The sequence below is a fragment of the Podarcis muralis genome, chromosome 1, assembly GCF_964188315.1.
Source record: "Podarcis muralis chromosome 1, rPodMur119.hap1.1, whole genome shotgun sequence".
NCBI lineage: Eukaryota > Metazoa > Chordata > Lepidosauria > Squamata > Lacertidae > Podarcis > Podarcis muralis.
In genome coordinates, this window is record NC_135655.1 from 49278369 (window position 1) to 49422547 (window position 144179).

At 41.7% G+C, this 144179-nt stretch overlaps 1 protein-coding gene and 1 long non-coding RNA gene across 3 annotated transcripts; one reads left to right on the forward strand and one right to left on the reverse strand.

Moving 5' to 3' along the window:
* Positions 1-9179: 9179 nt before the first annotated feature.
* On the reverse strand, positions 9180-94840 carry FUT8 (fucosyltransferase 8). The gene is made up of 10 exons (XM_028725976.2): positions 94425-94840; positions 64597-65010; positions 54387-54502; positions 54124-54289; positions 47265-47379; positions 39551-39788; positions 20275-20521; positions 17658-17834; positions 16909-17059; positions 9180-10492 (listed from the first exon to the last, which is right to left on the reverse strand). The coding sequence occupies exons 2-10, from the start codon at positions 64797-64799 to the stop codon at positions 10175-10177; spliced, it is 1731 nt and encodes a 576-aa protein (XP_028581809.2). The 5' UTR covers positions 64800-65010; positions 94425-94840; the 3' UTR covers positions 9180-10174.
* A 27061-nt stretch (positions 94841-121901) lies between these two features.
* Positions 121902-126033, forward strand: LOC114595595 (uncharacterized). Of its 2 annotated transcripts, none has more exons than XR_013392819.1 (4): positions 121902-121979; positions 122498-122587; positions 123007-123052; positions 125919-126033. It is a non-coding gene; the product is annotated as an uncharacterized LOC114595595 (long non-coding RNA). The 2 variants fall into 2 exon arrangements; XR_003706299.2 differs by having other exon boundaries at positions 121917-121994.
* Positions 126034-144179: the final 18146 nt, after the last annotated feature.

Consider the following 144179-nt stretch of genomic DNA (forward strand, 5'->3'; position numbering starts at 1 on the left):
GAATTATTTCATTAATTGTTGTTTTATTTTTACTTCCAGGAAGATGAGCTTGGGTGACTTTCCTTCTCAGGTGCCAAAATAACTTTAGTGGCCTTGGGTTTCCATGCATCTTGACCTGGGGGGTGGGGCAGGGAGGGAGGGGGAGGCCTTTTGCTGAAAGCTGACAGCAATGGCTTTGGGTCATTCTCAGTATAAAGAGCATGAGACTTGCCTTGAAGACAGATCAATGTTTTATAAACACTACCCTTCAAAATCATCCACAGTACACTCAATGCGTTGGTTAATTGGAATTAAGTCATTATACAGTGAAAAGTTCATTTTCCTGAGGCGATATTACGTCAGCAATGATCTAACATTAGTAAGCTAACCATTGAGTTAGCAAGACACAGATCTGAAGATGGGAAATGCTAGTCACATTTATGATGACCTTATTAAATTTATGGCTTAATATATCCTCAGAACAGTGTATCAGAACGCATCTTGCTATCACCATTTCATGACAAAGAAATACATGGTCTCATGTTTTGTGCACTGTGGAATAATGTTCCAGAAGTGAAACATATTCAGAAAGATTTCTCAGAGCCCAAAGAAACATCCACATTCCATAATGATCTTTGTGTGCAGCACTTATCTTTCATTTTTTTATGCAAAAGTATGCTTGAAAGGAAGGTCTTGCCAAGGAGTTGAATCAAAAGTTAGCCATACTCAGAGAAGACCCACTGAAACGAATGCTCATTAAATTCAATGGGTTTACTCTAAGTAGGACTTTGAGACAACCCAAATGAACACTGATGATTGTTGTCATAAAAATCTGGAAGAGGAGGAGGGAGATTTTCTCTGATTTGAATTGCAGGAATGTAACATTTCAAACTGCCAGCCATGCTAACCTTTAGAAAACATTCAGATCTAAGATGATATGACAAGGGCCTTATTTAACAATAGCAAACAGCAGAAAACACAGCCTCTCTTCAACTGCCACCAGAGGGCTCCTCAAGAACCATCTTGCCTTGAGGAGTGAAGACATTGAGCTTTCAAAAGGCACTTTGCAATGGGGTTTGTCTCCATTGTTTTATTATATATAGTTTAGATTGGTGCTTGTTTAAACCGTTGTGAGATTAATCAGTAAGTACAGAGGATTTGCCTACCACATCCCAACTGCCTGTGCATGGAAAATCTCTCTCTTCTAGTCTTTGCGTACAAAGCTGCCTTACACAGAATGAGAGGTTCATCATGACCAGTATTACCTGCTTTCTGGGTGGCCAATGGCTATCTAGGATCTCAGGCAGAACCCTTCCCCATCACCTACTTCTCAACTGTCTCTCAACTGGAGGTACCAGGGATCGAACCATTGCCTTTTTGCATGCAAGGTATGTATTCTTACCACTGACCTGTGCCATCAAGTCACAGACACTTCCTCTCTTCAAAGCCCACATCTACTACTAAGAGGTTCCTGGCCTGGAAGCCACTCTTATTCTATCCCGCTATGCCTATAGGAAATTTAGGCACTGTCTTCTCCTTTTCTGTGGCCTTCTCTGCTGGATCCCTCTGGAAAGGGCTGTTACCCATCAGTGTGTGCACTTGGGACAATGCCCAGGGTCCAAAGAAACACCAAGCAAGGAATACGAGCTCAAGAGGCATTTAGATTTGTTTTCTAGAACAGCCTCTTCCTCCCAAAGGGTCACGAAAAGCTGCAGAAGACTCAGCTTTCTAAAGGGCAAAAGGCAAGCTTCTGTTGTGACCACCAGCAAGTAGTGAGAGCTGGACCATAAAGAAGGCTGATCGCTGAAGAATTGATGCTTTTGAAGTATGGTGCTGGAGGAGACTCTTGAGAGTCCCATGGACTGCAAGAAGATCAAATCTATCCATTCTGAAGGAAATCAGCCCTGAGTGCTCACTGGAAGAACAGATCCTGAAGCTGAGACTCCAATACTTTGGCCACCTCATGAGAAGAGAAGACTCCCTGGAAAAGAACCTGATATTGGGAAAGATGGAGGGCACAAGGAGAAGGGGACGACAGAGGACGAGATGGTTGGATAGTGTTCCTGAAGCTACCAGCATGAGTTTGACCAAACTGCAGGAGGCAGTGGAAGACAGGAGTGCCTGGCGTGCTCTGGTCCATGGGGTCACGAAGAGTCGGACACGACTAAACGACTAAACAACAACAAATCAGATCTTTTCCATTTTAGGGGCTAGCTGTAGTACAAATTTAAACCATTGTGTGAATTGTTCAACATTTCCAGTTATGTTGCAATTCACGTATTTCCTTCACTAAAACAGGAACAGGTTCTTTATAAATAAGTAAAAAAATAACTTTTAAGAAGCATGTCCTTTATTTATTGATTTTTTTACTTCCCAGACTAGGCAGGTTAATTGAGATCTGTGATTTCAGAACTATGGAATCCTCCAATTAGGGAAAGACGTCTCCTGCAAAGACCTGCTTTTTGTTGTCTGTTGTAGAGGTGTATATCCTATTAGAACATCCAGATTTCTTACCAAGGCTTTACAAATCTGTGTAGTAACACTTAAAGGGGTAATGGGAAATGGTTTATTCTGTATTGGTGGGGGAGCAGAAATGTAAACCACTATTATTAGCAGTATTCTTTTATTATTGTGTGTGAAATGGCTGCTCGCTAAACACAATAAATCGAACTGAACTGAACTGAACTAGGATCAAGACTGCAGCAGTGGGAGACAAATGTTTAATCCTTTTCCCCAATTCATTTGCTATTTGATCCATTGGTCACACACAAGTCTTCCCAATGGGGTAAATAGCAGCCTTGGGGGAGTACTGTCATCAACAGAAGGGTGTGGCAGAGGATTAAATCCCTCTCTCCCCACAGCACAGATCCCAGTCATTCCTCTTTTGGCCTGCCTCACCACACAGGTACTCCTTGAGTTTTCACATTTGCTCTCTAAGAACACAAATATGGTCCCTGTGCCAAAACTAAAATTAACAATTTGGAGGAATTCAGATTTTGAATTCAAAATTTGAATGCTTTGGTCTTGCTAGAGATCTCTCAAATCTCTATTGCACTGTTGTGTATTTGTTTGGGTTTTGGTCATTTATCTCATAAAATAGTATAAGCAATCAAGTACCAAATATGATATTGAGTCCCAATAATAAACAAATGCTAATTATCATTCATTTTAAGTCAAGTATGTCACAGCTCCGAATGCTAAATGTCAAATTGTGACTCAAACATTGAACATTCAGCTTTACACAGGATTTGAAGATTTTTGTGAGCATTTACCCCCTCATCTCAACCCTCACACTAAAGACTCACTATAAACACAGGACCTTGTCAGCCTTCCAGGAGAGCATTTGAGGGCTTACAGAGGAAGGGCAGGTGTGAATTGGCCTTGGGGCTAACATCCCTGTGCATACAATATTGTATATGTTAAGAAAAATACACACTAAAATCCTTACCATTCTTTGTGAGGAAACACACACACCCACCCCACAAACTGATGTGGAAATGTGGCCAACTGAATTTAAGACCAGAAAAATGAGAAACTAAAAGAAACCAAATTAGACAAATTATCCACTTCTATCCAGTCCCAATATGAGCTCTCATGCATTATTTTGAACACCTTAAGAAGGCTAAAGTTTTGTAAGGCATTGTGTCCAAATTCTGAAAGTTGTGCTCTCTCTCTCTTTCACACACACACCACTCAAAATTCTCAATAAATCTGAGATTGCTCTTTGCAGTTTGTTTAATATAAAAAACTAAGAAGCCAAACAGAATTTGCAGGTCAGGCTGCCCTTCCACACAACTTTTCCTATTAATGCTTCCTTTGACAATGCTGAGAGGCACAAACATAGCTTGGCTGGATACAGATGGGAACAGGACAAATAACTGATACGAAGCCTTTGAGTGTTACATAACCAAAGCCTCTTTCATAAAGGTACAAAATGTGATGGTGAACACCATCCCTTTACTACATTAATGCTGCCATTGAAAGGGATACTTTAGTCATCATTTTTATCGTCAGTGTAAGATGAGGATTTTTCTATTGAACTAGCAAAGTTATTATTGTGCGCCACCACAATCTCCGAGTGGTACGAGATTCCAGGCGTTTGAGGCACTTACCCAAGGTTCATGTTTCCTTTAGAATGAGGTACAGCAGAGACTCACTTCTGCAAATCACTACACAAGGGGAAATAAGTTTTCAAGGCACTCACAATAGCTGTTCTCCCCAGTTCCAAATGAACTATGCTAAAAATGTGCAGAACCATCTCTCTTCAGAACTCACAAGTAGGTAGAGGTTTGAATCTGAATCAGAGGGGGCGGGAATTCTCCTTCCCTCTCACCACCACACCAACAGCCAGGTAGCAGCAGTGATTGAGATACCCACCCCACGCTCTTTTCCTTTCTCTACCTGGTTTTCTCTTTCTTTTGCGAATGACATCCAGGAGCCATCAGGTATGTCATTTTCAAAGAGCACCTGTTAGTATGGCTGCCAGGTGTCAGGAAAAGTATACCTCTCAGTGCTGTAGCTTCATTCCAGCTGCAAGAGGGGAATAGGGTAGAAAAGCAATATTCCTAGTCAACCACAGAAGAAAGGGGTGAGTAGGGAGAACCTCCGTCCAATCAACGATTTTTTGGGGGGGCTTCCTCCCTAGCACAAGGTACAGGACCCTGAGGTCTCAGAGATACGGCAGTTGAAGAAGAATTCCAATAAAATCCCTTTGTGTGCTGTACTTTTGTTCACAATCACTAGCCTATTCTATGTTAAGCCAAGGCAAAGCCACTCAATGCTAATTATTATTCTAGTATTGCAAGTGTCTGTCTGAAGGTAAGGAACAGTTGATTTTGTAAGACAACCCTGCAGGTTAATCACTGACGTGAGATCTGAAGTGGTGACTTCAAAGCTCATGCTATTAGCCACCGTACTGTACTACTTCATAGTGTCCAAAGTATTTCGCAACTCTCATCTTGTTATCCTCACAGAGCCTCTTTGTTATGACAAGTTTGGCTGAAAAAGAGACCAAGGTGATTAAGTGGGTCCCATGGCTAAGAGGAGTTGTCCTACATAAAACCCAAAAGTTATCAACTGCGCTACAAGCAGAAATGTTGAATGTCGCTTTTGTATATCTTGTGGTAGTAATGAGAATTTCTGTAGCCTCTTAGCTCAGATCAAAATAGCAACTACAAACATAAGACTGTATGCACCAAGGTGATCAGCAATCATTGACTCTCACTGAATTCTTTCTAAACATTATGTTGCAACATACACTATACAGAGTTGAATAAATTCAAACTCACACAATTCTACATTTCCCTGTTTGAGAGAACCTTATAAAACAGATACAAAGTATATAAAACTTATATGTAATTACAAAGTCCCAGGGTTTGGCTTTATATGAGCCTTCTACCTTGCTGAAGCTAAGCAGGTCTGGATCTGGTCCATGCCTAGCTGGATATGCACAGCACTTTGGGTTTAATGAAAGAGGAAAAGCAGGATATAAATGTTATGGGGGCGGGGGACTAGTTCCCCCAGTCTCCTTTATTTGAGTAATTCAACTGTGGAAGCAAAATGCAAAGCCTAAGATCACCTTTACGAGTATGTTTTTCATTTAAGATTTTAGTGGTAAGCCTGATTACATTTAGAAACATGTATACCTTTTATCACAATTTTCCAAGACATTTAAATGGAAGAGCTTAATGAAATGGACTATAAGACAGAAGCCAGAAGGTTCTCTGCCTTCCCTACAAGCTAATTATTCTTTGAGCAGAATCCATTTTCTGCCAGCTTTTGAGAGAGATGCTGTTTTTCAGTAGAGTGGAGCTAAATAATTCATATATAAAAATGTTGCCACTTTATCCGAGTAGGAGAGTAGCAATAAGGTCCAAAGCATGTATTACAGGGAGCCAAGAAAGATTTCTCACTACTATTGAATAACCAAAGGCTGTCGTATTTTTCTTCTTGTTGGCCGGGCAAATAGATAATATTTCTTCCTTTAGAGTAGGAAAACGGGTTACATTTGACCATCTGCCAAGACATGCTAATGCAGGAAGCTATGCAATAAAATAAAATTAAAATGAAAGTAGAGGCATAGAGCAAAGTGAACATGATGTGACTGGAGAACACCTGAAGTGGAAACTTGTGCTTTAAGAAAGACTGCACCAGCTGAAGAAAATAAAGTGTGAACCACTTTTCTTTTTTAGTGACCCCACAGTGCTGAAGTGCTGAGATTGCTGGCGAACAATAGCAGAAAGGGTTTTACGCTCATGTCCTGCTTGTGAGCTTCCCATAAGAATCTTGCTGGCCATTGGGGAAAACAGGATGCTAGCCTAGTTAGGCCTCTGATCAGATCCCACAGAGTGGCTCTTATGAGATATGTCCCCCTAATGGAAAAGGAGTGACACCAGTTGCAATTGCATACCCATTTACCTAGAAGTAAGGCACACTGGACTGTGTGTGTTTTACTTCTCAGTAGGCATGCATAGGATTGCCGTGGTTGCCACCAGAACTGCTCAAGAGATTTGAGGCCCTTTCACTTGTTGTAGAGATAAGGAGCACAGCAAATGTACGCTGTAATATCCAAGGGAGATACATCATAAAATGTGGGGTGGAGAAAACTGTAACTGGCTCAGTTCCCTGGAGTGTGTATGTACTACATACCTGTCATATACTTGTGATCATTAAAATATGCTACTCTCACTAAGTTGTAACATATAGAATAGGCCTAAGACTAAATAGCAAGCATTTCTGAATTCACTCATAGCCTTTAACTTAGCAAGCTTTTTTCATAGTTTCTATTTACTCTTAATCCTGCCAACCTAGCAGTTCGAAAGCACGTCAAAGTGCAAGCAGATAAATAGGTACCACTCCAGCGGGAAGGTAAACAGCGTTTCTGTGCGCTGCTTTGGTTCGCCAGAAGCAGCTTAGTCATGCTGGCCACATGACCCGGAAGCTGTACGCCGGCTCCCTTGGCCAATAAAGCGAGATGAGCGCCGCAACCCCAGAGTCGGCCACGACTGGACCTAATGGTCTGGGGCCCCTTTACCTTTACTTTTTATTTGCTCTTAAAATATTATGTTAGAGTATCTCAGGAGTTGCCTCTCTCTAACAAAGGTTGGTTATGGTCTCACCAAGGATATTTGAACTGATGATCATGTAGCAACTTCTTTGTCTTAGGCTTTTCTAATTACTTTTAACTTCTAACAGTTAACTCGGGGGGGGGGGGGAAACATCCAGATAATGTTCAAAATAGACTTCTACCACCATTCAGAAGAAATATTTACACAAAGAAACTGATGCTTTTACACTACTATATGTAGTTCACACCAAAGGACATCTCATAAATATCCTGACTGATAAGACAGGATATTTCTGTAATTTGTTGTTGTTTAGTCGTTTAGTCGTGTCCGACTCTTCGTGACCCCATGGACCAGAGCACGCCAGGCACCTCTGTCCTCCACTACCTCCCGCAGTTTGGTCAAACTCATGCTGGTAACCTCGAAAACACTATCCAACCATCTCATCCTCTGTTGCCCCCTTCTCCTTGTGCCCTCCATCTTTCCCAGCATCAGTGTCTTCTCCAGGGAGTCTTCTCTTCTCACTGAGGTGGCCAAAGTACTGGAGCCTCAGCTTCACAATCTGTCCTTCCAGTGAGCACTCAGGGCTGATTTCCTTAAGAATGGATGCGTTTGATCTTCTTGCAGTCCATGGGACTCTCAAGAGTCTCCTCCAGCACCATAATTCAAAAGCATCAATTCTTCGGCGATCAGCCTTCTTTATGGTCCAGCTCTCACTTCCATACATCACTACTGGGAAAACCATGGCTTTAACTATACGGACCTTTGTTGGCAAGGTGACGTCTCTACTTCTCAAGATGCTCTCTAGGCCTGTCATTGCCCTTCTCCCAAGAAGCAAGAGTATTTCTGTAATACTCTTGGCCAAATAGTTTATATTGGAATGAAAACATGCTGGAGCAACTGCTGTTAAAAGTTATTCATATCTTCATAGGAAAATATGTTAGAATTGACCATTTCCTTTTCCATTAGCCCTGCTGTTTGCACAGAAATGTCAAGTCTGGCCCAAGCTTTAACCATATGCAACAGTTGTCTTGAGTTATTTGAGTTAAGACCTAGGATTCCATTGTGCCATTTCACATTATTAGGAATGAAGCTGAGCAGGTTTGCTACACAGTGGCCAACTGCACAAACCAGAACCAGGAATAGAAAAGTAGCAGCTTGTGTAACTCAGCTTAAAAGAAAGAACATAAAATATATATTCAGGTTCTGGACATCATTGTGATTTAAGGGAGAAAAGAACAAGGTTATATAGATGACACTGAACTATTACCAGCACTATAAAATTTTCAAGGTCGGATCTATGTCAGCTTGAAAAGAAAAGAGGTATGGCTATGGATACACCATGTATCTGTCAACAGACAGATTACTGGCCATTAACAAATAAGTATTTTTATAACAAATATGTTCGTTTCAGTACTCAAATGTTTCAACTCCTACTATCCAACAGAAATGAACTGCTTGCTTATGTGCTTAAGTTTTTGTATTTCATTAACTGCTAGAAGCTCTTATCAGTTCACTGGAAAAAAATGGTGTCAAGTTGTTCAGTATGACAAAATTTCTAGCAAGAAACATTTAAAAAGCAAGGCTAGTGTGATATAAACATGTAACAACCCTTGAGAGAACAAATTCCTGGGCAGGAAAATCATTTCCTGCGATTTTGAGTTGGAAGGGACCCAGAGGATCATCTAGTCCAACCTCCTGCAACACAGGAAGTTTCCGTACACCAAATCAGACCATTGGCCCACCTCATTCAGTATTGTTGGCATAGACTGGTAGCAGCTTACCTTGGTTTCATGCAGGAGTCTTACCCAGCCCTACCTGAAGGCACCAGGGATTGAACCTGTGACCTTTTGTATGCAAAATGTGTGCTGTACCCTAAGCAACAGCCCTTCCTTTGCAGGCTCAGATTAATACTATGCCATAATGTTTTGTGCTATCTCAATCTCAAGTGCTCTATTTAAATATATATATATATATATATATATATATATATATATATATATGACACTAGAGTTAATTATAATAAACAGCAAAAGCATTTCACAAAGACTTATACCAACAGTAGTTTCACCCATGGCTGATTTTGTGTTGTGGCCATAAAGAAAAATTGGAAAGAATACTACAGGAGAGGTAAGAGAGAGTGTTTGTGTGCATGTGCACTCACTTAATTTTTTTTATTATTCAGAGGCCAACAGGCTGAAGTCTTGTCACTTGGTCAAGAAAGAAATAAACAGTCTTGACTGGCAGTTTCCTGCTGATTGAGAACACCAGAAAAAATCTGAAATGTTATCAAATTTCATCACAGTAATTTTCCAAATAAAGAGATCAAGGATCTGGAAAGATAGACCTTTGTTGGTTCTTCCAAATTTTAAAATCAAATTACTTGTATAACTCCAGCTACTTCTTTTTTGAATTTATTTTTTGTTATCAAAGACAATGTCCAGCAACAGTACCAAAGAATCTGTTCATGGCATTGTTTTACAAAAGTTCCTACCAGACAATTATTTTATTGTTGGATGTACTCTTTATTAATGATGAGATGAACTAATCAATGAAATTGCTAACAAAACTCCTATAAAGAAAGGTCTAGACTGAGTTTTGAATCTGTTGGTTGGAGCATATTCAGTGGTCATAACAACATCATCAGTTAAAGGCAAGTACAACTCTTACCCATCGACAGAACTAGGCATGGCTCTTCCAAAAGGTCACTGGATCTTTCAAAGAGAGGCACCATGTTTTAAATTCTGCACATACAAAATATGCTCATGTCACTCAAATTACACAATGCAGCAGTGTTAAAAGTCTTTTTATAGTCTATTAATGGCAAAGAACTGAGCCCAAGGCTCATATATGACTCATGGGAGGGACATGTCCTCAAAGAGACAAACAGTATAAAACAACAGGTTCCCTGTTGAATGTGTATCAGTGTGCATGAGTGCAAGTGCATGTAACAAAAGAAGTCCAAACCATGGCCCGTTGAATTGTTCCAAGCTGTATATCCAGTCCGAATGATTAAAGGCTTTCATTTTAACTGTATGTTAAAATGCAAATTCATATCCCACAAAAGCCAACAGTATGGTTGGTTGAAATAGCTTCAAAGTGAGTGTTACGGCGAGCTGTCCTGCTTGTCTTTATTTGTCAGCCTCTGGATATGTGGGGTACTTGACTGTCTCAATTTTCTCTTTTACTTTGTAGGAGGGGTATAAGCCTGTTTTTCCTAATTTTCTATTGACGCCTTTGGAGTAACCATCCCAGTGGTTTCCAGCAACACCAATTATATCTCCAGGTTCCATAGGAATTTCATCAGCAGTTCGGGGATGATGAGCATAAATGGCAATCTGGTTATGAGCATTTTGTCCCCCAAAATAATAGATATCATCTAAAGAGTGAAAAAAGGCTGATGCATCTGGATGCAATGTCTGCATGATTTCATAGGCAACTCGACAAACCTAGGGAAAGTAGTAACAAAAAGCATTAATTAGCAAACAGCATGACAGTACATCAGTTAAGTATTCCTTACAGAAGTGTATTTTGTCCAACTTTCTTTCTTCAATCATTCATAAAGCATATTACTTCAACATTAAGAAAATAGCAATAGAATGCAACAATGTTAATCCTTGTATAATGTTTTACAGAAGCCTTAAAACATTCAATTTAAAGTAATTTTAATTTGCTTGCATCTGGAGAATGAGACAAAGGCATTTTGGGTTGTATCCAATGTTAATCATACTCAGACCCAATGAAATTAGTAGACATGATTAATCTCAATGGGCCTATTCTGAGCATAACTTAACTGGATGCACCTACTTTGTTGGCTTGAACCTGGGACTTTTTGCATGCAAAGCATGAGCTCTACCACTGAGCAACTCACACCACAGCAGTTTATATTATAAGCCCCAAGCCTGACTTGCTGAACCTTAAAAAAGTTTCAATTAAATAAAAAAGTAACTCATCCTCTGTAAGAAACTTCAGAACCTACTAGAAGCCCAAAGGACATTTACTACATTGGGTCTTCACTGGATCAAATTCAAATTCTTAGTACTACTCTGTGGAACCTCCTTAAAATTGGCCCAAGGCATCTAGACAACCCTCTGACTATGATCTGGCTTGGCAGTGATATCCTTCAGCAACTCCAAAGCTGTCAGGCTTAAGTACAAGCCCTCTTAGAACTGGAGATAGGAATGTCTTGGCAACAGGCCCAAGGCTCTGGATAATTGGAGAATATTGGAATGACTTATAATCTCATGACCTTCAGAGCAATGTGAAACCCTCTTGGTTTTCAGAGTTGCCACTAAATCGATTAAATGGAATATGAATATCAAGTCCAAAGCAGAGTAGCAGAAGGAAAAAGGAAATGAAAAATGAATAGTATACAAGTGCCAGAGAACACGGAAAGAAAAATTGGGCCAATCACCAATTTTTTATTTCCTCTGTATGCTGTGGAAGGTGGTCAGGAGTGGTGATAAATGTTTTAATAAAAGAGGTAGATGGATAGTAGGTAAACAAAATAAATTCAAATCTAGAGTGATCAAACATGTATCCCTTTTAATAAACTTAAAGCACAGCCATTTATCAAAATCTCAGATTTACACATTCCCTCATCATCTATTCCTAACAAAAACAGTAATAACTTAATATTTTATAATACTTTAGAGCATATATGATTTATTAAACACTATTTCTGACTGCTTCACTCTGAAGCCGCAGTTCTGTGGCCACAACAATTACCAAATATGCTACCACTAAGGCTGAAGGCTAGTATCTCTTTTAGGTATAACAGGTGTCTCTTATAATCAAGAGAGGTTTGAGACTCTAAAATTAGAAGTGGGTAACTTTCCCCCCCTCAAAAACAAACAAACACTGCAGCCTTATCTATTACTTAAGCCATTTCTGCTCATTTTTATTTACAAGGCAGAAGCAAAACCATTATCTTTCCTGATATTATTAGGTCTCATTGAGATTAAGATGAATGGTATTTAAATTTCTTGTAGCTTTTTAAAACATCTATTTCATAAATTTAAAAAATCTTGTACACAGGAAAAGGACTTTTGAAAGCACACGGTTTACTTTCAGATATATTTAAAATGGAAGAACTTGTCCTCAAAGTCACAAAATATGGGCATGATCCACTTGTGAACACAAGGCCCACTGAAAAAAATAGGAATTGCACAAGAAAGCAGGCATGCTTTTCCGTACTTCAACAAATTTTAACATAGTCTGTGACCAATTCTGGACAGAATAAGCAACATATTCAGTGACAAGGGACACAGACCTGGATACATTAATATAGCTTAAATTCTGTATTATCCAAATCTGGATGGGAGTAGGGCTGTGCTCTCTCCCTCCTCCCTCCTAACAATAAGAAATGAAGATAAGCCCTCACACAAACCAGCAAACTCTTTCAGCTTCACCTGATCTTTCCACTTAGAGCTCAGCTAATTATGCAGAGCCTGCTAACAATCTAAGAGGGACCCCCATGCTTAAACAATCAAAGAGCCAAAGTAAACAAAGAATTGGGAAGCACTTCTTTCTTCCCTCACCAGTGAAAAAAGAGGGGGAAGAGTTTTTATTTTCTATTTTCTGGGGGTGTTTATGTTGTTGGTTCCCCCTAAATAGCTTTCCTCCACATTAAAAAGGAAGGGTGTTTTTTAATTTAAAGGAGACTATCTTTCTGCTTGCTTGCCCTCCCTTTGATAAAAATGAGAGTTTGGTGGGATGAGGGCTGGGGGGTGGGCTTCTGTGGGGGGGGAGAATGGAAGGAAGAAGATTTAGCTGGCTGCCTCATGCTGAAATGGAAGGTTGGGTACTATGTGAGAATGATGGGGAGGGTGTTTTTTGGTAAGCAGTGAAAGCAAATGTGTGTCTACTCACAAGCAAGCCCTACTGAATTCAATGAGGCTTACTCTCAGGAAAGCAGAAGAAAGTTTAGTTGAACTCAGTGGGGCTTATGCATGCACAGATTCCACTTAGACCTCTCAGTGGGAAAGCAGATGCAACTTGAATAAGAAATCACTTAAACTACTCTTAAATTAGTTGAAAATATATGGAAGCTTATTCAATATTTTTATTAAATGTACTACTTCCTTACATTTTAAGGCTCTCCACCACCGCAGGGAGCCTCGTCGAGGCCCTCGGCTGCTGCGGGGAAGCACAGTGCACCACCACCACGGGGAGGTGCGGCTGGACCTTCTGCTGCCGTGAGGAGGCATGACAAAGCCATCTGCTGCTACGGGGAAGCACGGCGCACCCTCTGCTGCTGCAGGGAGATGGGGAGGGACCCTCTGCCCCTGCGGGGAGGCCCAACAAAGCCCTCCGCCACCGCAGATAGAAATCATGATGTTGAAAACCAGATATCGCCCAGCCCAAGTTGGACGGCACTGTTATACTCTAGGAAGAATGGCTGACTCATTCATAATTTGATACTGACCTTCTACACCTCTAACCCAATCACAAAGTATCTGGGAATGAATTATTAGATAACAGTCTGAAACTCTAATGATTAGGAAAGGGCTGTAGCCACACTCCAAGTCTCCTTAGTCACATGTTATGCTGCTGCTAAAGTGATATGTGGAAAACAGCCTTAAGACTCACATATATGCAGATTTCTATGATGCTCAGCTATATTTTTTGCATGCAAGTACAGAATGGTATTGCTGGCTGACTTTCTCAACCGCTACAACTTTCATGATGATTCCAATTCTATGATTCTATAACATAAACATTAAAAAGCCTTGCCTCATTAGCAAATCTGGTCAATCATCAACTGAAAAAACAATACAATCGATACTAAAGTAAGCAACAAAACCAAAATTGGAATGGTTTAATTATTAACAAAATTCAGTTTTTGCCTAGCTATGAATAAAGGTAGGTGTTTCTTCACCAATACAGAGTCACTACAGTTCACAACAACCGGTGCCACCTCATATTTGATTATCTGTTCTCATACTAAGTTGCTATTTGAGTTGAAAAGCAAGTCAACACTAAGGTAGAAAGTAGAAGTATCAAGTGTAATCTTCATTTGTTTATTTCACTTCTGGAATCTCCTTGTTCATAGGGAAATTAATATATATTTATTTTTTTATCCTATTATACTATGAGGCACAGTACAGAGTGAGGTTCAAGATTTAAACTCATGTTCTAAACTGGTAAAATTGTTGCACATCACCAAATGCTGGTCTGATATCCCCATCTATCCCCACACCACTGGCATTTGAGAACCTCAGATTATGTGTGGAAAAACTTTGCAGCAATAAAGGCAACTGGAGATAGTTTTAAAAACCCCCACCTATTTCTACTTTCAAAATCTAATATTTTAATTTGAATTACATCCCAACTTCTGACCTCCAAGGTAGTACACAATAGAAGACAATGAAAAATATAAAAAGCTACAGCATTTAAGAGGATTTCTGAATACCATTAAGAATTGATCAGATACTTTTTTCTATTAATGGAAATGTTACAAAATATATAAATGAAAGATATGAATGGTAAAGTAACAGTACTTTATAGTTCCAAACCTGAAGAAATGAATACTGTAGCAAAGATTATTTATGTGCAACAGAATACTTTCTGGGTCCATAATTAAAAGGCCAACCATGAAATGTTCACAGTGAAAGAGGCATTTATTACATTTTTGCCTTGAATAAAGTTAAGAAATGGTTTGTCAAAATGTCAGTCTTTAAAAACAATTTAATGCTTTGTAGTGCATATTGTTCACTTCTTGATTATAAAAAGTACAACTCTTCAGCATATACTTGAACAGCATACCTGAAAAGGCTTGTAATCTTTTATAATCCTATAATCTCTTCCATCATGCTTAACCATCAAGGCAAATTCTCTGCAGAAAAGGGCAATTTAAAAACCATCAATGCAGGGAGCTAATCCACATTGTGCCAGGTACTGCAGGAGATGGGGAACACCGTAAAACTACTAAGGAAGTTTAAAATATATATTGCATTGCTGTCATGGGAATTAATCCTCTGATACTAAAATGGTGAAAAAGAATATTCTGTTGCATGGAAAAAATCAAATAGTCTGCAGTCCACCTGTCAGTTTGGAAGAGAGTAAAAACCTAACATGGGGCGGCGACAGGAAAGAGGCTGAAGGGAGGATACAGAATAGGCAACAGAGTGAGGAAGAATCTGAAAGAAAGTAAAAGGGAAACAAAGCTTAAGGAAAGAATATAAATCTACATAGATCTAATAAATAAATAAAAAGTGGCCCTGGAAACAAGGAACTAAGGAAATGGGAAAAGCTGGGGAATAAAACTCAAAAGCACTTAAGATAGCAAGGACCGCGATGAAAATATTTTTATTGGCAATAATGCACATGCTGACGGAGAAATCCTATATTAAAGAAATTCTCAATAATAATTTACAAATATTACTAATAGTGATAGGCCGTTATTATTTATCATTATTCTTCTCTTCTTTTTCTTCATTTTGTTCTTTAATGTTATTTCATCTCTTCCTCTCTCCACCCCCCCCCTTGTTATATAATAATAATAATAATAATAATAATATTTTATATGTGCAAATAAAAACATAATTAAAATACAAACCCTTAAATATTGCAGGGAGACTTTGTAAATTGTTTTAAAACCATCTATCACTGGTATTTAACGGCTCAAGAAAGGAATACAGCACTTGGTTTGATGTTCCCTCTTCAAGGTAGACTTCTTAGAAGAATACAGGAAAAGAACTGCTAGATTGATTCATTTAGGCTAGTTAGTGGTCTCCATTAGTGACATTAAGATGTCACTAGCAAGTTCTCAAACACTATGTGACTGAGAGAACCATCTCCTAATGTTTGTCCGCAGAGGCAATATACCTCTGAAGACAGATGATCCACAAATAATAATGATCCACAACAGTATCCTCTTCATGAATGTGATTAACCCTTTAAGGTTAATTAGCAGCCATCACCACATCTGGCAATGTAGTCTTCCAGTTAGTAACCAAGTTGTTTGAAAAAAGTATTCCCTTTTGTTTGTCTTAAACCAATAGAAAATCAATTGCAGTGAGAGATCCACTGAGTTCCAATGTTCTGACATAATACTTTTTTCTACCAACTGTTCACATTGTTTATCATTTACATTTCTTTTGATGTATCTCCCATATTGGTCTCTACAGCCACAGCAGGTGCTGCAACCTTCCAACAATTTGACTTCACCCCCCCCCCCCAAAGGCGCACTCCTCCATTGCCTCTCAAGACAGACAGATGCCAACAAATCTCTCTACCATTGCTCCCCATGGTCATCTTTTTCAAAGGGGCAGAGTTTTAACTTCCAATCACTTCTCTTAAACTTAGTATATTTTCATGAGCCATACCATGGATTGGATCCAGAGTAATTATGAAAACTAGTTCCACTAATGTGACACACTTACAGGAAGTTCAAGTTAAATAAGTTCAAGTTTTTAGCCATCATGTTCACCCCTAGATATTTCACCTTTTTAACCACATTTAACTCTGTCTCCTTCTGAAACCTTTCTTTTTCCATAGTTGTCAAGTTTTTTTCCAAAACCTTAGTTTTTTGTTTATTTAGTTTAAATCCCGTCACCCGACCAAACTCTTGAATCAGTTCTAAAACTCTTTTCGTACTAGATTCTGGCTCCTGCAATGTCAAAACCAGGTCATCTGCAAAGGCCTTTTGTAGTTGCCTTTTTTAAATAGTAGATTTGCACTGATTTTTTGCATGTTATGAAAGAGAACAATTTTTTAGAGGAATTATTAATGCTTGTATATTTCAAGTATTTCATAGTACTACTATTGGTTATAGGAAACCACTGAGTACTATAGCCATTCAGGTTTATATTGTGCTACTGGAGTATTGATATACAGAACTTTATAATGTGCACCACCTTACCTGTGAAGAAAATGTGCAGACAAGGAAGTCTGCCTGAGACAAAAAGTGTATATCCAGAATAACACCCCGTAGAGAGTTTTCTGTGTACCGATTATGGAGACCAGCTGACCACGAAATGGAGTTGTCACTAATAAACTCATAATTTGGATACCTGAGGGGGAAATGCATCACAAATATCAGCATTCAGTTTTGGAGGTTGCACCCAAAGTAGTACATCCCATCAGTGCAAGGATTTTTGCTTGTGCAATAGAACTTCTGCCTCCCCTCAAGTACCTCCTAAATCTGTTCTAGGGGTGGGGGCGGGGCGGAAGGGAGCCTTGCCGCACAAGTGGAAATTCTTGCACTGACAGGACTCGTTAATTGGATACCACAGTGAAATTAAACAGATTTTTTCACCTCTTAGTAGTTTGCTATGCCTTCATAGCTTGTAGCCCTAATGAGAAATTAAATTTTGCAGAATTTTTATCCACTTCTTGTAAACAGAAACCCATGACTCATATGTGTCATAATCCACCTGCAAATTCAAGACCAAATTGGAAGTTTTCAGTTGTATCTCATAAGAATTACTATTAGTGGAGACTTGTTCTACCAACACCTGTTTAGGAAACATGTATATAAAGCTCAGAAGTTATAGCTATTTGCAAATAATTTCAAACACAGGTATTCATATAGACATTAAAAGTAAATATGCTGTTTGTTTAAATAGCCACACTTCATGTAAAATCACTTATGTACAAAGATGGTCTTACTTGGATTTTGCCTCTTGCAATAATGAAGGATCATCTGTAGCCAAATAGACTCGTTTTTTGTCAATATGCATTCTGCGGGAGAGAAGTTGAAAACGTTCTTCAACATGTACCATATATTCTTCAATGGGATGAAATGCTGCTTCAGTTCCCACTTTGTCTGTTCTTCGGACATGAATTCTGCAATGAAAAGCAAACACACATTTCTCTTAATCAGGATTTGTTTGTTTTTTGTTCGTTTGTCCTTTACTTTCATTAGAACGGACTGCAAAATAAATTGGCATTAGAATATGTATTATTTTCAGAATAAATTTGTCAAAAACCACAGAGCAAGGGCTTGGATTAGTTACATGGCTGAAGGTGGGTGGAGAGAAGTAAAGATTACTATTCAGTCCTTGAAAACCAAATAGATGGTTGGAGGCCAAATGCCAATATATTTTACACATGTCACAGTAGAATCACAGCATTATGATTTTGCAAATACCTTCAAGGTACTAATGCGCCACACGGTCAGCATGGCCTCCTTTTACACACATATCCAGTAGGTTTAAATATAGTCACCAGCTCACAGAATTTAACCTTGTATGAAAAGACATTGCATGTATCATAAATGTGTATTTGTCAAGAGGGTTCTTAAGGCATTTTTATCATTTCTCTGCAGTTTCATCCATACTAAAACATGCCTGCTGAACTAAAACACTGCAGTAAAATTAATTTTCTCCAGGGTTTCTGGAAAGGAAGCTGTCTTTTGTTGGGGTAGTACTATAGTTACTTACTGCTGCTAATTTGATTGCGATTCTGTGGTTTCAATTATGGCTTTAATTGTGCCCTGTCTTGTTTTAACTAACTCAGACATGTCCAAAGTCTGTTTCGGGGGCCTAATCCAGCCCACCGGTTGGTTTAATCTGGCTGCTGTGGCAAAATCCTAAAAAACCCTCAACAACTCCAACCCTAAAAAAAAGCTCAACAAACTTTGGCCAGCCCCCACAGCCCTTTACTTCATCAAATCTGGCCCTCTTTGAAAAAAGTTTGGACACCACTGAACTAGCTGGTGCTGTCATCCACCTCAAGATTGAAGGGTGGGATATAAAAACAAACAAGAAGAACTGTTTACTGAAAAGTCCCCTATTAAACTTCAATTTTCTTTAACATCTTGTTCATTTCCCCACAAAACTGATGACTGACTGATAGGAATAGATTCAAACTAGAAGTGTCTTATTTTTAGTATGTTATTTTCAAATATATAACCAATATTATGCAAGTGGCTGAGTTCTGAAACCCAAGGAGCTATTGCAGATAGATAACAATATTAGTATGTAAAAAGGTGGAACAAAAACTACACTAATTTTTATAGTAAAAACTGAGAACAATTCTATACATTGAACTCTTGGTGCACTGTATTCAAGTATTATTAAGACCATTAGTGCCAAATTAGATATGACAGGGACAGGAAAATGCTTATTCAGAACCTTTTCTGTGGCTGCACCTAGATTATGAAACACTTTATCCCTTGAGGTTCAAGTAGCACCCTCTTTTGCCATTTTCTGCGGGTCAGTGAAAACTTTCTCTACCAACAGGCTTTGCTGCATCACTTTAGATAAGGATCTGCATTGAGGACTTCATCTTTAATACGTCATGTCTTCTTTGTTATTTACTTTATTGATTTCTATTGTGATTTTAATCTAATTACTGTGATTTTAATTTAGTCTTCAACTGGGTGTAAGCATAAGTCACAGAAATCTTATAAAAGTATTAAGTATGCCTTCTCTTTTCATATCTAAACCAAGCAAGGGTGGGCAGGAGCCTACATTTCTACAACAAAATATGTAACTGCCATTACAATGATGCCAGGTGACCCATTTTTTGCAAAGTAGAAACCTGGAAGATCAGCTGATTGTTGGCACTTCCAAAGCACTATTTATGGGGCTTTGCAGATGAAAAGCCTTTCAGCTCAACCACAGCTTTACCTGCCCTGCACAAAATGTCAGAGGTAGGGTAGATGGCCATGGCTTGGCAAAAACAGTCAAATCAGGAGGACTGGTGGGCCTAATTAGGCCTGCAGGCCAGAAGTTCTCCATCACTGTTATAAATGGTGAGGAGGGGAAAGTTCTCTCTCTTCGGAAGTTCTTTAAAAGGATTAGACAAACTCATGAAGGACAGGGCTATCAATGGGCAAACAGAGCACCCACATTCAGAGGCAATTTACCTCAGAGTACTAGGTTCTGATAACCAACACAGGAAGGCTGCTGCCTTCATGCCTTAAAACAATAAAGTAGCAAAATAGGTTTAGGACAACATCCTTTACTCTCAATGCATTTTGAGTTCTGACTTTCCAAGAAGTGTTTCACAGCCTTCTGTGTGAAAAAGAATGCTAAAGAAGGTGAAATGTTCTTGTTTACTCAGAAGTCCTACTAATTTCAATATAGGAGTAAGCATGAATAGGGTAAGGTTACCACACGTCCCCGTTTCCCGGGAACAGTCCCTGGATTTACAAATCAGTCTCCATACAAAATCCATTGAAGTTGAAAAGTGTCCCCGGATTCATTGAAAAAAAATCTGGTAACCTTAGACTAGGGATATGGCTAAGATTGTAGTCGTAGCGCATAATAAAATACCTTACCCAATAACTGGATGTTTAAAGCCAAGTTTCCTTGTAGCTTCTTCTATTTCCTTTTCTAACCAAGGCTGTGGACGGATCAGGTATTTGACAAACTGTGAGACCCACCACACTGCAGGATCCCCATGGACACGAATCAGCCTGTCAGCCAAGTCTTCTGGGACAGCCAATGGCAAATATGGAGGTCGCGGGTGTAGACTGTCAACTATGGGTAGCTCTATTACTTGAACCTCTTTATCATTTGCCTCACCTATAAAAGATACAGTATGAGTTAATACTTGAAAAACAGATACATAGCTTTCCATACAACTAAATGGGAGATCATTTATACCTAACATACAATGTTTTCTTGTTTGATAAATCACCAGATTAAGAATCAAAGAAATAAAGTATGTAAGAATATATACGCACAAAAATAAGGTGACAGAAAAGCACCACCGATATTATTTTGCAGAAAAAAATCAGACTCATCCCTGGTAGAAGTTCATTGGAGTTTAGACAACTTTCATAAACCTGGCAGAGGTGCCAAAGAAAGAGCAGGTTCCATAATTCAATTTACAGTATCTGAACAAGTCTGAGGTTTATGACTGTTGGGATGCGTCCTGGGAGACGGGGGCAATTGGCAGGCCCCCAGCTGGCTCCAGCCCACCGGCCGGCAGCCGGGCGAACTCCGGTTCTCCAAACAGCATCAAAACTGCAACTCATGCCTCAGAAACCTTTAATTAATTTTATAATGAATGATTTTAGAGTGTTGTTTATGCTGTACTTTTGTACTGTTTTATTGTTATTAGCCGCCCTGAGCCCGGCTTCGGCTGGGGAGGGCGGGATATAAATAAAAAAAATTATATTATTATTATTATTATTATTATTATTATTATTATTATTATTATTATTATTAGAGACTGAGCACGCAAGCCAGCAGAGATAAGAACTCTTTGCAACGGAAGGGCGAACAGAGTTCTTATCTCTGCTGGCTTGCGTACTCAGTCCCTAAAGGTTTCTGAGGCTTGAGTCGCATGTTGGTATGGGCATACTAAAATGAAGATGACAAAACAGAAGATTTCCAAGTGACTTGCCTGGCCGCACTATGAAATATTACTGAAGAAAGGCTGGATCACAAAATTTAGAACTTATTGTTGCCCTCAGAGTTCCCAGCTGAAAGCCACCCACTCCCAAGCACCCATTCTAATTAATATCTTGCATGTGGCACCTGCAATATTTCAGAGTTCTGGCAAACGATTCAGCGGCAACATCAGATATATTTGAAAACACAATAAATATTCTAGATTGGTTGCAAACTAAATGACCATTTAACCAGTTCGTCTGTGCCCATTGTTCAAGGACTTATGTAAAATGTTGTATATATCTGGCAATGGTGGTTAGCAGATTCATTTAGAGCTTGCTGATCAACATGATAATATCTAATGGGAGCTGGGAGACAGACAAACCCCACAAGTCTAAAACTTAGAACTTTTAATAGATAGCATTATATATGGTGCATGAGGAAAGGCATGTTTAGCCTAGATAAGAGGAGACTGAGAGGAGATATGATAGCCATCTTTAAATATCTAAAGGGTGTCACATGGAAATGGCACAAGCTTGCTTTCTCCTCCTCTGGAGGGTAGGACCAAAACCAATGGCTTCAAGTTACAAGAAAGGAGATTCCAACTAAACAACTGGAGGGAAAATTCTCATGGTAAGAGCTGTTCAACAGCAGAACAAACTCCCTCCATCATTGGACTGTCCTTCATTGGAGGTTTTTAAGCAGAGGCTGGAAGACCAACTGTCATGGAAGCTTTAGTTGGGATTTCTGCACTACAAGAACTAGATGACCCTTTGGATCTTTTCTAACTCTACAATTTTATAATTCTATTATGTGTCAAAGCTTTCTCCCCCTAAAACATACCGCCAGCATGTTTTATTCTCTGCAAGAGTTACTTTGGGTCCACAAAAGAGAAGCAAGTGAGAGGTAAGTGGAGACAAAGCACAGGCAGGGGAAGGTTTGGCATTTCTCCAGCTTACCCTGTTTTGAACCCCGCCCCACACACTTTATAGACATTTTGATGGTGGATCCAATTCCGACACATGTATAGTTGGTAGTTTGTAGACACAATTTAAAACTGAATATTGCACCTAGATGGTGAAAACAATTGGAAAAGATCCAATGATAATTTCTGCAAAATTAGAAGTCTGTCTTCACTAGCTGCTGCTGTAATATCAACAAAATATTGATTAAAGAAAAATATAATCAATTTAGTTGAAAAGCATGTGAAAGCACCTCTATTAGAGATTTGTGAAGAAAGGACCTAATTTATACGTGAGACAGAACGATGCAGTGTGTGTGTGTGTGTGTGTGTGTGTGTGTGTGTGTAGACACACACACAAAATTAAATTTAATGAAGAATAATTAGATTTGGAATTCTCACATGAAAAGAAGAATGGAAATAATTACATGAGAGAAGTGATGCTAATAGTAGTGTGCAAGAAGAAATTGTAAAGAATGAACTGAACATTCCCTAACAACAAAATTCAGTGCATTAACACTCCATTTGATTGATTATACACTGTGTGTGTGTGTGTGTGTGTGTGTGTGTGTGTGTGTGTGTGTGTAAAACTCTAATTCTAAAAGATCAGTTATTTCAGTAGATGGTTATTTAACTCTGGTCTCAACAACTGATTTCCCAGGAAGGTTCTCTTAAAGTAAAATAAAACTGGTAATTCAAAAATCAAAATGTTGCCACTCTCTGAATGTAAGATAAATTTGCTTATTCTGCAAAAAAGCAACAACCCATGGATTAAGGCTATATCTATACAGTTAAGGTTTCCTCTCAAGCCTTCTTTTGATGTAATCAAAACAAAAACCTTCCAAATTTTGCATACAGTGGGATAACTGCTACACACTGCAATCCTCCAAAGAGTTTCTGAATCACTGTAAAGTCAGAGCACTCCTCCGTCTTCATCTGTCTCTTTGGACTTTGGTCTCAAGTACAGAAATAATTGGCTTCAGAGGTCCTTAAGTGCTATTTAGCGACTTAACGTCGAGGCAGCCAAACATATTGATTCAATTTCTCACAGTATGAGAACTTCATGGGTGTGCAAGCGTCTTGAGGACAAAAACACAAGACATACCAGCAGCAGAGGACGCCTGACAGTAGGCAGAGCTGGGGACATCATGCCATATTTTCAGCAACAGTATAAAGCTAAGTTTGGTGTACAAGCAGAGATGTATGAACATGCCTCAATCCATTCCAACGTTCATTCACACTTTGATCTGGTATTTTCCATTCCATGGCAATTGGTTTATTTTGCACAAGTCTTTCTTCTGTTTTGTCATCCTCTGGTGTAGAAATATACATATTTTTTTTTCATATGTATCATAGCACACAGGAAACACGCAACTCTCGGCAGTCAAAATATATTTACAAATCAATTACTTTCCCTGTGTGTTATCTTTCAAAGTTAGTGACTTTCCAGAGGGGGTAGCCCTCCTTTGTAACAAAATCAGTTATTCTTGTGGCTAAGGTGCCACAAGAATAGTGGATTTTGCTACAAAGGAGGCAAAGTTAATGAACTGGCTAATGACACATCACAAAGCCACCTATGGCTGCAATTCTATCCAAGTATATTGAGAAGGAAGTACCATTCAGTTCAACGGGGCTTACTCCCAGGTAAGTGGAGTTAAGAGTTGCAGTCTCTCTTATACATACAAGTTCTATTTATTGCAACATCTTATTTCATAAATTTGTATTTTATACAGAAAATAGTCATATACAGTGGTACCTTGGTTTTCAAACGCCTTGGTACTAAAACAACTTGGAACCCAAACACTGCAAACCTGGAAATAGGTTTTCCGGTTTGCAAACTTTTTTCAGAAGCCGAACATGCTCCATTTTTGCGTGTTACACTTCCAATTTGAGTGTCACACTTCCATTTTGAGTGTTACGCTGAGGTCTGTCTGTTTTTGCTATTTATTTTGCATTTTTATTTTTGCGGCTTTTGTTTTTGTGACTGTGTGGAACCCAGTTCAGCTAATGGTGGATTGATTGTGTGACTGCAGTACATTGTCTACTGCTTTCATTTTATGGATAAATGGTCTTGTTAAATAGTAAAATTCATATTAAATTGCTGTTTTGGGGGTTATTTTTTAAAGTCAGGAATGGATCAATCCATTTTGCATCACTTTCTATGGGAAAGTGTGCCTTGGTTTTGGAATGCTTTGGTTTTGGAACAGACTTCCGTAACGGATTAAGTTTGAGAACCAAGGTACCACTGTATGGGTATGCAGAAGCATAATGCTCAAGCTAATTCCTGTTTGGCAGCTTTAAATCCTTTTTAGTGCCAATGTATTCTTGCCATGTGAAAAAGAACAACAATGAATTATGTGTTCCATTGGTTTAGATGCTATTAAATGAAAAAATAAAATAAAACAAATGTTTAAAGGGCAGGTGGGTGTTCAAAATGAGCAGTCAAATCTTGGTGGTTCCACTCACTTTGACAAAGAGGCTTGGACTTTTAACTGAGGACCACAGATAAAGTCTACAGGTAACAAAAAGGTAACTTCTTTTCATATGAAAACAATAATGAACAATGCATTCCACTGGTTTTAAAAATTCATTGTAGGAAGCAGATTAAAGCTCCAATTCTAACCCCAAAGAAACAAGTCCAACTAAGTTCTGATTAGACATGGTTAGGATTTCAGCCTTAGTGCATATAGCTGGTGTCTAGCAACAAACAATTTACACAATTAAATACTTCAGAAATAAGAAAAACAACGAGGCACCCATTGGGACAGTGGCAATTATGCATCAGTGAACATCTAAATATACATGGCAAATCAATATGCATACACATAATGTGTGCATATATTTTTTTAAAAATATTTTTGTTGTAGACAACTACAGTTAAAAGCTCGCCTAAGAAGAATCCATACCATGATGGGGATCAACTGGGGGACGGGGGGGGGGGGGCGGACAGAAGGAAATCCATTTGAAAGGCTGTTTTCAACTGATCTGTCCAACATCCTTATGGATGCTGAAGGCCTGAACTACTTCACTGTTACTCTATATGGAGATTAAGTACAATATACTTAACTAGGAGCTCCAAAGAGCTGCATGTGAAACTTCTGATACCTAGCACCAAAATAATAACTGACTACTACACAAAGGAAACACATAAATTACCACATCTTAAAAAATGCCAATATAAAAGTACTCATTTGAAAGGGTGATTTACTGCCTGACAACTATTCCTAAGATTTCTTCACTTAGCAGACACTGTAAATGATTATCTGAAAAATGGCATACTCCCAGAATCATTTATTCTTGGGCATATAATGAAAAATGAAAAAAAAACACTGGCCTTTCAGAAATAACACATATTCATTATACCACATTAACATGAGAAGGAAAATTAAATCTTAAACAGAAGATGCTAGAAATAATTTATCATACTTTGTAAATATCAAAATAATTGATTTAATACAGAGATGGACTGGTCTAATGAGACACATTCCCAATTGGATGTTCTGAAAGAAACAATTTAACTTTAGTATATTTCTCACCATGCCTACTGTTGGAAATAATTAAGATAGAAACTGAAAACTCAAAAAGAATTTGTAAATAATTGCTCCACAACATGAAGCAGTGTGGAATGGAAGAGAAAGAATTATGGGTTAAAACAGCTACAACTTTATTGGTCACAACTTACAAAGTTTGACATGGCATAGGGCAAGGATCACTGACAGCCAAGCTGCTTACTGACAAAATCACCAATTCACTTGCTGGGGAAAACATAAATGGGTGGAAGGCGAGTCCAGGTCTCCAATAGGGCATATGCCATCACTAAGAACATGGATGTGGTAGGCATGCTAGTCCCTCTGAGACGGCTCTTGAACTGGCACCCAATATCCCATAAGGTAGTACCTTAATAATAAAATAATTATAATTATAATAAACATGGAGTATAATGCTTGCAAAATTATAGGACAACATAACCAAACAACCTAGAAAGACACTGCTATTGGACAGACAAAAATTCTACAGTACCAAGCTGTGTGAATGCAGAGTGAAATTCCTTCCCAGCCCTATCAACTCCAAGACAAGATGAGAGAAAACATGGAAACAACACTGCTAAGGCATGGGCTAGACCTCAATCTACAGCCCAGAAGCAGACCAAAGGGGTAAAATTCATTAATTCTGAAATACATTAGATGTACTTGCTTGCTCTAAAAATAAAATACATAAAACCCTAGCTCCAGTGCAACACCTTGTCAGTGTAAAATGGCTTGGGGAGACAGTGTTATTGAAAAAAAGAAGGGCAGCTGAGTGGCATGTATGAACTTACTGACCTTATTCAAACAACTGCAAAATGGTTCTAGGTATATGGGTATGGGGTGATGGGGGAGAATAGAGATGTACTGCTTGGCACAAGTGATGCCATGGAGAATGGCAGATAGATAGCTGAAGCAGCCACACACACATTTTTAGAACCAGTGTTCATCTTTCTCCAGGGAGGACAAATCTAGTTTTCCTAAATGCAGACTTAACCAGAAGCTACAGTGGGATAGCAAAGGTGTATGCACATACACTATGGACAACAAGGAATCCACAATGTTCTCCCACTTCGAAAAGTGTTAAATGTGAAATTCCTCACATAGCTGAAGCCCCACATAGTCCTGACAAAACATGCATGCAATTGCATTCAGGTAAACAAAATTAAAAAAATTAGGATGATTTTAAGAAATCAGGAAATTGAAGGTTACTCCTTCTAGGGTTCAGATAATCAGGTTGGGAGTACATGCTTCTGCAGTGAGTATTTTTATTTTTTTTAAAGTTACATGCATCCTGAACAGTAGCTGAAAAATACAATCTAGTCAATTATCCATTCAATTAATATCCATTAATTGTCATGGAACAAGTTTTAGTTTTTCCATGGAACAATTAGACCACTATTATTGAGCACTAATGGAAAAGTGTTTCATTCCTCTTCAAACTTAATTGTAATCAAGGGACGCGGGTGGCGCTGTGGGTAAAAGCCTCAGCGCCTAGGGCTTGCCGATCGCATGGTCGGCGGTTCGAATCCCCGCGGCGGGGTGCGCTCCCGTTGCTCGGTCCCAGCGCCTGCCAACCTAGCAGTTCGAAAGCACCCCCGGGTGCAAGTAGATAAATAGGGACCGCTTACTGGCGGGAAGGTAAACGGCGTTTCCGTGTGCTGCGCTGGCTCGCCAGATGCAGCTTTGTCACGCTGGCCACGTGACCCGGAAGTGTCTCCGGACAGCGCTGGCCCCTGGCCTCTTGAGTGAGATGGGCGCACAACCCTAGAGTCTGTCAAGACTGGCCCGTACGGGCAGGGGTACCTTTAATGGAAAAGTGTTTCATTCCTCTTCAAACTTAATTGTAATTATCACATCTTACTATTGCAGTAAGTTCTCTTTGGAATATTTTAACAAAAACATTAATACACTTCCTACTGCTAGGAGTATGAAGCTTAAATCGTCTTTCTTAATGCTATTCAGTCATGGTGTAAACTTTTTCTCATGAATTTTTAGTATTTACAAGCCTATTGGAGATTTAATCAAATCGTAACTGCATGCTTACAGGCTCACAGCACAATCCTATATATGTTGACTCAGAAGCAAGCTTCATAATGGTTACTGGGGCTTGCTCCCAGGAAATCTGTGTATAGGATTATGATTTAAAGTGTTCCAATGCTGATTTTCTGATTGATCTTTAAAATAATGGCAGCATTGCAAGTGTGTGCTGCTGTCTATCTGCACAAGATCTTTATACATATCATACCTGATTTATACTTTATGTAAGACAGCGAGAACTCTTCTACTGCTTCCTCCTGCCACACTGACATAGGAAGAACAGGAATTGCAGACACAACCTTCATGCTAAGAATTATCATTGCAGAGGACAGAACTTCTGTCAAATTATGAGACGCTTCCCTTTTGTTAACCTTTTCAGTTGGAGACGCCCCACCAGCAGCTTTACACTATTAACACTAACACTGAATGCTTGTTCTTTAAAGAACAGATGAAAAGGATAAACTAATGTAAATGATTTAACACGATCACAAATAGCTTCAGAGGTGCGGAAGAAAAAGCTTTTGCCTTTTATTCCATGTACACAATAATTAAGACCATAAGAAGGTCCCTGCTGGATCAGACTAAAGATCCATTTAGTCCAGCATGCTGCTCTCACTGTGTTCTATGGGAAGACCAGAAGCAGGGCCCCTGATTCCTATCACGATGATTCACATAATGAAAAGCTGGGGGGTGGGGTGGAATCTTTCCTACACAACACATTTTTCAAAGTCTTTGATGGCAATACTGGTGAGAAAATAAATGAAAAAATCCTACACAGAAAGTTTGAATAAAGTCTTTTAGGGTTTTTATTTTCTCACTTATATGTAAGCTTTATTCTGCCATCATTTCTGATGAGCAAACTGTAGTTCATAAGCATCATAGGAACTGGTCAAGTAAAATAATTTAAATGCCTCTTAAGATGAAGTTAACTTCACTTGTGTGAAGGAAAGTTTTACCTCAGTAACCTCAGAACTCAGCTTACACACCTAGAGCTTAAAGCAAACAGGTACACAGTGGTCATATGGTAGACTCTATGTACTGGGACATTCGAAAGGCACTCACCAAATGCTCCTAGCGGTAATGCTATATGCTAAATGCTATCATTTACAGTCCACTTACCATTAAAATAATCTCAGTTTTGTTGCTATAATCCAATTCTCAAAATACAGTACATTACTATTTGAATTGGAAGGAATGGTATATTCTCTAGACTGTTCTTGAAAACACCAGCACACAAAAGCAAAAAAATGCTCTACTAAGACTTATAACATATTATTTCTACTGGAATATAATATAATTGTTTTTGAAATGCACTAAATTCTTTGCTTCATTATTCCTGCCTAGCAGACTGTTCTAAACATTTATTGTTTTTTTCAGCAAAAATGCATTTACTCCAAGCATTCATCCATAATATTCAATTCTTATATTACTGACCCTATCCTTTCAAAGGAATGGCTTTGACTTAATGTTGCAGATTAGGAATGGATTCTCAACATATCCTTAAATATTGGTTCAGAGCACCACTATTGTAGAACAGAAATATCTAAATTCTATCCTCCTGTGGCTTCGCCTGAAGATAGGCAATAGTTTCTCAAAAAGTCAAAGGTGATGTGGTATAATGCAAGCATTATTTCTGGTGGCATGCACATTCATACCACAATAGTCTGTAGTAAAGCCATTTTTCAGGTTTTTAGATGCTTCAAAAAATTACAAACCTGCTGCAAGAAGCAACAGTTGGGGCAAAATAAAAGAGCATATATACTACATGAAAGGAAGTGCCCATGAAGTGCCCTTCAATCTTCAAAACACTATTTTGTCTGCTTCCAGTATTGGAAATCAGGTTATGTCACATCACAGATAGCTGTTAGGCAATCTGATTGTTTATAAGTATTGTTATGGGAGGTACCCAAGACAGCTAACAGTAGTGATGTTTTGTACCTATGTTGCGATGTATTACTTAATTTTAGGATGAGAGATAAAGGGGAAAAATATTCCAAGTCATCAGTCACTGCTGTACATGCACTCTCCTCTGATTTACAAGGACAACTGCCCCAATGAGCAAAACCAAAAGTTGACTTCAATCTACAAAGAGAGCATAGGAGCTCCAAAACCAACACTGCAAGTCTCCCCTTCTCCATTGCTATTAGAATGTCAAAAGAAAATAATCCAAAGTGTACCATTGTATCAACACACATAAGGGGAAGATCCATGGGCAATTTTGACAAATGATTCAATCACCTGATGCCATTCATATAATGTCAGGTGCTTCAAAGTTCAAACTGCAGCTTGAACTCAAGCCAGGAATACAAAGAAAGAATTTCTTTTTATTGCCAAAAAACAGGCAGCATTTCTGTTATATCTGCTTTTAGCACTATGGGACCACAGAGCTAAGTTCTGAGAAAAGTCTGTGCCTGCTGCCTATTAAAGAGGAGACAGAGCCTTCTCTCCAATTTTAGAATTAATCACATAGCATTAAGATTAGAGATAATCAGTTATTTACCCCTGATCATAATGCTTAGATTAGCGATAACAGATCTGATATCATGTCAGGTGACAACTGTGGGCTGTAAGATATGGATTGTCCAAAATGACCTAGCAGGACACATTCAGAGGCTTGGCAGGCCCAATTAGGCTTGTTGGCTATATTCCCTACAATCGATCTACATGAAACACTTCAAGAGCTTGATATTCATGAGGTGTTTTCTCTAATTATCATCAATTCGAAGAGTACTTGACATCTAGTACCAGATACAGGTAAGCCTATCTGACATTTCATGTTCAAAAAGTTCAGTCCAGCACATAATGACATAGGTAAGTGAAAAGATCAGAGATAAAGCCACAAGTCATTTTGGTTTGTTTCTAGCATACAGGTTAGGAAAACTGGGGGGCTGTGTGTGATTACAGCATGTATTACTTCACATTGTAGGTCAACAGGCATTCCACATTAGAATAATACCTTTATTTCTGTGAGAAGAGCTTGGAAGGTCAGCATTCTGAAATTAGCTTTTAAATTAGCTTTTCAAATTACCTAGATCATGTGACAATATATTTTGTACATCACTATTCAAAATTAGCTGACCCTATAGACAACTGGAACCTTTACCCCTTTTACTTGAATGGGTAAGTTCAAAATCCCTGAACTTTCTTGCTGCATTTCATCATAAACTTTTACAGCATATTTTTGAAATAAGATGTGCCATGCCCATCTGGACCCCACCATAGTTAGGGGTAAAGATGCATTAATTTGCATAGGAGTATTCTTATATTTTTCCATTTTCTGCTCCATGGGGCTGATAACATCTGTTCCTCCTTCATGTCTCATTCCATTAGCAGACAGTCAAGATTTTTCTCTATACATTCCCTTTTATTTACAATATTTTAACCAATATTTATAAAAAGATTCCAGTGTGATGTGACTAAAACTCATTTGCACAACCCAAGCAAAATTTAAAACCAGCAAATGTAAGACAAAAGGAAAATCTGAAAAACTAAAGCAGAAGAGGGCAAAATTCCCAAAATCTCTGATTTGAGCTAATATCCAGTAATGTGCTTGAATTCAGATGCAGAGAAACAGAGTGTGGGAACAGTCTGCTGGGAGGTAAGCTGCAGGCATAAGCAGGGTTCAGCACCTCAATCTATACAATCCTTTTACTCTAGCAATCAGATTCTAACCTACCAGTTTGTTTATTTAAAATAATTTACAATATATCCTGTTCTTCCTCCCCAAGGATATCAGTACAGCATGCAATACAAACTGAAAAACAAAGTACCACCAAACTCACAGCACGCTACAATAGCTTAGAGACCTTAAAGACTTGTAAGAAGTTTAACGGACCTCCTAAACATAAGCAGTGAAAAAGCCATACATCACGAGGGCTGGCCTGGATTACATAAACTGTCTGCTAGGATCAGAATTTAGATAGTAAAATGGCACGTTAGTGGCTCAAAATTGTACAAAGAACCAACTTGTCAACTGTTTAAGAAGGCACTTCTGCACTAGTTGCAACATTCCACTGTGTGTAGTACAGAGGAAGTGGAAAAAAACTTGCCAACTATAACTAATTGGTGATGATGATGATGATGATGATGATGATGATGATGATGATGATACTCAGTTCCTCAGAAACCAAATAGTCCTACAGTGTGACCCAAGAGAAGTGATGAAAATCCAAAGAGGACTGTACATGTTTGCATAACTTTGCTGACTCTGCCCAACCTGGTTTTGGCATGGTTTGTGTCAGCATGCTGATGCAGAGGAGGTCTTGCCTCCATCCAGGCTGGTCAACCCGACCAGACCTAAGAGGAGGCGTGTAGTGGTGATAGGGGATTCCCTACTGAGGGGAACAGAAGCAGTGATCTGTGGGCCTGACAAGATGTCTCGGGAAGTGTGCTGTCTCCCCGGGGCTAAGATCCAAGATGTAACTGAACGACTGCAAGGAATCATAAAACCCACTGACAAATACCCCTTCCTCTTGGTTCATGTGGGAACCAATGACACTGCAAGCAATAGCCTCCAGAAGATCAAAAGAGATTACGAGGCTCTGGGCAGGAAATTGAAGCAATTAAATGCACAAATTGTCATCTCATCTGTCCTCCCAGTTGAACGACGTGGCCCAGGGAGAGAGGGAAAAATAGTCTAGATGTATTCAAGTCTCCAGGGCCAGATGAACTGCATCCAAGAGTATTAAAAGAACTGGCAGATGTGATTTCAGAACCACTGGCAGTCATCTTTGAGAATTCCTGGAGAACAGGCGAAGTCCCGGCAGACTGGAGGAGGGCAAATGTTGTCCCTATTTTCAAAAAGGGGAAAAGAGAGGACCCAAATAATTACCGCCCAGTCAGTCTGACATCAATACCAGGGAAGATTCTGGAGCAGATCATTAAGCAAACAGTCTGTGAGCACCTAGAAAGGAATGCTGTGATCACCAATAGTCAGCATGGATTTCTGAAAAATAAGTCATGTCAGACTAACCTGATCTCGTTTTTTGACAGAATTACAAGCCTGGTAGATGAAGGGAACGCAGTGGATGTAGTCTACCTTGATTTCAGCAAGGCATTTGACAAGGTGCCCCATGATATTCTTGTAAAGAAGCTGGTAAAATGCGGTCTTGACTATGCTACCACTCAGTGGATTTGTAACTGGCTGACTGACCGAACCCAAAGGGTGCTCATCAATGGTTCCTCTTCATCCTGGAGAAGAGTGACTAGTGGGGTGCCACAGGGTTCTGTCTTGGGCCCGGTCTTATTCAACATCTTTATCAACGACTTGGATGATGGACTCAAGGGCACCCTGATCAAATTTGCAGATGACACCAAACTGGGAGGGGTGGCTAACACCCCAGAGGACAGGATCACACTTCAAAACGACCTTGACAGATTAGAGAACTGGGCCAAAACAAACAAGATGAATTTTAACAGGGAGAAATGTAAAGTATTGCACTTGGACAAAAAAAATGAGAGGCACAAATACAAGATGGGTGACACCTGGCTTGAGAGCAGTACATGTGAAAAGGATCTAGGAGTCTTGGTTGACCACAAACTTGACATGAGCCAACAGTGTGACGCGGCAGCTAAAAAAGCCAATGCAATTCTGGGCCTCATCAATAGGAGTATAGCATCTAGATCAAGGGAAGTAATAGTGCCACTGTATTCTGCTCTGGTCAGACCTCACCTGGAGTACTGTGTCCAGTTCTGGGCACCAGAGTTCAAGAAGGACACTGACAAACTGGAACGTGTCCAGAGGAGGGCAACCAAAATGGTCAAAGGCCTGGAAATGATGCCTTATGAGGAACGGCTAAGGGAGCTGGGCATGTTTAGCCTGGAGAAGAGGAGGTTAAGGGGTGATATGATAGCCATGTTCAAATATATAAAAGGATGTCACATAGAGGAGGGAGAAAGGCTGTTTTCTGCTGCTCCAGAGAAGCGGACACGGAGCAATGGATCCAAACTACAAGAAAGAAGATTCCACCTAAACATTAGGAAGAACTTCCTGACAGTAAGAGCTGTTCGACAGTGGAATTTGCTGCCAAGGAGTGTGGTGGAGTCTCCTTCTTTGGAGGTCTTTAAGCAGAGGCTTGACAACCATATGTCAGGAGTGCTCTGATGGTGTTTCCTGCTTGGCAGGGGGTTGGACTCGATGGCCCTTGTGGTCTCTTCCAACTCTATGATTCTATGATTCTATGAACCCTCTGTCCACACCTGAACCCCACTGGGAATGGCAGGTGAAATGTTTTACTTTAGAAATGTTGATGGACTCCCATATAAATATACTTGTCTTTCTGGCTGTTTTATCACTTAAAGTTGATCAACAGATCTAACCATAACTGCTGTCTTCTCATCTCTCTAGAAATACCCAGCTTGAACTTCATAGGAAAAATCCCAAGATTCTTTGCCAGAAGACTACAAAGTGGGGTGGGGTGGGGGTGCTACCTCATTAAATGCTGAAGGATTACAGTCAAATACCCTATTAGAATTCATGCTATTTCCCTTAATACTAGAAGTGATTTAATTAGCCACTGGAATACACACAACTGACTAGTGTACATAAATAGAAAAGACATCAACAATGGCACTTAAAAATAAAAATCCTCTTAATACACAGATAAACCGCTTAATTATTTTCACACTAGGTAACTATATAAATTGTTTCATCCATTCCAGGCTTTGAACATATTTAAATAATTACTAATCAAAATTAATTAAAATTTTCCAACAGGGACAGTTCAGTTCATTAGTATGAAGATAAATGCACTACACTCTGCTTGATAGGAACAAACAATTTAGTAACTGCTGTTTAATGTCATTGACTGCAAGTTAACACAATGAAAGAGCACTGCATAAGGAATATAAATATTAAACAAATTTTAAAGGAGTTCTTAATTTTTGTCCCTTTGCATACTTATTAGAAGGACCACTTACCATATCATCAATGGCAGTCATTGAAGACTGGTGCAGACTCAGGGGAGCCAGGTGTCCTTACCCATGCGGCTGCCGGCACTGTTAACAATCTTGGCCAGTTTCAGGGTGCTCTGGGAAGTCCCACCAAAACATAAATTCAAATTGGCCGATCGTTGCCAGTCTAGGGGGAATGGGTTTGGAGGAAGACCTGGAGGAGCCTGTCTTCACTCAGGTCCACTTCCATACCTTACATTCCTGCTGTACTGTGAGTGGGCAATGCACTCCGCAACAGACCATGGGATAAGTTTTGTCCGGAGGCCCAGACATGGACTAACAGGCCATAAAACTTCCCAAATGGCAGCCTAGCAGATCTTCCCCATTTGATCTGCATAATGGGGGGATCCTTTAACCCAGGATCGACCATAACGTGCAACCAGCAAGCAATCAGGCTAGGCTGATTCAGGATACATATCAAGGGCCTATTGCCAAAAGCCTTCTTACATCTTGTAATGAATAAAGTTGTGGCCATTTTAATCCCAAACTGTTGCCCTGTCTTTATTGGTAATTACACACTGTTGGCCCCCAGTGAAGCTGGGCTCACTGCCTCTGAGCTCACACTGCTCTTGTCTACATAGAAACAGCAAAAGGAAACTAATGGAATGTGCACTGGCATAGATCGTTATAACTATTTATTGCAGGCACAAGTTTAGTCGAAAAGTTTTATTACTTCAAAGAAACAGGAAGAAAGAAGTTAATATATTTGAATATGAATACTTCGCTTTCAGAGAGCAGCAAAACACAATCCCACCCACCCCCATGTTTTGAAGTTTTCCTTGCAAAATAGATTTTGAGTGACAAGAGCTGACGGGAGGAAAATATCTCCCACTCAATTCAATGGAGAAGAAAAACACACTTTAAAAATGCCCCTTTGCACTGCCGGGCACATTGTAGAATAAGAGATTGGGGGTGGCCCTAACCTTACACCTAAACTCAATCACATCAACACCTGTCTATAAACTCCAGACAGGAAGCTTGAAATGACAGTGCACACAGCACAAGACTATCTCTTTCCAGTTGGGTATACTTGAAGCTCTGGTGATGGAAGGTTTGGCATTTCCCACAAAAGTCTTGCCTCAGAACACAGAGAGACTTGAGCACACTGAAAACACTTCTCAAACTATAACGTTTCAAGCTACCCTGCTTCAGAACTCCAAACACAAGTACTCAACATAACTGGGGCATCTTCCTGTCACCATTAATTCATGCTAGACTTTCTTAGTTGTGCAAAGGAAGATCTTCAACTATGGGCCCTTATAAGGTTAGGCTACTGTTAGGCCATTTTTGGTGCAAAAAATAAAATGTTGCTCAGGTTGCATCACAGGGATTGAAGAATACAAAACTGAACTAACTGCTAGGTTCTACTCTTTTCAGAGGGAGAACACTTAAGCTTCTCTGCCCCTGATGTTTTTGGTGCCTTTTTGTACCAAGGACAGCAAAACAAATCCTTTTAGCAATTCCCACATTCCATCTTAAGACTGTTACAAACCCTGCCATATAATTTAATCACCTGTGTGGTTAGGGGAGCAGTCTAGTAAAGAACTGCTTTCTATTTGTGTTCTTGTTTGAATTGTGCAGCAGTTCATTCAGCCCAAAATAAGAGAGTAAGACTCACTATGACAATAAGGCACTCTCTGCAGATGACACTCTGCATGTGCCCTGAAACTTCATAGTCCTGGAACTTCAATCAACAGATGAATGGACAATGAATGGATTCACTATAATTGCACAGACGAAGCAAACCTGAGTATACCACTGGCTGCCCTCAGTGAAAGATTACTTGTTCTCATGGGATTGAGAGGCCAAGAACTCCATAAGTATGCTAATGCATAATTTTACATGTGATCATTTGTCAGCTGCCAACACAAGCTCAAGCCACCATTTGCTCTCCATTAGCCCTGGTGAGAACAGAAGCCTCTTTCCAACTGGCACTAACCCAAATCACTAACAAGCAAATTACAAACAAGAGGGAAATGTTATCAGTCTGAAATTATGAATTCAATACAAGTTGCATGTTGTTCACTCACTCCAAATCATCTTTAAAATGAGTCTCTCTCTCTCTCTCTCTCTCTCTCTCTCACACACACACACACACACACACACACCACACAGACGTGTTTATAACCTTACATGTACTGATGTTTCGGAGTTGGAGGATCCTGCAGTCTAATTCAGAGAGTCGAATCAAACCTGAAACCGAACCTGGAAACCGGTTCAGAGAGCGTTGTTTCAGAGAAGCAGCTAAATCCAACTCTAAAGTATCTCAGATTCCTTGACTCATATTGAACTTCTCGAAACAAACCACTAACTGGCTCAAAGTAAGTAGTTCATTATCAAGTACTCAAGCAGTATAAAAAGGTGTTTCTGAAAGACTTCCTGCAAGTTTGGGCCAAATTACATGCAATGTTCAGGCTCATCCACACTTCCTTTTGTGCTGTGTGTCTAGGCAAAAGGTCTGGGCTTTCCAAGTCTGTCTGATTTTATTTTTATTTTTTTTGTCCCAGCACTTTCCCCAGGAAACCCCACATTTTACCACTGAATTGGAGCAAACAGCAATGGGCTTTTCCCTCAGATTGCTGTTTGTAACAATTCAGTAGTAAAACACAGGTTCCCCCAGGAAAAGCGCTGGGACAAAAACAAGCAAACCATTCTGTCACCGACCTGGAAAGTATAGACCTATGACTAGAAAGTGCAGGACAAAGGTAAGTTTGGATGACCCCTTAGTCGTGCATATCTGCTCTAAAACAAATCAATGGTCTTTTAAACTGAGGGTATTGTTTTTGTTTGTTATTTATAGAATCATCGAATCTTAGAGTTGGAAGGGATTCAAGGGTCATCTAGTCCAACCCCCTGCAATGCAGGAATCTCAGCTAAAGCATCCATGACAGATGGCTATCCAATCCAAAAATTATGCTATATATTTTTGTATTTTTATATTGTAAACCACCCTATGACCTTCAAATGAAGGGTGATATAGAAATTTAATAAATTAAAAACTAAATGCAAAGTGCTTGGGGGCAAATAGCATGAGACCTGAACCAGACCAGGACCCTAATGTGCAAAGAATGTGGCTTTAACCCTTTGCCCTCCCCACTGTGGACTGATACAGATCAGGGTCCCTGCACCCACAGTTTGTATAACCAAAAACCACCCCTTTTGGGCAATGCAAATTTCAGGTGTGGTGAACTTGATCTAGATCAGGCTGCAGTATGTATTTGTGAGGGGGGGGGGGAGTTAGAGCCCCTATTTTCTCTACCAGGATCCCAATCTGATTTAAGCCTCCACACTGGCTACTGGTCAAAACAAAAACAAAAAGACTCCCTTCAATTATGGATTGAACTATGTGGCTAATATCACTTTGAAGTGTGGCCCTAAATAAGAAAGAAGGAAGAAGCCAGGATTCTAGGACTGGAACATTTTGTTAAGGAGAAACAAAAAGCTACAAGTCATCTAACTAAAACATAGGTCAAACTGGAACTCTTATATACGCCAGATAAAGTATTCAGTGTAACTGATTTTCAACCAAACACCTGGTAGTTCAGATGATAACCCAGAACTACTTTTTGAACAAAATTACAAGAGGAGAAATTTCATCACAGCTTTTTATCAACAAGATCAATATCCGCAGAAGTAAAACTATAAAGTATAGAGGAAGCACAATAAAATCAGATCCAAACAAAGATCAGACAACCAAGATGTTTACGCCTGGTATATCTAATATGCTTTTAAATATTTGCTATGCCATACTAGGCTGAGATTCCTACCCATATCTCTTAAACTGTTTATATATAAACAGCTCTCAGCAATGTATTTCTTTTGCGCAATAAGTGACCCTTGTTTTGATACAAATGAATACAGAAAGGCTCTCGCCATTGCCTTTTGGATTCCAGCCAACATGCCTAATATAGCTATTCAATTAGAAAGAGAATAAGGGTTGAAGGCTAGCCTAGATACTGTTGATAACATTACTGGCTACCAGCCAAAGTTTTTTTTTGTTGTTGTTTTTTTAAAAAAACCCAGACGACATAACATTCACTGACGGTACACATCTTCTTTTCAAATGATGTGACCAAAACAAGGGATATCTCTTGTATGCTCATCTGTGAGCTTCCCAAGTTCATCTGATGAACCAGAGTTAGAGCACTGGACTTCAGTCTTATATCACAAGGCTTAGCTTCATGAAACAGTACCTTAGATCATTAAAAAAAACTCTCCATTCTCTACTCTTTTGACCAGTAGATTATCTGAATTGCTATGAGAAGAATGATACTACCTAGAGTAGAAGGTCAAACGCTAAATAAGCAGACTTTTGCTTGTTCAATGGAACATCCCCCTTCCTCTCCTCCTCTGTGCCCTCCAAATCTGACTGAAGGGGCTCCCCAAACCTCAGAAACAGATTTGGGGTGTGTGGGGAGAAGAAGAAAAGATTTGTTTCGCAGGCAGAGAAGTCCATTCACACACTGTTGAATACAACTTTCTGTGTCTGAGCAATTGATAAAAACATCAGAACAGCCAATTAAGCATGGGGCGATCTGAGGAAATTCTTGAACCACCTGATAATATTCATTTTTCTTCTTTCCATTGCTTTTCTTTATTTCCTTACATAAATTATCTTTCCTCTACAATGGAAAGGCAGACTGGGTCCCAAATGGTAATTGGGACTGAAATGTTATCAGATTTCTCTTAACATGCCCCTTATGCAAGAAAGAAAAATAGTTGTAATGAAATGGGACTTACCTGACCAGTGCCCAGTAGTACCTCCTGATCTGTCTGTGCATGTCTCACTCACTGGCCTAAAAACAGTCTCCCAGCCTCCGGTAGCATATCGCCAGTTCTGAGATTCCAAAATTAGCGTCCTTTGAGTACCATATGCAATCATGAAGCAGTAGACTACATGATGAAGTTGGCAACCATAACCACAGCCTTTGTTGATATTACAAACTAGTTTCTTGGCTTTGCTACAATCCTTAGGGTTCTGCAAATGAGAAAGTAGACATGAAGACATTATAGACACAAAAGAAATAATTTTTTCAGAGCAAATGAGAACTATCATAAATTATATAGCAATTATCATAATTCATATGCAGATACAGGAACAGACTTCTGCTCCGTCAAAATTTTATGCACATTCTTCACTAAGCTAATATAAAATAAAATGATTTTATGATTTTAAATTACTGTTTTATTTCTGAATTCATCAGAATTATAACTTTTGGTCTCAATGCTCACGTGCCACCAGTACTGCTTTGAAAGTGGAATGTTCCCCTTTGCAGATGGCTACTTTCCAAATTTCTTAGCTTGCTTCAGTGAACATGCATAACCACCCACCCATCCTACCGCAATTCTGCCTGTATTGTTAACACTAAACAAATGTTAATTGTTTGTATGTTAATTTTTGTATATCAAGGACAAAGAAACAGATGTATGAATAAAAAGACAAGTCCAGGAGAACAAAGAGCTTTGTGGCTTAAAGACTAACACATTTATTGTGGCATAAGCTTGAAATTTGTTAGTCCTTAAGGAGTCTCAAGAATCTGTTCAGCAGATACAGACCTGGATGCTACCCTCTCTGGAGACTATTACAATGGAAAGTCCAGGAGAGTAGTAAAACATACATGCACATACTAACATTCTCTCACACACATGCACAAATGCAGATGGGCGCGTGCACATCATAGTTTTCAAAAAGGACGTTAAGGATCTGATGTATAATGGTGGGGATTACTTGAGTTTGTGGCCACAGAGAGGTTAGGCTGGCCTCAACTAGAGCCAAGGCTTTTTCGGCTGTGGCTCCGATCTGGTGGAACACTCTGTCACAAGAGACCAGGGCCCTGCAGGACTTGAGATCTTTCTGCAGGGCCTGCAAGACAGAGCTGTTCCACCAGGCCTTTCGCCAGGGCACAGCCTGACTTCGGCAATCTTCGCGGAGCTCTGGCCCAATGGTTGCCATTGGTTTGATTTGAATTAATTTTATAATGAATGATTTTAGAGTGTTGTGTTGTGTTGTGTTGTACTGTTGTACTGTTTTATTGTTGTTAGCTGCCCTGAGCCCGGCTTCGGCTGGGGAGGGCGGGATATAAATAAAAATTTATTATTATTATTACAACATGAAGTGAGAATTGGTTTAATCAAAGCTGGAGTTGGATCAAGGAGACCCAAGCTCAAAATCCCAATCCAACAGTGCTGAGATCAAAGTTCTCTGAAAAGAACTTTTGACTTAAATTTGAGAGCACAAAACTCCTAAACTGAGGTCATTTTGTGATCTCTCCTTTCCCCCATTATTTTAGTGTTGTTGTTTATGGAAACAGAGATCTTCTCAGAAGCCACTGGTGCCAATATTTTACCCAGAATGCTTGGAAACTGCATCATTTGATAGCATCAGGGAGCAGAGAGTTAAGTGGCCAGCAGCGAAAATGAGAGGGAAGTACCACTCTTGCCACGAGTTATGCCAAAATCCACCATTTGTGAATGGGTTAGAATTACCATGCAAATATAAGGCTCAATGCTTGACCTTGAGCAAGTTACCATCTTTCAGCCTAACCTAGTCTAAAACACTGCTATGAGAATAAAATTGAATAACAGTTTTCTGGGGAATGCAATACAAATGGGGTATTAAATAAATCAAGTTAAAATCAAAACAAATATAGGCAGCAATTAAGAAAAGGAAGTCTGGTTGATTCGGCTGTAGTCATGGACTTCTTGTCCTTTCCAATTCTTCCTGGGTGACACTTTAAAATCCAACTGTTCATTTAACATTTATCTGCCTTTCCTGCACCACCTATCCTCTTGTCTACAGTCTGTTCTCCTCTAAGGCACAAGGTACAGTGGAACCTCGTGCTACGTACCGTCCTCCTTGCAAACGCTTCGGGTAACGAGCTCCGCTAAACCAGAAGTAGGTCTCCTGGTAGCAAACTTTGCCCCGGGGTGCAAGCGGAAGTCGCATGCCGGAGGCGCACGTGCAGCGGAAGACCCCATTAGCGAAAGTGCGCCTCATGTTAAAAACGGTTTCAGGATAAGAACGGACCTCCGGAACAAATTAAGTTCGTAACTGGAGGTACTACTGTACTGTGTCTTTGCAATCCCACTTTCTATTGCACATTATACCCACCCCCATGGAAATTTGTACTAGGTCAGAGACATGTTTTTCACTTCCTACAAAAATGAACCGAGATGGATTATTACCAACATAACTCATTTTAGGGAGCCATACTTCACATGGCATGGTGCATACTTTGCATACAAGAAGGTTGCATCTCAGGTAGAGAAGAGATGGGATTCCTTTTGCTGTGTGCTTTGCATTATCTAATTGTTTGTGTTAGGTTTTAGTGAGGTTGTTTAACAATACTGTATTGTTTCTATTTATTTTGTTCCATATTACTTTGGGTACTATTGGCAAAGTGCCAGTTTTAGAAAATTAAAAGTTTTAAATGCATAGCTACACAATCAAACACAATTTTCATGACTCAAAGAAACATGACATTTCATGATTCTTTGCACATACCAGAATCAGTGTACAAGCACATACCAGTGAAATATATACACCAATGTAGTACAGTATTTTAAAAATACTTTCTTTATTGAAAAATAAATCCCCTAGCATAAAATCCCCTGGACCTACATATCTGAAATTTAGAAGGGTTAATCACTCTTTTGGGGGCTATCTTTTCTTCTAATTTGATGTACTCATGTGTAAAAACCTAACAGTTGTGTCTGGTTTGGTTTCCCAACGCAAGTGAATGGGACTACAGTGGTACCTTGGGTTAAGTACTTAATTCATTTCGGAGATCCATTCTTAACCTGAAACTGTTCTTAACCTGAAGCACCACTTTAGCTAATGGGGCCTCCCACTGCTGCCACGCCGCCAGAGCATGATTTCTGTTCTCATCCTGAAGCAAAGTTCTTAACCCAAGGTACTATTTCTGGGTTAGCGGAGTCTGTAACCTGAAGTGTATGTAACCTGAAGCGTATGTAACCCAAGGTACCACTGTACAATATTTGGATTACTAGATCGCTCCAAAGCAAATCAGGGCCAGATCTAGATGTGCACCACCAGATGTTGAGCTATGCCCAGAAGTCATATCCCAGGAAATAGTGTTCACTACTGACCTTGATGTTACCCTGTAGGTGGTCTTGTAGATCAGTGAAGTATGAGGTTGGTGTTGGTCATCAACACTACGGGCTCTGACAGTAATTAGCATGTATTAGCTATGTTTTAGTTGCTGCTGCTTGTCTATGGTTTGCATCCAAACTGAGTTCCACTTTGACAATAGGACTTCCACTTCCTGTCCTCCTCCCTGCAGCCTCCCACATGTTTTAGAAGGTGGGGGACCCTCCACAGCAATTCTGGGGAAGCACGTGGTGCTGTAGGGGGAGAGGAGAGGAAGAAGTCCCATTATCCAAGCAGATCTCCATTTGTGCGATGCGGGATTCAACATTTTTATTATTATTTCTATAAAAAAATATTCTTTTTCTTACTGATTTTAAATGTCGCTAGCTGCCCTGAGTGGTGAATAAATGGGATATAATTATTCTATAATAAAATAAATACCAACTGCAGCACTTCAAAGTTAACTTCTTTTTCAGGTTAACTTCTTTTAGATATCTATCTATTTTAGATATCTTTTAGATATCAGATATCTAACACTACTCATTGAAATGCTAAGTTTATACAGAATGCTTTCTCCCCCTTTAAACAATTTAAGAGAAATGCATGTTTTTGAATGATCATGTATTACAACAGCAACAGGAAAGCTCTGGCCTACAGACCTGATTAAACCTGGCAAAGATGCCAACTTTGTTCACAAGGCTGTTTCCCACAAAGCATGTCTACCTGTCCCACACCTGACATCAGATGTGATATGACATGGGGGGGGGGCACAGGTGAAGGCACAGCTGAAGACACAGCTGCAAGTACACAATCAGGAGCATTAAAAAACACTCCAAACTGTGCATTTGCAAGGCAGGCTTGCTGTCAGCGCTGATGAGCTGATCAGCAGATCAGCAGTGAGAGAAAGCCTGTTGGGATCAGCTTCACTACCAAGTTCCCCATGGTTACTTCAATCCTTGGCTTTTCTTTTGCTGCATAATTCGCTATGCTACAAAAAAAAACTGGGTTGCCTTTTGTCATAGTAACATCAGGTGCCTGACAGCTGGGCAGGCTCTGGCCAGCTGCTGAAGTGGCACAGCAGGATTGGGGGAACCCACGATCCAGCTCACTGACTGTATCTAGTTTTCAACGTGTTTTAAGGTATTCACATGTATTCTAATTTTTAAAAAACCTCAAGCAAAGCTTTTAGATTATATGAATGTTGTTCAAGTAAGCAGACTTGAACATTTTTCTAATATTTTCTAATCAAAATTTTCTGCTCAAATGCTACTGAAAGAACTTTTCAGATCTTTATACAACATGAAAATTAACATGTATAGGTTCAGTTTTATTTACTGAATATAAATGAAACAAATACACTCTGATAACCATTTGTTTAAGGCACTGAAAACTACAAATTCAAAATTCTGCAGAGAACGTACATTATGATACTTCAGTTTTGCAGGAACTCAGCTTAATGAAGAGAAAAAGAAGACTATTAAATTGTATCTGACATTGTTCGTGCCATACAAACAATATAAGTGAACCAGTGGTGGCATCTGATAATGGAAGGGAAGAGGAGGAAATTCCATGCCACCTTCTACTTTGTTCAGGAAGGTTCCCCGACTCTCTGGAGCTGATTTTCAGGGGCACTGGAGACAGGAGGAGGAAATGGCAAAAAAAAACCCTTTCTTCTTCCATTACCTGATGCCTCAGCTGGATCACTTGCATTGTTTGATTGCTCTGGCCCAAGCCCTTCCCTGAGCACAAGAATACCAAATGGATTCCACCCATAATGAATTGATATTGAAGTAAAATTGAGCAACTGCAAAATATGAAATCAAGTTGTAATTAACTTTTATGCCGGCTCAGGCTGGCAATAAAACCAAAAAACAAGTCAAGAAAACAAGCCTCTGAAGAGAGCAAGTCAGACCCAACCAGCAGTGGCAATAGAGAGAATCGCTCTGGTGAGTGGCATTATTATTGGCTAAATTTGTATACTGTCCTTCATTCATAGATCTCAGGGTGGTTCACAGGAATGACCCCACCCCCTGGAGAGGAGGCAGTAGGCTTTCTAGGATACCACCACCAGGAGATGTCACCCCTATAAGAGGAATGTCCTTCAGCCCAATTCAGAAACAAGAATTCACAGTAAGAATTCCATATTTTTTTCAAGCGAACATCCCTAGAGAGCACTGCTCTATATGCATATTAAAATTGGAATGGTAGCATTTTTCAATGGCTTTTATCTTATCTAAATACTTTTAAGGAAAATGTATTACATGAGTTGTCTAGTGTCTTTTGAAAACTAATGCACATAACATTTTTACATGGTCACAATTCCATAGTACTGTCTGCTTTGTTTAGAATCATGAGGCAGAATTTTAGAGATAAGATTTAAATTACCACAAACGTGGCAAAACCAAGTTCAAATTGCTTGCATATTATACTGCTGATTTGTAAACATTTCTATCAAGATGCAAACTGAAATGATACTACAACTTCCAACAAACTGCCTTAAGAAATATGCAAAATATTCCCAAGAATGTGATAAAGTTCAATTTTTTTCAATTGTTTATTTTAAATATTAAAATGAGGTGCCAAATGTACAACATGCTAATATAAAGCAGATATGTCTATTAAAGCATACATTTACTAAAGATTTGCGGACAATTATTTGGCAAATTCTTAGCATTACTGATTTTTTATGACTTAAGCATTAACAACAGACAGTCTCTCATGTCAACAAGTCCTGTGTAAAGACCTCCACACCCCAGCCTACCTCACTGGACCCCCAGCTTCTCAGTCCTCTGGACCGTGGCTGCTCTCACTTTAGTCCTAAAGCATGTTTCCTAAAAATGCAATTATAATAGTTCTACTCAGAAGATCCATTGAGTTCACTGGGGCTTATTCTGAGGTCAGCAGGTATAATTTTGCCACTTTAGCTATATCATTCCAGAATTATTTAAATATGCACATGTATAAAGGTAAATTAAAGGGATCCCTTGACCATTAGGTCCAGTCGTGGCCGACTCTGGAGTTGCGGTGCTCATCTCGCTTTATTGGCCAAGGAAGCCGGCGTACAGCTTCCAGGTCATGTGGCCAGCATGACAAAGCCACTTCTGGCGAACCAGAGCAGCGCACGGAAACGCCATTTACCTTCCCGCCGGAGCGGTACCTATTTATCTACTTGCACTTTGACGTGCTTTCGAACTGCTAGGTGGGCAGGAGCAGGGACCGAGCAACGGGAGCTCACCCCATCATGGGGATTCGAACTGCCGACCTTCTGATCGGCAAGTCCTAGGCTCTGTGGTTTAACCCACAGCGTCACCTGCATCCCATGCACATGTATAGAGCAGCCTCATTTGGAAAATCATGATCCCTCAGGAGATCATCTTGCCCATTGTTTTAGTCTTGAACATAAAAGCCTTCCTTAAAATGTTCTTCAACATGAAAAAACCTAAGGTCCTCCAGATGTTACTGGAGTACAACTCCCATCATACCTGGCCATTGGCTATGATGGCTGGTGCTGATGGCGAGTTGGGAGACCAACAACCTCTAGAAGGCCATGGGTTCTGCACCTCTACATTAATTTGCTTCTCAATATGTGTACCAAGGCACACATACATACACACAAACATACCTCTTCTTAAAATAATTCTACATACTTTTTCTGATTAGAACTAATCTCGATGTCAGAAAAAGACATCAATGTCAGAAAAAGACATCATGTCAGAAAAAGACATGAAGTGTCTCTAAGGTCATGTTTGAATGGGCCCTTCCTTCTCTCTTGCCATGATTTTTAAAGATGTCGCCAGAAAAGTATTTGCCATGGGACAACCAAGCATAACATCCTGGATACTATGGTCACTATGTCCTTTTAACCACATGGACTTATGGAATTTGCATATGCGATTCAATCCAAAAGAACATACCTTACAAATTTCCCTCAAAGTCTGAGAAAAAAATGTTATCTAGACAAAATACTGAACAGCCAAAGAGATTTTCTTCTTTTTAATTTAGTAAAAAATGATAAAACCAGAAAGTATATTGATGAAAGGTATAACAATTTCTCATAGCTAAGTGACTGGAAATGCACTTCAACAGAAATTGAACACAAACAGCAAATAAATTTGATCTATAAAACTTACCAAATGCTCTCTTACTTAATGTCCAAACACATATTAAATAAACTAATTTCATTATTTTAATCACTGAAGTTGCTTTAACCCTGATAAATACATATATTTTTCTGGTGCCTTATGTACTCTCACACTGCTCTATATTAGCGTGAATTAAATGTTCCTTCAGTAAATCCTACTTTAATTTCTTTCTATTCAAGGACACTTTCTCCATAATTCTTACCTGAAGGTAAGTTATTCTCCTCTGTACCAGCTCTGTCAAATCTTTGGCTTCTTTTTCTCGCCAATCACCTGCTCCATCTGTTTGACTGAGGTAGTACAAATCTGTCATTATTGACCTGTTTTTTTAAAAAAGCAAACAAACAACCTTAGTGGCTAACTTAACTAATCAGAAGAATCACTGGCAAAATGAAAACTAAATGCTGATTATAAGATCTTAAAATAGGAATTTAAAAAAATTGATTTCCCTCCACTTCCAGAGCCAAATATCTGTATGTGCACATGTATTCACCTTCAATAAATTTAGCAATCTCAAACTGATTTAAGCAAAATATTTGAACAGTTTAGGATGAGAAAACCAAGCTCACACACATGCACAGACAGAATTGGAATTGATTTCCCCTAAGCACCAAAAACAATATTCATAATAAAACAAATCTTTTGGTGCAGGTAGAGCAACATAATAATCTCTCTTGAAAGCCAAAATGAGTTGCTACCATCAAACATTAAGAAAATATGCATATAGGTTTAATACACAATCTCCCTGCTGTTTAAAGTATTGTGAAAAGTTTTCAGTTTACAGAAAGCAGGCGGAGAGGTGGACTAAAAACCAGTACTCTGATCCATTGAGAATATCAAGGAGAGGTGTTGGCAAAAGAGAAGAAATTATAGGCAGTTAGGTAATCAGCAGGCCAACTCAATATTGTTGAAAAAGACACAAACCATCAGTGCATACTAATAAATTTAGTTCTGAGCAGTAACAAACTCAAACCACTCAATCAATTTTGGGGGGAGGTGACAAGACAAAAAACTATGAATGTGTATAATTAAACCCAGAGTTCATAGCTTAGTTAAAAACTACTTGAACGTCACACAAGAAATTGTACCCTAACTAGTATCCATACATTTGTTTCAAGAACAACCAAAAAAGCACTGAAGATGCATACAATCTGTATGACAAATGAACAGTTAGAATGGCTGCTCCACAGTAATGAAAGTTCCTTCTCAGCAGGCTTACAAATTCTGAACACATTTTAGAAGTGCTGCAGGTTCTTACTATTTGGGCTAAGATACGACTGGGAACCTTTGGCCCTCCCGATGTTGAAGTACAACTCCATTCTGCCCTAGCAAGCAAGGCCAATTGTTAGGGAGTAAAGGAAGTGTAGTTCGGCAACACCTGAAAGGCCACAGGTTCCTCACACCTGTGCTAGACCTTAGCCAACTAGTAATAGACCCCAAACCCCACAAAATTATATCTAAAGCCTCGCCCTTTTTCCCCTAAGCAATTTCAGAGGGTGCCTTCTTTGCCTTTACTTAGGAATTATTCATGGCTCTCCCATTCATACAGAATGCAAATAAGGGGTAAAGGTGTTGATACAGACCTGGCTATATTTATTACCTATTTGTTCCAGACAAATTCATGTTTGTTACAGATAAGTAACAGGAAAATATCTCCAGTGATTGTATACTTTTCCTGCCCTTGCATAAATAAAATAAAATAAAATAAAATAAAATAAAATAAAATAAATAAATGGCAGCTGGTCAAATCAACATCCACTCCCTCAAAAAAAATCTCAGTGAAATTCTCTATCACCATGATAGGCTGGGCTGTGTAGTGCTGAGAATAACTTGTCTATGAGAATAATATGTCTATGTGCTACTTGCCATGTACCAACATGTATGGCAGTGGAGTGCATGTCGGAGAATGCCTGATGTGAACTTCACCAGAGCTAAGCCCAGGACAAACACTCTCAATGGGTTAAGGACAGATTCAACTAGGCTTGCACGAAAACTCAGCAGGGCAGCTGCATGGGATTCAAGAGATATCTGTGAATTATCAACAGACTAATATTGCCAAATCCCAGAATGCAAAGAATACATCCTGAAGGAGAATGGCAGAGGAAGGAAAAACAGAATCAAAGCTTAAAGTGACACACAGATGTCCTATGATGATGGCAGCAACAACGTTCTCTAAAATTTCCTGGCCAACAATATCCAGAATTACTCAACAGGACTCCCACAAATCTTTGCCATATCCTGCAACTGCATTCCCAACATCTCATAGTATACTGTATCAAATCCAAAATACGAACAGGGCACAATGTTCCCTATCACTCTTTTAGTGGAGGATCAATAATTGCCCAATAAATACAGTTATAAGGTAAAACCAGCATGTCAAAGGCTCAATAAACCATAAGACCCTGAGTGCAACTGAATAGGAATTCATGGTGAGTATCAGCTTTCATGGAGTTACATAATCTGCTCAAGCAGCCGCATAATCTTCATTATAGGGTAGTGCTATCTTTAAAACAAGCATTTTTAAAATCACATTAGGTAAACAAATTAGATGCAATTGGTCTGTTCAATTATTAGAGAATCTCAGGTTATTTTAGGACCTGCACCCCCAAAATTTGTCTATAATCTTAATGCATGATCCATCTCAGGTTCATCAAGCCTTTTGCATGCAGAGAGAATGGCACTGGGCTTAGGGCTCTGGTTGCCTTAGTAAATGCAAACCTCAGGAGATGGAACTATAGTTCAATGGTAGCGCACATATTTTGTATTCAAAAGGTCTCATATTCAATGCCTGGCACCACCAATTATAAGAATCAGATAACAAGTGATGGGTAGGAGTGATGGGAATGTACTCTGCCAGAAATACTAGGCAACGACCAGAAGTTAAGATTAAACTGGGATAGATGAACATGGTCTGACATGGTATGAGACAGTTTCCAATGCTCTCAATGTGCCAGGCCATTATTTAGATATGCCCAGGGGGGTGTTAAATATGTGTTAGTGTGTAAGTGGAAGTAAGTGGGGATAAATTGAACCTTAGTCTACAAAACTTAGAACAGGTTTGACATCTAAACATTTGCACTGCAGATAAGCTTTCAGCTGTACTTGCTTTCAATTTATACTGAATGAAACAAATAAATCTTTAGTAAAAGCAGGGATTATTGTGTTTAATATATAACATTAAGGTCATCAACATCGGTAGCAAGTATTTTCACCAACTCAGAACTCCAATCTGCATCTGGAGCCAATCACATACATCTGCAAAACATCATAGAAGTATCAGCTTTACAGAAATGACCAGGGTTGTAAATAATGATCCACATGCTATTAACTTTAATGCCAGATCTAGATCAGGCAAATTTAATATGTTCTTGTTGTCAAGGTAAGTGTACAGTTACTGAACATCGAGGTAAACAAATTAATCCAGTTAGAACGCAAGACTGGCAAAAAATATATCATTTTCAGTATTACAGCCGACTTAGATTTGGTTTTATAGCTTATGAGATTTTTGCACCTTGGCAGTTATTCTCAAGATGAAATATACACCCAGAAAGACCACCTCTTTAGCAGTAAACATATCCAAAGAAATAAATTTAGTATAAGGCAACAAATTATATAGCTTTATTTTGTATAACTTTTAACAGGCCAAAGAGGAAATTCCTTAGCGTAGTCTCATGAGGCTACCAAAATTTTTGTTATGTGAAATTAAGTTCTCAAGTTTGATTGCAAATATCGTTTTCTATTATTCTCTCTATGTTCCAGAACAAGTAGTATATATAAAGATTGCTAAATGAAAATATAGGTGCCCAAGCCACCAATATTAGAGGAAACATACAAAGTTGAGGAACATGTGGTTCCAAAAAAAAAGTGTATGACCTTCAGAGTCACAGGTGATTAAGACATCTAATATGCAAGATTCTGAGCAAAACCCATATATTCAAAAAATAAAAGCATCCCTATAGTAACCCCTTCACAACAACAACAAAAAAACTGGTCTGTTGGACATTGCCTCAGTCGAGGAGCTCACAATGAAAACGTATCTCCCCATTGTCTATGGAGGCACACTGCTTGGAGGGGTGACAATAGTCCTCAACAGACATTTACTGAACTTTGCAGTACAGAATGGTATGCTAAAACACAATCTTGAAACACCCAATATAGTAAGCCTGCAACTTATGTGGCGGTTACGTCCCATGGATCGCACCTAAAGACAAAATCACATATTTGCAAGACTTGCACTGGCAAGGGCAGAAGGTGGAAGAGTACCTATTTTCTCCTCCATTTTGCTTTTAAAAATTTCTACCTCCCACTGCAAAACTACACCAGCTCCAGGGCTGTGAGGTTTCCCTTGCCTGTCAGGGGAATGCTGAGGGAACAAGAGGACTTTAGATCCCCAGGATCCAGTGTCCCCTGTAACAGCCTTCCAACATGCCACAATTCTTCTCCTACCTGGAACAGTGAAGGAGCAATGGCAACAGAGCTTTTCATCACCACACAGGGACCTCAGGGGGGCATCCCTCCCACAGGCTAAGAGAGAAAGGCACAAATATCCAAGAATGCCCCAGGTGCCCTCTCAGTTAGTTTAGAACTGCTCCCTTAATTCAGAGCAGTTCTTAAAATCAGCTATGGAATGGTTTGGATGCTTCTGATTACAAACATTTGCCCTAGGGCTTACTGGTGAAGGGCGGGTAATAATAATAGTAGTAGTAGTAAGGAAGACACCACATCGGCCAATACTTTTAAAAATAGATGCTGAAACAAAGAAGAAACACAATCACAACTTTATGCTCTAGTTTCTCTCTATTTTTTACATTTAGAGTTTCTGCATTCATGGCTGGCAATATGGTATTTTATAGTATGACTTTTGTAGAAAGGGTTTGAGAAAGTTTTGTGTCACACATACAGAAAAACCTGGGTGCTGTCAACAAAAGGTCTGAAACAATGACTTAAATCCTAACAAGAGCAAGCAGTGTCCTGCTTGTAGAGGACACTTAATAATAAAATAATAATAAATAAATAATATTATTATTTGTACCCCACCCATATGACTGGGTTGCCCTTGCCACTCTGGGCAGCTTCCAGCATATATAATTTTTTTTAAAAAAAAACTTCCCTATACAGGGCTGCCTTCAGATGTCTCCTAAAGGTTGTATACTTATCTCATTGATATCTGAGGTGGGCACCACTACCAAGAAGACCCCTCTGCCTGGTTCTCTGTAACCTCACTTCTCACAGTGAAGGCCCTTTGTGCTGGATCTCAGTGTCCGAGCTGAATGATGGGTGTGGAGATGGTCCTACAGGCATACAGGGCCAAGGCTATATAGGTCTTAAAGGTCAGCACCAACACTTTGTATTGTGCTCTTAATGGAAACCAATTGTCAGGGAACTGCCATCGGAAGGACAGGAGGTGGAGGGGCTCACAGAGGTTGAGAGAGACTTAGCAGCTGAAGAGGGAACCAGCAGGGGGAGAGAAGGATCTCCAAGGGAAAGTGAGTCGGAGGGATGGCTCAGGGACACTTCCAGCGAAAATAGTGGGGAGGTTTCAGGACCTCCTATAGGGACACCCACTCCTCGCCGGAAACTGTCGCGCAGAGAGTCCAGAAGACGTGTTTCCGTTAAGGAGCTTTTATGCTGGAAGAGATTCCGTAAGCGCCCACTGTCGGATTCTGCTAGCGACTGACGGAGCCATGCTTGAGGGGCTCCGTCGTAGGCAGAGGTTTGCGGACGTGGCCAAACTCTGAGGGACTAGGATTTTACGCACAAGCAGCTCATTATCCCATCACACCAATGTAGGTATTTCAGGACTGATTTTATATGATCCTGGCGGCTGCTCCCAGTCACCAGTCTTGTTGATTAGTTGTAATTTCCAAGTCACCTTCAAAGGTAGCCCCACACTGAGCACATTGAAGTGCAGTCCAATCAAGACTTAACCAGGGCATGTACCACTCTGGTAAGACTGAGCAGGCTGGTAGGGTCTCAGCCAGCGTACCAGATGGAGCTGGTAGACAGTCACCCTGGACACAGAATTAACCTGCGCCTTTATGGACAGGTGTGAATCCAAGATGACTCCCAGGCTGCGTACCTAGTCCTTCAGGGACACAGTTACTTCATTCAGGACCAGGTATTCCCCCACACCAGCCCCCCCCCGTCCCGCAGAAACAGTACTTCTGTTTTGTGAGGATTCAACCTCAATCCGTTAGCTGCCATCCATCCTCCATCTGCCTCCAGACAATCACACAGAACACTTGCCTTCTCCTTCTCATTGAAGCCTCCTGTACCTCCCAAAAATCTGATTTCATTGTTCAAGGGACCCATCTACATCCGTGGGGTATAATTCACAGCTAGTACCCTTGAGCCAACCTGCTTCTACTATGAAACCCATTGAGTGTCTACAGTCAATTTCTATGTTGCCTGTGAAGGACAATGTTAACCACTAGGGCTGGGCGATATCTGATTTTCAACATCGGCGATATCTGATTTTCAACATCGTGATATATCACCAGCTAAACATTGCAATATGGTGATATATCACAATGTCTAAAACATGAAAGGTGGACATTAAGATTGCGCGTGGTGGTGGGGAGAAGAGCAGCCATGAGATCCGTAGGTCGAGGGTAGAGATGGGGCAAATGAGAGAAGGAGTAGACAGCCTTGGAGATCTCTGGGATAGGGGTGAAGATGGGCATATGGTCAAAGGAGCAGGGGCAGCCAAGGTGAAAAAGCAGCTGGTCAACTAAGCAAGGAAAGTGGGGCACAAGGAGGAAAAGAAGGCGCCGGGCAGTTAAGTGCCTGACAGCTGGCTGAGGTGAATCACGCAAAGCAGCCAGAGCAGAGAGAGGGTACATTGCAGTTATTGCAAGGGGCCAAGGCCATCAGCAGGAATGAAGAGGAGAAAGGGAGCCAAAAGGGAAGACAGCCAGCCAACCAGAGGGAACCAGCTCCAAGGGAGACCAGTCGGTCTGGCACCTCCTGCTCTCTTCAGATTCCTGAGATCTATGGAGGAAGGGCGGTATACAAATTAAATAATAATAGCACGGCAAAAACTCAGCAGTAGTTGTTATTAGTACCTTTCATGATTACCCAAGTCAGATACAAGTTCATCAATATGCCTTTGGAGTTCACTTCCTTCCAATATTTTAAGTTTCTTCAATTCACTCTGGAGAAAAAACCAAAGCTCCTTGGCTCCATTTTCAATCCGCCTCCTCAATATTTCATGATCTTTTCCTAAGCCCACTAAAAAAAAGGAAAAGGTACAGAATTGTCAACATTAGTTTTTCTCTAGACAGAAAATGCATTTGTAGAATTATGAACAAAATAGTCATATACAAACCATCTCCTGTTTGTTGCTTATAGTTTTCTATCTGTTCTTTGGCCTTTATTAGCTGTTCTTCTAAAGCATGAACTCTTCCTGCAGCAGGGCCCTGATCAATAGGACCTTCTGGTATCCTACAGCAAAATTGAAAGAATGAATCAAATAAGTTTGATTAGTATTACATGCTTTTTGAAAGGATGCACTTGATAATGGACTAGAAAAAATGTGTAGTGTTGTGTTGTGAGTGGCTTTGTCTTTTGTTACAAAACATAAACAAAAATATAAAAAACCTATGTTATACTCAGAGTAAACCCACTGAAATTAATGAGCCAAACTTAGTCATGTTTATTAATTTTAGTGGGTCTACTCTGAGTGAAACTTAATTGAGTAACAACCCCAATTTCAGCTTATGAGCATTTGGCTCATGAAGGAAGAAATGGGACTATTCTGCTCTCAATCATAGGTGTAGAGATTATTCTGTTGGGAAGTATGTCATGTCATGTGTTGTTGTTCATCTGAGATTGTATTTCCCTAATTTTAAGACCCGCTAAGGAATAGATGATTGCTATTATGTCTTCGTGCTCACTGGAAGGACAGATCGTGAAGCTGAGGCTCCAGTACTTTGGCCACCTCATGAGAAGAGAAGACTCCCTGGAGAAGACACTGATGCTGGGAAAGATGGAGGGCACAAGGAGAAGGGGGCGACAGAGGACGAGATGGTTGGATAGTGTTTTCGAGGTTACCAGCATGAGTTTGACCAAACTGCGGGAAGTAGTGGAGGACAGAGGTGCCTGGCGTGCTCTGGTCCATGGGGTCACGAAGAGTCGGACACGACTAAACGACTAAACAACAACAACATTATGTCTTCATATGTGAAACACAGAATTCAAATAGGGTGCACTTTCTTTTTCCCATGACTGCAGATCTGTTGCCTGGTATATGCTGTACAATTTTAAATTAACCTTATACTGCCATAGTTAACTGCAGTAACTTGGGTGCACCAACCAAAAGAAGAATATGGGTAAGGTCTGCTTTAAAGCGAGATACCCCAGACCTTTTTTTTTTTTTACAAGTTATTCATGTTTGTTTTTTTTAAAAAAGAAATACAATACTGATGCAAAATCCTTCCTCAAAAGTAGAGGTGGACATTGTACATCTCACAAGGTACTTCCAAAAGTTAGGGGGGGGTCAGGAATCTGGATTTCTCCCATACTTGATTTTCAATTAAAAGATATACTTTGTGACCCTAATGTAAGATTTACAGGTTAGCTAACTCTTGGCTGATATTATGCTCTATTTATGTGCCTAATACCCAACAAGAACAATTTCTGGATGAAACTTTTTACATTGCTGCTGCACTCATTTACACACTGAGGGGAAGTGGTGATAGTGACTTAAATCTTGTACTCAATGATTATTTTGATAAAAGCAGAACATCTCACCTACCACAAAACCCATGTAAACAGTCTTTTAAAAAATATCCTACATATTACATAAACATAATTACTTTGATGCTTTGCACATAGCTAATCCAGAACTAATAAACTATACACATATGTCAGCAAGATACAAAAATTATGCCAGATTGGATTATTTATTAATCACAGAAGGCCTTGACTCTCAGATTCATAACTCACGAGATTGGTCTTCTTAATATCTCAGACAATGCCCCTGTTATCACCAGAATTCAATGGGGAGTGCACAGACCTTAAACCTTCTGTGGGAAATTAGACCCCTGGAGATAGATAGATGATAGATAGATAGATAGATAGATAGATAGATAGATTTACTAGAGAGAAACTTCTTAAAGCAGAGATTTTCAACCAGTGTGCCATGGAACCCTGGGGTGCCTTGAATAATTGACAAGGGTGCTGCAGGCAAAACTGGCCTCCATCCCGCTTTCTTTCCTTCCTTCCCTCCTCTGATGCCCTCCTGTGTCTCTGCCTCCCAAAGGCTTGCATGGTTGTTTGTTGCAGCAGCTCTGGCTACAAACTCCCCAGGTGAATGGTGCCTCTGGGGCTGACAAAGGTGTGCTGGTTGCCAGGAACTGAGGCAGCCTCAGAGTAAGCATGCATGTGGGTGAGTGAGCCCAGCCAGCCAGTCCACCAGCCCTTGCCGTTGGGAATGGATGGACACAAGTGAGAGGCCGGGCGGGCGGGCAGGGCAGCAGGTGCCACACTGGCCTTTCTTGTGCTTCCTGTGTGAAATGCCTGCCTGGGAGCTGAGTGCCCAGCGCTGAAAGGGACCTTTTCCGCCATGCACTGCTGCTTCCCAAGGTCAGCAAGCTGCTGGCCTCACGTTCACCCTCGGCCATTCTCCATTGGGCCACTAAGGCTGGGGGTATCCTTTCCCAGGCCACTGTGGAGCAGTGTGAGAAGGCACCTCTCTTTGGGGAGGGAGGCGCAGCTGCTGTCCGGAGGACATCCAAGGAGAGAAAAAAGGGAACACTCCACAAGGGAGGGGTTTTTGAAAAGGGTTGAGGGGTTGTGGCTCTGCAGGCAAGGAGCGACATAATGGAGCTTCTGGGGCTCAGAGCACATTTCCCCACAGGGGAGCCCCAGAAAGAATGTAGTTGGTCAAGGGAGCCGTGGACTCAAAAGGTTGAAAACCTCTGCCTTAAAGAGATTCCTGATTTTTTAAAGTTTAATGGTACAGTCATACCTCGGGTTACGAACGCTGTGGGTTGCGCATTTTCAGGTTGTGGACTGCGCCAAACCCGGAAGTACCAGAGCGGGTTACTTCCAGGTTTTGGCGCTCGCACATGCACAGAAACACAAAATGACATCACGCACAAGCCCAGAAGCACAGAATCGCGTCACACGTGTGCGCAGATGCGGCGCTTCAGGCTGCAAGCACTGTGGGTTGCGAATGTGCCTCCCGCATGGATCATGTTCACAACCAGAGTTTACAGAAAACTTTTTTTAAAAAAGAGCAGAACCTAGATCTCTAGAAATCCCACAGGTATTTATTTACTTCAGAAGATAAAGCAATATTATTAGGAATTCAACAACAAAAATTCTGCCCTTAGTGAAACAAGTACATATAGCAAGCAAAATGAGTAATGCACTGTTAAAAGGCAAAAGGTGGGGGGAAACCTATAGACAAAAAGAAATTTTGGAGAAATTTAATATATATATATATATATATATATATATATATATATATATATATGCAGGTTTTGGTGTCCTCGGGTATCTTCCCGTGTAAAAGTTGGGGTGTCTAGGCGACGTTTCGACGAGGTCTCACTCGTCATCTTCAGGCTGGTGCTTTCGGCTTCTTGTTACTGGAACAGAGCAGGATCTCAGTGTTTGAGTTCCTATAAATACTGTTGAGGAGGTGTGGCCTCCTATGTTCTGGGCAGAGAGGAAGTTCCCAGGCTAGTGTGCCTTTTCTTCTTTTGTTCCTTAATTGCTTGAGGGATATCTTGAGTGATTTCTTGAGTGATATCCTGAGTACCACTTAGGTGGGTCATTAGGTGTGGATTAGTTGTTAAAGCCTTTGTGTCTTGACCTCTTGAACTTTGTGAAGAGTTTTTCTGAGAAGATGGGTGTACTACATTTAGTTGTGCTCTGGCTTGGCTTCGTGTATAGGGGCGAGCTGTGGTTTTGTGGCCTGTGTCAGCCAGATCTGTGTAGGGATTGCAGGGGGGTGCAGCATCCGGAGGTGCCACCATGGTTTGGCTACTGGATGGTGTCTGTAATTTATCTGTGGAGAGGGTCTGGGTTTGGGTCTGGTGTGGTTGATTGGTGATGGCGTTCTGTGTGCCTCTGGATCTGGTGTCAGTTTTTGTGGGGAGGGCTAATTTCCAGATGTCTGGCAAGCGGGATGTGTCGTCACGCTTGTTCATGTTGTGAGGGTGTTTCTCTATCTCGATGGCTTCCATGATTATTCTCTTGTGGTGATGTTCCATGTTAGAGAGCAATTTGGAATCTGCAAAATTAATTTCGTGTCCTGTTTCTTTCATGTGTTGGAAGAGAGAGGAAGTTTTTTCTTCTTTTTTGACGGCATTCTTGTGTTCTGCGATACGTGCATTTATTCGTCTGTTTGTTTGTCCAATGTACGTGGCTGGGCAGACTTTGCAGGGTATTTCATAGACCCCTTGGTTTTCCAACTGGATTTTATCCTTGGGGTTTCTGAGGATATTGGCTATTTTTTGGTTGGCGCAAAAGGCTGTTTTGATATTGTGTTTATGGAGGATTTTGCTAATTTTATCTGTAGTGCCCTTGATATAAGGAAGGAGGGCCATGCCATTGTTTTCTTCTGTGTCTTGGTTTTTGGGGGGTGTTTCTTTTTGGATTAGCTTCGTAACCCTGTTTTGCTGGTATCCATTGGCAATTAACACATTTGAGAGATTCTGTAAAAATCCTCCATAAACACAATATCAAAACAGCCTTTTGCGCCAACCAAAAAATAGCCAATATCCTCAGAAACCCCAAGGATAAAATCCAGTTGGAAAACCAAGGGGTCTATGAAATACCCTGCAAAGTCTGCCCAGCCACGTACATTGGACAAACAAACAGACGAATAAATGCACGTATCGCAGAACACAAGAATGCCGTCAAAAAAGAAGAAAAAACTTCCTCTCTCTTCCAACACATGAAAGAAACAGGACACGAAATTAATTTTGCAGATTCCAAATTGCTCTCTAACATGGAACATCACCACAAGAGAATAATCATGGAAGCCATCGAGATAGAGAAACACCCTCACAACATGAACAAGCGTGACGACACATCCCGCTTGCCAGACATCTGGAAATTAGCCCTCCCCACAAAAACTGACACCAGATCCAGAGGCACACAGAACGCCATCACCAATCAACCACACCAGACCCAAACCCAGACCCTCTCCACAGATAAATTACAGACACCATCCAGTAGCCAAACCATGGTGGCACCTCCGGATGCTGCACCCCCCTGCAATCCCTACACAGATCTGGCTGACACAGGCCACAAAACCACAGCTCGCCCCTATACACGAAGCCAAGCCAGAGCACAACTAAATGTAGTACACCCATCTTCTCAGAAAAACTCTTCACAAAGTTCAAGAGGTCAAGACACAAAGGCTTTAACAACTAATCCACACCTAATGACCCACCTAAGTGGTACTCAGGATATCACTCAAGAAATCACTCAAGATATCCCTCAAGCAATTAAGGAACAAAAGAAGAAAAGGCACACTAGCCTGGGAACTTCCTCTCTGCCCAGAACATAGGAGGCCACACCTCCTCAACAGTATTTATAGGAACTCAAACACTGAGATCCTGCTCTGTTCCAGTAACAAGAAGCCGAAAGCACCAGCCTGAAGATGACGAGTGAGACCTCGTCGAAACGTCGCCTAGACACCCCAACTTTTACACGGGAAGATACCCGAGGACACCAAAACCTGCATTCCTGTACCCGTGAAAATCTACGAAAGCATATATATATATATATACACACAAAACTCTATGACACTGAACCATTGGATTCCCAAATCTTCACAAAACTCCTAGGGAAAAAAATATAATTCCAAGATTTAACCAGACTCACCAGGAATCATTAGATCAATCTTTTACTCTAGCAGAAATCGAAAATGGGATCAAAAATGCTTCTGGTCCCAGCAGATTCATTAGCCTTCCCTTCTGAAATTGTTTATTGACATACAGAATAGAGGCCAAATTCCTTAAACTATTTCATTGATTAATGTGGCTGCTTAATTATTTACAGGCATATTGGCCAGTAGGCTTTCAAAAATTTTACCCAACTATGTCTACCATGATCAAGTCGGATTCATAAGGCAAAGATCCACAGCCTCCCCTATCATAGAAGGTTCTCAATACAATTTTTGGAGTCAATCACATCCAGAACCTACTGTTCTTCTGATGCTGAACACAGTCAAAGCTTTTGATTGTTTAAATAGGCAATATCTCTACGTTCTTTTGGTATTAGCACATCTTGGGTTGATATGCTTGATGGTCAGGAAAACCAGCTAATAGTATTGTTTAAAGATAAACTGAAGGAGGGGAAGAATACTGCTCTGAACTCCTTGGAGAAAGGGCAGGATAAAATGCAATAAAATGAAGCCACAAGCATTAAAATCAAGAGAATACATATTTAAAAGCATGGTCTTTTCGATCATATTGTAAAAATATCTAAATGTAACACTAGATTTAACATATAATGGGCACAATGCAGAAAGCTAAATGGCAGAGGAAAAAATTCTGCTTGTGCATGCTAGTCATGTAAAAGCTATATGCCAAATTAGTGGCATGAAACATTTGCATGCAGAACTTTCTCTATAATTATCCTGATTTTCTAAAATCTTGTACAGATTACGTGTGTTATGCAGAAAGCTACTCTTGAATTAAAGAGTGTTTCTTCATGTGGAAAAATATCACTGGGTAGTGGCTAGTACAGAAATGTTAAATTAATTTGTCTCTTTTGTAAGCACTTGAAGAAAAACTTTATTCTTTCTCTGCATAGAGATACAAGATTTCCATAAATTTTAAAGCTATGAAAATATATCACTTTTCACTTTTTATGGGGGGAAAGCCTTTTAGATTTGACTTTCTTATCAAAGCCAAACAACATTATTGCTTTAGATTCATAAAAGTATCATTTGTAACCATAGAAAACTAATATTTTACATATTTATAAAATGTACAGAGCTACTTGCTTTCAAGCAGTTCCAAATTAAATCAAATGTCGCCCTAACCCCAAGCAATGAACACCTAGTTTGGCAGTCTCATGAAGATGGCAGTACCCTCTGCAGAAATGAATCTTAAATCAGAGTGGTGCATTAGGTCTGAAGTATATACATAGGAACCGTCATTCTCTAATGCTATATGGCATTGTCTTACATAAAGTATTCGCACCACATATGGAGTGGAGAATAGCTTTCCTTTTTTATAAAAATAAATAAATCACTAATTACAAAACGTTTTTCAAATTTCCTTCAGTGGTGCCCCAAATTAAAAGCATTCTTGGGGGAAAACAGAAACTACGAACACACACACACACACACACACACACACACTCTTTACATCTCTATTCCTGTCCCCCATCACGCGTTAGATATTAAGGCTGAGGTACATGTTATGTACAGCTGTATGGCTTTTCCGTTATCAGTGAAAGCAGCTGCAGACAAACAGGGAATGACTTTGAACAGACTAATGGATGGAAAAGATGGCATGGATTAGCCCCTCCCCCCCCCATCCCTCTGCTCATTTAAGACACCTGCAGCTATTTTCCCCAAGACACTGCCCTTGGGGACAAGAACCATGAACTACAAATCTAGTCCTGCTCTTACTCAGACTCATAGTACTAGTAATATACCATCAGGGCTGATGGGGTGTGTGGGAATATATTTTAAGTAGTGCTATCCCCAAAACCACCTCTTTTGTAGGGAAATTCCTGTTGCAAACCCTGCTTTGGGCAGTGAGGTATGTTATATATGACAACAAGAAAAAATGGTCTCATGGAAACTAAATGCTGAATATTGCCAGCTGAGTCTGTGGCTGAACTGAAGCAGTAGTCAGTGGCAGTGCCTGGATGGCTTAAATGCAAGAGTTGAGTAGTTTTGACCACTGAGGTGCTCTAATCTCTAAGATGCCTGGGTGAGGGGCAGAGGAAAGCAGCATATAGTAGCATCATAGCCACATGGAGACTACTGCTGCAACTCCCAGTCATTTCATTTTAAAGGTGATCCAATCCATCTCCTGCATAGCAGGGTCCTGAGGACAGCTATGATGCTTTTTAAAAATGCAGTCACCTCTCCCCGACACTTTCTTTTTTAAATCTAAAGCAAGCCACCACTCACTGAACGACCTTGACAGATTAGAGAACTGGGCAAAACGACCTTGACAGATTAGAGAACTGGGCCAAAACAAACAAGATGAACTTTAACAGGGAGAAATATAAAGTATTGCACTTGGGCAAAAAAAATGAGAGGCACAAATACAAGATGGGTGACACCTGGCTTGAGAGCAGTACATGTGAAAAGGATCTAGGAGTCTTGGTTGACCACAAACTTGACATGAGCCAACAGTGTGACGCGGCAGCTAAAAAAGCCAATGCAATTCTGGGCTGCATCAATAGGAGTATAGCATCTAGATCAAGGGAAGTAATAGTGCCACTGTATTCTGCTCTGGTCAGACCTCACCTGGAGTACTGTGTCCAGTTCTGGGCACCACAGTTCAAGAAGGACACTGACAAACTGGAACGTGTCCAGAGGAGGGCAACCAAAATGGTCAAAGGCCTGGAAACGATGCCTTATGAGGAACGGCTAAGGGAGCTGGGCATGTTTAGCCTGGAGAAGAGGAGGTTAAGGGGTGATATGATAGCCATGTTCAAATATATAAAAGGATGTCACATAGAGGAGGGAGAAAGGTTGTTTTCTGCTGCTACAGAGAAGCGGACACGGAGCAATGGATCCAAACTACAAGAAAGAAGATTCCACCTAAACATTAGGAAGAACTTCCTGACAGTAAGAGCTGTTCGACAGTGGAATTTGCTGCCAAGGAGTGTGATGGAGTCTCCGTCTTTGGAGGTCTTTAAGCAGTGGCTTGACAACCATATGTCAGGAGTGCTCTGATGGTGTTTCCTGCTTGGCAGGGGGTTGGACTCGATGGCCCTTGTGGTCTCTTCCAACCCTATGATTCTATGATTCTATGAAAATTCTTGGGAAAATTTTCTCCTTTCCACAGATACACTCTGAAACTCAGTCCACAGCTGGGTTCAGCTGAAGATGTTCTCTACCCTCAAAACTGAGTTAAAAACCTAATATTTAACTAGAAAGTGAGAGAAGTATCAGACTGTTCAGTCTTCTGTTGCAACACAATTCAGCCCCCAGCAGAATACTATCATCTGCGTGCAACCTTCAACTGACAGGAATCATCCTCATTTGAGAAAAGCAATCACGCAACACTTTATGCTGCAGGGTTGTTTTTCTTGCCAGGATACTCAATGTCTTCGGGGACCCTCGGAAAACCTACCATTCCCTTTTTACTTATAAAACCCAAGTGTCTACACATTTACAAATCCTTGCAATAGATCCCATTTCTATGGATATCCATTTTGGAGTGGACATGGGAAGTTCTTCACAACCTGCTTACTATTTTACCAACATGAAAAAATCTTTGTTCATTGCATGTTGGGCTACTTCATATAGTTGAGGTTGGGCTACCTCAACTATATATATTTCAATTCCATTTATTAACATGTTCAGGTTCTTTTACAGGTCCTGATGGACCAAGTAGGCAGAGTAAAAAAGTTATTTATTACTACCCTTTCTGTTCCATATGTCTCATGACCATGAGACAATGACTACCAAACATGGCATTTCCCACTTCTAAAGAGTCCAACCTTTGTATCTAGCAGGTATGGGGAATAAAACCAGGTGTCTCTTATATCCCAGTCTCTTAATTAATTTTAGAATGAATGATTTTAGAGTGTTGTTTATGTTGTACTTTTGTACTGTTTTATTGTTGTTAGCCGCCCTGAGCCCGGCTAAGGCTGGGGAGGGCGGGATATAAATAAAATTTATTTTTATTATTATTATTATTACCCTCCTGTACAGGCTTAAGGAAAGGGCCTTGGTACTGAAAAATCAGTTTCGCTCAGGATAATTCAAACGTTAAGCTGGGGTGGGGGCAAAAACCTGTACTGAGTCTCCAAGCCATGATAACTGGAAGATAATCTAACAGAACTATTTCTTCAAGTAAAAGGAAGGTAAGCAAGTATGCTGGGGAAAACAGACTGTCTATCATAAATTGTTGATTAGAGGGAGATAAAGCCCCAAGGAGGCCTATGCAGAGCTTATCTGAAGCCCAGGGCAGGAGTCTTGTTAGAATAAAGTTATAAACTCAAGCAAAAAAGCAGCCAGTTCCTGGCAGGCTTAGCCCTCTGAGGCCCAGTGCAAGTGTACCTGGCTGTGCCCCTCCTCTCCACGGGCCTGGCCCTAAGTACTGGAGAAAGTTAGAATTATGGGTTACAATTACCTGAGATTACGGGATCTTAAAAGGAACATTAAATTTGCACTATCCCCAAACTTCCACCATCAGCTTCCACAAATATAGTACAAACAGCCAACTACTATACCACCACACAAACATAGCACCCAGATGCCTCCTTCAACCTCAGAAAAGACACATGCCAGGACAAAAAAGTATTTTGTCCTTTACATTAACACAGAGAAAATGCAACTTCAGTACAGTATACCAGCATTGAGAAAGTTTTTATCAACTTACCTGAGAGACTCTGCCATTCGTCGTAAGTCTTCATTTTGCTGTTTTAATCGTTCAAGTTTTGCTAATATCTTTGATAGTTCACGACTAGAATGGTCTGGGTGTTCATTGTCTCGTACTAAGTGTCCGCCTATGTAAAACAGCAAGGTCCCCCAAGCAAAAAGGATGAGCATAATCCAACGCCAGGAGCCAGTCCATGGCCGCATTTTCAGAAGTTCTATCCACTACCAAATAGTTTTTGTTCACAAAGCAAACATTGTAACTCCTCAATCAGTACAAAGATTCCAAGGTTTCTGTGTCTTTGATTCAGCACATTGTGCTTCTCACAGCATTTCTCCAACAGTAAAACTGTAAAACAATTATCACTGAAGATGCACAATCCAAGTTCTAATGTCACAGATGTTTTGTTTTTATAGTCTGTGGGGAAAGAAACAAAATGAAGTTACATTTTGTGATTTAAAGCTAGTAACATATATTGAGGTAAAGCTTAAATGAGTTGGTGTTGAATTTCAAGTCAGTTAATAGTATTATAATGTTTCAGCAACTTGCAAAGGAATAGTCTCTCAGCAACTGCATGTATAGAAATGACAAAAAACACTAAAGTAGCACATTTGTTTACACAGTGCTGTTTTGAACTTTAGAAAACTGCAACTAAATCGTAAGAGACCTTATGCAGCAGATTTGGATTTATTCTTTCTTGCAAGACAATACACTTGTAAGTGTAATGGATACTACTTATAACACATAATGTATTTTCTTCTCTTTGCGCAAACTTACTAGCAACTTCAGAAGTTTTAGTTCTCTTACACTGGTCTTGATGCCTTGCTTCTGCCATGCTGCTAACAAAAGAAGCCATGCATTGGCTTTTTGAGGCATTTGAACTGAGGCTAGTGGCTTGCTTCACTCCAAACCATTCATAAACAGAAGCCAAAGTTTGTCCTCATTCACATTAAACCATAGTTTATTTTGATAATAAACCAAGTCAATAACATCATCTTATTGCAGAAGAGCCCATGTAAAAATCAGGGTAGAGAGCAAGATAAACGTGACATCCATTCCAAAGATTTTCTTCCACTTCCACAAGATTCACAGAAGCATAACAACTGGTATAATGAACTACCCACTCCCCCTGCAAAAACCAAAACCAAGGGTAATCAATAACCAGGGCCTGAAAAAGAAGGACCCTCTAGACCCAGTTATCATGCAACTTTGAACCAGTATGCACAGTCATTTGCAGGAGTTCTCTCTTAAAAGTCCTGCATTCAAATGCCTAGCACTAGTCTGTGTTGTAATTTTGATTAACTATCCTTCATTGTTTTTCTGCAGCACTATCCATATAATTCACATGCAGGACAATAATGGCCTCCATGTTCCATTACATCCTCAGTTGAGAGGCCCACTACATCAGCCAGAATCTTAAAATAGACAATCTGCACTATGTACTTCACAGCCTCACTCTAGTCATACACGCATACACAGTATTAAATCAGAGTCTTGATGTGTTAAGTATGTAGTAACTTCCCACTTCTTTGTCTGCCTTATATTTCACCTGCTGTAGTTTAACTCCCAATACTTTTCGGCACTGTGTGAGCTTTCACTAGCCCCTTACACAGGCAGTCATGGAATAGTAGCAGCTTTTTTCCTTCTACTTACCATTTTTGGAATGGAAGTCTAAATAGATAAAGGAAGGTGGTTAATACTTAGCAAGATGTACTTAGGTCACTAAGCTGGCTATAACCCCAGAAAACAGATGTAAGCAACAGATCATACTAAAAAGGAGAAATCATTTTTTCTTGATACAATAAAATGTTAATCGACTAAAAACATAGCATTTCAGAATTACAATCTTTCTTTAGTTCTGAAAGCCCACCGCTACTGTTATTATCTTGCATTTTTATGCTGTGAACTGCCCTTGGATTGACAGATGAAGGGCAGATACAAATTTAATTTAATAAATAAATAAATAAATAAATAATAATAATAATAATAGTAATAATAACAACATTAATGTTAAAAAGTAAATGAAAGCATTATATTTGCTTTCAGTAACAACTTTGCAGGACGCAACTTTAGGGGGACGCGGGTGGCGCTGTGGGTAAAACCTCAGTGCCTAGGACTTGCCGATCGTATGGTCGGCGGTTTGAATCCCCGCGGCGGGGTGAGCTCCCGTCTTTCGGTCCCAGCTCCTGCCCACCTAGCAGTTCGAAAGCACCCCTAAGTGTAAGTAGATAAATAGGTACCGCTTTATAGCGGGAAGGTAAACGGCGTTTCCGTGTGCTGCGCTGGTGCTGGCTCGCCAGAGCAGCTTCGTCACACTGGCCACGTGACCCGGAAGTGTCTTCGGACAGTGCTGGCCCCCAGCCACTTAAGCGAGATGGGCGCGCAGCCCCAGAGTCGGACATGTACGACTGGCCCGTACGGGCAGGGGTACCTTTACCTTTACCTTTAACAACTTTGCAAAATTTTAAAAAAGATGTAGCCAGAATGAATACATGTATCAAGCAACTACAGCCAAAACATTTGCTGTCTCCGAAGTCGCCTGCACAGTGCAATTTTGTAAGACCTGGGGCTCGGAACACACACCAAGTAATTCAAAACTCCTGTGTTTTTATTTTGAGATCTACTTTCTTACTAAAACCACAAGCTCTTATTAGGACATAAATATATAGTTGCTTTGGAGAACAGTTGGTGAAGGTTCTCTTAGAATTCAAAATTCTATGATAAAAAAATCCATATTGTATCCATGATATCCTGTTGCAAAATTATTTGGTGCTTTAAAATCGAAGCAAAGTATAAAACTTTCCACTTCGAATTTGAAGTAATTTAAACAAGGAAGAATCTAGAACATAAAATGTATTCATTCCAGAATTAAGCATTAAGCAGCATGCTACAAACACAAAACCATAATTAAAATGATATTACACACACCTGTATAAAATCATTAAAATGATTTTTAAAGTTGACAGAAAACCCTCATACAAGTGATGCCATACTGGACAAAGCAACAATACCTACTACCTATATCAGTATGTCAAACCAACCTACAATGTCAGATTCAGTTTGCAGTTTTCCTGCTTGGCCACTTGGGGACACTGTGATACCACACATTCAGCTGGGTGCCTCCCCATCACCACCCATCCTAGCATAAGATGCAGCAACAGAATGATGTCACGTGCTTATTTATTCAAAGCTTTCATGCCAGTGTTTTACTTCATCATCCAGCCAAAGCCTGTAACCAAACTCCCTACTCCCTACATGGCAATTTATTAATTTCTGTAGTTACTATTCCTGAGATGGCAACCTACCCACCCTTTTACTTCTCAGGCACAATACAAGCTAAATAATTGGGGCTCTTAGGAGACCAACTCTTCATACACATCAGCATTATCTCTATAGGCAACCAAGCAAAGCCTTGACATGCTCCTTCAAGGCACAATTAACAGAGCGGTGTTATCTGCCTCTATACCCTTGTTTTGTAATCCCTTCCACAGAGGTCCGCCCAGACACAAATGGAATTCTCCCAGAAGCAAGTGAGACTAGACCTGTGTTCAAACTCCTGCTCAGATATGCAGTTCATCTTTGTGGAACAAGACTCTCTCTATTCTGCACTTACTATGTTAATATTTTATATAGTTCTCATGAGTCTCACAAGCTGCTCTGAGCTCCTTGGAGGGTGGGGGGAGTTCTTGTTAATAAATGCAAGGAGGAGTAAAAGCTAATCTACGCATACAAATCAAGCAGTGTGCATTTTCTTGGATTATGCCACTTGGACTAGTCTGAATGCCTGAATGCTTATAGGAGGCAAGGGGGAGAGAAACTACTCCCTGCGTGCATATACAACTGAGAAAGCTAGCCTATAACCCTTCTCTCAAACTTGCGGGCTTTCTACATGCAAAAAATACTTTCCTCAGTGAGCATTTATACATGTGGCTTTATTATTTATTTAATTTATATATTTCCATTCTATTCCATGGGCTCAGAGGGGGTTATGTCAATTCTTCTAAATGCTAACCCCTCTCCACAGCGGCTCACAATCAAGGATTCTGTCTGTCTATGTTCATCTTTATAACTGTTAAGAAAGTAATTGATTCCAATATCCAAGGTACTGACAGAAATACTCAAAATTAAATTAAGATCCACTTAATTTACTTTCATATTATTGTTATTGTTATTGTTATTGTTAGTAATTTATTAAATTTATATACCACCCTATACCCGCAGGTCTCATCTATAATCCCGCATGCTCCTACTACAGGGGCGGGGGCAAGAAGAGTATGAAAATGCGTCATTTTAACCATTCACTTAAAACTTATGTCAATGAAGTTTACTTAATAGCCAGCACCGAACAATTCAAGCCATGCAAAGAACAACAGAACAATGGCCTGCTAAAGTTTTTTTGTTCTCTCTGAACTAGGCAAACTTTCCAGAGCAACATTTAGTACTGTTGAAATCAAAGATATGGACATTTGCAATTCAAGATGTCATGAAAGTAATTACAAAAAAGCCCAAGAAAACCATTTTATCATATTTCCACTACTGAGAAGGCCTTCTGTCTGGTTCCCTATAACCTCACTTCTCGTAGTGAGAGAACCTCCAAAAGACCCTCAGTGCTGAACCTCAGTGTCTGGGCTAAACAATGTGGGTAGAGGTGATCTTTTAGGTATACAGGGCAAGAGATAGAAATAACAAGAAAAAGGGTACAGCCAAGCATAGCCTAGTACAAATAATATCTACTCTGCAAGAAGTTTAGATGACCATGTGAGGAATATTCTAAACTTCATAAATATAGAAAGCCTCGTCAGTCATTAGTTTTAATAAGCATGCCGTATAGGTAATAATCACAATGTTATAATTAATTCTGCTGAAATTAAAACTAAATCAGTGCACTTTAAAATTCTCTTACTTCCTGAAAATAGGAAACTGACATTATATGTGGGGCGGGGACTACTTTTTTTTGATCCAGCTGTGAATTTAACAGCTTAATAATGTGAGTCAATTCTGTGAACAGCAACAACTAATTGTTGTGCAACTCATATACTGAATGGGCACAGATTTTGTGGAAATTTAGTATTTCATGGCTTAAGGTATACATTTCCCCAAAAAAATTACTTAAGCATTTATTTCATGTCCATCTTCTATGCAAATAAGAGTAACCTGCTTTGGACAATTTAAGTTTGCATCAGAAATTTAACTAATGTCCAATAAAATGTCCTAAGGAATAATTTGATTTAACATCTTTACTCTTGTGTCCCGTCATCCAGTTTAGAGAGATTGTTTCAGAGTTATTCACTAACATTTTTTGTTTTAACCACTCAAAATCACTCTGACATCAGCAAATCCAGCCACCTAATTGCTTACCCCTTACTCTAGGCCATTTATGCCAGTTAAAAGCATTGGCTCTAATACAAGTCCTCCTAGGGAGATCCCACATGTTATGCAGTGTTCGAAATTCCCCATGCATCAAGCACATTTTGCTATTGGTGTGGGTCCAATTGCGACTATACGATTTCTGGGTGCCAGATTGGTGACTGACATCTCCATCAAGTCAGCAGACTCGCATGCAATCCTCCATCATCACATCAAGGAAATTAAGCACAGGGATGAGTACACATATAGTTGTCTGTGCTGCAGCCTTTCCACATGCCACCCAAATGGAACTCACAAAGCACAGTTAAAAAAACCTCTGCCTTAGTCCATAATTAATATCATTTCCATTTCTACTTTGTGTGCTTCTCCTTCTTGAATACTGGGACAAATGAACTGCTGTTAGAGCAAGATACAGTACAGTCAAGTAATGTAGATGAGCTAACAGAATCATAGGATTGTAACATTGGAAGGAATCCTGAGGATCATTTAGCCCAAATCCCTGGCAAGTAGACATTCTGTTGTGGCGACCGTAACCTAGGTTTAAGGAGCCATTTGATGCCTAGTTTATATATCTGAGTTTCTGGCACAGGTTACATTTCTCCATTAAAAAAACTGTCTGTTTATTCCTCCTTGCACCTTCTTGTTCTTTACCAACTCATAAAAGGAAGTCTCATCTTATTTCCATGACTGCTAAGTTTGCTCAGCAACCTTTGTTGAAAAGTTGTAATAATTTTTTTGAAACTCCAGATAAATACCAGATTATACCTATACATGTGCTTGTTCACACACTCAAAAAAACAAGCTTAGTGAGACAGAATTTAACTTTGCCCGGTTAATTCTTTTCCAGCAAGACTTGTTCTTCTATATACTCAACAATTTTATCTTTTTATAATGTGTCCCACCAAGTTACCAGGAACAGACACTCACATAATTGGCTTTTAAAGGGGGGAGGAGAGAAAGAATTGTACAGTAGGAAGGACCACAAGGGTCATCCAGTCCAAACCCCTGCACTGCAATAATCTTTTTGCCCAACATGGGGATCTGGGACCTTTAAAAAAATGGTGGCTTGTTAGCTGCAGTTCTCTGGGAAAGAGACCGCTCTCAGTGGCATGTTATGCATTTTTGTTAGAAGATCAGCAATTTCACATTAGATTTCTTTAAGAATTGTAAGATGGGTACCATCTGGACTTGGTGATTTGTCATTTTCAATTTGTCAATAAAGTCTAGAACTTACTCCCTAGTTTGTTCTTGGCTTACCACTCATAATTTGTTTGGGAGAAACAAGCCATGAACTCAGATTTAAAAATGACAAGTCAGACTCTGGCCTGATTCATTTGCAGCACAGCAGCAGCATGAATAAAATAGGAGTGCCACAGGAACGTCAAAACAGTGTGTACCAAATTGTCTTAAGTTATTGTTTAATATGGAATGTTCTCCCCAGGTGCCATCTGGTGATATCTCTATCAAGTTTTAGGCACCAGGCAAATAACTTTCTCTTTACCTGGGCTTCTGGCCCTTATGAAAGTGGTATTGTGGCCTCTTTTAGTGGGGCTGGACTTTTTGCCCTGCCTTTTATTTAGCTGTATTTTTAGCCTCTTAATTTGTATTGTTGTATTTTACTTTTGTTCTCAAATGGTTTTAAATCACTTTGGATTACTTTTTAAGAAAAGTGACTAACTAATACTGATGGTACCATGATTTGCAACTTGGGCCATTATGTGGGCACTCCGTGACCAGTTTTCCATCACCCAAGCTGCAGCGCTGGTTCAGAATAGCTCTGAATCAAGTCTACAATATCAGGTATTTCAAAAATGTCCAGGCCAACACTACTGTGTGTGAAATATTCAGCAAACACTTCTAGCTTCAGTTTTCTACTGTATAGAATTTAGTGTGCATATCCATAGGAAAATGTGATATATGAACATACCGTATTTTTCGCACCATAGGGCACACCTGACCATAGGGCGCACCTAGTTTTTAGAGGAGGAAAACACACAAAAAAATATTCTGAATCAAATGTTGCACTAAACTATTTAAAGCAGCAAAGCGGGCGGCTCCTGTCCACTTTGCTGCTTTAAATCGAGCCTCAGAGGAGGGTAGGAAGGGGAACCATGGCTTATCTAAGTCCAGTTAATAATGTTGAGCCTGATTTATGGCCATCGAGATTAGCCTGGCCATCTCAGTGGAAATCTGGGGAGGCTGAGGTGGACTTTCCAGTGGTCAAAGTGTGGTTGTGTCTTCCTGCCCGGCATCTATTTCCTGCCCTCTTTCCCCCCTGCACCCCTGCACCCTGCTTCGAGGGAAGGAAGCGAAGCCATGGATCCTCTGCTCGCAACTGTAGTGGATTCCCTCCACTTTGAAGCAGGAAAGTGGGAGAGAAGCTGCTTACACGAGTGACTCAACAGAAACCCTCTGACCTTTGCACAGGGAGAGCAGCTAATCAGCCACAAGAAACACACACACAAGAAAACCCTTTTGCTCCTCCTTCAGCTGCTGCCCTGCAAGCTCTGATAAGCTCCTCCCACAGCTAATCATCTGACTCAACAGAAACCCTGCCCCCTCTGACCTTTGCACAGGGAGAGCAGCTAATCAGCCACAAACACACACACAAGAAAACCCTTTTGCTCCTCCTTCAGCTGCTGCCCTGCAAGCTCTGATAAGCTCCTCCCACAGCTAATCACCTGACTCAACATGATAGCATGAGTCATGATAGCATATATATTTTCTTCAATATCAGCATCAGTATAACACTGATTACCAGTTATGGGGATATACTACTTGCTGGGTTAATGTGCTCTTGTGGGCTTCCCAGTGGCATCTAGTTGGCTGCTGTGGGGTCTGATTGTTGGACTGGATGGGCCTTTGGGCTGATCTAAGAGTGTTTTTCTTGTTTTCTTCTACTTAACCTTTGACAATTCTGTAAAAATCAGTCAACAAGTGAAGGATAGGTAGCAGCTTTCCCAGGGACAATATGCACCAAAATAGAAACTCAGTCAAGACAAGTGGTAACCACCATTACTTAAAGGAACTCTATATTGATTCAAAGTCTATGTTGCAGCTCCCAACAAGACTGCCAAGCTTTCTACTCTAATGCTCAAAGGACCCTGGAATAGAAGGATCTTACTGCAAGGACACCCCCATAGTGGCAGAGTCCAAGAGTGTTGAAGCAACATATGTGAAGCCTGACTGGCACACTGCAGAGTTAAGTCCTTAGAGCAGCAGCACAGTTGGAACATTATCTCTTCTGCTGAATATAAGGACAATGTGCAAATCTAAATTGTAAAGGTTACCTCTGGGAACCAAGTGACTAACAAATCTAATAAACAATATCAACAATGCATTCTAGCAGTTCAACACCCAAAAGCCTTTTTATATACAATATCACCGGTTGGGTAGAGGGGCCTGCTAGTAATACTGCCTTAGATTTCCACCAGGCAGCCAGTGCAACTATACTCAATATAATTTTAAGAATGGCCCTCATTTTACCTAACAAGCAAAACAACAACCCTAGTTACGTCCTCTCTCTCTCTCCAGGTGTTTTGTTGTTGTTTTGCATTCTCACATGCAAGTACTTTCCCCCCACTTGTATGATTGGATGATTCTTCAGGCATTCAGTTTGAAATTTCAGCCTGTTTGTAGTATTGTATTATGTTTATGATAATACTTCATATTAGTATAATCATTTCAGTTACAGTCATACCTCATGTTGCGTCCACTTCAGGTTACGTGTTTTCGTGTTGCGTCCCGCAGCAACCCGGAAGTACCAGAATGGGTTACTTCCAGGTTTTGCCGCTCACACATGCGCAGAAGCTCTAAATCGTGCCACACGCATGCACAGACGCAGCACTTCGGCTTGTGTCACTTCCGTGTTACGGTCGGGCCTCCGGAACGGATCCTGTCCATAACACGAGGTTCAACTGTATTTGACACACTTAACTGTTATCAGGAACAGTTACTTTGCTCTCAACATAATGTTCTCTTTTAGAGGGTCAGTTTATAATTCCCTTTGCAAAACAGAGGCAAAACTGATTAAGGCACAGGAAACACAAGTCCCTGTAGGCTTTTCCCAGTGGGGTAAATAGCAATCTCTGGGAGAGATTTAGATTAAGGAAATCGTTAACTCCACCTTTCACAATATTGCAGCCATAATCTAATGGGGGTGTGGGATGCAACACCTACTCTTAGCTAAAAATATAAACATCAAGGGATCTCTCATCCATTTTGGCCCACATAGAGGCTGTTGTATAAACTCAGTATCACATCCCCACCACCAGCAAGCTCATGCACACTTTGTTTTACAAAGCCAAAGTGTGCGGCCTTTCAAAAAGCAAATCCCTCCAGGGGAAAATAAACAATCCAAACCAGCTATATGTTTAGAGCAAAAGCAGGTTGCTTCTTTAATCCAATGCATGCATCCTTGTTCACTATCGTATAAAGAAGTTGTGACAGAACATAATCCAGAGCAATTTCTACAAACAGAAATTGGCTGGTAAATGCAACCTATCCCATAAGTTTTATATATCTTTAACTAATCTGTTAAGAGTTTGAGTTTCAGAAGGCAGTGCCAACAAAGGATATGTTTACTTGATCAAGTTTATGCTCTACTTAAAACTAGTGTTTAGTAAATTGCTTGAGGGAAAAAACCTCCTGAAAAGGGTTCTAATGGATGCTATAGTTATTAACTTAGCATTGTTACTGAAAGGCACTTCAGATTTCTTTTAAGAAAATAGCAAACTACAAAATGAGCTCAAATCAGCAGCCAGAAAGCAGCACAGCACTGCATGTGCTATTACAGTTCATATAAACTGTGCATATGCTGAATTACACCATCAAGCTTTTTTAAAAAAACAAAAACCTAGCTGCTGATAAGGCAAAATGAAACAAACAAAAGCTTCTGGTTACAACAAGATGATGGCACTGAGTGCAAAATGAAATGCACTGCATTAGAATTCATCTTTAAAAGCAGTTTACACTTTTTTTTCAAGAGTTAAAATCAGTTTGAAACCTTAACTGGACATTAAGCATCTTCAACTTGTATATTAAATGTCATACAAGATCTCATTCTCCAAGGGAGTTATCAAATTACAAAATAAATAGAATGTCATATAAGAATGTCAAAAGGGCAAGTTTAACCAAAGTCCTCACTTTGCTCAGCCATACATATATGGTCCTCTCCAACCTAGCAGCAGCACCTGGCATAATCAGGAAAATAACAAGGCTCCAACAGGGAGCACACTGAATTTGCAGTCAACAAGTGATGATCCCACCCAAACTGGCACATTCTTTTTTCCTTCTAATAGTCAGTATTAAAAGCAGCATCAAACAGCAATGGTCTAGTTTTCCTGCCTGCAACTCCTTGCAGTTGCCATTGTGAAATAAAATAAAAATCTGTGCTTTCAATATTCAGTCAGGTTGTACTATTTTTATGCACTAAGCAGAAGTCAAAAATTCTGGTCACCCTCCATTAGTTGCATACATTTTAAAAAGATTTCTTCAGTTTGCATCAGTTACCATTTAAAACTAAATCATGGATCAGTATTTCATGCTCAAACAGTCCAGTCAGTACACATTTATTTCATCCTTCCACTCCTTCCTCCCCTCACATGCTCTGAATATGTCCTAGTTTGTGGTAACCCATAGTTTGCAATTACATCCAAAATTAAACTAGTTGCGCCTATCCTGCCAACCAAGTTAGGGAGAGCACATATTCCCATGGTGCAAAAAAAAAAAAATCACAGAATAGATACAAAGAGTGCACATATGTACATACATCTCTACTTTCCTCTCTAAAATACTGATAAACATCAACTGTAAAAAGATTAGGCCTGTGCACCGGATTTGTCTAAATTCTGAACCAAATCAGGCCTGTCCAAGCAGATTTATATCCTGCTTGGATTGGGTAAAAGCAGGTAAAATTACAGCGTGGATCCAGTTTTTCCCCAAATAGGTTCATACAGATTTTTACAGATTTATAGCTCAAAGGAATATCTCAGAAAACCAGACAGTTTCTCTCCAACACCATACAAGGAGAATGCTAGAGTGAGGAGAGGAGTAAGAGGTAGGGGAGCAGCTGCAATTGCTAAGCAGCTTGGGAGGTGTAACCTAGTGGGTTTACACAAAACTTTTGTATTATTAACCAGTCAGCCAAAATTAATGTGCATGTTAGCCAGCATTCTGACTTCAGAATTACTACTACTATTGCAATTGCTAACCACAGTGAATATTATTATTAAATAGTATTTTGATTTTCCCTTCACTCATGGCTACTGCTTGCAATCTGCCCTCAATATGGCAGGATCTTTTTAAAGAAAAAGCAGGGGTAATAAACTGTAAAGATGGCAAACATGAAGATCCCTGGAACTACCCACCTGCAATTGAACATGTTAATCATTTCTATAGGGGCTATGATATCTTCAAATTCCATGTCCCTATGTATATTTTTATCTCTATGCTGCTGCTTGCTTATGATAGTCAGATCCTTACACCAGTGCCTCGTATTTCAAACCTATTTTAAAACAAAAACCTCAGAGCTCTGGAATGGGGCAAATACACATGGGATATGGTGTGACTGAGCACTCGTATTCCATTCTTTTTAAAAATCTTTTTAGGAAAAAGCTAAATTTAAAGGTGGCTCTGATAAAATCCTAGTGCTATTGATCCAAAATTTGGCAGGGTTAATCCCCTCTATAAGAGCTACCATGTCCCCAAATTTCATGCCCCTGTGTCAAAAACAAGAAAGCTATGGTTATTTTCCTTTCACTATACACTATACAGATTTCTGGCAATTTGCAAAATTCAGATTCAGAATGGTCCTAGAATGGTTAAAACCAGATTGTGCCCAATCTAGATTCACAAATTGGAGGTGCAAGTTGTCCATCCACAGCCCTAAAAAAAGATCTGGCTCCTGTTTGCTTCCATTCGAAAAGGAAACAATTTATACATGTGTTCATTCATATCCAATGTGATACACACTTATGTGTACTATGGCACTGACACTTGAGTAAAAGTAACTACATAAGCCCCCAGACTCTAGCTCTACATGCATGGCTGGCTGATGTATTTTTTTAGTGTGCTACACAGAAAAGGCAAGGATATTGCATTAAGGTTAACATTTAGTCACAGTCCCCACATCATTGCAGAAAATTCTAGGTGTATTATTAGTTTACACAAAGAAACAATCTCACTGGAAATGATGTGCAATTCAAGACACGCACAATTGAAAGTGGATGCCCTCAAGTTGTTCCACCTCTGCTGACTACTTATTTCCATCAATATGAAGACTTAAAGTTTACCCATGAACGGAGTCAAAAGAGTTCTTCCAGTTCTACTCATGTTGAAAATGAAATTTTGACGTGCTTATGCAGAACAATCTTCTTAAGGAGGGGAAGTGGTCAAAAACAACGATCACTTTTTTAAATGCCAGAAAACAGAGACTGGTAAACCAATACTGAATTATAATCATGTGTTCATGCTGAATATCCCCTGCACTTGTACTCAAATACTGCTGAAGAAGGTCATACCATCTCTAACTTCACAATTCTTTAACATTGGAGTAGAAAACTACCAAGCACTCAATAGCTGACTTTTTGCTCCCCATCACTGTACATACTTATATGATGGATTCTAAACAGCAGTATTTGATATTTTCTGTACTACACTACACTAGCACTTGATCATTCTAATTTTGCCCTTAGGAAATAATTTTGTATAATACTTATTCCTGAGGGACACACATACAAAGTCTAATGAAAGGATGAATTACATAAAAAATGTTGAAATTTGATTTCTCAAGTCATGAAATTCAAATATCTTAAAAAAACTGAGATTGATTGTGAGATAATTAAAATATTTTATCAGATTTTATGTATAGACAATGACCACTTCTTTCAGTATAAGTGAATGATATTGTAAACAAGAGACAAGGGAGGCTGCTTACCACAAAGGTTTAGTATGGAGGCAGCTCCACCAGAGTCCTGGAGAAATGTAAAACAGCCAGGAGTTAATGGTCATATATGTGGTGGGAGGGGGAGCAGAAATACCACGTATGGCAGGGGGTTCATGGTTTCACATCTTAAGAAGAAACTGAGAATGGCAGGAAGTGTCAAAAAGAAAGAGAGGATCCAGTCTGTGAAGGAAGTATTCCCTGGCTGGTGGTGGGACAAACTGTAAAGGGGCCAAGAATTAGCTTGATACCAGCTCTCCAAGTCCTCTCCCATCTCTTGGGAAAGGAACTTGTAGCTACCTGCTAAGTTATAAGCTTTTCAAAGGTACCATCTATTCAGAATTCCCTATGGAGGCATGTAGAAGAAAAACAGAGTTGTTTACTTCTTAGTGTTCTTCCAGTGTTTCTTTCTGCAGTCACACATATCAAAGCAAGAAATGGAGAAGAATCTTCTGAAAAGCATTGAAGGAGATACAACAGTCTATTATATTGGCCTACAGAGACCAATATAATAGGAGGATCCTCAAACTAGCACTTCAATATAGCTTTCCCTGTAACCCATAAACACCAGCAAATTTTGCTAATCTGTTTTTGTTTTTTAAGTTGAGTCCTGAGTGAAGGGCAGCAACATGCAATCTTACTCCCAAGTCTACATTATGCTTTCAACAGAGCTTGCATCACTGGAAAAGAAATTAGTACAGCCAATATTCAGGAAGTCGAAACTTTAAAAAGCTCTACTTTCAAAGCTCTTTCCATAACCAACCATTACCATTTGGGAAATATGTTTTCATCTACTAACACTTCACCCAGTTATCAGCCCAAAGTCATTTTCTAAAGCACGTATATGCACCTGAAGAAGAAGCCTTCCCTGGAATCTGCATGGTTGCCTCCCCTTACCATGCTACCTGCTGAAATTAAGTTTTGAAAGAAGGGTTGCAGATAGGCAGTAGGGCTGGGCGATAGCAGGTTTTCAATATTGCGATATATCACCAGCTAAATATAGTGATATATTGATATATCACAACATCTTAAATAAGGAAGGAAATACACAGAGGCAAACAAGACAATGCTAGCACTTAAGGGTCTAAAACTGATAACTGATGATATTACCAATCACCTCATGGTCAGTTTCAGCAAGCCAAAATGCATCCAAATTAGACTTATGGTTCTACCATATTGTGGTATTCAGGACAATCCAAAGTACGGTGAGGAGTCATAGCGACTACAAATAATCTGGGACTGCCAGCAAGCCTCTTAGGTGGCAGAAGCGGCAGCAGCCTGGTGGTGGCAGAATCAACAATGGTGGGGGAGGGGGGCTGAAGCAGCAGTAGCACAATAATCAGCAGCCTGCAAAGCCTTGCCATGGTAGTGGGCAGTTGTGGCAATGGCGGCAGCCTGCCAGGCCTTGTTGTGGTGGCAGCAGTACTGACGGCCTGCAAGGTCTTGTAGTGACAGCAGGAGACAGTGACAGAAGCAGAAGTAGACTGCAAGTTAGATGCTACAGCATCTACCACCAGCTCCCACTGCTGCCAGGACGACTTGCAGGCCACTGCCACTTCTTGCCACCACAGTGAGGCCTTGCAAACCCCAATGCTTGTGTTGCCACAAGGCCTCACAGGCTGCCACTACTATTGCCACCATCTTTCATTGCCACCGCAAGACCTCGCAGGATGCCGCTACTGTCATCACCTACCGTTGCGTCCACAAGGCCATGCAGGCTGCCGCTGTTACTGCCACCACATCCCCTGTGGCAGGGGCATTTTAAAAGTTCTGTACAGTCATACCTCTGGTTGAATGTGCTTCGGGATGAGCACATTCAAGTTGCGTTCCGCGGCAACCCGGAAGTAACAGAGCGCGCTATCCGGGTTTTGCCGCTTGCGCAGACGCTCAAAATGACGTCACGCGCATGTGCAGAAGCTGCGAAAAGCGATGCGCACAGGCACAGACATGCCATCACTGGTTACGTTTGCTTCTAGATGTGAAGGGGGCTCCTCGCATCTAGAGGTATCACTGTATAGAGAAATGGCATATGTGAGTGATAGGAGGATACAAATTAATGTACCTAGGTTTTCAGACAGCTTAGTTCCCGAACAACTCGGAACTCGAACGCTACAAACCCAGAAGTAGGTGTTCCAGTTTTCGAACTTTGTCCTGGAAGCCGAACATGCTCCTGAGCTTCTGTTTTTACTGTTGCACAGCAAATTTCAGTCCCCCCGATCATAATTAAGCCTATTTTCTTCCCGCTTCTGCTTTTGTTTTGGTGTTTTTGTTCTTGCTATTTTTTGCATTTTTGTGGCTTTTTCATTTTTGTGACTCTAGCTTGTTTTTCATTTTATGATTGATTTTGTGACTGTGGAAATGGCTAAAAGCCCCCCCATCCAAACAATGATTATCATCAGTGCAGGTAAGGGGGGAAAATAATTTTAATTTTTATCATCTACAATACTGTCTTATTTATTTTATAGTACAGAACATTGATTATTGCTTTCATTTTATGGATCAATGGTCTTTTTAGATAGTAAAATTCATGTAAAATTGCTGTTTTAGGGGTTGTTTTTAAAAGTCTGGAACAGATTAATCCGTTTTGCATTACTTTCTATGGGAAAGTGGACCTTGGTTTTGGAACGCTTTGGTTTTGGAACAGACTTCCAGAACGGATTAAGTTTGAGAACCAAGGTACCACTGTATCAGAGATTAGGCGAGAAAGACATTCCTATTGCAAAATAAATTCCTTACTCTCAGATGAGAGAAGCAGGATTTTCTAGATCCACTTCCATCAGAGTTTAAGCCTAGTTTTGGCACAAGAGACGCTTTGGTCACCCTGCACAATGACCTGTGTTGGGAGAGAGACAAGGAGTATGTGTTCCTGTTAATTGTCTTTGAACTCTCAGTCGACCAGGATAACATTCTGTAGTGGCTGTCTGAGGTTTTTTGGGGGGTAGCACTGCTTTGTGGTGGTTCCAGTCCTACTTGGATGGTCGTTTTCACAGAGTGATGCTTGGAGAGTGTTGCTCAGATCCGTGAAGCCTTCAATGCAGGGTTACTCGCAGTTCAATTTTAACCCACATGCTGTTTAACATCTACATGAAACATGGAGCGGGATCCTCCAGAGTTTGGGGATACATTGTCAGCAATATGCTGATGACACACAGCTCTACTTCTCCTTTACATCTGCAGGCATGGCAGTTTCTGTGCTGGATCATTGTTTTGCCTCAGTAATGGACTGGATGAGAGCTAACAATGTGAAGCTCAATCCAGATAAATTTGAGGCACTGTTAATGGGTGGTTCCGTATATCAGATGGCTGGGATATAGCCTGCTCTTGATGCGGTTACACTCCCTCTAAAGCAAGCATAGGCAAACTCAGCCCTCCAGATGTTTTGGGACTACAACTCCCATCATCAGCCCCAAAACATCTGGAGGGCCGAGTTTGCCTATGTCTGCTCTAAACGAACGGGTTTGCAGCTAAGGGGTACTTCTATATCCTTTGCTGTTGCTTGAGGCTCAGATGGACTCAGTGGCATGAAGTGCCTTCCATCAGCTTTGGCTGGTGGCCCAGCTGCACCCCTAGCTGGACAGGGATAGCCTAACTACTGTTGTCCACGCTCTGGTAACCTCTAGGGTAGATTACTGCAACACATTATACATAGGGCTCCCTCTGAAGATGATTTTTGTGTTTTATGTTGCAAACCTTCCTGAGGGTACAATTCAGACTGAAACCGTGCTTCCATCACCTATAGTAATATATGACAGCATCAGTCTGATATCCTGCAAGAGGTGTCATGTTAAAATGCTAATCCAGAAGAGCAGAACTTGAAAAACAGTATCACTACTAAAGATAAATTCAAACCAAAGGTAAAGGGACCCCTGACCATTAGGTCCAGTTGCGGATGACTCTGGGGTTGTGGCGCTCATCTTGCTTTATTGGCCAAGGGAGCCGGCGTACAGCTTCTGGGTCATGTGGCCAGCATGACTAAGCCACTTCTGGCGAACCAGAGCAGCGCACGGAAACGCCGTTTACCTTCCCGCTGGAGCGGTACCTATTTATCTACTTGCACTTTGTGCTTTCGAACTGCTAGGTTGGCAGGAGCAGGGACCGAGCAATGGGAGCTCACCCCGTCGCGGGGATTCAAACCGCCGACCTTCTGATTGGCAAACCCTAGGCTCTGTGATTTAACCAACAGCACCACCCGCGTCCCAAATTCAAACCTATGGTGACCTAAAAGCACTTGCTCCCTTGATTGCTTTATCTTTGTTTGGTTTGCACATATGGAGAGCACTTTTTACATTATCATCTTTATAATATGCTAACTAGAGGAGACAGCATTTGGTTCACACAATGGTGAATGACTGGAAGTTTTAAGTCGGAAGGGAAACTATGCAGACTCTCCCACACTGCAAGCTACCACATTCAATGGAGGTCATCAACCAAACTACCCTTTAAAACTCTCTCAGCCAAAAGAAGAGAACTCTCTCTGAAACTTATTTCCCACAATCCCATATTGCCTGGAACAGTAATGTCTCACCCTGAATATGACTGATTTGTTTGAATGATTCTATGACTTGAAAACAGAGGCTTTGTATGTTCTATTGTTACGCAAGAAAATATTAATAAAAACATTTAAAAAAACAAAAACCCCACAATGTGTTCCTGACCTGAAGCTAGCCAGTTCTCTTTCAGGAAAGTAGTTGGGGCAATAGATCACAGACATAAAGCATTAGTGACCAGGTTTCACATGCCTTCTACCTCTAGGCCAATGTTTTTAACCCTTGAAGAAGGGTTCATCCTTGGAGGATGAAAATATAGCCATCTTCCTTCCCACTCCTTGCAGGCTAAAGTAAGGGGTTGTCCATTAGCACTACTGGTTGTGGAACTTTTTTCTTCCCCTACCTGCTCCAGTAAAGAAAGCAAGGTAAGAGTTTGGAACAGTGGCAGTTGGTGCCCACTAGACCTGGGAAGATGTCACAGGGCGTGTGGCCAACTTCCAGTTTTCTCCACAACTTGCTCCCTTGCAAATAGCATCTAACTAAAAAGTATTTTACAGCTGTCCCAGTTTTCTGATATGAGAAAAGTTGCATGGCCTCCACCAGTTCTGGCTCTTTCCCTATCCTCCTCTTTCAGCAAAGAAACAGTAAACACTCAAACCTTGCTGTTTTATTAATACTTAGCACCCAACAGAGCTTTAGTTGTATGCTCGCTTTCATGAGTGTGCACACAGTTAAGTCACGCTTCCTCAGCAGTGAACAGGAACCTAGATCTCTGCTCATTCAGTAATTCTCTCTCAATCTTGTTTAAACACACATAACAAGTAAGGATCTTCATAGTCCTGTCCTAGTGTTATAAAATTTTCAATACATTTCTGAGATACTCCTGATTGGTTCGACTTTATTCGAAGGGAAATAAAATCAAAATGGAGGTTCAAAAGGATCCCCTAGTCTCCCTAGACCAGTCCTATTGAAATTTATTACACTGGTACTTAACCCGAGGTACCACTGTATTTTAAAACTTTTTTTTACTGCTGGAGAAATGGGTACTATACACAGAACTATACACAGTATTCCAAGTGTGACTGTGCCGTACATTTATATAAGGACATCACAATACTGGAAGTTTTGTTTTCAGTGCATTGCTTAATGATTCCGAGCATTGGATTTGCCCTCATCACAGCTGGCACACACCAAGGGTAGAATTCAAAGTTGTGTTAAGATGATAATTCTGTCAGTGCACATCCTATGTAAAAGGGGCATGTGTAGCGGTTGGGTTGGGGAGGGAAATCCTCGTTGAACTTGTGACACTCATTGACCTGGTCCCACTGGCATAGCTGTTTAGTTGAATCTGACGTCGAGTTGGTGTTTTCATTCAACTATACATCACAACCCTAAGATTCCTTTCCTGTTCGGTTTCTCATTACTGTATATGTGCAGTTAGGCTTTTTCTTTTCTTTTTCAAAGTGATACAATCTTGCAAACAATGAACACACTGCCCACTTTAATGCCCATTCAGCTAGTCTGGAAATACCCCACTTCTTATTCCTTCCATCCGATAACAGTACATTGCTTCCTACTCTACTTCTTTTTCTTTAACCAGTTACCAATCAATAAGATGAGCCATGACTGTGAAGTTTACTCTGAAGCATTATGTGATAGACTGTCAAAAGATTTTTTAAAGGCCAAGTATACAATTCCCTACCACTTTGTTCCTATTCACATGCTTGTTGACACTCTAAGAACTCCAGAAGGCTAGAGTTCAATTCAGCTATGCTGAATTTCAAAATAAGGGGCTAACAAAATAAGGTCAAGAAGATCAATTCAGCAAGCATGTATAACCGTGTGGACAGCTAGGTTATTTAACACATATCAACTTGTTTAAAATTTTAGATTATTTAGTAGCACTGTATTAAATTACTTATTAACACTGTAACAGTTGTACTTACTTATTAATACTGTAACAGTCAAAGAATATCAACAAACCAAACCTGATTACAGTGGTACCTTGGGTTAAGAACTTAATTCGTTCTGGAGGTCCGTTCTTAACCTGCAATGGTTCTTAACCTGAAGCACTACTTTAGCTAATGGGGCCTCCCGCTGCTGCCGCGCCGCCGGAGCACGATTTCTGTTCTCATCCTGAAACAAAGTTCTTAACCCGAGGTACTATTTCTGGGTTAGCGGAGTCTGTAACCTGAAGCGTCTGTAACCTGAAGCATATGTAACCCGAGGTACCACTGTACTCTAAAGACTTATCATCCAACTAAACCAGAGCATCATCAAGAATATATTTTCACTCAGGTATTAATCACTTAAGGATCATTTGTGAGCTGAATGTTCATAACAATAGATTAATGTTTTTTATTATATGTTTGCAGATGTTACCTGCTAGATTGGACCAGAAATCCATTTAGTCAATCATCCTGTTTCCAACAGATCAATCAGATGCTTCTAAGAAGTCACCAGCAAGGAACAAAGGAACCCTCCCCATATAGATTCCACACCCAGCAGATAGCATTCCGAAGCACATAGCCAAAGCTTCATTTGGCCATGATTACTAATAGCTACTACTACTATCATTACCATCATTATTAATTAAACTTGCATCTCACTCTTCATCGCATAGGAGCCATGGGGAGCAAACACACAAGTGATATAATATCTAATAACATATCCAATACAGATGCAGAGTGTTGATACCCATATTTTATGAATTTGTGTAATGTCAGTGGTCATCACCCCATCCATGGGCAGCTAATTCCTTAAGAACTTATTATGTAAAGTAGTACTTCATTTTGTTTTCAATAAAGTTCACTGGGAGGCCAAGCTCTACTACTGTGTGAAAGAAAGAAAAATCCACCTTTCTCCACACCATAACAGAATTTTATAAATCTCAGCCAAGTCCTCCCCTTAGCTGCCTCTTTCCTAAACTTTTTTAAAAAAAACTAAGATTTTAACCTTTTCTTATTGGGAAGATACAATAGAGTATGTCAAGAATGGGAAAGCAAAGAGCCCTCTCCATGTAGTCCAACCTGCAGCATTTCATTCAAGTTCCTAAAAGAGAATGAAGTTGGTAGCAAGGGCAACTTCCATGCTTCTTCCTCCTGCCCTAAGGCACATATTGCTAATCTGATAATCTAGTGCCAAACAGCCATGCTAATCATCAGTGATTTGGGGCAGAACATTTTCCAGTACTTTATTTCCCACAGAAAATTGGTAACCTTAGCAGTTTTTAGCTTTTCTTCCTAAATGTGAGTAGAATAAATCATTCTCTAGAATTAGTGTGAAGAAGCTTTCTGTCTCTAGATATTCTGAACTACAGCTCCCATCATTACTGACCATTGGCCATGCTCTTAGGGGCTGATGGGAACAGTAGTTCAGCAACATCTGGAGGGCCAAGGGTTCCTGAACTAAAGGATTTCTCTGTAGAGTTTGGCTCCTAGCTACAGTTGCAGAGGAACAGTAGTAAATCCAAGAGTATCCAAAGGTTGAAATTTTTATGTCAGGAGTGTCTGACATCATAAAGTGTCTGCATCACATATCATGCAGCCCTTTACTAGGTTAGTATTATTTAAGGTTTATTTACCACGTGATTATAAAAGGGGTTCCTATTTAGAAACACATGTCTTTATTTTAACTCCTGTTATTGGTTATTGAATTTAAGTGAAGTAGATCATAGCTTCTGGTTTCATTTATGCATTGAATGGATAACTGAGCACATGAAATAATGTGAAGTGATGCATGAGGATCTCTGCTTCTGTAGCTGCATTTTGCAAAATAATTATCTTTTAATGCATCTTATGTTTTATTTTCATTTTCTCTGAGGTATACACACTACAGTGCATTTCATACCTATTACTAAGGTCAAAGATAATAATCCTCTTAACATACTTGCATTGAATATTTAGATGATACACAACACATCTGAAGTCTTCAAAGTCTTTTATGGGAAATTGTCCAATACATATTTCCAATTCCAAAGACCTAACATCAAATCTCAGGTCTTTGATGGCTGAAATATGTTGTTCCTAGCAACCTTGAACTTATTTAGCTGTGAGAATATTTGATTGGTTTCTTTTTTTAAAAAAAAGTTTGCTTTTTTTGCTATTATGTTGTATGTTGTATTGAGGAGGACAGGGCAGGATGGAAATTTGGGAGGTGTTATAAGAACTTAAGGTCTCAAATATATAAATTAAATGTTCAAATTTACAAGGCATACACATACATAAGTATATAAACCACGTGTCTGAAATAGTACAGGAGAGCAATCCTGAAACCATTTTGATTCTCCCAAATTGACTTCAAATATTTCTCTGCAAGGAGGAAGGAAATGGGAAAGCCTCTCCATTGTCTTTTGCTTACCTGTCTTTAGGGCATCTTTGTGTATGAATAGGGTGAGAGCCTGTGACCTGGATTCAGAAATTAAAGTATTTACTATCACAAAAGAATGGGCAGGCTGCCCAAGTAAAGCAATCACTGGCCATTGTCAGGTATCCTGGCAGAAAGGATTTTTGTTGTAGACCACCTCCTTCTGTGGTGTATGTATGATGTTTTTGGGGGTGGTCTTGAGCTACGGGGGGGGGGGGGGGGATTTCAAAAGTCTATATAAGGGCTTGCGCACCATTGTTCTGGGTTCCTCCTCCCTCCTGCATGTGATGAGTGAGGACTCTATTGCAGCAGTTTAATAAAGATCAGGCTTACTACCTGCTTTGCTTCTCAATATTCTCTGGTTGGCCTCTGTTATTTTCTCCTACAGATAGGGAACCGACTTAAGGACTCTATACGGGCTCTTGCATACCCCATAAGGAAAAAGGAGCAGGTTTTTTCTACATCAACAGGAAGGACAGAAATTTAACAACAGCACAGCCACCCCAGGGTAGTTTCATTCCTTCTCTCCCATTCCTGCCTCTCAATATTTTGGAAATCAAGCCACAACTAGTCAGAAACAGAGCATCAAATTGAATAGTGCCCACTTCTAAACCTTAGATGTTGTTTACTTCAAGAAAAGTGAACTGCCTTTAAGAAAAAGTTTCCCCCACAAAAGCAAACTGCACCTGATCAAAATACCAGGTTCAAAGGAACAGACAAAGGCCTTCCACTGAAGTTTTTCTTCTTCTAAGAATCCTTCATTAAGGCAGACAGTGATGTTGGAAAACCTCTGACCATATATGCACTGCCACCACAAAAATCTCCAACTGTTGTCAAATTTGTCCATTCCAACTTATACCGGTAGTTATGTGCAACCTGATCCTAGGCCTGTTTACTCAGAAGACCAATGGAACATATACCCAGGGAAATGTGTACAGGACTGTAGTCTTAGGGTCATGTTCAACTAAATAACTGCACATGCAGAATTACTTCTATAAGCATAATGGAACTTCTCCTCCCCTTCACCTGCTCTGTGCATTTCCCCAACCCTTCAAAGCAGATTTAGGGGACATGCAGAATAAAAGGGAAAGAAGGGAAAGTTGCACAGCATGTGCAGAAGTCATTCCACACATGCAAAGATTTTGTTCAATACAAACTTTAACAAGTAGAAATCAAAGTGAAGCTCTCCGGCACATTTCACTATACTACCTCTACATGAGCAAATGCTTAACTGCAAAACCTGGAGAGCCAATAATGCAAAATAAACTGCTAATTCCCTTATAACTTTGCAGAAACACGGAAGAGAGCAAGCATACAGAACAGGAGCCTTAAAAATACTCAGATGGGACAAAATTTAGTTGTTTTCCAGTTTATTTATAGGGGTGTGCCGAACTTGGTTCTCTTATCAGCTTCTAGTCTTCAAGGAAAGGGAGGTAACAAGGAGATAATGCAAGTGCCCTCACATCACTGGTCTGTGTAAGCTGATAGAAGAGATAATCATCATTTCCACATCATGATGCAAGAGAGAACTAATAAACATCATAGCATCAAAAAAGTACTATTCTCTCTAAAATATATTGGCAAGTGGTGAAGAAAGTAGCATTTCCCCTTCTGATAGTAAAGGAAATTGATTCAGATTACCTTTCAGCCAACTACGTCTGGTCAGAAGAAGAAACAAGAACATGAAGAACAGGAATAGAATAAACTTATTTTATTACATTTTAACCATCCCCATCCCAAGGGCTCAGGATACATACCACTGCAAGATAAGATGAAATAATACCAGAATAAGATACTTACGTACTACTCACCCTTTGGTGCTTTCAGCAAATCCAGTGGCAAAGAAAGAGATAAACCCTTGCTTTGAAGCTTAAACTCATCTTCACTGTCCTATCAGAACTGCCTTCCTTTATTATTGGGAATAAATTAACTTGCTAGGGAAGATAGGAGTTGTAGTCCAACAACAGCTGGGGGCCACGATTTAAAACAAGGATGGGAAACTTGCAGCCTTTGCTGAATCACCAATTACATCATCCCAGACCACATCAGTTGAAACTAATGGGAGTTAAGTGCCACATGTTCATAATCCCTGACTGGTTCCACATAACTCTAAGGCAGCCAAATTTTTGAAAACTAAGTTACAATAGAACTTGGAAGACTTACAATTTTGGTACGTTCTTATTTATTTTTAAAACTTATACCCTAATTTTCCCCTCCAAAGGCACTGCTCAAAGCAAAGCAGATCTGCATCTGAAACCCTGCTGAAATAGCAGATCTGCATCTGAAACCCTGCTGAAATGCCTGCCAGCAAAAGAAGTTAAGCTGGCAGACATGCAGGTGAGGGGTTTTTCAGCAGTGGTCTCACAACTCTCAAATAGTAGTCCACCTGAATGATATTAGGAAGGCCCTGTCACTGGATATTTTACCTTCGCTTAAGGTAACAAATTATGGTTTGGAATCTGATATTGGTGACTGAACTATGTTGCATTTTTAGCACTGAACAGATGTTAGTCAATACTTTTAACAATATAGGATTATGTTATACTGTCTTAAAATGACAAGACACTTTTAAATTATGTTTACTGTATTTTACTGTTGTACAGTACTTTGATACATTATCTGAACCATCTTGGGAAGAATTTTATCCTGGAAAAGTAGTATAGAAATGTATTTACTAAGCCTTTTTTTTTTTTTACAGCAGCTTACAAATAAAAATATAAAAATAATAATCCAACAATGAAAATACAAATAAAGGCATTTCCTGAAACTGGATTTTGACACACACACCCTCCGGACCTAAAGGACTTCTGCTGGTTGTTTTTTAAAACAACAAGAACAGTAATTATATTACTGTTTTTTGCATAGACATTTGAAACCCCTAGAAGTGTTGTTAGTACAGTCAAACTTTTTTTTCTTAAAGAATTATTCCTAAATGCTGCTCCTAACTATTATCAACTGTGTGAAGGGGCTCTAGATATTCAAAGGGGCAACATATTGCATGGATATTCAATGAGTGAAGACTCTTCTTAGGTGAAACACGTGTGCATAGGCTTCCCCAGAAGTTGTATCTACGTAATTGAACAGCACTCCAGCTCAAGTGGAAGAATTCATACATAGGCTCCACCTGTGCAGACATCCATGCATTGTGGTAGGGCCAAAGAGATATGCAACTTCAGTGGCATGCATCCACTGCCCCTTTTTACACACCTTCATTATATACGCACATAGAGTGCTACCATATCAGATATATCAATCAATATATGCACACACGAGAGGAATGCTCTCTCTTTATTTGTTGAGCAGGCATCCCAGGGCAAAGAGGAGTACAGAGCCTAACCTTTTAAGACTACTGTGCAGGCAGCATCTTCCACCTGGAAACACGTTTTAAAACCATGAGGGAATGTGTTACAAAAACTATTGTTTCGAGCTCCCAGATTTCTATCACAGGCAGTGGGGGAGGGAAGCTTGGAGAGATGGTGGCTAGAAAAGTGGCTGAAAGTCAATCTAATCCACCCAGGAACAAGGATCCATATACTGTGTCATTTGCTTTCCTGAACAACAAGTTGTATTTCAGTAATTTCTACTACACTTCTGTAACACTTCCGCTTGGTATGTGGCTCACTGTCATGCAAAGCTGCATACAGGTTAACAAAATACAAACAAGTCCCTACTTGCAAGTTAATCACAAGAATTACATCATAAGTGAAGAATCATTCTTTTAAAGCAAAAATATACAATACCACCACTCAGCCTGCTAAGGCTTTTTCCACAGAAGAAGCTGACAGTGGACAAATTTGTACACAGCACCATGAGAAAATGCCTTGACAAGCCAGCTACAACCCACACTTTACACTATTTAACCCTGTTCCAAGATTTCTACAAAGAGCAAAGTGCAGAACAGTTATCTTAATTACAGGACCTTATCTGAGATACAGATATGATTTTTGAACTTAGTCATGAACAAGTGACATAGAAGTGAACTGAAACACATGAAAGCCAGAGCTGCCACCAGTGTAGCAATTATACCACTACTTAACAAGAGGTGCTATACTTGACAAGAGGTGCTGATGTTACTGAGCACTGCAACAATGTCATACAGAGCAAGACAGCAAATCACACAAATCACCAATACTGATCAATACAAATAAATAATTATGATATCACATTTTTTTCAATGTTTGCCCCCCAACAAAACAAGAAACCTATCTATGAGAAAAGGACGCAAATGAACCAAGAGGAATTTTGTTTGAAGCCTAAATGTTACCTTCAAGGTACCAACAGGACCTCTTCCAAGTCTATGCATATTTACTCAAAAGTAAGTCCCACTATATTCACTGGGGCTTACTCCCAAGTAAGTGCATAAAGGACTAATCTTGGGTTTATTTATTTAAAAGCATTTATAAAGCACTTAATATTTCAAAAAATATATAAACAGTTAAGTGGGTTAAGAAGTTACTATACTATAAGACCAGTCAGCAAGCAGGTACTTTGATTTAAGCAGTTTAAGAGTTCAATGACACTAAAAAGCATGGTTTCACTGGGTTCAAATGGGCTTATTTCTTAGAAAGTATGTTTAGGATTGCAGTCCAACTCAGGTTAAACCCAAGTACTTTAACTTAGTTGGTTATGAACCAGGTTGCAAAAGAAATACAAGAAGAGTACATCTACACTAAAAACTATTTTTACACTGAAACAGAGTCATTACTTTCAGAAAAAAATAATTGATTTAAGATATGTCTGCAGACATATGTTCCAAGCCAACATTTTATGCACTGTTTGTGAGAAACACTATTATATGAACTTCTTGAACATATTTGAATGAATAGGCATTAGAGTACAGCATAATAAAAATAGTTTTCTTTTCCCTTGAAGCATTTTAAGCAATTATAACTGTAATAAGAACATACCACAATCAAACGGGAAACAGTCCTGTAAGGTCTGTAGGATTCTAACATAAATTTAAATGTTGTTTTGCTTTAGCACTAGCTCCCCCTCCAGACCAACTTAACACTGTAATTACTTTTTTCATTATGGAATACACAGCTACAAAAGCCAGAGATTGAAACTGTCTCTCAACGTTTCAAATAATATGAAGTGAGTCTCTAAAAATGACGAGAACTACTTTTTAAAGGAAGGTGTCTGTATTGTCCATATTGCCAAGACAGTACTATTTGGAACAGTACTGACACTCATTACAGTTTGTTTTAACAGTAAATACTCTTTCAGATGGAAGAAACACTCAGTTTTATTGTACCTATACTAACCTGTTTGCTGGTAGACTTACATGCAAACATAACCTATTTAGAATGAAATTTTATAATCAAGGAATTCTCCACACAATTTATTATTATTGAACAGCTGTTATTAAATAGCCTACTTGGTTGCTGAGTAGCGTGAAGTAGCCTACCATATAACCTTTCTGTACAGTATTTCACTGCACTCCTCTGAAGAAATAGTCTAAGCAAATTAAAACAAAAACTCTACGAGAATTCTTACCCAAAATTAAGCCTCTGCTTTGATCAACTATTAGTACTTCTTACTTCTAGCAACTTACATTTCTGAAATAAACACTGTTTTAACACAACTTAAGCACCCAGCTCAACTCTATGGACATTCTAAGTAGTTGCATGATATGAAGTATGAAACAAGTCAGTGCAGTTAACTATAACAAAGTTATCAGAAGATACAATCTAAGGTCAATCCTATACACTTACCTAGGAATAAATCCCACTGGATTTACTTCTAAACAGACAGACCTACGATTGTGCTGCAAGTAGGCTTTCCTTCTGTTTTTTATTACAAAACAATGAACATCTGCAGGATGCAAGTGAGTACCATATCTAAAGGATGCATGATCAACAAGGCCATTACTCAAAGCAAAATTGCATTAATAAAGAAATGGCACACTGTACCAGGTATCTTTCTACAAAACCCCTTACCAGCAACTGATTTTAAATATCTACTTCATATACTTTAAAGTGTAAGTTCCTTACTTTCTAATCCTTTGAAACAGGGCAATTTTGGGAAAATATGAAGGAAAGACTCGAAGGCATAAGTGTGATGAATAATTTGTTACAGTTCTTTCAGCTTTTAGGATTTTTTAAAAGACGAGGACTGTCCAAATATGTATTAACAATTGGAAATTTGAGACATTAGTACTGGAAACAATATTGGCACTCCTTGCTGAGCAAAAATTTAAATCAACATTGCAAGCTCAAGCAATATGGAAGCAAATAAATTTTGTACCATTAAAGTACTTTAAAATGCTATGTTCTGATCGTCAAACACATACCACTATTTTTATTGGTGTCAACAGCCCCACTGAAAGGACTACTCCCAAAAGTTAAACTATCAATAATCAAATTTAGAATGTGTGTAAATATTTGCAGAGTTAAGGTCAAGAACAGGTTACGGAAGCTGTACAATACCATATGCACTTCTGAAGTAAGTGGTGATGTGTCCACAGGTTTTGAGGATATAAAGAGGAAAGAAAGAGTAGCAGTTTATGCTAGAGGTCTTTATGATCTCCCTGTCTATAGTTCCTCAAGTCTTCTGAATTTTTTTGCAATGGGGATCATCCATGAACATTTGGATTCATTCCAACAGGATGTAACAGCGACTTTTATTGAAATAGTCTCTAGTTGACATGTTGAGTCACTCACACAACACAGCACAAGTTTTAAAAAGTCCAAAGAACTAAATGCGAAAGGTATCCAAGCACAAACAGCACCAATTACATAAAACACAAAAACATCCTGTTTTAGTAAGAAATTTGACTAAAACAGATACATGAAAAACGATAATAGCAAGGCCACTGAACGGCGGACGGCCAAGCGCCCATGCTTGTTAAGGAGGCCCATCAAAAAGCAAGATATAAGGAAATAAAAGGAGTATGCACCCTCGCTAGCTACCGGCTGCACTTCCTGACTCTGAAGTAAAGTTGAAAGCCACCACTTCTACACAAGGGGCGGGGGTGCAAGAAAAGCAAGACCACTCCCGCAGTTCTTCTTCTTCTTCTTCAGCGCCCGCTTTCAGCACATCCTACCCCTCCTTTTCCACCCCCGCCTATTCCCCAGATGGCAACCCCACCCCCAGCTCCTTGCACACTGGCTGCTCGTGCTGCATTTTGTACAGCTTGCCGCGTCTCTCGCGGGCGCCTCCGCGCACGATGTTCGGGGCTTTGGCTTGTGCACGTCCTTTTTTTTCCTGGGTGTTTTTGTATGTGTGCATCAGCATTGCTTTTGCTGCTGCTGCTTCTGCCGCCGCCGCCTCTTTCCTAGCACCCACATAGCAACGCTGCTGCCCCAACAAGAGAACCATCTCCTACCTACACCCCCGGCCTGAGACACCCCCGGCCGCCTTCCCGGAGCACGCAGGCAGGCCCCGGCCAGGACGATACCTCCTCCTTCCTCCTTCCCTGAGGATTTTGTCCCGGGCGAGGCGAAGGAACCCCAAGAGCCAGGCGGCCTCGGCGGAAGGTCCCCGTTCCCCCCACCATCACTCCTTCTTCCCCTTCCCAGTCAGCCACCCCTCGCTCGCCCGCCACCTCCCTCCTCATCAGTAACCGCAGCTGCTGCTGCTGCTGCGCCAGGCCCGCGAGGGAGGATGGGCTGGAGCGGGAGAAGCAGCATCCCTCAAGTTCCCCGAGCGCCCCCACGGCCTCGCCTTACCCGCCTGGGTGTCCGTGTTGCCCGGCCGCCCGCCCGCAGGCTGGGTTCCTGGTCACCTCTGCTCCTCAACGCCGGCGCTCCTGAGGTTGCCGGCTGTGAAGAAGAGGCGGAGGGAGACGGCGGTGGAAACGGAGCGGCGGCGGCGGCGGCGGCGGGGGAAGGGAGTGATGAAAAGACGGAAACAGGAACCCACCGCCGTTTAACGGAGCCTCCAACAGACTGGAGGAGCGCGAGACACTGACAGAGCGCGGGAGGAGGGGACGAGGGGGAGAAACGGCGCGCGCAAACGCGCTCCCCTCACGCGCGCACCGAAGGCAGGCAAGGAGGGAGGGAGGGGAAGAAGTAATCCGAGCTGAGGAACTACGAGCAACGAGGGCGCGCGCGGACTGGGGAGGAGGAGCGCGAGGCATTGGCCCTCGACGCCTCAAAGGGAAACTAGGGAGCCAAGTGGGTGTGGCGTAGACGCGCGTGCTGGGAGGGAGGCAGCCAATGGGAGAGGCGCCCCTGTGAAATCTCCATGCGGGCGGAACGTTAGCTTCACAGCCGGGGAGGAGAAGGAGGCGGCGGCGGCGAAAGGGCTGGTAGCACGCATGCGTGGTAGGGCGGTCTCCGCTGCTCTGCTTTTGCATTCCGGCTTGCTTAGCGTTTGCGCTTGAAGGCGAAGCGGGTCTTGCCGCGCCCGGCGGAGAGCGCGCGGAACGCGCATTGGCCGGATCGGGTAGGAGCGGCGTTCTAGATAGCCAGACGCTGAGAGATCTCCGCCGAATGCGATTATCACTGCCGGGGGCGACCTGCCAGTCCGTCGGAGTCGGCCCTGTTATATCCTGAACGCGAAGTGGAGCCCTTTATTCCTCAGCCCGGCGGAACAGCCGCTCTTCGGCGTCCTCAAGCAGCCCAGAGTCGCGAGCAGGGGCAGATCTACTATGAAATTAATGAAGTTTAAGCTTTAGGGACCCTAATCCCACTGTATTTTATTCATGTATTTTCACACACACACCCAATGACTTGAAAACTATAAAGTTGTTGTTGTTGTTGTTGTTGTTGTTTAGTCGTTTAGTCGTGTCCGACTCTTCGTGACCACATGGACCAGAGCACGCCAGGCACTCCTGTCTTCCACCGCCTCCCGCAGTTTGGTCAGGCTCATGTTTGTAGCTTCGAGAACACTATCCAGCCATCTTATCCTCTGTCGTCCCCTTCTCCTTGTGCCCTCCATCTTTCCCAACATCAGGGTCTTTTCCAGGGAGTCTTCTCTTCTCATGAGGTGGCCAAAGTATTGGAGCCTCAACTTCACGATCTGTCCTTCCAGTGAGCACTCAGGTCTGATTTCCTTAAGAATGGATGCGTTTGATCTTCTTGCAGTCCATGGGACTCTCAAGAGTCTCCTCCAGCACCATAATTCAAAAGCATCAATTCTTCGGCGATCAGCCTTCTTTATGGTCCAGCTCTCACTTCCATACATCACTACTGGGAAAACCATGGCTTTAACTATACGGACCTTTGTTGGTAAGGTGATGTCTCTACTTTTTAAGATGTTGTCTAGATTTGCCATCGCCTTTCTCCCAAGGAGCAGGCGTCTTTTAATTTCGTGACTGCTGTCACCATCTGCAGTGATCATGGAGCCCAAGAAAATAAAATCTCTCACTGCCTCCATTTCTTCCCCTTCTATTTGCCAGGAGGTGATGGGACCAGTGGCCATGATCTTCGTTTTTTTGATGTTGAGCTTCAGACCATATTTTGCGCTCTCCTCTTTCACCCTCATTAAAAGGTTCTTTAATTCCTCCTCACTTTCTGCCATCAAGGTTGTGTCATCTGCATATCTGAGGTTGTTGATATTTCTTCCGGCGATCTTAATTCCGGCTTGGGATTCATCCAGCCCAGCCTTTCGCATGATGAATTCTGCATATAAGTTAAATAAGCAGGGGGACAATATACAGCCTTGTTGTACTCCTTTCCCAATTTTGAACCAATCAGTTGTTCCATATCCAGTTCTAACTGTAGCTTCTTGTCCCACATAGAGATTTCTCAGGAGACAGATGAGGTGATCAGGCACTCCCATTTCTTTAAGAATTTGCCATAGTTTGCTGTGGTCAACACAGTCAAAGGCTTTTGCATAGTCAATGAAGCAGAAGTAGATGTCTTTCTGGAACTCTCTAGCTTTCTCCATAATCCAGCGCATGTTTGCAATTTGGTCTCTGGTTCCTCTGCCTCTTCTAAATCCAGCTTGCACTTCTGGGAGTTCTCGGTCCACATACTGCTTAAGCCTGCCTTGTAGAATTTTAAGCATAACCTTGCTAGCGTGTGAAATGAGTGCAATTGTGCGGTAGTTGGAGCATTCTTTGGCACTGCCCTTCTTTGGGATTGGGATGTAAACTGATCTTCTCCAATCTTCTGGCCACTGCTGAGTTTTCCAAATTTGCTGGCGTATTGAGTGTAGCACCTTAACAGCATCATCTTTTAAAATTTTAAAAAATTCAGCTGGAATATCATCACTTCCACTGGCCTTGTTATTAGCGATGCTTTCTAAGGCCCATTTGACTTCACTTTCCAGGATGTCTGGCTCAAGGTCAGCAACCACACTACCTGGGGTATACGAGACATCAATTTCTTTCTGGTACAGTTCCTCTGTGTATTCTTGCCACCTCTTCTTGATGTCTTCTGCTTCTGTTAGGTCCTTTCCACTTTTGTCTTTTATTATGGAAATCTTTGTACAAAATGTTCTTTTCATATCTCCAATTTTCTTGAACAGATCTCTGGTTCTTCCCATTCTATTGTTTTCCTCTATTTCTTTGCATTGCTCGTTTAAGAAGGCCTTCTTGTCTCTCCTTGCTATTTTTTGGAAATCTGCATTCAATTTCCTGTATCTTTCACTATCTCCCTCGCATTTTGCTTGCCTTCTGTCCCCCGCTATTTGTAAGGCCTCGTTGGACAGCCACTTTGCTTTCTTGCATTTCCTTTTCATTGGGATGGTTTTAGTTGCTGCCTCTTGTATAATGTTACGAGCCTCCATCCATAGTTCTTCAGGCACTCTGTCCACCAAATCTAAATCCTTAAACCTGTTCCTCACTTCCACTGTGTATTCATAAGGGATTTGACTTAGATTGTATCTTACCGGCCCAGTGGTTTTTCCTACTTTCTTCAGTTTAAGCTTGAATTTTGCTATAAGAAGCTGATGATCTGAGCCACAGTCAGCTCCAGGTCTTGTTTTTGCTGACTGTATAGAGCTTCTCCATCTTTGGCTGCAGAGAATATAATCAATCTGATTTCGATGCTGCCCATCTGGTGATGTCCATGTGTAGAGTCGTCTCTTGTGTTGTTGGAAAAGCGTGTTTGTGATGACCAGCTTGTTCTCTTGACAGAACTCTATTAGCCTTTGCCCTGCTTCGTTTTGAACTCCAAGGCCAAACTTGCCAGTTGTTCCTTTTATCTCTTGATTCCCTACTTTAGCATTCCAATCCCCTATTATGAGCAGAACATCCTTCTTTGGTGTCATTTCTATAAGGTCTTGTAAGTCTTCATAGAATTGGTCAATTTCAGTTTCTTCAGCACCAGTAGTTGGTGCATAAACTTGGATTACTGTGATGTTAAAAGGTCTGCCTTGGATTCGTATCGAGATCATTCTATCATTTTTGAGATTGCATCCCAGTACAGCTTTCACCACTCTTTTGTTGACTATGAGGGCCACTCCATTTCTTTTACGGGTTTCTTGTCCACAGTAGTAGATATGATAGTCATCCGAACTGAATTCGCCCATTCCCGTCCATTTTAGTTCACTGATGCCCAAGATGTCAATATTTATTCTTGCCATCTCATTTTTGACCACATCCAACTTACCCAGGTTCATGGTTCTTACATTCCAGGTTCCTATGCAATATTTTTCTTTACAGCATTGGACTTTCCTTTCGCTTCCATGCATATCCGCAACTGAGCGTCCTTTCGGCTTTGGCCCAGCCACTTCATCAGCTCTGGATCTACTTGTACTTGTCCTCCGCTCTTCCCCAGTAGCATGTTGGACACCTTCCGACCTGAGGGGCTCATCTTCCAGCGTCATAACTTTTATATGCCTGTTGTCTTTGTCCATGGAGTTTTCTTGGCAGGGATACTGGAGTGGCTTGCCAGTTCCTGCTCCAGGTGGATCACGTTTGGTCAAAACTCTCCACTATGACCTGTCCATCTTGGGTGGCCCTACACGGCATAGCTCATAGCTTCTCTGAGTTATTCAAGCCCCTTCGCCACGGCAAGGCAGTGATCCATGAAGGAGAAAACTATAAAGTATGGGAAATAATTATTCACACCTGTGACTTTGACATGTGAGACAATCCAGTACAGCAATTTTAATCAAAAACTGAGATGTAGTAGCTAACTTAAAAAAGAAAAGAAAATGTGGCAATCTGTCATGGAACAACTCCACTGAAGATCACAATGGCTACCCAGACCTCAATGCTGGATGCGAAGGAACCCCCATAGCAGTTCAAACTTCAGGGCTCCCCAAATGTAGGTCCGCCCCGGTTGCAAGAGGAGAGCTGCAGCGACAACACTGAAATACAGAGGAGCCAGGTGAAGAAGACGACTCTTGAATAAAGAAATGAAGATGAGGATTTCACCATGCATACTTTTTTATTATTAAACAGTGTCAGTCATAATGAGAGAAAAAAAACTCACACTAGTATTAGTATACACTACTTTCATTCATATTTTTACCTTAACTTCCTGGAGTTGCTTCTGAAGCAGCTGCTGAACTGGTTCCTGCCTTCAATACGAAGGTGCGCCTGTATGGTGTTTACTGAGGAGGTTGCTTCTGTATGTGTGCAGCACCATAGGCTCTCTAGAGTAGAGGTGGGGAACCAGTGGCTCTTCAGATGTTTGTGGACTACAACTTGAGTCTAACAACATCTGGAGTGCCACAGATTCTCCCCATCAGTGATCTAAATATTGCCCCTGCATCTACCAAGTAGGAGGTGAAAGAATGAGGCCCAATTCTTAATTCTTAAGTGATGGGTGGTGTCTGGCAGCCACTTCTGCAGACCATGACCACATAACTCGGAAGACATCTTGCCACAAAGGAGCCATGTGAGTAGGGCAAATGGCTTTATTACTCCCCCCCCCCCCGAACACTCCAGGGCTTAAGCCTTCCTGGAACCATGATGACTTAAAGAATTTTAGATGGTATCTAGCCTGGGACGCCTTTCATCAACGTCTCCAATTGCACCAGTTGCTGGAACACAGAAACCTGGTTACTGTAATCCATACCTTAGTGACTGACCTCCAGATTGGCCTACTTTATTTCAAGTGGGGCTGCCTTGGAAAATGGGCCAATAGCTTAAAATGCTACTGCTGCCTCTTTAACGTATTGTTACAAAAGCCTGGTGCCTGCTCCTCTCTCTGCCAAGCAGCGGCAAGAGTGCATGAGGCCACAGGCACACAAACACACATGGTCTGTGTCCCTTTGGAGAATAGAAGGCATGGTGGAGACTGCATGAAAGAAGTCCAGATGTTAAGGCATTGCCCAAAGTATTGCAGGCAATCTTCCCTCTTCTCCCCAAGATGGATCCCAACCTCTCTTTGTCCTTCTGCCCAGACCTCCCTTTTCCTGTCCCCTCAAACACACACTTAACACAAACACAAAGGCAACCCTTTGTGACATGTGACTCCCGAGGCCAAAGAATCAACACCTTTCTGTAATGCTAACAGTTATGCTCTTCCCCCAGCCAGCCAGGCTGGTTTGCATAAGCCAGCCCAGAAATTCATTTGCAGCTTGCATTCTCCCTTCATACCACAAATAACCAAAATCCTAGCATTTATCAATTTTACCCACATCTATAATAGGGTTACCAGACATCCCCGGTTCCCAAGGACAGTCCCCGGATTTGCAAATCTGTCCCCAAACAAATTCCATCCCCGGAATGTCCCCAGATTTGCAAATCTGTCCCCGGGAAACATGGCAGCGGCAGTCTCAGCAGCCCGGAGCCAGCCTGGTAGCGCAGCTGCCGCTGCCGAAGGGGAACTGGGGATGTCCAGCTGTACAGATCTCCTGCCCCCTTCCCCCCTTGTTTTGACAGATCAGGGGAGGCTCGGGAGTCACAAGTGGGTGGCCATTGCCCAGGAGGGGTGCAAGGAACGCAGTTTCTCTGCCAGGCAAGGTGCAAAGCCCTTCTTTCATACCCTGTGAAACATAAATGCGCAGAGTTTTATAAAACTGGGCAACGGCCGCCCGCTCACAACTCCCAAGCCTTCCCCGATTAGTCAAAACGAAGGGGGAAGGCGATCGGGGGAGGCTCAGGAGTCACGGGTGGGTGGCGTGCCATTGCCGGTTTTTAAAAACTGCACATTTATGTTTCACAGGGTGCAAAAGAAGGACTTTGCACCTTTATACAATATGCATGTGTGCTTGGGCCCAGGGTCTTTTGCCTCACCATCCCCACTACTGACTCCCTGTTGCTACTCAGCTTCAAAAAAAAAAAAAAAAAAAGTGTAGTGTCCCCGGATTCATTGAAAAAAATCTGGTAAACATATAACACCATGAAGTATCAAGTGCAAGAACTAGAGCTGCGTCAAAATGACACCCAATTTACAACCCTACTCTCATGCAGGGCATTTGGAACCAGTTTGAGGGGGGCAGCCACTAGTGGAGGGTCCCCCAAAATGTCCTGAGAAAATGTGCTCTTGCATATAAGACCACTATGGTTGTGGACTGCCTGCGGCATTGTGGGTGGGGATGGGAATGGCAGCTTCCAGGAGGCAGCCAGGAAGATTGCATTTGCTGCTTCCCCCAGTTTTAAAACTTTTTAAGGGGGGGGAGGGTTACTTTGTCCACCAGAATTTGCAGTCCATAAAAATTGGATAGACTTCATGAGGTTGGGGGTAGGGAATCATCCCTCCCCATTTCTCACATGAGAACTTTTTAGTTCAGCTCTAGTGCAAACAGATATCAAACCATCTGCATTGGTTACCAGTTTCCAAAGCTAATTCAAAATTCTGAAGAGATGCCTTCTCCCTTATGAGCCCAGTGGGGCTTTCGGAACTGCCAATCTAAGTGCCGCCTTCCCAGGAGTTGAGATTAGTATGTATTAGGAGAAGAGTCCTTTCAGCTGCAGCTTCAGACCTGTGGCATATACTCCTGAATATATTCTCAGGAGCCCTATTTGTGTTCTGCCTCAAATGTTCAGAAACATTTGAGATTTATTTGGGAATGTGTTTTTATGGCTGTTTTGTTTCTGAATTATTTCATTAACATGCTTTATAATTTTTATATATACACATGCTTCTCTGATTGCTTTATTGTGTATTAACTGTCTTGGGAATACATTTTGTTAAGTTGTGGGCGAACATATCAGACGACACAGCGGTTCTTCAAACAGCTCTTCTTTATTCTGAGGCCAGGACTGAACTGAGCTGAAGGGCTCAGTCAGCCTTCTTATATAGAGCTCCAGTACCTATCCACTGAACGTCACTTTCAACCCTTCATTTGCATACAGACTATCCAATCACTGAACGTCACTTTTGATCCTTCATTTGCATAACTATCTACAGTATCCCCCTGCTGGCCCAGGGTAAGAACTTCAGTACATAACACATTTGTTATAGGGTGTTGTAGAAATCTGATAAATATGTAAATATGTTGGTTACATGACTGCAGGACTTTGTATTTATGGGATGGTTCATGAATGTTTTTGCCACTTCCTGTCTGAAAGTCCTTGACCACAGTAATGTGCAGCTGCTCACCATCTTCCCCAAACCACCTCTGTCTTCTCTCACAGATATATCAGCTCCTCTTCTTACATTTAACATGTGGTTTTTGTAATGCTTCTATAATGGCAGTTTACGTATGAAGCCCAAGAAGAGGCATCACAAGATCCAAAGCAGAAATTCAAAGTAGATTTCTACTGCTAATAATAATTTAATAACTGTATTATTTATACCCTGCCCACCTGGCTGGGTTGCCCCAGCCACTCTGGGCAGCTGTGCTTAAACATGGCCATTCAATATGTTGGAGAGAGATTCCAACAGCTACAGCAACATAAATCCCTATTTGGCTTCCTGTATGATATATGCAGTATCAACAAAATATCTGCTGAAGATGTACATAAGGCCTGCAAGAATTTGGAAAAATCATTGATGCACAATAGAAGCAAATATGTTGATGCTGAATATCTATGCTGTAAACTTATAGCTTGAAGGCTTCCAAAGTCTATGCCACCACATCTCTTCATCCTACAGCAAAAACTCCTAGATAATGTGTCTAATGTTTCTGTTGCCCTAAGGATCCTTCTCACACTTCCATTGTCAGCAGCAAGTGATGAATGCAGGTTCTCAAAGCTCAAACTTATAAAACATATGCTCAACAATGTTGCGAAAGAGACTAATTAGCTTGGCAGCTATATCAATTGAACATGCCCAAGCATCAGCACTTGACCTGAAGGAATTGGTGGGGGAAAATTGCAACAGAAATAGCACATAAAGTGAGATTTTGATGTGCCTAAAATTGAAACTTTTAAGAGAAGAGACTTAAATTTCAACATAACAAGATTGTTCAAAATGCTTTGTGTGCTAAAATAATTTCTTATGATAATAAAAGATTGTTGTATTACTTACTTTTGCAATTTAAAATAAATTTAGCAGTTTCAAGTTTTATGCTGTTCACTTTTTTCTACAACACATCTGTTTTTGAAAATTGAAGTTAGCAACTGGGGGGCAGTGCAAGTACTTAGCCTTGCCTAGGACACAAAATAGCCCGACACCAGCATTGGTTGGACCATAACTTGGATCAAAGTTGACCCAGAACCCTCACAATGCTCCAAACAGTTTTCTTTCTTTCCAAGCGCCTGCAACATATAGGACACATCGTATTTCCCACACATTAAGGAGCAGGACTGCAAAACTGCATTAAAGACCATTTTAATCACTGGGTATCAATCTACTCTCAAGTCCTGTATCATAGTCTATTGGAGCATGCTCTGGCAGACTGTTCTCCCTCTCTACACACTTACTAAACAATTAATACCACAGATGTTTGAACAGGTGATGTCACAATCTCATTTCAGGTATCCATGCTGCTGCATATTAATTTGCCCACTGAATTGTTACTCTGCCTCTCCATCATTTTACTTCTGGCTCCCATTTGTTCCGGAGGCAGCTTCTTGGAAATGATTATATTGATTAGTTTCCAGAGTGGTAGCTGTGTTAATTGTACCCCAGCAACATTTGGGGATCCAAGGTTGGGGAAGGCTGCTATAAGCCCAAGATCTTGGAAAACATTATTTTGTTAATGACAGATGTAGACATCTGTGTCTGGGTGTATACCTCTGCTCTACCTCCACAATTGGAGGCACCAATGCTTCTGAATACTAGTGGCTGGTTGCCTTCTGAGGTCCAATTGCATAAAATAATAGATTTCATACTTCAAATTTTAAACTGTGAATGTTAAAATACCACTTTTATAGTAAAACTGTTTTACAGTAAAGAGACCTTGGTGCAATTATTTGGAATGTGAAGTGAAGCAATATTTATAAAACATCAAAAAGGTTTGGAATTTTCCAGCAGTAAGCATCAAAAAGAAAAATACAGTTCTTACAATACTGGTATATGATAAAATGAGAGTATAATGCTCTGTGCGCTTTCATTCAGTATGAATGGAGCACCTGAACGCTAGAAACTCCGGTGAAAATCAATGTATACCTTCCTCTGCTGTTCTAGAAGCACTTGGTGCTTCTAAGGATGTTGCTTCTGAAAGCTGAAGTTCCATTTAGCTAGCATGACTAATGCATTGCCTATGAAGAGCATTATTGAAAGCCATCTACACTAATGGCCATCAGCAAACCTTGTTGTAGTGAATTCCACTAGCTAACCACTGTAGGAAGAGGTAAAGCTGGCAGCATTACTTTCTGAGGGTGCCTGAATTTGGTTTTCTTTTGACATCTGTAAACATGGGAAATCATGGAGTTTGGGAGGAAGAGCACTGCAGGTCATGAAATACCACTGCACTGCAGAAAATGGGTCAAAAGCAGAAATTACCCACAGTGCAGAGCTAGCCTGTAATTTCTTAAGATATACAGTACTGCTGTTTGATGCATTTTTACACAGAACAGCTTCCAAAACCAAAACTTAAGCCACACTCACTTTGCACTTCAGCTGAGGTGTATGTCTGAGACAGCCATTGCACAGATGACAGTTTAGACACAGACCACAGCTTAATGCATAGGGGTTGGAGGGTTGGGGTTTAGGGGCAGGAAACCAAAGAGGTAAGGTACATCATGTTCCTCGTCTGTGGTGTGTAGAGCTTGCGGCGTTCATCTTGCTTTATTGGCCAAGGGAGCTGGCATACAGCTTCCAGGTCATGTGGCCAGCATGACTAAGCCACTTCTGGTGAACCAGAGCAGTGCACGGAAACGCCGTTTACCTTCCCGCCGGAGCGGTATCTATTTATCTACTTGTACTTTGATGTGCTTTCAAACTGCTAGGTTGACAGAAGCAGGGAACGAGCAACGGGAGCTCACCCCGTCGCAGGGATTCGAACCGCCGACCTTCTGATCGGCAAGTCCTAGGCTCTGTGGTTTAACCCACAGCGCGCCACCCGCGTCCCTGCAGGTAGCTTTAGTTTGGGGTTAAATAATTTGAAGGTCAATTTCCAAAAGATGAAGAATCCTTTCTCAGGCACCTGGAGTGAAACTGTATATTCACCGGACTTACTGTAATAAATTCCCATTATATTTAGTGGAATCCATCTTTTCATCCTTAGTGGCTGCTTTCATTTCCCCATATGGCTCTTCTGAATAAATTCAGAAGAACAATGGTTGGGAAAGCTTAAATGTCACCCAGGCGGGGGGTGGGAGCAGGGAACAGACGTCAGGCTACTCAGTTACATGAGTAGGTATCTGAATAGCTTCTGCACAGGCATTTGTCAGACAAGTAGTCTCAGCCTACAGAAATGTGTGGGCTAAAATAAACAGAGAGTGCTTGTGATTTGTCCAATTATGTTTGTGAGTGCGTAAAATTAAATGCATCCCAAACTGTTGCAGAATGGCTGTACAGTAGGCTTATTGTATTAAAACAATATACGGTAAAGCTAAGATACACTTAGAATACAGTCGTACCTTGGTTTTTCAAAAGCTTAGTTCTCAAACGTTTTGGTTCCCGAACACCACAAACCAGGAAGTGAGTGTTCCGGTTTCCGAACTATTTTTGGAAGCCGAATGTCCGACGGGACTTCTGCAGCCAATCAGAAGCTGCACTTTGGTTTCTGAACATTTTGGAAGTCGAACAGACTTCCGGAACGGATTCCGTTTGACTTCTAAGGTACGACTGTACTCAATAAATATCTGCTGAAGATGTACAGTCGAGCGCACCTATGCACATCGAATATAGGCAAACTGCAGAAAAAAGTTACTGGGGGTGTGCACCTGAACATCTGCTTTGGGGCAAGATAACTCATACACCCAAAACAAACAAACAAACAAACAAACAGGAGAGTCCCCCTCTACAATATGCTCAATAGGCTCCCTCCCAATGCCTGGAACTAGTGCTCAATTACCAGTGACCAGAGGGGGTCCACCCCCTTACCTATTGTGATGCCCCCCTCAGCTGCTGTTTTTAAATTACCAGCAGCATGATTTGTCTAACTTTAGCAAGCGTCATTGGGTGAGGCTTGTGGGTTTCATTACAGACCTCTCCTGTAATGCAAATTACTTCCTCATTAATTTAAACACTGCCTGGAGCCCCAGCTGAGGCATAGCTTTCCTGGGGATTGGCATTGGACTTGTGGCAGATAAACATTACTTTGGAGATGAGGGACATGTGCATTTTCCTTCCTTTTTCATGTTGCTAACTTTTTCAGCCTGTTGTCTTTGTCCATGGAGTTTTCTTGGCAAGGATACTGGAGTGGTTTGCCGGTACCTCCTCCAGGTGGATCACGTTTGGTCAAAACTCTCCACTATGACTTGTTCATCTTGTGTGCCCTGCTTGGCGTAGTTCATAGCTTCTCTGAGTTCTTCAAGCCCCTTCGCCACGGCAAGGCAGTGATCCATTGCAGGGCCTTAGAAAGCACTGCAAATAACAAGGCCAGTGGAAGTGATGGTATTCCAGCTGAACTATTTAAAATTTTAAAAGATGATGCTGTTAAGGTGCTACACTCAATATGCCAGCAAATTTGGAAAACTCAGCAGTGGCCAGAAGATTGGAGAAGATCAGTCTACATCCCAATCCCAAAGAAGGGCAGTGCCAAAGAATGCTCCAACTACCGCACAATTGCACTCATTTCACACGCTAGCAAGGTTATGCTTAAAATTCTACAAGGAAGGCTCAAGCAGTATGTGGATCGAGAACTCCCAGAAGTGCAAGCTGGATTTAGAAGAGGCAGAGGAACCAGAGACCAAATTGCAAACATGCGCTGGATTATGGAGAAAGCTAGAGAGTTCCAGAAAGACATCTACTTCTGCTTCATTGACTATGCAAAAGCCTTTGACTGTGTCGACCACAGCAAACTATGGCAAGTTCTTAAAGAAATGGGAGTGCCTGATCACCTCATCTGTCTCCTGAGAAATCTCTATGTGGGACAAGAAGCTACAGTTAGAACTGGATATGGAACAACTGATTGGTTCAAAATTGGGAAAGGAGTACGACAAGGCTGTATTTTGTCTCCCTGCTTATTTAACTTATATGCAGAATTCATCATGCGAAAGGCTGGGCTGGATGAATCCCAAGCTGGAATTAAGATTGCCGGAAGAAATATCAACAACCTCAGATATGCAGATGACACAACCTTGATGGCAGAAAGTGAGGAGGAATTAAAGAACCTTTTAATGAGGGTGAAAGAGGAGAGCGCAAAATATGGTCTGAAGCTCAACATCAAAAAAACGAAGATCATGGCCACTGGGCCCATCACCTCCTGGCAAATAGAAGGGGAAGAAATGGAGGCAGTGAGGGATTTTACTTTCTTGGGCTCCATGATCACTGCAGATGGTGACAGCAGCCACGAAATTAAAAGACGCCTGCTTCTTGGGAGAAGGGCAATGACAGGCCTAGACAGCATCTTGAGAAGTAGAGACGTCACCTTGCCAACAAAGGTCCGTTTAGTTAAAGCCATGGTTTTCCCAGTAGTGATGTATGGAAGTGAGAGCTGGACCATAAAGAAGGCTGATCGCCGAAGAATTGATGCTTTTGAATTATGGTGCTGGAGAAGACTCTTGAGAGTCCCATGGACTGCAAGAAGATCAAACGCATCCATTCTTAAGGAAATCAGCCCTGAGTGCTCACTGGAAGGACAGATCGTGAAGCTGAGGCTCCAGTACTTTGGCCACCTCATGAGAAGAGAAGACTCCCTGGAAAAGACACTGATGCTGGGAAAGATGGAGGGCACAAGGAGAAGGGGGCGACAGAGGACGAGATGGTTGGATAGTGTTTTCGAGGTTACCAGCATGAGTTTGACCAAACTGCGGGAGGTAGTGGAGGACAGAGGTGCCTGGCGTGCTCTGGTCCATGGGGTCACGAAGAGTCGGACACGACTAAACGACTAAACAACAACAACAACAAACTTTTTCAGCTTATCAGGAACTGGGAACGAGTAACCAATTTCAGCCTTGTGCTGTGAAGGAAAAGTCCAGGAAGAGGAGAAAGGGGAGGGGAAGAAGAGGACAGGCCTCTCCAGGAAGAGCATGGGGATGGGAAACTTGTGACCTGACAGATGTTCTTAGACTCCAACTCCCATCAGCCCCAGCCAACAAGGCCAGAGGTCAGGAATGATGTGAGTTGCAGTCCAATAGTATCTGGAAAGCCAAAGTGCAAAAGTGCTGCTTATGTCCAATGCTCCATCCGCAGAACTGAAACCAAACAGTTTGGCAAATCTGTCAGAGCTGGAAATGAAGGCATATAATCTCAGCTACAGGCACCACTAAGTGTTCTGCCTAAAATTATAGTAAAGGCTCTGTGGTGAAATGTTGTGGCCTGAGGGGAAGTTCTTCTTTCCTTAGTTACTACTTAAGTTCCTGTTGCAAGATCAAGCTACTAAGCCCATGCCAGGGAGCCTGTGATGGTTTTATAATGAGAAATAAATTTCTTTGGAAGTTATTATATGAAAGTACATATTTTCATGCCTCATATTCTGAGTGGAATATATATAGATAAAAACTCCCAATTCCACTACGTAAAAGATCCATTATAAAACTGATTTATGATTATCTATTTTTTGTGGTAGTTTATGATGGTATTTTATGGGACTGCATATTTGAATTAGTTTGTAAGCTAAAACCTTTTCCTATCCATTAGTGCAATGCAAGAACATTTCAGCTGCCGCCATTGGGGTTCATTTCCACTACTGCAGATTTTGGTAATGCAGGCTGGATCGCTGTAAACTAGTCTCCACAGATGAGACTCTTAATTTCAGGGTCATGAATTCAAACCCTACACTGGGCAAAAAGATTAAATCAGTGTTTCCGAAACTTGGGTCTCCAGCTGTTTTTGGACTACAACCCCTATCATCCTTAGCTAGCAAGACCAGTGGTCAGGGATGGGAATCGTAGTTCAAAAACATCTGGAGACCCAAGTTTTGGAAACACTGGACTAGATGATCCTTGTGGTCCCCTCCAACTCTATGATTCTACAGTACTATGGTTCTATGATTCTTTCACCTCATTTAATTTGAATTGTACCACAAACTAGGTGGCAGCCTGATCATCAAAAGAATGACACAGACACAGGGTGGTTACACGTTGCATATAATTTCACACAGTGCACTCATGTGTTCTCTATCCTTACAGCTGGTGTTACACAAATATTTTGTCTTTACTGAAATCAGTGTATTCTGCCATACATATAAATGTAACTCAGAGACTATAAAACAAATATTGTAGCATTTGTAGCTTAATTATGTAAAAGCCTGTTAGCCTTGTACCCACATATTTATTTGGTTCATGGTATCATTGCCTGTAAAATCTACTTATCTGGCACATTTTCACGTATATATATATTGATAGGTAGATAGATCTGGATCTGCACTCATTGATAAGAAAACAGAAAGCGCTGGAGTTCCCTTTCTGGGAGATTCATGTAATTTATTACAATTCCCTAAGCACTGCCTTTGGGTGGGGGGAGAGTGGAAGGAAGCAACAAAAATGGACATACTCAAGGGGTTGTTCATCCATATCACAAATATTTAGCAGTCACCCTACATCTGTTTCTTGTTGAGAAAAACTTTTCAGACGAGTAATGCTAAGGGTTGTGTATATGTTCAGTTCCATTGAATGACACAGCACATGGCAGCTTTTCTTAAACCGGTTTTTAGCTGAAACTAAGGTAAAGGTAAAAGGTAAAGGACCCTTGGACATTTAAGTCCAGTCAAAGGCGACTCTGGGGTTGTGACACTCATCTCGCTTTCAGGCCAAGGGACCTGCCTCTGTCCACAGACAGCTTTCCGGATCATGTGGCCAGCATGACTAAACCGCTTCTGGCACAACGGAACACTGTGATGGAAACCAGAGCGCACGGAAACACTGAAACTACAGGTAAAGCATTATAAACAAGTTTCTTAAACAGGTTTTTTTAGCTGCAACTACAGGTGAGGCAATATAAAACAGGAGGGGGACACCTCTGACCTCTCCTGCTCTATGCCCTTCTTAGGTCCTTTTGCCTGGTTGGAATGTGTCCTTGAATCCTCTTCCTTACCTGGATGTGTGTGTGTGTGTGTGTGTGTGTGTGTGTGTGTGTGTAAACCTCTGTTTTTTGCCTGGTTATAATGTAGCCTATTTACAAAAGGAAGAGTAATATCCATTCGCCCACCCACTTTTTACCCCTGGCCCCTCCTACTACTGTCATGTGGCTGTTGGGGTGAAAAAGGTCTAAACCACAGAGCCTAGGGCTTGCCGATCAGAAGGTTGGCGGTTTGAATCCCCACGACAGGGTGAGCTCCCGTTGCTTAGTCCCTGCTCCTGCCAACCTAGCAGTTCGAAAGCAAGTCAAAGTGCAAGTAGATAAATAGGTATTGCTCCAGCAGGAAGGTAAATGGCATTTCCGTGCACTGTTCTGGTTTGCCAGAAGTGGCTTAGCCATGCTGGCCATGTGACCCGGAAGCTGTCTGTGGACAAACGCCAACTCCCTTGGCCAGTAAAGTGAGATGAGTGCCGCAACCCTAGAGTCATCCGCGACTGGACTTAACAGTCAGGGGTCCCTTTACCTTTGCCCCTGATATAAAACATATGGACCTAACCGCAGTGCAGTAATATCTCCTGTAAGTAAACTTCTTTTACTGTAATTAACTATGTAAAGCACCCTGAGAACCTGTCGAAGGGTAGTGTTTATATATACACAAACAAATTTGCTCCTTCACTCACCCCAAGAGATGGGAGAGGGATGAGGCAGCAGGACTGGGGAACAAGGCAAAAGTCATGACTAGATAGCAACTTTGACTGGAATGCAAACCAAAAGACAGGACCAGAGAACAAGAAATACAAGGCACCTTAGAGCTCCAGGAGTCCTTGTTGAACAAAGCACCACCTAAACAGGAAGTCCTCATATTTCTTCCTGCCCAGAAGGTATCAATGGTCAGCTCTGCACACAGGGCTTTGCTCAATACCTAGCAACAGAAGGGCTGTAGCACAACTTGGCATAAAAATTGTGTATGCTAATTTTTGTATATAGATGCAAATTTAGCCCAACCTTCAGCGGGAGGCAGGGGCAAGCAAACAACTTCTTCTTCTTCTTCTTCTTCTTCTTCTTCTTCTTCTTCTTCTTCTTCTTCTTCTTATTATTATTATTATTATTATTATTATTATTATTTTAATACCCCGCCCATCTGGCTGGTTTCCACAGCCACTCTGGTGGCTCCCAACAGAACACCAATAACAATAATAAAAAAGCAACAACATCAAACATTAAAAACTTCCCTAGTTCTTCCGTTTAGGACTTAGTCTGAAATGCATGGTGTTTTACTGCCTCTGCGGCTGTTTTATATGCTTTGGCTTTGTCATTTTTAACATTGATTAAAATATGGTTTCATTGTTATTTTGATATTATTGTTTTTAAAAAATTGAAAGGAGAAAATTTGAATGTGTAAGAATATCTATTTGAGACCACATATGGATAATACTGTTTTTCTTTGTACTATGCTCTATGGTATATAATGCACCATTTAAAAATGAAAATCAAATTAAAATGTCATATATGAAAGGCCGAGTCCATCTTTTAAGCAAACAATCACACAATGTAGCTGCTGTATATATTGTGAGAGAAAGTGGGGATTTGGGAGGGGGAAGCAAGTAAGTTATTTAAGCAGCAACATATGCTAGATTTAAAGCTTAGAATCTTGCCTCCTACATTTGTGACAACATATTTGCCTGTGTTTCTGGCATACATATACTGTCTATTTCTGCCGTGTGCCATTACATGTTTTGTGACATTTGGCATGCTGCCTGGCGCATCCCATTATAAGCTCTTAAGTGGTAGCAGAGTGAGTCTTGGGATCAGTCCCAAGAAGGGTAGAGCAAAGCAGGTGTTCAGTATAAATCCCTTATAGGAGTCCAGCAGCATGGGAGCTAAGTGCTCGGCCAGACTTCCGCTTGTCCTGTGCCTAGAAAGCAAAGGTGCAAGAGGTTTCCGCTTGTCCCGTGCTTTCTAGATGTGGGTCAGAGCAGTTTTCCATTTGCCCTGCTGTTTCCCCCAGGAAAACCCACTCTCTATTGCCTGATCAGAGCAAATGTCAGTCCGTGGAAAACCTGATTGGCATTTGCTCTGATTCAGAAGTAAAGAGCGAGTTTTTCCCGGGGGGGAACAGCAGGCCAAACAGAAGTGTGGACAAGCCCAAACAATGCACCCTCTTGTCCAGGAAGGAGGTAAGGGGAATGGGTTCTTGGTTCTAATCCTGCTACGGGGGCAGGGGTCTCAATAATCAGTCCTAAGCTTTTTGCTGGAAGTTTTTCACAGGGTATATATGAGCACAGGTATATCCGAGGGACTAAGCATCACAAATCTTTATACCTTATGGTTTTAAGCATGTGAAAATCAGGCCTAGCCAGTTTTCCCAAAGCAGCACTTACATGTTAAATTAAATGCTTAGGGGGGTTTAAGTCTTCAGTTTAGACAAACTTACAAAGCAGCAGCTCCTGCATGCTTTAACTCTTGTTACCATGCAAGAAAGAACCAGTTTCTGTTTAACAACACTCTCTCCTATTTCAGATCGTCCTGCAAAACCCACATTAAATGTTGTGCCTACAGAAGAAGGAAATAGTCAAGACCTCAAACCTAGGATGGATGCCAAGGGGAATCAATTTTATCTATGACGTCTGAGTCTTGTTTATACTTTTTGTGAAAGCCTGCACATTCAGGACAGAGCTAGTCTTTGTAGACATCTCTTTAACTGGAGGAACAGTTGTCCTGAGTGTTCCTCCCCGTTCTTTGTTTTCTTAAGTCAATTTTACTGTGTTTGGGGTCAAATCAGTACAGTACATTCAATCTTTTTGGCAAGTAAGTCACAACTGAAGGTCTGATGTATGATATGATACATGATACATGATGTATGATACAGGGCCACTCTAAGCCTTCTTCTGGTGCCATCACATGAACAGGGAACATGGATACAACAGGGATAAACCTTTAGCCCCACTCCCTCCAACCCCTTCACATGTTTACTTTTTGAAGTGGTGATCCATAAGGCTCCTCACATAAGTAGAAGCACTGGAGGATCAAGGTTCCCACCTGTGTGAGAAACCTCCCCACTGCAAAATTTCACTGCAAAGGGGTCTGAGGAGTTGTGCAGTTGTGGGGACAGGGCCCCTCCACCTGGGTTTCCTCTTCAAGTGATAATAGCCAATGAGAACTCTAGTCTACACTACGCTACATATGCAGCCCTGCGCCTTATGGGGCTCTTGCCTCTCTGCAATTAGCATGAACTTATATATGTGTAAGATTCTGCGTCATATCCAAAGGATGCGTGTATCAGGTCTTCACTGGAAATTGGACTCATGATTTCAAAGCAAGTAGAGACTGTGTGATAATCACTCTGGGGAAGAAAGCCAGCAGAGGAAGTGTTGAAATGCCATCCTACACAAAACAGAAGCAGGAAGCAGGTGTTGCTTTTAGTCAAGAAGTATTAATTGAATTGTTGTTGCCCTATCCTTCTGGAATTCACCATGAGTGTACATATGTGTCCAGGTTCTCAGTGTCCTCTAACCTGCCAGTTTGGCCCTGCCTGTTAATTCTCTTCTCCTCATAAGTAGCACAAAACAGCAGGTAGTAAGGAGGAGTCAGTTCACAGTAGGAGGCTGGTGGAATCATGGGAACTACAAACTTTTGAGGCTCAGTTGCCTTCAATACAATACAGTGGTACTTGGGTTACATACGCTTCAGGTTACATATGCTTCAGGAGACTTAAGTATGTTGGTTATATGAGACTGATTATCTCACAGCCTGTTTCATGACTCTGATGCACAATTTGCATGCATGATTTATTCCTGTTCTGTAAGACAATAAATTTGCATGCACAAATCTAACACCAGTACTTACATACACCATTTGATGGATGGGCACTGATGTTGTAAATTTTCCTATGGATTAAAAAACCAAACCCACATATTAATGTAGGTCAGTATCACCTGTAAAGAGAAAATGAACTTTTTGTTTCAGCTGTTGACTGGATACGGGAGTACTGCTCCCTCCTTTGCCAACTCCATCCGGCCTAGGGGGCAGGACCTGCACTCACTGCCAGGGCCTCCATCAAGACCTGCGGGACACGGCTGCTGTTGCTGCTTGCGTGAGTGTTGGGAGGACCGCTCCCTTTTCTGCCAACTCCATCTGGCCTAGGGGCGGGGCCTGCACTCACTGCCACAGCATAAGAGGCCTGAACAGCTACCGGCAGCAATGGACAAAATGGTTTTAAATGTTTTAATTGTTTTTAATTTGCAGCACTTTAAATGGTGGTTGTTGTTTTTTATAATATTATATTATTTTATTATTTTATTTTTGCTTGGGGAGGGATAAGCATTTAGTCAGCGCTATTGTTTCTTGCTTTGTTTGTTCTGTTTTGTTTTATTATTATCATTATTATTCTGTTAAATTATTATATAGTTTGTATTTTGCTTTTTAAGGGGTGGGGTCAGGGCTGCCTGGGAGTGGGTCCCAGCAAACAAAATGGCTGGGGCATGTTCCACAGGGGGGGATGCACTGGGACAACCGATCTCAGTGATCATGGGTAGGAGGAGGAGTTACGCTAAGACCAGACCATGTCATTACAGAGGAGGCAGGTTTAGTCGTTGTCTGAGGACTATCCCTGCCTCCAGGTCTGGTCCTGACCGGAAGGATACTGGAATCAGCAAGGGAAACCCACATGACCTGAAAGTGTTGCTGAGCAATGCCAGGTCAATGATGAATAAAACCACTGCCATCCACGACCTGATTGTGGATGGAGGATTTGACCTGGCATGTGTGACAGAGACCTGGTTGGATGAAGCAGATGGGCCTGTCCTTGCCGCTGCTTGCCCACCAGGTTTCTCTTACGCACAGCAACCCAGGTCATGTGGGCGGGGAGGGGGGGTTGCAGTGATTTTTAGGAAGTCATTAGTCTGCACCAGGCGTCCTATTGGGAAGACCCAGTTCTCTGAGTGCATGTTCTGGAAGTTGGGCAATAGGGGCAGTACAGGATTCCTACTGGTGTACCGACCTCCCCGCTGCACCAAGGATTCCCTGCCCGAGCTGCTTCAGGTCGTGGCGGATATGCTCCTGGAGACACCTAGCTTGGTTGTCCTGGGGGATTTTAACATCCATGCCGACACGACCTTACAAGGGGCCGCTCGGGACTTCGTGGAAAGCATGGCCTCCATGGGGCTGTCCCTGAATAAGTTTGGCCCAACTCATAGCCATGGACATGCCTTAGACTTGGTGTTCACCTCTATGGATGCTGGTGATCTGACACTAACTAAAAGCGAAACAAAAGAAGTGCCATGGTCAGATCACTTCCTGGTGCAACTGGACTTCTCCGCAACCCTTCCCCTCTGCAGGGAGGTGGGACCAATTCAGATGGTCCGCCCCCGCCACTTAATGGATCCAATTGGCTTCCAGAGAGTGGTAGGGGATGCTTTATCCCAAGTTGATGGCCTTTCAGCTGATTCCCTGGTGGCACGCTGGAATGCGGAGTTAACCAGGGCTATTGACTGTCTGGCTCCGAAGCGCCCTCTCCGATTGCATGGAGCCCGGACAGCCCCGTGGTTTTCCCCGGAGCTGAGGGTGATGAAACAATCGTTGAGACGGCTAGAGCGCCGGTGGCGGAAAACTCATTCTGAATCAGACCGGACACGGGCTAGAGCTCAACGTCGAGCCTACCAAGTGGCAATGGCGACGGCGAAGAGGGCCTTCTTCGCTGCCTCCATAGCATCTGCAGAAAACAGCAGCAGGAGACTTTTTCAGGTGGTTCGCAATCTAGCGGAACCACCTGTACCACCGGGGCCTGGTAGGGACCCCAAGATCTCCTGCAATGCTTTTGCAAAGTTTTTTGCAGATAAAATCGCTCAGATTCAGAAGGAGGTAGACTCCACCGTGGGAGCAGGGCCAGGGCGGGAGAGTGCTAGAGTTCTGTCTGGTCCTGTTACATGGGATCAATTCCAGTCTGTTACCTCCGAGGATGTGGACAGGCTGCTTGGAAAAGTGAAACCGACCACCTGTCTCCTTGATCCTTGCCCATCCTGGCTGATAAAAGCGAGCCGGGAAGGGCTGGGCGATGGGCTCTGCGGGGTGGTGAATGCTTCCCTCTGTGAGGGAGCCTTCCCAGACCCGCTGAAAGAGGCGGTCATTAAACCGCTTCTTAAAAAAACATCTTTAGACCCGGCCAATTTGGCCAACTATCGCCCAGTCTCAAATCTACCATTCTTGGGCAAGGTGATTGAGCGGGTGGTTGCTGAACAACTCCAGGCACGCCTGGAGGAAACGGACCATTTGGATCCCTTCCAATCGGGATTCAGGTCTCACCATGGGACTGAAACTGCCTTGGTCGCGCTGGTTGATGATCTCCGGCGGGCTAGGGACAAAGGTGAGAGCTGTTTCCTAGTTCTGCTGGATCTCTCAGCGGCCTTTGACACCATCGACCATAACATCCTTCTGGACCGTCTAGAGGGGCTGGGAGCTGGGGGCACTGTCATACAGTGGTTCCGCTCCTTCCTCCTGGGTCGTGTCCAGAAAGTGGTGGTGGGGGATGAGTGCTCAGACCCCTGGGCTCTCACTTGTGGGGTGCCTCAGGGTTCTGTCCTCTCCCCCATGCTTTTTAATATCTATATGAAGCCGCTGGGAGAGATCATCAGGGGGTTTGGACTGGGTGTTCATCAGTACGCAGATGACACCCAGCTCTACCTCTCCTTTAAATCAGAACCAGTGAGGGCGGTGAAGGTCCTGTGTGAGTGCCTGGAGGCGGTTGGAGGATGGATGGCGGCTAACAGACTGAGGTTGAATCCTGACAAGACAGAAGTACTGTTTTTGGGGGACAGGGAGCGGGTTGGTGTGGGGGATTCCCTGGTCTTGAATGGGGTAACTGTGCCCCTAAAGGACCAGGTGCGTAGCCTGGGAGTCATTTTGGACTCACAGCTGTCCATGGAGGCGCAGGTTAACTCTGTGTCCAGGGCAGCTGTCTACCAGCTCCACCTGGTACGCAGGCTAAGACCCTACCTGCCCGCGAACTGTCTCGCCAGAGTGGTGCATGCTCTAGTTATCTCACGCTTGGACTACTGCAACGCGCTCTACGTGGGGCTACCTTTGAAGGTGACCCGGAAACTGCAATTAATCCAGAATGCGGCAGCTAGACTGGTGACTGGGAGTGGCCGCCGGGACCATATAACACCGGTTCTGAGAGACCTGCATTGGCTCCCAGTACGTTTCCGAGCACGATTCAAAGTGTTGGTGCTGACCTTTAAAGCCCTAAACGGCCTCGGTCCTGTATACCTGAAGGAGCGTCTCCACCCCCATCATTCAGCCCGGACACTGAGATCCAGCGCCGAGGGCCTTCTGGCGGTTCCCTCATTGCGAGAAGTGAGGCTACAGGGAACCAGACAGAGGGCCTTCTCGGTAGTGGCGCCCGCCCTGTGGAACACCCTCCCATTAGATGTCAAAGAGATAAATAATTACCTGATATTCAGAAGACATCTTAAGGCAGCCCTGTTCAGGGAAGTTTTTAATATGTAATGCTGTACTGTTTTTAACACTGATTGGGAGCCGCCCAGAGTGGCTGGGGAAACTCAGCCAGATGGGCGGGGTATAAATAATAAATTATTATTATTATTATTATTATGGCAGGGTTCCCCAAACCCGAATTCAGCACCCAAGGCACAGTTCAGCCATGGATCTGACAGGGTCTCTGTTGTGAACTATATTAAACTGACAGGAATTTCAGGGACAGGGATTAATTTCATGTTCCTTTCAGATTCTGATATGATAATTTGGAAAATGATTAAACCAGAAATGTTCAAATTGAACCAACTTGTTTGTATGAACAGTATATTTATTAAGCATATGTTTGAAGAAGAATCATAATAATAGGATTTTTGAATTGTAATATTTTTATTTTTTTCTGTACTTTTATATACTTTTATAAACTTTGGTACTCTCTGATACACATTTGTACACCTGCACAAAAAGTTCATTTTCTCTTTACAAGTGATACTGACCTGCATTAATATGTTTTTTTAAAAAAAAAAATCCATAGGAAACTTTACAACATCAGTGCCCATCCATCAAATGTTGCATGCAATCTTTATAGCAATTTTTTTTTAAAGAGAAGTAATAAATAAACTCATTACATAAATTTAAATCCAGCCCTGTTTCCAGCCATCTGGCTAGATAGAGACCTTACCTACTGCCTCTTGCAACAGAAGGAAGAGGATGGCGAGAAGTGTTCCATCTGTAGTTCAAATTAGATATCAAATCCACTTCTGAGCAAGGCAATAGTTTCTGGAATTGACACCCAAAGTCTGACATCATAGCCCTTGCATTTTAGAAGGGTTACATTGCATTAATCCCTGTCACTATTCAGTGAATAGCAATCACTGAATATTACTGTATCTTTTTCAGACCAGGCTTTGGAAAAGCCATTCTACATGGCTACATTACCAAGCAGCCTTAAAGTAGTATAGAAATTTTATGAAATAAATAAATACATGTACATCTTGTTTCATGATCATATATGTTGTCAGAAGTCCACATATATTGACTACATGTTGCATTCCCGCTTCTGGTAACTTCCAGTGTTGTTTCTGGGAATGAATGTCTCACCCCAACACTGTCAGCCTCTGTCTTTTCAGTGCTATACTGTATGACCTAACCCAACAGGCATGTGCATATTTTGCAAATTCATACTGAAAGCATCATAATTCACTGAAGTTCCCCATTGTGTGTGTGTGTGTGTGTGTGTGTGTGAGAGAGAGAGAGAGAGAGAGAGAGAGAGAGAGAGAGAGAGAGAGAGAGTTGTATTTCTGCCAAGAGAAGAGTTTTAATAATCTCCACATGTTAAGCAACTACAAACTACCACCTTTCTATTTATAACTCTTATTTTCTTCAGTTTGAGAACAAGGTTTCCGTATGTATTATTACCCTGGCTGAGTCATAAGCCTTGATTAGAGTTGATGAATATGAAGCTAATCAGTTTGTGGGTTCTGGGAGTGACATTTCCAGGCAATAAGGCTGTAGTACAATCAAGCAAACCAACTTAATACATAGACTTGTTGGGTGAATCTGGAATCATCGCAGCACGATAGTGGCACCTTCCCCACATTGCCCTTGTGAGCAGCAAGTAGTAACTAAAGTCAATGTAACTGACAACAGGAGGGGAGCCACTTTCCATGTTTGTCTGGTTTTCTGGCTGGACTTGTTAAATTATACTCTAGGCTCATTGTGATTTAAATGGAAAAAGTTGTATTGATTTTCTTAAAACTGTCTGAGAAGAAAAAGAGCATCCCCGTGTCTTATACAGCTTCCTATCAAGGATTTTGAATTATGGTGCTGGAGGAGACTCTTGAGAGTCCCATGGACTGCAAGAAGATCAAATCTCTCCATTCTGAAGGAAATCAGCCCTGAGTGCTCACTGGAAGGACAGATCGTGAAGTTGAGGCTCCAATACTTTGGCCACCTCATGAGAAGAGAAGACTCCCTGGAAAAGACCCTGATGCTTGGAAAGATGGAGGGCACAAGGAGAAGGGGACAACAGAGGACGAGATGTTGGATAGTGTTCTCGAAGCTACCAGCATGACTTTGACCAAACTGCGGGAGGCAGTGGAAGACAGAAGTGCCTGGCGTGCTCTGGTCCATGGGGTCACGAAGAGTCGGACACAACTAAACGACTAAACAACAGCAACAACAATCAAGGATACCTGGAAATGCAGACTGCATTCGGTGAATGTTCTCCATGAAAAGTGCCTATGTTCAATTTGCAGCATGGCACCCAACCTGTTTGAAGATCATTGAAAGGGGAAGGAGAGCACACGCAAGTTAACGACGTATTTTAAACTTAAATTGCAAGCTTTCAAAGGTTTTAATGTTTAAATTGAGAACAGAAAATATTAATAAAATGCTGAGCAAGTTTACAGCTAGAAAAAAGAAGAAGCTGCTGAGGCTGCTGAGAAGGCCGGATACTATCTCAGATGTGAGTCTTGTGGCAGGGGAGGGGGTCCTGCTCCCTGCCTGACAGGCCTCTTCCACCTGGCCTAGTAGGGCGGGGCCCTGACTAACTGCAGCTATGAAAGTTGCTGCAGCTGAACACACATTTGAATTGCAGTATTGTTTAGCTGGTTTCGGTTTCGTTATGATTGACCCCATTGTCTAAAATCCTTTAAATTATTTTAAACGGTTTTTACAGGGTTTTTGTGGGTTCTTGTGGGATATGCCTGGGAAGAGAGGGGCTGGGGAGAGCAGGAAGGCCCAGTCACAATGGTTCAGGGTGTGGGGCAGTGGGACAGGCTGGGTAAGGGGCACACAGAGCAGGCAGTGAGTGACTGTGCTATGTGCCAGACCCTCCTCCAACCTGGGGAACTGTGGTTGTCATATCAGTCAGCCTTCGGGTTTGCAGCTGCTGTTGTTGAATGCCAGGTCTGCTCTGAGTAATACCATATTGGTCCGAATATAAGCCGCACCCGCAAATAAGCCGCACCTTTAGAATTTGGGGGGGGGGGGGGGAGAAAGAAAAGATAATCATCATCAACATCATTTTATTTGTATGCCGCCTTTCCATAGTTGAAACTATGCTCAAGGCGGCTTACAACATGACAAGATTGACATAATGACAAACATAACAGAAGTCATAAGCAATAAATAAAACACATCAAAAAGTACACAACCAAATGGAAACAATTTCCACGTAAATCGTAAGATCTAAAACTAGAGACACAACAATAATATCAATAACAGCAACAAGCTCTCTCAACCCCCCATAGAAAATACTCCAGTCCAAGAATCTGTTTGACAGCCTCAGTTTTTGTGGCTGGAGTCAGTCAGCACTCCGCTCTCCCAGGCCAGATGGGAAAGGGCCAGCAAGGCAGGGTGCAGGTCTTCCAGGGCTCACAGCCAAGATGGTCTCATTTAAAACAACACAGATAAAAATCAAAAACAATTTAAAAGAGGAGCCCTTTCTGCTGAGCAGCAGCCACGGTCCTTGTGAAGCCTGTCAGGCCCTGCCCCAAGCCAGGTGGAAAGAGGCAAGGGAAGGGCCCTTCAGGCCCCCAGCAGGCGGCCCTCAGCAGGCAATACCCAAATGTAAGCCGCTTGCTTAAAATTCCACAGGCATTCACACCCGTAAATGGCAAATGTAGAAGAAAATCCTACGGGTACTAGAGAGGACCTGCAAGTGGGTTAAACACTTGTTTGTAGCACCATAAATGCAAATAAAAAATCACTAAGGTAAAGGTAAAGGTACCCCTGCCCGTACGGGCCAGTCTTGCCAGACTCTAGGGTTGTGCGCTCATCTCACTCTATAGGCCGGGAGCCAGCGCTGTCCGGAGACACTTCCGGGTCACGTGGCCAGTGTGACAAAGCTGCATCTGGCGAGCCAGCGCAGCACACGGAAACGCCGTTTACCTTCCCGCTGGTAAGCGGTCCCTATTTATCTACTTGCACCCGGGGGTGCTTTCGAACTGCTAGGTTGGCAGGCGCTGGGACCGAACGACGGGAGCGCACCCTGCCGCGGGGATCCGAACCGCCGACCTTTCAATCGGCAAGTCCTAGGCGCTGATTTTAGAGCTTTAACCCACAGCGCCACCCGCGTCCCAAATTTATTTTTAAAAAAAATCACTACTGCACTGTAAAATATGGGGAAAGCAATGAATGACATTAGACTTAATTGCACAACTGTCTCAAGCTCGCAAATTGACAATAAAACATTTTTTTTGTTCCGTTTTACCGTGTGTCTGTTTCAGCAGTGATATCGTAAAAGCCAATTTTTGTAAGGTCACGAATTTAGGCCGCACTTTAACTTCTCACGGTCAGAATTTTGGAAAAAAGATGTGGCTTATATTCAAGCCAATACGGTACTTGTTGCCTGCATTGCATCCTCACTTTGCCATCCAGTCGGAGCTCTTCTGGGCAGTGTGGGGCTTCTTACAGTCCGGCCCAAAGGAGGTGGTAGAACTGATGGTAGCTCACTGTACACTTCTTTGCAAAGCATTTTGAGGAAATAATCACTTGCCTCCACCGGGATTGTGGCTCCGCTATGATAGCAGATTAATCTCAAGGGGTGTCCAGAGCACTGTCTAGTCCTGTTGTGCTGGATGAATTTTAGTTGGTAAGGCTTGAGGGTGTGGACAAGTCAGTATCCAAATTTAATAAAATAAATGAACAAATTAATTCTTCAAGCAATAACAGTAAATGTGAGCCCACAGCTGGTTTTGATATATACCATTTTTGTGAATGCAAGTGTGCCTGGCATGTTTCTGTGGGCTAGCTTTCAAATAAAATGCTTTTATAATGAAGGAATTAAAATGGTTATTTTGTTGAAAATGTTTGCTTTTTTCTTTTGCTTTTTGTCTGACCAGACTAAGGTTGCTCATTATTTTCATGCTGAGTCAACAATATACGGCAGTTAAGAGAATTCTGGAGCAGGGCATGGGAGTAATGACAAAATATTCTTATTTTCTCAGGTGATTCTGTCATATAATAGTGATTTCTGTCCTTCTTGGTATAATGAAGACACCATTGATGATGTGCTCGTTTCTATCAATATGACACAAGTAAGCTGAGATCTCGTAATTGTCAGGATTGTGTCTGCTTACAACAAACCCTTTTAACCGTTGATTAAATCTATGATTGTGTAAGCAACTGGAGATTGTAGAGCTTTTTTAAAAAGAGAGAGAGAGAGATAAAAGCTGTGTAGAAACAAAGAGTGGGAAAACTATTTGTAACGGGTCTCTGGTTGTTTACCCACTTTGTTCAGAATATTTTTAAAAAGCTAAACTACACCCCACACTTTGCAGTGCTTTGTGCACAAATGAGTTTTCAGTTCATTGCTTGCCTTGCTATTTTGAAATCAGTTCAAATCTGAAATACAGGCTTTTTGGTAATGGAGTGCAATTTCCATCTGAAACTTGTTTTTTGCATTATTTTAATTTTTGCCATTTGTATTTTTTTTCTTGTCTTTTTCAACCAACAGTCAACAAGAGAACACTAAAACACAGACTTCTTTTTGCAGAATCCTGGTATGTATCTAAGATAAAAGGCTCTTGCTTGAAGGTTAATTAATTGTGGCCATTAAACGTAAGTGGAAACATTCTAATGAGATAAAAGCAGGCTGCAGCATTGTTTTCCTACCTCACATTGCAGAATTGAAAGGAAATTGCCCAGCTAAATGATCTCATTTTCAACTCTGTTTGTTCTGATAATTTATTGAATGTTTTGCCTAGCTACAGGGAAAATGTAGGAAATTATAGGAATCAATAGACATTACAGATGAAATTAAAAGGTCATATCTGGAAGACCACTTCTGGTATACTTGAATAGAAGGAGGGCTGTGGAAATCAAGGTTTGAATTTTTGCTCAGCCATGAACTTCAAACAGATAGCCTTTTGCATTTCCCACTGAGCATGGTTAACGGGACTGAAGTTAAAAGAGCATGCTGGGAAGGGGGGCTTTTCCCTGACAAACAACTCAAAGCTTCTCTCTGGACACAGCTTTTTTAAATGTAGGTCTAACTTGTACGGCATATTTCTATTTACAACTTAAGCAACTTTTAAAACTGACTCCCGACCCAACCTACCTAACAGAAATGTCCAAACAATCAATACAGGCCATTCCCATTTTGTTTTTCCTGTAGGAGGCATATGTTAGAATGGCATGAAGAGAATGAAAAGGGGAGGAGGCAAAGAAGCAGTTAAAAAGCACCAGCTTATGTTAAATGTTATTGGAAAAGGATGCTGTGGGATTTTTACAATGAAGGGCAGTATATTAATGTTTTATACAAAATTGTAAAATATTTGTACAGATCCCCCAATAAAACTGAAATAAATAACATCCCATTGAACAAATTAGACATGTCACCCAGTCCTGTCTGAATAAAAATGCCTGGTGATCACACTATGCGTGACACAAAATATATCACTTCAAGTGCTATTTCCCTCCCACACTCTAAATAGCAGGTCCCAGGAAGACACAATCAGGATGGGGACCATGACACATATGGGGAAGCCCTTTCATCCCCTGTCATGGTCTAGAGAAAGTTATCCCTCCTGCCCATTCCCCACCAAGCAGCTATTAGCCCTGGAAGGGAAGCTAGCAATGAACTCTCTCTTCTTGGGGACAAAAGGCATCTCAGGAAGCAGGATTTTCATAAGGGCTGTACTGAGCACAAAAAAAGAGTTAACCCCACCCATTTCTTGCATGCCACTGTCCCAATCCTGATTGACCTACATTGGCTCCCAGTATGTTTCCGAGGACAATTCAAAGTGTTGGTGCTGACCTTTAAAGCCCTAAACGGCCTCGGCCCAGTATACCTGAAGGAGCGTCTCCACCCCCATCATGAGGTCCAGCACCGAGGGCCTTCTGGCAGTTCCCTCACTGTGAGAAGCGAAGCTACAGGGAATCAGGCAGAGGGTCTTCTCTGTAGTGGCGCCCGCCCTGTGGAACGTCCTCCCATCAGATGTGAAGGAAATAAACAACTATATGACATTTAGAAGACATCTGAAGGCAGCCCTGTTTAGGGAAGTTTTTAATGACTGATGTTTTAATGTATTTTTAATCTTTTGTTGGAAGCCGCCCAGAGTAGCTGGAAAAACCCAGCCAGATGGGCGGCGTATAAATAATAAAATATATTATTATTATTATTATTATTATTATTATTATTAATTTTTATTGCACTGGCACCTGCCATTTAGAGTTGGAGTAGGGAGGAAGAATAATGAAATTTGGAAAGGATGGGTTCAGTGTCACAGGCCATTTGGCACATGGTCATTCTTGCTTCCCAGCAACTCCAGATACCAGTTACATCATTGCCAGGAAACAATATTTTGCCAATATTTGGAGTGTGTGGTAGGACCACACTGTCCAAGCAGATTAGTGATGGCTGGGCAGGCTGCCTGAGGAAAAGACAAGGCCCAGAGAGCAAGAGCAGAGAGTACCACTTAATAATGACATCCACAAGAATCTCTGGATATTTTCCAGCATCTCCCCCCCCCCCGCCCCAACGTCAAAGCTATAGTGGGGATTATCACATTGTGGAGTTTCATGTTTCTCTTCTGAAGTACAGAGTGTGCTTACATTACCAGCTATTTTATTTGCACTTGGAAGAAGAGATTCCTGGCAGGCCCCAAACCCACTTGGAAATGGACGAGTCACAAAACTGTTGATATATATGTGTAGCTTGTAAGGGCCATTTCAAACTATGTACAACCCCGGGTGTTTTCACCCAGGTTTATAGTAGCATTCAGGTAGAATGTGAGGAAGAGACCCCAAATCTGGAGGCAGTATGCTTCTGAATATCAGTTGAGAGCCAGTGTGGTGTAGTGGTTAAGAGCAGTGGACTCATAATTTGGTGAACCGGGTTTGTGTCCCCGCTTCTCCACATGCAGCTGCTGGGTGACCTTGGGCTAGTCACACTTCTTTGAAGTCTCTCAGCCCCACTCACCACACAGAGTGTTTGTTTTGGGGTGGAAGAGAAAGGAGAATGTTAGCCGCTTTGAGACTCCTTAAAGGGAGTGAAAGGCGGGATATCAAATCCAAACTCTTCTTGCTATAAGATGCAGGAGAAAAGAATGCTGTTGTGCTCAGTTCCTGCTTGCAGGCTTCCCTTAGGCATTGTCTGGCCACTATCAGAATAGGATGCTGGAATAAATAGGCCATTGGCCTGATCCAGCATGCTCTTATGTTCTTATGTATAGTACTGTATAGTAACACAACATGGAGTCATAGCAAATCATTACTCCCCAGCTTGGTGCATGTGCCCATATTCTTGGGACATGAATATCCCCTTAATGTTCATGGCAAGTTCCACTGGATCACTGCTGTAGAAACTATGGGCCGACCTATAAACTATGAAGCAAATAACTTCTTATTTTCTCCTTCCTCATGTAGGGATGGACATAACTACTGAAGTCCATTGCATCTCAATTCCCGGAGATCTGTCCCATCCTGTTTCCAGGCAGATGTTAAAGCGCAAATTCATAAAAATCCATCCACAAACACTAATTATAAAGGTAAATTTTAAACAACTTATAAGGTGATCCAAAGGTTACACACTTTATCCATTCTGCCCCCCCTCCAAATAAAAATAATTTCCTTTTAAACCTTCTGAAAGGATGTATCCAACCACTGCCAACCTGAGTAGCTAGGATACAAGGACTTTTGCTTGAATGAGCACGCCTTGACTGAACATAGAACAAGTTACTGTACCTTGGGAGCAACAGGGCTTGATGGCATGCCATCACTCCCAGAAAAACATGGCTGTCCCCAGGAATCCAAATAGCCTGGCCAGGGATCTTTCTTGATCCCTCTTCCTATTACTAAAATGCTAAGGATCCCGAAAAAAATCAAGTTGATATTTTTGCTTCTCTTCATTTGTATCCTTCCCCTCCATGAACTAAAAAGGTAGGTCATAAATGCTAGCAAGTTTCTTCCACTCTCTGTCCACTTGGACCCAAACAGACAGAAGGGAATGCTTGGCTTCCAGCAAAGATGGAGAAAATTGACTCCTGTGAGGATAATTCCTCTTCGCTGAAACTGTTCAAATGTTCTAACTTCTAATTGCTTTCTTGAATGTAAATGGGTTGATTTCTCTACACTTGGGCACTATAAACTTAATGATGATGGACAAGTGAAGCTCATGAAACCATACATTAAACAGCATTCCGTGGTTTCTCCCTTTGCGTTTATTTGAACTCAAAAAAGTCAGGCTGTGAATGAACATGAGGAGTGAGCGTGGGTACAGGTTGCTTAAACCTCTACCCTCCTGTCATTTTCCTAGCTCAAAACCACCCTCCCCAAGCTGGTTTATCAATCACAGCTGGAAAGAGCCATGAAAATGACATGGATCCCACATGTTTAATTCACCAAGCACCTGGCCACATTAAAAAAAAAAATGTCCAAGCATTTAACAGCATTTGATTAACTTTGCATTACCTCCCGTTGTGCTGTGTTTTATGTTATTTTTAATCATACTGTGTTTATAGGCTTCTATTTTTAGGCTGTTTTATTTTTATGACAATGTTGTTTCAAAGAACAAATTGTATGCTGCCTTGTGGACCACACCATTGGAAGGTGGGGGCTAAAATATTTAAAGGCTGCAATATTACGTGCACACTTACCTGGAAGGGAATGTTGTTGAACTTCTGAGTAGACATGCAAAGAATTACACTGGAAATGAATAATCAAATTAATACACATGTGAACTCACTCCACTGAAAAGTGTTATGTGATGACTGCAAAGGCATTTGAGCATCCAGGTCATGCTGTTGAGAGTTAGGACCTGTTGAGAGTTGCAACCCTTGGGCCAGGTGCCACCAGGTGGTTAACATCCTCACCCCAAGGACCTCACAATCCACCAAATGTGCCACGCTACTGTGAGCTCCAAACAAACCACAAGCTGTAATCAAGGTTTGTCTTGATTTACAGTTTATGGTTTGTCTGGAAGAAATAAACCATGAGTCTGAGTATGGACAGCATGCTAAGACAAACCATGGCTTAGATCAGGGGTCAGCAACCTTTTTCAGCCATGGGCCGGTCCACCGTCCCTCAGACCATGTGGTGGGCTGGACTATATTTTGAAGGAAAAAAATATGAACAAATTCCTATGCCCCACAAATAACCCAGAGATGCATTTTAAATAAAAGGACACATTCTACTCATGTAAAAACACATTGATTACCAGACCGTCTGTGGGCCGGATTGAGAAGGCAGTTGGGCTGCATCCGGCCCCCGGGTCTTAGGTTGCCTACCTCTGGCTTAGATCACAGAAGTGCAGCAAGAGCTGATCAGAGGAGGAGGCAAGTGGCCATGATCTGTCTGGAAGCCCACATGCCCATACATTTGTACTACACCATGGTTTGGCTTATTGTTAGGCGTGAACAGAGTCACTGTGTTCAATGGGGCTTTCTCCCATGGAAGTATGCATGTGATTGAAGTCCTTAAGTTGTTGTGATTAACTGATCTTTGCTCACTCTATTGAATCAAATTCTATGTGGAGAAGGATTAGGAAGAGGTTTTTTCAACACTTCTTCCCATGATCAATTACTCAGTAACAAAAGGTTTCCACCCATGCATCTTTTCATTCTGAAATGCAACAAATTGTTTTAACCACCTCTCTCTCTCTCTCTCTCTCTCTCTCTCTCTCTCTCTCTGTGTGTGTGTGTGTGTGTTATGTTAAATATGGTATTTTCCCAGATAATCAGTTTAAATTCATCATTAATTGTCCTCAAGAGATGGGAATAAATCAATTTCTCTTTTTATTGTATTTTTCATTAATTTTAGATGATCTGTTGTGTGTGTATGATGTGTGAATAACAACTCTGTAAAAATCTGCTGGTCATTAAAAAAACCAAATATTAGGGAAATGAATAACCATTCATTGCAGATAAAGTAATAAAATGAAAACTATATTTCCAGCAGATCAGAGCCCAAGGTTTGCTCAAAATCCGCATTCAGAAACCGCGTTCAGAAATGTGTTCCAGTAGTATCAAGTCCTCTTTGGTATCCACAGTATTGCCTAATCAAATACAGTAAAATGCTTTCACACAAGGGATCTCAAATGAAGATTTACCAACATGAAGCAGAGAAGAAGACAGCTGTGTTTTTATTGTGGTTATAATGATCCAATTTCATGACCACATTATAGCCTAACTTTCTATAAAGGGAACGGAAGAGTCCTCGTGTGGAGTCTGCAATCATTCAAAAAGAACACCCGCTGATTCAAGTGTGGAAGTGAGGATAATGTCAAGGGGGGAGATAAATGATGGGAGCAAACCAGAAATGGCAGGAGAGAGTAACAGTTATGGAGCAGAGTGAAGAGAATGGAACTCAGAGTAATCAGCAATACGTAGGGATCTACACGTTGGTAATGGACAGAGGTGTGATTGGGGCAGATGTCCAGGGTCCCATTTTGCAGAATATGCAAGAGCTCCCTCCAGCGCAGCAGGGCTGGCTTGCCACTCTGGAAGTAAGTGAAGTAATGCACATTGCTATATAATAAGAAGGGAGCATAATAAGACCGTGAAGTCCAATGTTTAAAATGGCCTAACTGCTTCACTGGCAATGAGAAGTAGTACAGTAGCAGGAGAGCTAGGCAGATTTCAGAGGAAGGAAACCGAAAGTCAATGGTAGGGCTTTAACGCAGTAGTTAAGGATGATAAGGAAGCATTTGAATGGCTATATAAATATAACAATCAATAAAGGAGAGGAAGGAGTTGATGGAACTGAACCCAAGGGAGAAATGATATGGGATATACACTAGAAGTCAAATCAGGGCCCTTCACTGCAGTGTAAACATGGGTATTGCTGGTTTCCAGGTGATCAAAAAGAGGATCAGAAAAGGGCATCGACCTAACCTGGAACATCAAGGAGGACTTTGATAAGCTTGTGACCCTGTACCCAAACTTAACCATAATTTGGTCCCAGCTGCTGGAGAGACATTGTTGGCGTGGTTGCCCTGACCAGAAAGAGCCAGAAAGAAGGCAAACCACGCAGTTGCGCAAAAAGTGCAACAGTTGAGCAGTTGTGTGATACGTCACCCTGCCATCACCTTTGAGCAGGAGGCCTTGTTTTGCGGTGATGGGGTGCACCTTTCCGACGTTGGCAATGATATCTGCTTGAATGACATTTCAGAATGCATCAGGGATTGGTTGCAGGTGTGAGGGTATTGGTGGTGAGCCATTTGATGTCGAGTGGCGGTTAGGCATTGGGTAAGCTTTTGTTTGGATGGAGGGGAGGTTGTAGCCTTCACCTGCCCCTCCTCAGTAAGGGTATCCTGTTAAAGGGATCCGGGGCCTCCGGCCATGTCACAACCCCAACGGAGACCCCTTGGGGGGGGGGGTCTTTATTTGATGTAAGTCCTAGAGCTCCTCCTATTGGTGGTTTACCCTGTCGTGTTTTTAATATTCTGTTGAAAGCTGCCCAGAGTGGCTGGGGAAACCCAGCCAGATTTAGACTCCCTGCAGACAGGTGGGAGTCCTAGCCTGGCTTCATCCAATGCCTAAGCCAAACTGCTCACATCTGCAAACAATAAAGTTGTAGTCTATCTGAACACATAAACCAAAATAATTTTGTCCATGCTCCATAGGGGAACTGTGGGTCACGGGGCCTTGGCACACACGTGCACGACAGGCACACACACATTTCGTCTGTTTGTGGTAACTAGTTGTTCAATAAGGGTCACCATGAATATTTTCCCTTGATAAAGATTCTGTTGTAACATGCTGATCCTTGCAGGTGTCAAGTGTGTGCATTTGTGTACACAGGAACACAGAATGCTGTCTGACCATTGGTCCATCTAGTTCAGTGTTGTCTAAACTGATGGGCAGCAGCTGTCCAGGCTTATTGAGGATGGGGAAATTCCTAGCTCAGGTGGAGATGCCAGGGATGGAACCTGGAATACTTACCCAAATATAGTGTTGGATTGTCCACTTGCTGCGCTAATTTGCTGGTGCAGGTTAGCAGCTGGGGAAACCCAGCCAGATTTAGACTCCCTGCAGACAGGTGGGAGTTAGAGAGAAAGGCCCATCTCCACAACCCATAGGATACATGGGGTCCTTCTAGACAGGCAGCACCTAGCTATCAAGATCAGCACAAGATATAGCTAGATAGCTATAGTATAGCTACAGTCCTGCTCCAGTTGGGAGCACAGCACCTAATCCTGTCTTTTTTGGCTACCATGCAGTAGAACATAGGAATGGGCTATAGGCACCTACTTATTTAGTTTGTTCCATACAGATGATAAAAAGTAATTGGCCAGCATTTTTCTGTTGTTTTTAAAAATAATAATACTAACAGAGCTTTTCTTGAGAGCAGAATATGAGACAAGCTAAGCTAAACTCAGTCCTTTGACTTCCATTCAACCATGGCATTGTGAATATTTCATATGAACACCACAAGAATAGATGTGTGCCTCTTTCCTCCCCCACCCCAGCCCATCTCTTCTTGCTTAACCACTATTTCGGCCAAGCCTGCGCTGATTCTGCTTTCCTGTCCTTCATCCAGCTCTTCCATTAGCCACAATGAGAAAGAACTGCATCCTGAGGTTATTGGCATGCTTGGTAACTAAGACACACTGTGTGGTTAACTGCAGGAAGATGACTACAGCTGACACAATGGTGGGGGGGCGGGGAGGCCGGAAGACTCAGATGAATGTCTATATAAAAACCACAAGCCTAGCATAGAAATCACAAAATGGTTTAAAATTACTGGGTCAGTTTCTTCTAACAGATGCGGAGGACGTATATTTAAAGTCTGGCATCCTGATCCTGAACACATTACAGAGAAAGAAGTCCAATTTGTTTCATCTGGGCTAAATTCCACAAACACATTGCAACCCAGAGGTCCGTGTGTGCAGCTGGGAGCTATTGCTTAAGCTCAAATGACATGCAGCCCTGCCAAATCTCGACTTGCCTTTCAGACTGTGGCAGAGTGCATGCAACAGTACTGTGGGCAGAAAAGGGTTAATCATTGTAGGAGGAGCCATAGACCTTCCAGAAGCAGGGTGGGAAAGCGAGACCTCCATGTTGTTTGTGCCATTGATGAGATGGTTGCCTTGTTTGATAAGATGGTTCCATTTATTCAGGGCTGGCCTGCCCATGAGGTGGGCTGTAGCAGCTGCCTTGAGGGGCAGAATGCCATGGGGCACATCTCCTCATGGGGCAGCACACACACCCCATGGGCAATGTTGATGCACAGTGGTGGCAGCTTCCAGGGAGATCTCACCGGAAGCTGCTGCTGCCATTTCAGCCCAGTGAGTGAGGCTACAGCTGGGGGACAGGAGAGCGGCACTTTCTGGTTTTGCCTCAGACAGCAAAACATTTAATCCTTTATTTAAAGAATGTATAAACCACCCGTTGCTTGAAAATATTGTGGTGGTGTACAAAAAATGGAAATGGAAACAAACTACCAAGTTGAAACCGCAAAAATACAACAAATCCATTTGTATAACTGACAAGTATAATATACTGAGAAGTATAACCTGATAAGAATAATACCCAGCAGCAATGCTACCCTGAAAAAGCTGGGATGAACCAAAGAACTCTGAAGCTGACACCTGAAAGAACAAATGGTTGGTGTCATCCTAATTTCCAGGGGCGTGTTTTCCAAATTGTGGGTGACATTGCACTAAAAAGCTGTGCCCCAGATATTTGTTAAATGAACACTCACGTGTATGGCCCTCACATGAGGGTCTACTTGATGATCTAAGGGTTCAAGCAGGATGAGCAAAGAAAAGGCGCTATCTTAGGTAAACAGTCCTGGACTAATTAGGCCTTTATACAACCGCAGTACACTGGTACCTCAGGTTTCATATGCTTCAGGTTACAGACTCCGCTAAATAGGTACCGCTCCGGCAGGAAGGTAAACGGCGTTTCCGTGCGCTGCTCTGGTTCGCCAGAAGCGGCTGAGTCATGCTGGCCACATGACCCGGAAGCCGTACGCTGGCTCCCTCAGCCAATAAAGCGAGATGAGCGCCGCAACCCCAGAGTCGGCCACAACTGGACCTAATGGTCAGGGCTCCCTTTACCTTTACCTTTACCACTGTAAAACCTTACAGTTGCCCAGTAGTTAACTGGGAGACAGTGCAGATCCCTTAACAGCAAGCTCACTGTTGCTCCTAACAGCAGCCTAGCTTCTGCCCCAGCTGCTGGACCAACCTTAAGAGAAGCCCTCTAAGCCTCAACTGTGTTATGTCTTAAAAACAAACCATTAAGTTCAATGACACATCCATGCCATATATTTAAAGCACTCTTGTACCACTTTAACAGTCATGGAGAAGCCTAGAATGAGTAGCTTGTTAAGAATCCCGAACCTACAGAGCTACAGTTCTCTGCATTCTTGACAAGTGGTCCAAGAGTCCTTTAAATGTATGGGACCCAACAGCATCTATTTTTACCAGAAGCCTGAGAACACCTCTTGACTATTATAGCACAAACAAGGAGATTAAAACCCAATTTTGCTGCTCATCGGAGGTGGCTGTTGGAGTGCAGAAGATGTAACCTAGGTGTGACAATACCCAGTATCACATCCTTGTACTCTAGGTCCACGTTGTCATTGTCCAACTTGTCCCAAGTACCACCAAACAGATAACTGACAAGAGAGATTGGTGGGTGCCTGGAATGTGCTCTCTCCTTCCAGTAAGGGGGATTGAGGTGTTTCCACCAATGCAGCTGCAGACATGCAGCCAGCTGTTGTGCATTATAATACTTTATCCCAGCTATATCTGCCTTATACCAGGTCAGATCTAGCCCAGTTTTGTCCACTCTGACTATCAACAGCTCTCCAGCGCCTTAGGCAGGCATAGACAAACTCGGCCCTCCAGATGTTTTGAGACTACAATTCCCATCATCCCTGACCACTGGTCCTGTTAGCTAGGGATGATGGGAGTTGTAGTCCCAAAACATCTGGAGGGCTGAGTTTGCCTATGCCTGGTCTCAGGCATAGGTCTTTCATATCACCTCCTACCTGAGTCCTTTAACTGATAAGAGGATTATCACTGCATAGCTGCTGGAGGAAGTGCTACCACTACATGTTTCCATACAATCACAGAAGTCGATCTGAAAGGGTACTCTTCCACAGCCTTTTTTTTTTTTCTATGACAGGATGAGTAAAATGGATGTTAAGGTGTAACTAATTCATATAAAGTGATCTTAACTGTATATGCTTCAAAAGACCTGCCTTAGAGAACCAACTTTTAGTCAATTGGCCTGTGATAAGAACGAAGGCATGCTAGATTTTCCCCATTACTTGTCTTCACTACTAAAGTCTGCTTACATAGAAATAAATTTCATCAAAGCCAAAGAGGCTTATTTTAAAGTGAAGTTGTTTAGGACCGAGGTTTAAGGTTCATCAGCTCATCTTCTGCTACTTATCTCAAGAACAGCAGCAAATGGTGTCTCTAACCAACCATGGTTAGCCTATATACCGGGATTGCAATGAATTGCTCTTCAGAAAATTACCTTATTTTCTTGCGATCCAGCTCTGAGATGTAATCACATCAGCCCTTATAAGTAGAAATGCAGTGGGTGGTGGTACACAGAGAGTGTTAAACTTTAAAGCAGAAAATCACAGTGGCAATTTGGGAAGTTTTCGTCCAAGTCAGTACAGTCGCATGGCGATGGTGGAAAGTTTGATGTTGGTGGGACTGCTTTGAATAAACTGTGAAAACGGGTCCTCGGCAGCCCTGATATATTCAAGCTCTCTCCGTACAGTTTGTAGAAAACAGGAATGTTCAAACCAACATCCTGGCCAAATTCCAGTGTGGGTAATTATACTCAACCCACCTACATGGACTGGCAGGGACAGAGAAATGCATTGTGTCACTGCAACAGTTGGAAGCAAAACGAACCTCCGGCAGATTAAATCACTGCTCCTACAAAGGCTCTTGTTTTAAGCTTCATCTATGAGAGGGGTGGCCAACTCCCAAGAGACTGCGATCTATTCACAGAGTTTAAGACTGGCAGTGATCTACCTGCTTTTCAGGGGTTTTGGTCAAGGTTGTTGAGTTTTTCTTAGGAAGGAAAGCCCTGTGTTTTGGGATTCAGGGCAAAAATGTTGAGCCTTTTTTTAGGGGAGCCAAAGTTGTTGAGTTTCTTTGGGGGGAGCCAGTGATCTACCACAGACGTCCAGTGATCTACCAGTAGATCACGATCTACCTGTTGGACATGCCTGATCTATGAGAAGTGAAAGATTCCACTGATCACGTGGCCATTTAAAAAGAAAAAATCTAAAGAGCAGCACAAATGAAAAGATTCTATAGCAGACCTTCACAACAGATTCCTTTCAACTATTGATGTTCTATCAGCTTTGCCGATCAAAAAAAGAGAAAAGAATAAGAAAGAAAAGGTGGGTAAGAAATGAAAATCTGTTAGGAAAGGTAAACAGCAACACGCCTTTAAAAAAGCGAAATAAAAATAAAGCCACCTCCAAGCAATTCAGAGGTTTTGACAAGCAGGGTTAAATTCCTTGTGGGAGATGCCACAGGCGACTGTGCTTAACTGTCCTGAAAAAATAGAGTCAAGGAGCTGGCAACCAGCACAGACTCTTTGAAAAATAACAGTAACTTTGTCTGACTAGCTTAGCTTAATTATGTTGAAGGCAGCTTGACAAGCAATTTGTGGGGAAAGAACATTATGGATACATCTAAATGAGAAATGTCTTCTACCTGCAATTGCCGGGGATGCTTTCTTCCATTTTCCAGATGACTTACGTTCGTTCGTAAGTAAACAGACGTGATTGTATGTTGAAGGCTCTTTAGCACGGTGCCATAGCAGAGAGGAAAAGGGAATGGAAGGCAGCAGCAATTTTCTACCACTACCTCTCGAGAGTCTTTTTTTCCCCAAGCTGTGGTTATTTATTGTACTTACCTGATTTCCTTAACACCTCCCTGATACCAAGTTTCCAAGTTGTGAGCAAAAATCTCTGCCATAACACGTGCAAATGCCATAGGCTGAGAGCCAAAGGACCATAGAGAGAGCGCTGCACAAAATCACTCAGTGTCTGCCCTGGGAGGCAGGTCAGTGGGAGAAGAAATGATTTCTGGAGGTCCCTCTCTTATTCCTATGTGGCAGCGGTGGGGAACCTCAGACCCAGGGGTCAAATGTAGCTCTCAAGAACTCTCTACAGTACTTGGCCCTCCAGACTCAACCTAGGCCACGTCCCTCCCCAGACCACCCCCTCACATTCTGCTGGGTGGAATGTGTCCTTTCAATGTGACAATACCCTTTGATTGCATGGATGGAAGATGGAGAATGCTGGGCTTGTATAGAAACCCCTGTTTTTGGTGTATTTGAAATGTAGCCTACTGTAGACAGCTAAGAATTTCTTCCACTGCTCCATTGACATTTCCCTCTGTGCCCCCTCACCACTGGAATGTGGCCCCCAGAAGGTTGCCTATGAGGTTATGTGGCCCTGGGGCTGAAAAAGCCCCTGCCCCTGGTTTATGTGTTACTTGCCATCCAAAAAAGGAGGGGGAAATGGTAAAATTGAGAGTAGCCCAAGTCCTGGAAATTTTCAGCTGCTGTCAATACTCCAATTTTAAAACAGTTGAAAGGGAAGCACAAACAAAATTATAAGCCGTGCACTTACAACCATTGCTTTTATTCTGGGGGTACGGAGGGGTACGCATACCCCTAAACATTTTGTGAATCTATCAGGAGAAGAAACTCATTTTTTTTAATTAAAAAAATGAGTTTCTTCTCTAGCATGGTGAATCGTCAGTTCCATTGCTACCCCCGATGGCGGCCTCAGTTCCTGTCACAGTGTTTCCTGAGTCTCAGACGGAATGAGAGTACCCCTAAACATTGTTTTACAAAAATAAAGCATGGATTAAAGTTTTTAACACTGTAACTCCTCAATCCACTCTTAAATACTATGGAGCACATAAACTATGCGACACCAGTGACTTCTCTTTTTCTTAAGATTTGGAAAACATGTTGCAACTAAGCATAAATACTGGGAAAAGCAACAGTCACATGTTCTCCTGTTTACCTCTCCTTTCATTTCCCTACCTCTGTGGTCTCCCTGAGTCATTATCTCGATAACAAGGCCACCATTTTTTCTTTTTTGCAAAGCACCATGTACATGGATGACACTATGGCTGGAATACAATTTGTATTGCTGCACCCATGAAAACCAGTATAGCCAGTGGTCAGGGTTAATGGGAGTTAGTTGTAGTCCAAACCATCTGGAGTACATCTGATCTAGTGAGTTAAATTTCCAAGACAGAAGGTTTAAACTAATCTTTTGCAACATCAGAGGTATAACAAGATTACAGCTCTAAAAGGAAATTTTTAATAACATGTCTTATGCATATGACAGAGGTTTGAACTTGATGTGTAGTTAAGATAAGAGAAGGGGTCACCGTGGTCCTAGCCAGGGCTCTTAAATGACAAATACAAGAAAAAGTTGATAATTAGTTCTAGTCTCCATAATTGCAATGGCAAGTTGATTTATTCCTCTGACACCTTTTGAACTGATGAGTAAGTGAGAAAAAGGCTGGCTTGTTCTTTACAGCAAATAGGTCAAATGAAAATCTTAATTTCAGTAATTAAGACTTGCAAAAAATAACAGTTTCCTCAAATTACACAAAATTTTGAGGAACTCATATCATGCCCCCCCCCCATATTTTAAAAATTAGTAATGACAACATCAGACTCCTTAATGCAGGGGTCAGCAAACTTTCAGCAGGGGGCTGGTCCACTGTCCCTCAGACCTTGTGGGGGGCCAGACTATATTTTGAAGGGAAAAAATGATACAAGAGCACCACAAGCCCCAGTGGCTGCTTACCTGTGTATTGCAAGCGGCAGGGGCTGGTGGTGGTGGCGGCGGAGGGATGATGAGCGGCGCGCGAAAGGGCTCCAGAGAGGGGCTGCTTAAAATGGCAGCCGCTCAAGTACTGCTGCTGCTGGCACCAACAAAGCCCAGCCCCTTTTCTCCTCTAGGCAGGGTAGGGAGAAGCCAGGAGGGAGGGAGGGAGGGAGGGAGGAGAAGGCGCCCTGCTGTGTGGTGATTCCCAGACCGTTCACAGGCCGGATCCAGAAGGCAATTGGGCCTGATCTGGCCCACGGGCCTTAGTTTGCCTACCCATGCCTTAATGTTATCATGACCCCAGAGTACATCAGTGACTAGGACATAAAGTTGGTGGCACTGTTGAGGACTCTTGACTCTGAAGCCGATGCTGCTGATCACAGGACCACTGAAGCTGGCAGACAGGAGCCCACAGAACCAGAAGCACAACTCTCATGAGTACCTTTTCCAGGACCCAAGGAACCAAGTGCCTCCCAAACTGCTTTTCCAAAAGCACAGGGCTCACCTCAGGTGAGAAAAATGTTCATCTTTACTTCAGAGCGTTGGCCCTTTAAGAGATTCTAGTTTTCAACAGGTGGGCAGGGTTTTTGTGAGGTGGACTGGAGGTAGAGGTTCAGAAGACCACAGTTTGCTTCCAGCCCTTGTGAGAGTAGATGTCTCACTTGGAGCTGTCTGTGGTGCTGTGACAAGTAACCTGCCTTTCCTCTTTCTCTGTGGGCCCCTCCACAGGTGCAGAACTGGACAAGTATGTATGCAGAAGTGCTTGTGTGTAACAACTGACTTGCCTGACTCCTATTTGCAATTATCCACAATGGGCACTGCTCTTCATACACATGCAATAGCTGTCTGTGGTTCTCTGTACTGTATTTCACCCCCAGGGGCACAGGTGGTGCTGTGGTCTAAACCACTGAGCCTCTTGGGCTTGCCGATCGGAAGGTTGGCGGTTTGAATCCCTGCGACAGAATGAGTTCCTGTTGTTCTTTCCCAGCTTCTGCCAACCTAGCAGTTCGAAAACACGCCAGTGCAAGTAGATAAATGGGTACCACTGTGACGAGAAGGTAAAGGGCATTTCTGTGCGCTCCGACACTCATCATGGTGTTCCATTGCGCCAGAAGCTGTTTAGTCATGCTGGCCACATGACCCGGAAACCTGTCTGTGGACAAATGCTGACTCCTTCGGCCTGAAGCGAGATGAGCGCCACGCCCCATAGTCTCCTTTGACTGAATTAAACCATGCAGGGGTCCTTTAGCTTTTTTAAAAATTCCACCCCCCGCCCCACCCCCCACCCAAATTGTATATTTACTGAAGTGATGCTTTTACTGCCTAGGAACATATGCATGTACAAATTAAATTATAATAACTAGAACGTATGCCTTCTCTGTTAAGAAAGCTATAAACAACCAAGAACAAAAACAATATGAGATCAGGTTCCTTGGCTAAGAGTGCAATCCTATCTCCACTTAACTGGGAGCAAGCACCATTCAACTCTGTGGGGCTTCCTTTTGAGGAGACAGGTATAGAATTGCACTGAAGTACTTTCAAGTTCTTGGTTCAATAGGATATGCTTAAGTATATTAAATCAATGGGACTTCCAAGTGTTCCACTCTAACTGGTTTTGACATGTGTTCATGACAACAGATACTTTCTAGCCTGCACCCCACACCTCCTGAAACCTGGGACGAACCAAGCATGGAGAAACCCAGGCTTCTTTATGAATTGAGAATGTTTAGCTCATTTGTGATGAATATCCACCAAAAACTCTGTCTCTAGATTCCTGGTTCCTTTCAGACGCAATTCAAAATATTTTATTTTTGTAAAAAAATACTGCACTCTCAATCCTATGCCTGCTAACTCAGAAGAAAGTCCAATTGATTGAAATGTGGCTTACTCTCAATGGCAAGTGCAGCCTTACTGGGTTAGGCTAACTAGTACTTCCTCCTGGGAAGCACTGTGGGAAGAGAATTAAGATACAAAGTGAGTCTTAGGGCTTTTGCCTTGGCTGCAACCATTGGCCCCATCCACCGCTGAAACATTAGACATGAGGGAATGTGTCTCTCAGGCTGAAAAGGTTTCTCAGCCCTGCCTGTGGTAAAAGCCCAATGAGACCCTCCATAAGTCCTTTATTTTGCAAGTTCATGATGGTTGTGCTCACAAAGACATTGAGGTGATTCTATGCGAGCCTGCTTTCAATACTCATTATGCCTTCAGATGTTTTAGGGTAGACACACTGCTTCTTTTCAAATTTGTGCTTGTGCCATAACATCCTCCTGAAATCCTGTAATATTTTATGTCACAAATGTTCCAGTTTTTTTTAAATCATGTTATCATTGCGCTATAGTCCTCTAATAACAATAACATTGGGGAAACCAACTACAAAGTTGGAATGAGTTCCAGTATTAATCCACCAGTAACACACTATTATTGCATCAATGACATGTTGCAGAATATACCTGCGGGGGGGGGGGGGGGGACTATGACTGGTGAAGCCCATAGCCCAAATTCAAGCACACAATATATGTCAGAAGAGAGACACAAACACTCTTACCAGAGGACAAACTAGCCTAGGATTGATACTGGCAATTTTGTAAAGACTAATGTTCTCTCTTTCTTAATTAGACACTTGACCTTTCCAAGTAGACAGTTATGTGGTCACTGTTATTAATTCAAGTAGGAAGCATGCTAGATTTCCTGATACAGTATGCAGCGCAGCTTTACAACTGGATTTATGCTGCTGTAGCAATTCTGTTGTGCCAGCAGGACATTATGTCTGTGTGACCTCTTCTAGGGGTGAGACCCCACTGGATGCACAAATGGGTGAAATTATGAGTAGGATAGAGGAGGAATAGGCTTGCATCCAAAGCCAATGCTCCTCCAGAGGTCCTGATGTCACAATATTGCAATTGTTGTTGCTACTCTGATGCAGTTCTACACAATTGCTGTGGTTCCAGCTCTGCATGAGATCACAACTAGAGGCGCTTCCAAACTGCCACTGTTTGGAGGTGAGATTCAGTCACAGCCCAGCAAGTTCAAGCTGTGCAATTAAAGCTGATTTGGAGCTCTTTTGAAACAAACCGAAAATATATTTTTGTGACCAGGCGAACGATGGGAAAATGCATTGAGGTAATATTTGCTTGACACAACGCCGTCTAATTGCCCGACTGACAAATCAGGGTGAATCCTCCTTAAATAGCCACCATTGCCTAATCTCAATGCAAATAAATGAGGCTGAATGCTCGTTTAACAGGCTGCCTGGAAGCAATCACTGTTATGCTGGCAGAAGGCTGGCATAGTGACAGCTCAGCAGAATGAGACCATGGGGTAGATTCAACTGAACAATGGTGCAGGTGGAACAACTTCCACCTGTGCGAGGGAACTTTCCCCCCTCTTCTCCTTCAGCCATCCCCAAATCTGTCCTGGAGGATTGAGGGAAGCCCTATAACAGATTTAGAAGTATTGCAGGAGAAGGAGACAGAGAGAATGTTCCATTGTGTAAGGAGAAATCTTCGTCCTGTGAAAACATTTCCCTTAGCACTGCTTTGATTGCAAACCCCTCATCTGCCCTTATCCCTCTTGCAGTGAGCTGTACACTACAAGGCAGGTGGCAGTTACAAGGTGTGCTGCAATATTTGTTTTGCACTGCACCAGTGGAGCCTCATCTATTAGGGAGATGGCCCTGGCTGTAGCAGCTTCCCTTTCCGTAGTCTCAGTGTTGTCCCTGTAGGACTCGGGGCAGAGGAGAAGGATGGGGACCAAAATAGAATTAGCTAGCTCTTGCTGTCACTGGTTATGGCCCCACCTACTATTGGTCTCCCTGCCTTCTCCCCTACCAATCTAAGTGGGCACCAGTCACCGCTGCACTACAACCATAACATATTGCAGCACACCTGTGCCTGGCTTCTGTTTCAAGTTATTTGCAGATATTCAAAATATCCTGAGGAAACTATTATTGCACTGCATGTTCTGGGATGAATTAAGAAACACTGTTCATTCAGGGCTTTAGATCTTAGCTTTTTCTGCTTATCTTTTAATGGGGTGTGATTGAGTTGTGGGTCTGTTTTAATGTATATTTCTTGTGTGCTTTGGCTTCTTTTATCCTTGTTTTTAATGTTCCTTTTGGAAAGTTGCTTGGAGTTTCACTTTTTTGAGGGGGGTGGGAACTGACAAATAAATCTGGAAACAATGGAAACCCACATATCTTGACACAAGGATAGCCATTGTGTCTGTCTGAGAACAATTGAACCTGTAAAGTAAACCAAAGTACTTTGCAGTAAACTCTTACCCAGTGTCACTCAGAAACCTGGATCTTCCTAGCAAGAGGTGAGGAGAATGACTGCTGCTGCTGCTGCTGCTGAGTGGCAAAATATGTGCTACAAGGCATAGAGAAACAGTTGTTTGTACAGGTTTATTGTTTTCCTGTCTTTCCAAAATAAATGCATTTGCATTAACTCCATTGAAAGCAGAACGGGTGGCATTTAAGTGTTTCTGATACGTTTTAAACCCGGAAACCAATCTATAATACTTTTAAAGGAAAAGATGGTTCCAGAGTCGCCAGTTTGTGAAGGCAATGGGGGGGGGCACTGCGCATGTGATGCCTTGATGTCACGCACACGACATCAGGACATTGGGAGGAGCCAGAGGCTGTTTCTTGTCTTTGCTCTGAGTTGGCTTCGTATGGACACCAGGCAGCCATATCAGCTAGGGTGGAAACAAACCATTCTGTTAGTTGCTCCTCATCTGATCCACTCTGATGCACTGGCGGAGGAAGAGGCGTGCGGGGAGAGCGCACCGCCCCCAGCAGCGCAAATCCGGTGGGGTGCCATCGCAGCTGCCCACGCTGGGCATGCCACGCCCCCAGGATGCAACCACGCCCCTGTGGGCGGCACGCCACACCCCTGTAGGAGGTGTGCCATGCCCCTGGGGCATGTGCCAGCCCCACCCCCGCCTGCTCTCTGTCCCCCAGTGCCAGAGGCTGAAGCTCTGCCACTGCTTGGATGGTTGTACTTGTTTTTGTACCAGTATTGCAGGCTCAGAGAGTCTCAGTTTCTCTGACCATGACTAGGTCTTCCTTGTCATGTGTGTTTTCCTTTGAAACGCACATAAACAGCACTGATCATTTCTTCATAAATGAATGTGGGTGTTTTAAAGGGGAAATCAGTGATCTATGCACCTGGATTCCCTTTTGTATCTGATGCATTACACATGCCTTTTGTACTCTGCTACTGAAACTGGAATACCAAGTGATGTATAAGAAGCACTTCTGTGCAATGATGGCAGACCCTCCAAGAGTCCCTATTTTCCAGGGACATCCCTGATTTAGAGAAGCCGTCCTGGTTTCTGATTTGATCCCAGAATGTCCCACTTTTCCCTAGGATGTTCCTATTTTCATTGGAGAAATGTTGGAGAGTATGAAGTTGTCTGATCCCCATGCCGCCTGTAGGCAGTCCTGTGTAGGGAAGGGTTTTTTTTAATGTTTAATGTTTTATTGTGTTTTTATATATGTTGGAAATTGCCCAGAATGGCTGTGGCAACCCAATAAGATGTGTGGGGTATGACTAGTAAAATTATCATTATGGAATGGGACGTGCCTATTTTCATCAGAGAAATGTTGGAGGATATGTGATGGGAGCCCCTCTGCAAGCCATGAAACTAATTTCGGTTGGAAGTAAGCTGTGTGCCGTAGGTGAGAAATGGAGAATGGAACTTCCCCCACCTCACTAAAGGAAAGATGTTGGGGGTGGGGAAATAGTCTGGATGCACCATAATAATCTGATTCTTGCATCTGTTAGCAGTTCCAGTCCTGCTTACATGGGGCATGTTGTTGCAAACACAATCCTATCCATTGTTCCAAGCGTCTCTCTTCCCCGCCTCTCCCTTTCCCCCCCACAGTAAATAATGAAGAGTAGACAAAACGTCTGTAGTTCTACAGTGGTGCAGTGAGCCAAAGGCTTTCAACAGGTAAAATGCTTATTGTATCTCTGAGTGCTTTCAGGTACTGCCCAGTACACACACACACACCAAAAGAGAGAAGGCCAGCTAACAAATGATGGATTTTTTCCCAAGGTATCGCATTAGCCGTTGTGTTAACACTTGTGCCAAATCCCACTCAGCCAAGGCACAGGTGGGGGCAGTGGGTGGGCAGATTCACATACTGGTGCTCTGTTAACACGACCAGATCTCATTCTCTCTATTTTTTCCCACCTTCTGCACCTACATTGTATTTTACAACAACAGCAGAAGTTCACGTGCTGGTACAGTTCTTGTTTTGGCACATGGTCCTCTTCTGATTCAGTCATTCATAACCTGCTCCTTCCAAGTGTCAAAATGAGTGCCAAACACAGATGTTGCTGTCATCATTCATATTGCAAAACAAACAGGTACCCGGGTATTCAAAGTAACAAGATATTTAATATATTATTTAATATTACCTTGTCTGGCCAGTTTCCTCGCTTGCATACAATATCATCTCCTCTCAGAGGTCTCTCTGAGTAAGACCTGTAGCAGCATTTTTGCTGCCAAATATGCACAATTTGGCACCCCCACCAGCAGCAGGAGAGGAGGACAAGCCAGGACAACTGCACAGCCGGTAAAACTTTCTCCATCTTCCTATTCTGCTTTTGCTTCTACTCTCTCTGAATAGAGAAGAGAGGTGCTGGACCATAAATGGGGAGCCCCTCAACCCACCCACCACTGATTTATAGCAGCTGGCTTTCTTGCCAGACTTCTGGGTTGGGTGGGGAGATCGAGAGAAAAAGTCACAGTTGATGTAAATGGCTTTTGGGCTGCAGGAGTATCAGTGCTGAGTTGTTCTGTTTATCTGCTAGTCAATGAGTGGGAATCTTGCTTTCT

Excerpts from the sequence above, each read along its gene's own strand:
- FUT8 (XM_028725976.2), bottom strand. The coding sequence starts at position 64,799 with ATGCGGCCATGGACTGGCTCCTGGCGTTGGATTATGCTCATCCTTTTT. Across the intron at positions 54,290-54,386 it reads TAAGCAACAAACAGGAGATG|TGGGCTTAGGAAAAGATCAT; the intron begins GTTTGTATATGA and ends CCTTTTTTTTAG. Across the intron at positions 17,835-20,274 it reads TTTAAACATCCAGTTATTGG|AATTCATGTCCGAAGAACAG; the intron begins GTAAGGTATTTT and ends TTTTCATTGCAG.